The sequence below is a fragment of the Haliotis rufescens genome, unplaced genomic scaffold (genome assembly GCF_023055435.1).
Source record: "Haliotis rufescens isolate VD_foot unplaced genomic scaffold, xgHalRufe1.0.p SCAF_17, whole genome shotgun sequence".
Classification (NCBI taxonomy): Eukaryota; Metazoa; Mollusca; class Gastropoda; order Lepetellida; family Haliotidae; genus Haliotis; species Haliotis rufescens.
Genome location: NW_025963857.1, coordinates 12,578,202 through 12,722,380, shown reverse-complemented (window position 1 = coordinate 12,722,380; position 144,179 = coordinate 12,578,202). Strand labels below are relative to the sequence as shown.

General features: G+C 40.1%; 5 protein-coding genes and 1 non-coding gene across 17 annotated transcripts in view; 4 read left to right on the top strand and 2 right to left on the bottom strand.

Annotated features, from left to right (window-relative positions):
• LOC124112498 (malonate--CoA ligase ACSF3, mitochondrial-like) overlaps positions 1-8,410 on the top strand; it is a 14,620-nt gene extending 6,210 nt beyond the window's left edge. Inside the window, exons 5-8 of the mRNA XM_046472643.2 lie at positions 1,959-2,104; positions 3,639-3,758; positions 4,082-4,192; positions 6,756-8,410. Of these exons, the coding sequence (XP_046328599.2) occupies positions 1,959-2,104; positions 3,639-3,758; positions 4,082-4,192; positions 6,756-7,129 (751 nt within the window). The 3' untranslated portion in view covers positions 7,130-8,410. The remainder of the gene's footprint in view (positions 1-1,958; positions 2,105-3,638; positions 3,759-4,081; positions 4,193-6,755) is intronic.
• A 6,764-nt stretch (positions 8,411-15,174) lies between these two features.
• On the bottom strand, positions 15,175-29,662 carry LOC124112500 (terminal nucleotidyltransferase 4B-like). The gene is made up of 11 exons (XM_046472644.2): positions 29,169-29,662; positions 27,523-27,646; positions 25,342-25,388; positions 24,866-24,986; positions 24,468-24,569; positions 24,026-24,166; positions 22,761-22,974; positions 22,092-22,218; positions 21,248-21,400; positions 20,624-20,804; positions 15,175-20,279 (listed from the first exon to the last, which is right to left on the bottom strand). Exons 1-11 carry the CDS (start codon positions 29,510-29,512, stop codon positions 19,860-19,862), a joined length of 1,974 nt encoding a protein of 657 aa, XP_046328600.1. The 5' UTR covers positions 29,513-29,662; the 3' UTR covers positions 15,175-19,859.
• A 4,273-nt stretch (positions 29,663-33,935) lies between these two features.
• Positions 33,936-34,008, top strand: Trnak-cuu. The gene has a single exon. It is a non-coding gene; the product is annotated as a tRNA-Lys (tRNA).
• A 14,461-nt stretch (positions 34,009-48,469) lies between these two features.
• LOC124112501 (arrestin domain-containing protein 17-like) lies at positions 48,470-77,195 on the bottom strand. Its single transcript, XM_048397560.1, has 8 exons — positions 77,059-77,195; positions 69,401-69,530; positions 66,294-66,416; positions 63,225-63,439; positions 62,487-62,669; positions 54,959-55,168; positions 54,382-54,547; positions 48,470-51,361 (listed from the first exon to the last, which is right to left on the bottom strand). The coding sequence occupies exons 2-8, from the start codon at positions 69,513-69,515 to the stop codon at positions 51,129-51,131; spliced, it is 1,245 nt and encodes a 414-aa protein (XP_048253517.1). The 5' UTR covers positions 69,516-69,530; positions 77,059-77,195; the 3' UTR covers positions 48,470-51,128.
• Positions 77,196-89,396: 12,201 nt separating this feature from the next.
• Positions 89,397-110,097, top strand: LOC124112502. Of its 7 annotated transcripts, XR_006857618.2 has the most exons (5): positions 89,401-89,644; positions 105,254-105,480; positions 108,131-108,202; positions 108,592-108,966; positions 110,037-110,097. XR_006857618.2 is itself a non-coding variant. In XM_046472649.2 (3 exons), the coding sequence occupies exons 1-3, from the start codon at positions 89,600-89,602 to the stop codon at positions 108,823-108,825; spliced, it is 363 nt and encodes a 120-aa protein (XP_046328605.1). In that variant the 5' UTR covers positions 89,397-89,599; the 3' UTR covers positions 108,826-109,182. The 7 variants fall into 7 exon arrangements, 3 of the variants coding, with proteins under 3 accessions (XP_046328605.1, XP_046328607.1, XP_046328602.2); XR_007221724.1 differs by lacking the exon at positions 110,037-110,097 and having other exon boundaries at positions 89,397-89,644; positions 108,131-108,214; positions 108,592-109,171; XR_007221722.1 differs by lacking the exon at positions 110,037-110,097 and having other exon boundaries at positions 108,592-109,169.
• Positions 110,098-110,982: 885 nt separating this feature from the next.
• On the top strand, positions 110,983-139,111 carry LOC124112503. 6 transcript variants are annotated; one of them, XM_046472654.2, is made up of 3 exons: positions 110,983-111,109; positions 122,279-122,346; positions 129,643-131,210. In XM_046472654.2, the coding sequence occupies exons 2-3, from the start codon at positions 122,341-122,343 to the stop codon at positions 130,912-130,914; spliced, it is 1,278 nt and encodes a 425-aa protein (XP_046328610.2). In that variant the 5' UTR covers positions 110,983-111,109; positions 122,279-122,340; the 3' UTR covers positions 130,915-131,210. The 6 variants fall into 6 exon arrangements, with proteins under 6 accessions (XP_046328610.2, XP_046328612.2, XP_046328609.2 ...); XM_046472656.2 differs by lacking the exon at positions 129,643-131,210 and adding an exon at positions 135,746-139,111 and having other exon boundaries at positions 110,985-111,109; XM_046472653.2 differs by lacking the exon at positions 110,983-111,109 and adding an exon at positions 121,929-122,131.
• The last annotated feature ends 5,068 nt before the right edge of the window (positions 139,112-144,179 follow it).

The following is a 144,179-nucleotide window of genomic DNA, read 5'->3' as shown; positions in this document are numbered from 1 at the left end:
TAGTCATATCTCAAACTTTACTTTTTATTTGTTGTTATGGTTATCACATTCAAAGGAAACTTCAGTTCCAAGGTTTAATCCAACTCTAAAATTCATCTAAAATGATACACTAGAAACTATCGATATTTATCGCAATAGTTGCTTGCAATATCAATAGTCATCACGATAGTTTTTTTCAATATCAATAGTTATCGCAATAGTGATTTCCAGACCAATAGTCACCCCTAGTGGACACATCACAACAGTCCCACTCAAAAGTTGCCAGATGATGGCGAGACTTCAGTTTCATATATCTTGCACACCTCAAATATTCTGCCAACTTCTGGCCTTTTATTCTGTTAAAGTTGGTAAAAGAAAGGGTCTCTGTTGTGTGTTTGGGTGGCTTGTGGTGGGCTGATTCTTGTAGTGTTGGTGAGCATGCCCTTGTATGTTTGGTGAGCGTGTTTCTGTTGTATGTTTGGTGAGCGTGTTTCTGTTGTATGTTTGGTGAGTGGGTCTCTGTTGTATGTTTGGTGAGTGGGTCTCTGTTGTATGTTTGGTGAGCGGGTCTCTGTTGTATGTTTGGTGAGTGGGTCTCTGTTGTATGTTTGGTGAGTGGCTCTCTGTTGCACGTTTGGTGAGCGGGTCTCTGTTGTATGTTTGGTGAGCGGGTCTCTTTTGCATGTTTGGTGAGTGGGTCTCTGTTGTATGTTTGGTGAGCGTGTTTCTGTTGTATGTTTGGTGAGTGGGTCTCTGTTGTATGTTTGGTGAGCGTGTTTCTGTTGTATGTTTGGTGAGCGTGTTTCTGTTGTATGTTTGGTGAGTGGGTCTCTGTTGTATGTTTGGTGAGCGGGTCTCTGTTGTATGTTTGGTGAGTGGGTCTCTGTTGTATGTTTGGTGAGCGTGTTTCTGTTGTATGTTTGGTGAGCGCGTTTCTGTTGTATGTTTGGTGAGCGGGTCTCTGTTGTATGTTTCGTGAGCGTGTTTCTGTTATATGTTTGGTGAGTGGGTCTCTGTTGTATGTTTGGTGAGCGGGTCTCTGTTTTATGTTATATGAGTGGGTCTCTGTTGTATGTTTGGTGAGTGGGTCTCTGTTGTATGTTTGGTGAGCGTGTTTCTGTTGTATGTTTGGTGAGTGGGTCTCTGTTTTATGTTATGTGAGTGGGTCTCTGTTGTATGTTTGGTGAGCGTGTTTCTGTTGTATGTTTGGTGAGCGTGTTTCTGTTGTATGTTTGGTGAGCGCGTTTCTGTTGTATGTTTGGTGAGCGTGTTTCTGTTGTATGTTTGGTGAGCGTGTTTCTGTTGTATGTTTGGTGAGTGGGTCTCTGTTGTATGTTTGGTGAGTGGGTCTCTGTTGTATGTTTGGTGAGTGGGTCTCTGTTGTATGTTTGGTGAGTGGGTCTCTGTTGTATGTTTGGTGAGTGGGTCTCTGTTGTATGTTTGGTGAGTGGGTCTCTGTTGTATGTTTGGTAGGCTGATGGTGAGTGGGTCTGTTGTATGTTTGGTAGGGTGATGGTGAGCGGGTCTTTTTTGTATGTTTGGTAGGCTGATGGTGAGCGGGTCTCTTTTGTATGTTTGGTAGGCTGATGGTGAGTGGGTCTGTTGTATGTTTGGTAGGATGATGGTGAGCGGGGCTGTTGTATGTTTGGTAGGATGATGGTGAGTGGGTCTGTTGTATGTTTGGTAGGCTGATGGTGAGCGGGTCTGTTGTATGTTTGGTAGGATGATGGTGAGCGGGTCTGTTGTATGTTTGGTAGGATGATGGTTAGTGGGTCTCTGTTGTATGTTTGGTAGGATGATGATGAGCATGTCTCTGTTGTATGTTTGGTAGGCTGATGGTGAGCAGGTCTCTGTTGTATGTTTGGTAGGCTGATGGTGAGTGGGTCTCTGTTGTATGTTTGGTAGGCTGATGGTGAGCAGGTCTCTGTTGTATGTTTGGTAGGCTGATGGTGAGTGGGTCTCTTTTGTATGTTTGGTAGGCTGATGGTGAGCGGGTCTGCCGCACTGCCAGAACCAATCATGAAGCAGTGGGAGGAGGTCACAGGTCATCGGCTGCTGGAGAGATACGGGATGACAGAAATCGGCATGGCACTGACGAACCCCCTGCATGGCCCCCGCATAGCAGGTGAGATACTCGGCCTTACTTCACAGCTTCATGTGAGCATGTGAGACAAGTTGAGCATGAAACATGAAGGTTAATTTTCGCCAATCAAAGCATTGTTATAAAGTGTAAAAACTGATAACGGAAATATACCTACCAATCAGTGTACAACTAGGTTACCTGTAGATTTAGTAGCCCTGTAGTGAATTTGCCCAGCCTGCAAACTCTTAATGTTACATTGCTCTACACTAAAAACAGGGTATGCTTATTTCCATTCTATCAAGCCCAAAACTCATTGTTGTTATAGAAAATAACGAGATAAGTGGTGTGGCTTGAATGTGACACTTTGTGCAGGCTGACATTTTATTAATTTAGTAATCCTCATCATAACTATGTGAGTGGGTGAATGAGTGAATATGGTTTTACGCCTCATTTAGCAATATTACAGCAATATCACAGCGGGGAACACTTGAAATGGGCTTCACACATTGTACCCACATCGCGGGTTCTTTGGCATGACGAGCAAACACTTTAAACCCCTAGGCTACCCGACCGCCCTTCATAACTAAATATGCCACTGTATATACTCAGATTTGTTGTTAATATCTCTGTACTTATCACGCATGTATGACATACATTGAAAGTGTGTAGCACAGATATTTAGTAAAACATCTTCAAGTCGAAATCCCCCTAGGAAATGAAGGTTAGTTTTTAATTGCACACAGCTGTTGGGATGTTACAATGTCAAGTTCATTTCTATTGTGTTTCTGCCCAATAGTTATTGCAACATAAACTTTGAATATTAAATGTTGTTTATTGTGGAAACTGCAAGTATACCTTTGTAATCTTGTGTTATTATTATGTTTTTAAAGTGCCAACTAACCCAATCTCATTAAACTCTTAGTGCTTGCTACCGGATCATTTTGGAACGACCTTTTATCCGACCAATCCGAGTGTCACTTAGCAGATCGGGAAAGTGACAATCGGAATGTGTTTTCTAATTATGCAACCTCGTAAAGCTTGGGTATTCCAAAAGACGTGCTGTGTGACTGATTCCGTCAAAATTATCGTCTATCTCTCGCTTCCGCTGGATAAACATTTGAAACAGTAGAGGCTTTACGTGGGAAGTATTGCCGTACAATCCCTGCCATCTATTAGACATTCCAGAATTTCCTTTTATTCCGTTTTCATAGTTTGAATCAGTATATGCCAAAGCATGAGTCTGGAATGAAAGTCGCCAGTTTGAAACTAGTGCCATAAAGCTCGAGAAAGCTGCTTTCTGAGAGGCTAATGTTGACGTCATTTTGTTGGTCAGTCAAAGTCCATGGAAGGTTATTCCCTGTAATGGGATGTCCTCAGATCTTTGGTGGCACTAGTGAGAACTTAGTTCTGATTTTAATGAGATTGCAACTGACCATGGTTAAGAAAAAAACTCTCTCATGTAAAATATATCAGTTGTGAAATATGTGTTTTAATCAGAGGTTATTATTGTGATTTGAAACCTTAAGTCAAGTATTTACCAAATTCATTGTAGAACACTGATCATGTATCTCCACAGGCAGTGTTGGTCAGCCATTCCCTGAAGTGGAGGTGTGCATAGTTCAGAACAATGTCTACGCTGAGAACGGCTACGACATCTTAGCACGGGGAAACTCCAGAACCACCACAGTCTACAGGGGTAAGATTCCATCCTTTGTCTACATGAATTTGTAGGACTGTAACAGATTCGTAGCTGATTTGTGTAATCCTTTTGGTAATACGAATAAATAAATGAAAAGAATGACAAGCCTCACAGATTTTTCATGCAATACATGCGTACTACATGAGCATCTTTAACTTCGTGCTTTGATGTTCATGGTGCATTTGAACTGGCACGTATATTCGCATTGCAAATGCATTTTGTTAGATTTGTACGTTGTTATACAGAATCTTTTTGTTCTAGTATATAGTCTTACATTACTTTCACTGTTGATATGGGCATGCCACATTGACTGTTTTCAGACGGAGAGCAGGGGGAGTTGCTGGTCCGAGGACCGGGTGTGTTCCACAAGTACTGGGGCAAACCAGGGGCCACAAGTCAGGCTTTCACCAGAGATGGATGGTTCAAAACAGGTAGATTGTTAGAGACGATGTATGTTCAGAGATGGATGGTTCAAAACAGGTAGATTGTTACAGACGATGTATGTTCAGAGATGGATGGTTCAAAACAGGTAGATTGTTACAGATGATGTATGTTCAGAGATGGATGGTTCAAAACAGGTAGATTGTTACAGATGATGTATGTTCAGAGATGGATGGTTCGAAACAGGTAGATTGTTAGAGACGATGTATGTTCAGAGATGGGTGGTTCAAAACAGGTAGATTGTTACAGACGATGTACGTTCAGAGATGGATGTTTCAAAACAGGTAGATTGTTACAGACAGGTAGATTGTTACAGACAACGTATGTTCAGAGATGGATGGTTCAAAACAGGTAGATTGTTACAGACGATGTATGTTCATAGATGGATGGTTCAAAACAGGTAGATTGTTACAGACAACGTACGTTCAGAGATGGATGGTTCAAAACAGGTAGATTGTTACAGACAACGTATGTTCATAGACGGATGGTTCAAAACAGGTAGATTGTTACAGACAACGTATGTTCAGAGATGGATGGTTCAAAACAGGTAGATTGTTACAGACGATGTATGTTCAGAGATGGATGGTTCAAAACAGGTAGATTGTTACAGACGATGTATGTTCATAGACGGATGGTTCAAAACAGGTAGATTGTTACAGACAGGTAGATTGTTACAGACAACGTATGTTCAGAGATGGATGGTTCAAAACAGGTAGATTGTTACAGACGATGTACGTTCAGAGATGGATGGTTCAAAACAGGTAGATTGTTACAGATGATGTATGTTCAGAGATGGATGGTTCAAAACAGGTAGATTGTTACAGATGATGTTTGTTCAAAGATGGATGGTTCAAAACAGGTAGATTGTTACAGACAACGTATGTTCAGAGATGGATGGTTCAAAACAGGTAGATTGTTACAGACAACGTATGTTCAGAGATGGATGGTTCAAAACAGGTAGATTGTTACAGACAACGTATGTTCAGAGATGGATGGTTCAAAACAGGTAGATTGTTACAGACAACGTATGTTCAGAGATGGATGGTTCAAAACAGGTAGATTGTTACAGACAACGTATGTTCAGAGATGGATGGTTCAAAACAGGTAGATTGTTACAGACAACGTATGTTCAGAGATGGATGGTTCAAAACAGGTAGATTGTTACAGACAACGTATGTTCAGAGATGGATGGTTCAAAACAGGTAGATTGTTACAGACAACGTATGTTCAGAGATGGATGGTTCAAAACAGGTAGATTGTTACAGACAACGTATGTTCAGAGATGGATGGTTCAAAACAGGTAGATTGTTACAGACAACGTATGTTCAGAGATGGATGGTTCAAAACAGGTAGATTGTTACAGACAACGTATGTTCAGAGATGGATGGTTCAAAACAGGTAGATTGTTACAGACAACGTATGTTCAGAGATGGATGGTTCAAAACAGGTAGATTGTTACAGACAACGTATGTTCATAGACGGATGGTTCAAAACAGGTAGATTGTTACAGACAACGTATGTTCAGAGATGGATGGTTCAAAACAGGTAGATTGTTACAGACAACGTATGTTCAGAGATGGGTGGTTCAAAACAGGTAGATTGTTACAGACAACGTATGTTCAGAGATGGATGGTTCAAAACAGGTAGATTGTTACAGACAACGTATGTTCAGAGATGGGTGGTTCAAAACAGGTAGATTGTTACAGACAACGTATGTTCATAGACGGATGGTTCAAAACAGGTAGATTGTTACAGACAACGTATGTTCAGAGATGGATGGTTCAAAACAGGTAGATTGTTACAGACAACGTATGTTCAGAGATGGGTGGTTCAAAACAGGTAGATTGTTACAGACAACGTATGTTCAGAGATGGATGGTTCAAAACAGGTAGATTGTTACAGACAACGTATGTTCAGAGATGGGTGGTTCAAAACAGGTAGATTGTTACAGACAACGTATGTTCAGAGATGGGTAGTTCAAAACAGGTAGATTGTTACAGACAATGTACGTTCAGAGATGGATGGTTCAAAACAGGTAGATTGTTACAGACAACGTATGTTCAGAGATGGGTAGTTCAAAACAGGTAGATTGTTACAGACAACGTATGTTCAGAGATGGGTAGTTCAAAACAGGTAGATTGTTACAGACAACGTATGTTCAGAGATGGGTAGTTCAAAACAGGTAGATTGTTACAGACAATGTACGTTCAGAGATGGATGGTTTTCCTTCTGTCAGAGGGGTGGTGCTATACCCAAGAGGTTAAAGTGTTCACTTGCCATGCCGAAGACCCGGGTTCAATTCCTCACATGGGTACAATGTGTGAAGCCAATTTTTGGTGTCCCCCACCGTGGTATTGATGGAATATTGCTAAAAGCAGCGTAAAACCATACTCAGAAAAGAAATCTACTATAAGACAATATATGCTACTCAAAAGAAGTTAAAGAACACCTGATTTTTTCATATGACTATTGTTTATGTGTCACGGTGTGACAGACATACGTGACATTCACCTTTTTAAAGTTTAAAAGTTTCACTTGTTGTTTGCCATTCAGGTGACACGGCCATGTATAAGGATGGCATGTACCGCATCATGGGCCGGACATCGGTTGACATCATCAAGAGTGGGGGCTACAAGATAAGTGCCCTTGATGTAGAACGCCACCTACTGGCTCATCCAGACATCCAGGACTGTGCTGTGATTGGTCTGCCAGACATCACATGGGGCCAGAAGGTGGCAGCCATCTTGGTTTGTAAAGAAGGTCGAGAACTCACTGTTGGAATATTGAAAGAATGGGCTAGAAACTACATGCCATCATATCAGATTCCCACCGTGGTCAGATGTTTGGACAAGATGCCGAGAAATGCTATGGGAAAAGTCAACAAGAAAGAAATCGTTGAAGTAGCGTTTCCGGAAACTGTGAAGTGAGGATGTATGGTTTGTATATGACTGTATGTGATGTGATAATAACAGCATGAAGTGATTAAAGTCAGCATTAGGCCATTATATTTTTATTTGTTGGATCTCGGATCCATCGACCCTAATTTTCGTCAAAATTGGGGAATAATTAAACCAAATTTCCATTATGTTTATTTCTGTCGACACGTCATATATGCCAAGATTACTCTGTGTTTTAAAAAGAGTCATCTATGAAACTTAAAATGCTCAATTGGACATTGATATTTCACCAAATCGTTCAGTCAACTGTATATCCAGAGTCATATACCCAGAGTTATGCCACTTGTCCTTGACAAACAACCTTTGCCAAAATTAACTCCCTTTGTCTTCCAAATGACAAAAAAATAAAGCTTCCAGCAGAGAAGGGTGAAATAATTTTGTCTTCCCCCCAAATACAGGTAATATTTGTAAAAACATTCCTTGATCCATTATTTAAAAAAAATAGGAGATGATGTCAGAGTATTTTAAAAAAAAGATTATTCCCTCCTCTGACTTCTTACTTTGACAACAAAATCTGTGGTCAAACACACACAAAATAATGGCTTTAATTGTTGTGTATCAAGGCTCAGCATTTAACTTACAGCTACCTCTGTGATGGATATTAGGGTAAATAAGGTAATAACTCTGTGTAACTTAGTTACATTTGTTATGACACTACTATCTGTTACTTATCCCAGAGTGTACTCAGTTTTGTATGGTGCTATTAAGGGCTGGGATGAGTCCAGATTTACAACCTGGGTACCCACCCCGCTATTACCCTACCCAGGTACCTGCTGTAGGTCTCAAGTTATACCGGTACCAAATGTCCGATTGGGAACAGTTTGACCATTGCCCTGAAAAAAACGTATTTAGTGACTTGTAGTGTAGCCATGGACTTACAGTGATTTTTTTTGGTCATTAAACAATATATCACGTGACTAACCACGGGCCTGGGTAGTACTGTGGGTACCCGGGTTTAAAATACCCACCTGCCCGACAGTCTGAGAGAATCAATTTTGCTGACTGACGATCAGTTTTGAAAAGTTACAGTTACAAAGTTGACAATCCACCAGTTGATTGTTATTTTCTGAGAACTAATTCAACAGCACTATTCCTTTGTTTACCCTTCTGTTACTTATGTTCCTTAACCTAAAGGGGCGGTGGGGTAGCCTTGTGGTTAAAGCGTTCGCTCGTCACGCCAAAGACCCGGGTTCGATTCCCGACATGGGTACAATGTGTGAAGCCCATTTCTGGTGTCCCCCGCCATGATATTGCTGGAATATTGCTAAAAGCGGCGTAAAACCACACTCACTCACTCACTCACTCACTCACTCACTCACTCACTCACTCACTCACACTCACTCACTCACTCACTCACTCACTCACTCACTCACTCACTCACTCACTCACCTAAAAAGATTTGGACTGGCAACATTTTATCTGGTCTGATAACTTTGCAGTGTTGTGAGTGCAGTTGCCTGGCTGAAATTTTTTAGGGAATTTATACGCTGAGTGTAGTCTGAACGTTAACCTGTGACCTGCGCAAAGTGTGCTTGAGCAGTACAGGGATACCCCTGGTAGGTAGAACATGAAGGGACCGGGGAAACATCTCCACTGACATGTGTTCTAGTTAACAGACTGACTTATGTGCCATCATTGAATCATCTACCTCACGTTCTGTATGCACTGTTCCTTCCATACACATTCATTGACATGAGACAACTAATAACTAAAATAGACCGGTGAACATTCCGGGGTAGAATAGGTCTTCAGCAACCCATGCTTGCCGTAAAAGGTGACTATGCTTGTCGTAAAAGGCGACTAACGGGATCGGGTGGTCAGGCTCGCTGACTTGGTTGATGCATGTCATCGATCCCAATTGCGTGGATCGATGCTCATGATATTAATCACTGGATTGTCTGGTCCAGACTCGATTATTTACAGATCTCTGTCATATAGCTGGAACAATGCTGAGTGCGGCGTTAAACAACAAACCAACCAACCAACCAATAACTATAATAATACTCATGAGTAAGGATAAGATTTATGGATGAATAACTTCTACAATTAAGAGCGATGTTTCGGTGTAAGTTTTAACACCGTTATCAAGCAAGTGATATACAGAGTATGGTTGACAAGTATATATACAGGTAGGAGGCAATGTTTATACAGTAGAGTGGATATCAGATGTAGTTATACTGGAGTGGAGAAGCATGTTATGTACACAAAAAGTAGTAACGACAATTATCGGTGAAGTCAGTAATATAAAGAAAGGGTGAAGCCAGTAATATAAACAACATGATTATGGCTGATTGTGGTCTTTGATGAGTTGGTCACGGTTGATTGACTTGGCCGATAATTATAATGCGAGGTTGTTGCGATCTGAAATTACCCGTCCTTTTTCCTTTTTGTTTCATTTAATATTGGGATGGCGATGTCAACAACCCATTGATTACGACACAGTTGCTAGAAATTCAGCATCCAAAACCCGACTCACCTGTAAAAGAAAGACCTCAAAAATATTTTTGATGGAAAGGATACCTTCATGTCCATTAGAACTGGCGGTGGCAAATCCTCTCTTACCCATGTCCTTTTTTTGATTGGTTGGTAAAATGTTAATGACGGTCAAGGGCGGGTCACTTGAGACGCGAGAACCACGGGAATGGATCCAGAGGGTAGTGTAGGTTTAGTGAATTGCGAGCCCTCGAGATATGGTGGGTGGGTGTCCCTTATAATCGTGAATTTTAATCCTAGATTTGCCATGATAATGTTTCTAGGTTTGTTAGCACTATACCATACATGTTGGTTCGACCAACAGTGATACACATGGAAGACCTGCATCACATTGGGCTCTCCTCCCACATCCAACTGGATAAGTATTCAAAGCTGATCACTGTCTCGTAAATGCCCATGGCTGACATGGCCGGGTTCATCATTCATGAGATTTTGCAACTTTGAAGCAAGGTACAATTAGAATGTAACAAACTGTATTCTCGAAATAAAACTCAAGACGAGTGCGTGCCTGGGTGCATGCGTGAGTGCCTGGGTGCGTGCTTGCCTGCCTGCCTGCATGCATGCCTGTGTGCCTGCGTGCCTGCGTGCCTGCGTGTGTGTTCTTGATAAGGGTCTGTGGTTATCTTTTGTCTTGTTTGTCTTTTTGTTAAATAAAATATATATGCTGTTTCTCTCTCTTTTACGATGATTGCTTTATGATCTGGCTTTTAATCGAACTCACTCACTCACTGGCTTTTAATCGAACTCACTCACTCATGCATCTATTGATTGATTGTTGCTTTTCTGTAGTCATCAATATTCCATCTCCATCGTGGAGGGAGGGGGGACAAAAGCCGAGTCATTCCCTTACAAATGATTGGTGGATAGTGTGATCAATACCCCACACTTTCATCACACACAATCAAAGAGGTCACAGGCCATGTCCATCCAATCCAAAATTTAGTCTGCTCGACAAGCATCGGATACTCGGATATTCGGAATTCCTACGGGAGTGGATTGATGGAGTTCAAAACCAACCAGGGAAAAAGGTAATAGGACCATTTTCTAAAATCCAATGGAATCTGCCTACACTGTTGTGGGGTCAAAAGTGAAGAGACAAGAACTGAATAGTGAGTCCTTGGGAGATCTTGATGATAAAGTTCCTGCATAAACATCAGTTCCTACTGATGACACTGATCAGATCGGACGGACCACGCACCTGCACAGAAACAATCAATTATATGACAATATGATTTCCAGTTTTTCATTGTGCATGACACAAGGTTCAGATCGGTCGACCACGCACCGGCACAGAAACATTCAATTATATGACAATATGATTCCAAGTATTTCATTGTGCATCACACTAGCTTCAGATCAGACAACCACGCACCTGCACAGAAACATTCAATTATATGACAATATGATTCCCAGTATTTCATTGTGCATGACACTAGCTTCAGATCGGACGGACCACGCACCTGTCACAGAAACATCTTCATTGTGCATCACACTAGCTTCACATCGGACGACCACGCACATGCATAGAAACATTCAATTACATGACAATATGATTCCTAGAACTTGAAGGCGCCGCACTCTGCAATATTCCAGCTACATGACGGCAGTCTATAAAAAACGAGTCAGACAATCCAGTGATTAACATCATGAGAATCAATCCACGCATTTGGGATACAATGGCATGCATCAACCAAATCAGGAAACTGACCACCCGATCTAGTTAATCGCCTCTTACAACAAGCATAGTCGCCTTTTACGGCCAGCATGGGTTGCTGAAGACCTATTCTACCCCGGATCTTCAGGGGTCCCTACTCATTTACTCATCCTACCTAGTTTCATGAACCTAGCAATTCACCCAGTTCCATGGACCTTCCTATCAGTCAAGTTCCGTTGACCTAGCACATGTGAATGATTCAACACCTTTTCTCCATTTTTGTTTTACCTATCTTTCCACTCCATGGTCTAGTGGTAGAGTGTTCGCCCGGAGATCGGAAGGTCCTGGGTTTGATGCCAGGCCGCGTCATACCAAAAGACGTTTAAAAATGGTACTTGTTGTTACCCTGTCTGGCGCTCGGCATTAAGGGGCTAAAACAAGGACTGGTCGGCTCGGAGTCAGTACACTGTGTCTGAGTGGGGTATTCATGTTAAACTGCGGCATGGTATCTCAGTGGTATATACGGCCGGACTAGTACAAGCAGCCACACACACGAGCAAGCAGGTCGCTAAATGAGTGAAATCAGAAACGCAACGTTAAAACCTCGCCTCGCCTCGCCTCGCCTCACCTCACCTCACCTCACCACACCTCACACCACACCACACCACACCACACTAAAGTGGCAAGCGTATATTACTTCCATATTACTTCCATATTAATCTGACATACAGGTATAGGACGAACTGTTGTTCAAATTCATGTGACCCTGAAGATTCCGGGGTAGAATAGGTCTTCAGCAACCCATGCTTGCCGTAAAAGGTGACTATGCTTGTCGTAAAAGGCGACTAACGGGATCGGGTAGTTAGGCTCGCGGACTTGGTTGATGCATGTCATCGATCCCAATTGCGTGGATCGATGCTCATGATGTCAATCACTGGATTGTCTGGTCCAGACTCGATTATTAACAGACCGCCGTCATATAGCTGGAATATTGCTGAGTGCGGCGTTAAACAACAAACAAACCAACCAATCAAATTCATGTCAAACCCAGGTTGCTGCTCCACGGGGCCCCTCTTCACCCACGATAACACCGAAAGTGCTATTTAAGGAAATGCTAATATTTTCACACGTGTAGAAGATTTGTATCTTTGTGATGAAGCCACAGAGGGATTCCATTGCACTGACTGTTGCGGGAACACGCATGCAGCTGGTCCCTGTGCCAAAACTAATATTACTCGGTAGCCAAAGGCTTTCTTTCTTTCTGGCAACAGAATAAATGTTGACTAAGACATTTTGGTGACAAGGGGTCTTTTTATTATACTGCGTATGGGGCGTTTGGGTGGTCTTGTGGTAAAAGTGTTCGCTCATCAAGCCTAATGTCCGGTTTTAATTCCACACATGGATTCAAAGTGGAAAGAAGTGTTTGGGGTTCTTGGTTCTCTAGTATATATATTTTGCTTGAGTTTCCCTGTCTTCTCAAGGGGTTGTCAAACTTTGATTTCAGGTAAGTAATGCTTGATAATAAATAACAGAACGATTGGTAGAACGAGTACAACCGATGACAACACAGACTGACTTTGATCTCCTCCAAAACAAGCGCTTCCACTCGCCACCTTTCATGTCATCAGTTTTATCTATGATTTGTTTATAATAAAAAAGCCCAAATTAATAAAGAAACGGGAAACAAAAACACTTTTCAAGTAAGGAAGAGTATTTATGGATGTCAACGTCTTTATTATGAGGAACACCACCAGGTTTCGGAGTAGATGCTTACGCCTTCATCAGGTGAATGAATGCTGAGGCAGAGAGCATATATATGTACATGTACGAACAACAAAAGTAATAAGATAACAAAAGGTTGTAACTTCACAAGGGAAGTCAACAGGTACGTGACGCTGATAGGTGATTACCAATAGACAATGGAAGCCAACACTTTAAGATAATTAACGCTGATAGTTATGGTCAACTGGAAACCAGGACTTAAAATTATCCCTGATTGGTAATTGGCAATGGGCAAACGGTAGGCCGGGGGTAATTTTCAAGTAGTCTAACCGCCCAATGAATAATGTCTAGGTATACCTTGTCACAATGCCAGTCCTAAAAGTAAACAATATACGAACCGCTAGAGTCCCTCGTCATTGTGAAGTTCACCATTAACAGATAAAACGCTGGACCTGTTCTTGAAAGATAACTCGGCGATTCAGTCAAACACGACTTACTTCGACCTGTTGGGTGTACGAACTCAAGGATGTAGGGTATTTGTTCGGGGTAAAGGCCACTAAACCTGTGCCACGCGGCGTTTTATTGTGACGTTATCGGATTTTAACAAGCGCACTGACCAACAAAGTGTCTAACTGGCAAAGCAGCACTTATCGGTTTAGTCCATTATCTGTTCGCCAACAAGTAATATTTCACATAAGGACAGAAAGATAGAGTGTATTAACTTTTCGATCTTTACATTTGTGCATTTTAACGATTGGTAGGCTGACGTCACATTGCTTCATATTGTAGAACAATTAAATAGAGATTGTTATTCAAGCATGTGTGTCATACTGATTTTACGAAACGAGTGTCAGAATTCTTGTATTTCCCAAGTGATAACAGGGGTAAAACATGAATTTCGTAAAATCAGTTTAACACACATTCTTCCCCCATTGTTTCTTCATACTTTTGAGCCCCCTGTTGAAAATTACGACCGCCGTCTTTGAAAACCACAATTGTCAAATGACGTAAACAATCTTGATCAAGGGCGTCGTTTCTTGTGTGACGTCATTCCGATATGTCACACTAAGATTCGAGATGACGTCAACAATGCCATGAATAATGAAGTGATATTTGCTCTACTGCACATACGATTTTGATCAGCTCGGATATTTCTAACCCAATGGGTAACAAATAAAATCACGTCATCTTAACTTTACGCTTTCAGTGACGTTATACAATCAGCAATCACGTGGTTTTTTTCTGTTGAGTTTGAATGTGTTTTGATCCCACCCTGTGTCTGATGTCCCTATCATCATTATAAAGGATGTTACACACCTCATTATAAAGCACTCATTGGTCGAAACATAATAATTTGGTTTGAAAGCCAGAAAATGTGTATCATCTGCACCCATAATTATGACCCGGCATTTCATTGACAAAATAACGTGCCTCTCGCCTCAATCCTTTCAGCAGTTTTGATGAATATGTTAATATCTATTTATTGCCGACTAAAGGGGGCAATTTCCGGCTTCCACCTATTGAATTACTGTCAACTGAATCCTTACTTCAGAGAAGCGAAGGTGGAGGACACAGATGGAAACCTAGGCGTTATCCAGGTGCAGAAGCCGATTGTCCACTGAGATGATGAAGCTGCACTGAGAGGAGCCAAGAAAACGATGAAAGCTGTTAATCTGAATTTCAAATTGCCACGTGTATTCACAGTTATGCACAAATTATTTAGAGTACTTTCCATGGTAATCACTATCATTATACGAAGAAAAGGATATTCTGTTGCCAATTCACTTAGTTGGAATGGGGCTGATCTCAGTTCATTCATAGTACAGGCATGTACTAAATAAACTATTGTTCTATTCTCGTTTAAATAAAAGGCCTTTGGGGGATTTCGGACCGACACCTGTTACAGTTTAATCACTACAAGGCATGACATAAACATGTTTTCCACCATATTTGTGACCAAGTGTATGGTGCTGACAAACCAATGATAATAATCAGGGCGAATCTGGCGTAACCATCCAAAATCTGCAGTAGAGGTCATCAAAGGGACACAACTCAGTGAATTGCACACTGGGCCCCTGTCCCCAGACCACAGGGAGCTGCTACAAGACTGTGCAGCAAAACTAAACATCAACACAAACACAGGTAATTTATCAGCATGAAATGTTTATTGAATTAAAATTTACATAAATGATCTACATGGCTGTACTGTTGGTTTAAACCAGATTAACTTAAGTGATCTATTTATTGCACTTTTTATGCTTCTGAGGTACAAAACATCAAATGGCTAGAGCTACCACATTCACTCTTTAGGAACCGGTCCAATCAATCCAATGATTCAAATAGCCATTTTTAATGACAATTACACAAGTTCTGTAACAAATTATAAAGATATAAATATAGCGGATGTCAATCAATCTGACTAAGAGCATCGCAGCAGCACCGACCGAAATGGCAAAATGGTTCAGAGGCCCTCACTATGGACTTAATCTTGGACCCAAAATGTATTTACTGTAACAATTATGTACCAACCACTATATCTGTGTAGAGCCCTCATAAGGAGACTGCATGTGCATACATGGTCACAATACACCATGCCAATTAAATTCTGATTATAATCAATCCACCTACTCTAAAGTCGTACAACTGTCACAGTCTGTACTCCACTGTGAAAAACATGTAATTTATTTACTGGATATCTGTACTTGAAATGATCGACTACAGAACAAGTTATTTCTTTAAGTTGGATTTATATAGCCATTTCTACAGATTCAATACAAAGAATACTTGTCAGTACCATGACAGGGCAGCCTTGTCAAATTAGGCAATCTTATAGTACAGTATGATCCTAATTCCATGTACTTTTAGCCCAGTGTTCAAAATTAAGAGGGGTCATGGGGTCCTTGGGGTGTTCTACTGAATTCTATTTGAATCTGGGAGCCTCTGAACATATAACGTTAGGGTTATGACAAGGACCCCTTGATTTCCATGCTTAATTTCCAACACCGTAAATTACACATGACCACAAGTACTGGAAAGCTAAATATACTATTTCCATATTTCTAATGACAAAATACATTTCATGATTGAGAATTGGTGAATGAAAATGCTACACTTTTACTCTACACTTGAAATAGAAATCTTGTGACTCTTATAATTACCTTGTGTTATTTAAAATGTATTCTGAAAGTCTGGTTCTATCTAATTCATGTGAATTCAAACATACTGAACAAGTGAAGAGATAAAAAGCAATCCTTTGATGCCATTTTTCAGTAAAAATCACTAAATTTGATCAACGGGTTAATAAAAGAACGATCCTATTTTCCCCACTGCTTTTCATTAAAGCATTGAAGAGTCTTACAACAGATACATAGCCTATATAGTTGAATTTATTCTTGACTGAATGTTAATTCATTTCATTTAAAGATTTTACCATGCATCAAATTGTTCTTAAGGCCTGGACATTCTTGTTCCTTAGTCAAGCTTGGCTTTAAGTTTACTTTGTTTTAACTAATTTAATCACATACTGGCAGTAAATCTCTAAAACAACCAAAATTGAACTGGCCTAATTAACCATTAACATAAAATTTGCTTTATTAAAAGAGAACCTCGCTTAATAAATTCCTGCTTGTAAGTTCATGCATTCACCCAAAATACATCAGGAAAATTCAATGAACATTAATTTTAAAACAGTAAATAAAAACCCAATTTTTTCCTTTCTAACCCATTCTAAATTTAATTTTTTTTAAACGTCAAAAAACACATCTGGCAGAATAAGCTGATATCAATTACACAATTACAATTTTGAAACAAGATTACAGCAGTGAGCATAACCTGGCTTACTGTTGTTTAGTTTAGGATAACATGTTAAAATAAATCAACATTCTCATCAAAATTAAAATCATAAAAAAACTTTTTTTGGTGACAGAAGCTAACAGATAGAAAGACAAAACAATAGACAGAGTGAAGACAGAAATAGACAGAGAAAATACTGCTTCTCAACATTCAAAAACACAAGATCATTTTTTTAATATGTACATAAAATGCTTTTTTGTGACTTGTGTCATTTTCAATTTTTTTTTTGGGTTGTCAACAATATGTACATCTAGATGCATGATACTTTGTACATTTGTATATAACATATACAATACTGCATAGCAGTTAACTCATCCAGGGCACAGCGTGGGGGTGGGGGATTATCTGCATGGTGAAGGGGGAGGGGGTGGGGAGTCTGCATGGGTGGAGGGGGTGGGCGAGGGGGAGTCTGCTTGGGGCCGGGGAAGGGCGTTCAGGGTTTAGATAGACGAGATGGACAGAGCATAATTATGTTTCAACAAGGCAAAATAATCATGACAAATCACATGTAAGTTTTAAAGACACCTGAAGATATTCTTGTGAATAACCATTTGAATATATTCATGTAGTGATTTGTAAATCCCTTTGATTTAAAACCATTCATACACATGCATAATCTTCTCAAATAGAGCAAATAGAATATACTTGTTCAATTAATTGAAGAGTACACATAAATAATAAAGACAAGACTAACATTGGATTGGATTTCTTTACAGTTACCATGGAAATCAACACATCTGGATACAGATTCCTGAAATAAAATCGTTTATCAACAGTGAAAGATTCCGAACAAGCAAGCTGTACCCTGCAAGATAAATAGAGTCACTACAAGCAAATCAATTTTCTCAATTCCATTCATCATCCGATTCAAGAAATTGAAACATTTTACCTGTCTCCTCAATTTATTTCACACAAGGCATGAACTTGAAAGCTTCAGTACTTTGAATTAAACTTAAAACCAATTTTACGGCATGATGAAAGCTCATTAGTGTCAAAAGTGAACAAGAAATACACCAATGGACCCAGATTATTTACATGTGAAAATGATCAAACCAAATATGATTATAAGTCAAAGTAACAAAAGATTGTAGCTGAGTTTGTAAGTGTTGAGATGCCTTAAGTCAATACCAAGGTCCAACCCAACAGGCTCAATCAACACAGCTTGTCAGTGAACCCTACAAAGGAGGGTCTACACTTGATAAAACATCTAAACAATGTTGTACATACTTCTGAAAGAGAAAGGGCTTGTAGTATTAATGAATTTTCTTTGGTTATTTAATCAATCATGTGGAAATATATTACAAATACAATAATTTGATGAACTCTTACTGGCTAAGCTCAAGTCCACAAAGAACTAGAGCGTGATATGTAATGTTATACACCATGTGTGCATCAATCAGATTAACAGGTAAAAAGAGGAACTGACATCATTTTCAAGATTATGATTTTTGGTTTTCTATCATATATAATAATAACCAGAACTGCAAACATGGTGAAATACGGACAACCAAAAAAAAATAAAAAAATTCAGTGCACAACTGTACTTCATTATAGCCCCAGAAAGAAACTAAAACACTGATGGATTATTTTCTTAACATAGACATTACAAACAAAACAATGAACAAAAATGATTTTTTAAAATTGAAATAACAGATCTGCTTTTTTTTTTAATCATTTTTAGTCAACTCAACCGTTCCAAGACGATTGAAACTGATCTTGATGAAATAAAACATAAGGTAAACTATGTATTCCTGATTATGTTTTCTTTTCTTAGCAGGCTTATCCGATTCATACAGTTTTGATTAGGTTCATCTGTGACCTATATATTTTGTGTGTAATAAATTATTCTCCTTCAAATATGCAACCAAAGTGAATAGTAATACTATGTTGCTACACTGAACACTGTAACAGCAGAGAAAGTACTGTTATCAAGTAGTCATTGACATTTCCTCAATAGTCTTGTCTAAACATTTGTAACTGATCTGATCTCTGCACTTATCAAAACATAATTATTCATTTATCATATATTGTTGAATTCAACTAGAAAATTTAATAGATATGGGAAAAATAGATGTGTCAAAATTGAGATCACAGAGGGAATGTCATTATCAAAGCTAATTTTAACTGTATAAAAAAATCTTAATTAATCAGTGATTTAAAAATGGTGTAATAAACTTTTGTACTGATAACAATCAGAAAGATACGTTTTCTCAAATATTGGCTAGATTTCATCTTTTGGATTCACAAACCAGAGACCCAAGTGTGAGCCTACCTGTAACACCAAACGAAAATGCTCTTGCCAAATTCAGATCCGAATGGACATACTGTATTAACACACACTTCTGACGATACATGTCAATCTTCAATAAAAGAACACCATAAGATCCATGATTTTTCAGAAGTGTTTCTGTCAGGATGCTGTACTGTTTCCATGGTTACAGTGCAGTAATATCAAACAGAGACTTGACATTTTGTTAAGTCTGCAACCAGACTAGAAAGCGGAAACAAACAGTCAAACAGCATCTAAATCATTATGTTGGTCAACGTTGGCACTGACGAGATAGGACAGAAGTAAAGATAAAGTGCACCAATTCAAAAAGCCAAGGTTTGCAATTACAATCACAAGAGGGCAATGAATTGCCAGCCAATGAGATTCCAGCATTGCAGGTCTAATCGGACAAACCTTGGGCTGCCATTGCTGTTGGTACAGTAGATCACAGTTCCCATGTCAGAGTATTTACATCAACGCACTGTAAGCACGTCTCCACACGAACAGGCACTCACACAGGGTAGGTTGGCAGGCAGGCAGCCATCCCACGGATCTCACTCACACATCATAAAAAATATACAAAATATACAATGTCGCAAATGCACAGAGACAGTGAATAGGATCCAACCAATCAGAAGGCTCCACACATGCAGCATAGCACACATTCACTGGTGAAGTTCCCACTCAGTCAGTAGCACATTTATCAACTATCATCTGTGATTATTCCCAGAATTGGAGGGATTGTCTCTGCGATTGCTGTTGTTTTTCCGGCGTTTCCCCCCACTGGGCCTGAAGACCTTGCTGGTAACATGCTGGTTCCGATATGTCTTGCCTTGGCCTGACGAGGCCCCACTGTGATGCCGTTCACGACCATGTTGCATGTCTGTTCCCCCCGAGGGGGCATGATAGTTACTGTTACTCGACACTGAGGGTGACCTATGAGGGTAGGTGAGTGAGCGTGTGGAGGACACGCTACTGTTACTAGCGTCTCTTGATAAGGGGGTGTTGTGTTTGTGATAGTCCCGGCTTCTGAACTCGCGATTAGGCATAGGCACAGAACTTGCACGTCCCGGCTTAACAGCTCCGCCACGCACAACAGGGACTTGAGAATCAGGGTTTGTATCCGAATCCTGGTAGAAAGAAAAACAATGTCATGAAAAAAGTTCCATACACTACCAATGCATTATGAGCTATCACAGGACAAATGATATTCTGACAGTTGGATTTGAGATTAAGTCTTACATAAGCAATACAGCAATGATGTCAATGTAGCTGTAAAAAATGCTGAGTGCCAGGCAGGGTAACAAATACCATCTTTAGTATGCCACAACTGGGGATCCATCCTCCAACCTTCCGCTCTCCGGGCAGACCATGGAGACGACGGAGGCTGTACCAATCCATTAAGTCGTCGCTTACAACCAGCATAAGACCTATTCTCGCTCTGAATCCCTACTGAGCTTTCCTTGTTACTTACTGTGTCACTGGTCGTGCTGGAGGCTGAGCTTACAGCGTTGGAGCTAGCAGAGGACTTGTAGCCAGAGCTGTTCCCGGAGTAGTCAGAGTTCTCACTGTCACCCGTTGACTGTTGCTCAAGACTAGATTTGTGTAGAAACGCTGTGTTGTTGTTGCTATTGTTATTGCTGTTGTTACGTTGTCTGGAACAGAAACACAATTTAACATACATGTAACGACGAACATGGACACTGCATGAATGTTCAGACAAATAGGATGGCTAACTGATAACAGCACATCATAATGACATGGGGACATGGAGGATACAAATGCTCAACTTCTTAAAAAATGCAATGAGTACAATCAATTACAGTGATGCAGGGATCTTGAGACCTTAGGCCAAGTCCATGATTTCAACTTTCTACAAAGCACTATTCATTACCAATTTTTATACAATAGGCAATATGAAAAATAATGTCAATATTCACATCCCTGTAAATTGAACCAATGAAAGACAAAGCCGAGTATATTACTTTTTTTTCATATATCAGGTAAGAAGGTGGATCAAGAAATGGGTTCAGTCACTACAGGACGTAAGACTGATGTCAAGAAAGCAACTGAATATTGCCAACATTTGAATACTCACTGTATGCTGAACTGGGGTATCTGAGGAGCTACAACGCTAGCATATGTCGGGTTGAGATTACACGGGGCAACCTCCTGACAGTGGAAGTTCTCCTGAACCCAGGCTCTGTACTCAACGACCTCGTCCGTCACACGCACGATACGACCGAGTATGCTGTGAACAGTCATCAAAATACTTAACACCATGCTCACACAGTTGGTATATTTTATAGCTTACTAAACCGTTAAAATCTAAATCATGCTAATGATTTTATGAATTCACTGATGTTAATGAATTTAAACTCAATATGTAATGTCAAGGCAGTTCGTTTGTTTCAGCATCTGCCACCTATTTAGCTACAACAATTATCATAATACACATCAGAACAGGTTGAAGCCTATTTAGAGCAGGAGACCTTATTTGACATTACAGTACGGTGAGAAGTGTTATAATAGTTATTTTTATCAGTATCAAATAATGAGCAGATATGGACCGTATTCGACGTAATATGCGCCCCGCTCTAATAAGCGCCCACGTCGAAATTTGCTAATATATTGGCTAGTGAACAATCGCAATTAGCACCCCTTCCAATTCATCAATGTACACAAGACTTATTTATTCCTGTATAATACACACTCATGTGTTATATGTACCTTTAATTATGGGCAATTATATTCTAAATATTTCGTATATAAACATTTCAGGCTGTCAGCATAAACCACGAAATTTATCTTTCAACACTGTTTTTTTCACCAAAGTAATATTCTTATAAGAGCCCCTGTTCTTAATTGTGAGTGCCCTGGGCGCTTATTACTTCGAATACGGTATGTGCACACAGTTAAAGTGAGGGACAAAGTGGACATACCTCTGGTTTCCAGTACGGACAAGATATGCATTTTGGGGGACACAGACATGACTGAGCACCAGATATGCATACTCAAAGGCTTGTTTCACCTGCATTGCTCCGTATGAACTGCGGCCAATGTCATTTCCTGGAGGAGAAACAGTTAAATGTGAATTATCTGCCTTGTCTCTGAAATAACTTGTTTCTATTACACTATACAAAAATGCTGTATACCAAACATGTTTTACAACAATGATACTAGACATTCTGTAAACAAAACGTCATATTTGCATACAAGGCTTATGGTGGTAAGTTGGCAAACAAGTGAAGTCCTTTGTTTTTTTCTGAAGTTTGGAACACCACAGGAATCTGTTACCCAAGTTGGAGAAACTGTTTGACCTAGCCAAGGAAAAATCATTTTTAATCACTTATTTAGAATTTGTGATTTATCTTTATTCTGATAATGTATTAGTAGTCTGGGATGATTCCTAGGTACCTGGGTCAGGACAGCATACCTAGCAAATGAATACTGCAACATCATAGCAGGTTTTGTAAGAAAGAAAAAACAAAAGTCATTTCTGGTTTTTAGTTTCATTTAAGTTAGTATGCATTTGGGCCAATGCCAGTCCTGGTTTAGTTCTTAAAAATGTGTCATCTTTGAAACATAAGAAAGAATTATCTCCCTTTTACCTTTGGTCAAAGGATCTTCAATGCACAGTAGGGATGGACGGTAGCCATTTTCCATTTCTCGGATTATTTCTTCTTTGGGGACATATTCACCACCATTCTTCACTCGTATCCCAGTTTTCAGGTAATTGAAATTTCGTCCATACATTTCGAAAAATTCAATCAAAAGAACTCCAAGATTGGCCTCAGGCAGCTGAGCATCTATTCTGGGGTGCAGCTACAAGACAAAGTAAGATATTCAGTATACAAAAACTCATTAAAATCAGATTTTAGTTCCTGTTATCGCTTAACAAAGATCTGAGAACATCCCATTACGGGTCATGTCAAAACGACCTTTCAGTTTCATCCAATCAAACAAAGCGTCGCTTACCAGATCGGTAAAGTGACAGTCGGAATGTGTTTTCTAATCATGCAACCTCGAAAACGTTAACATGGGGTATTCCGAATGACAGTTACAACCCGTACGACTGATTCTGTCAAAACTATCGACCATCTCTCGCTTCCGCGGGATAAACATTTGAATGGAGGAGGCGTTGTACAGTACGTGGGAAGCACTGGCAGACAATCTCAACCATATATAAGACATACATTTGCTCAGTTTTCAAAATCTAAATCGACAACTGTGTCAACCTATTTTTCAAGTGTAGCCTGGAATGGAAGTTGCGCGGTTGAAATGAGTCCCAGAAGGCTTGAAAAGCTGCTTTCTAAATTAGCTGATGCTTACTTCTTGTTAGTCATTTCAGTGGTCGGTCAAAGTTCGCAAAGTGGCGTGACTGGGACATTCATCAGCAAAAACAGTTGGAAGAAGGACATTTATTTAAGAGCTGACTTTCACTGTGTGAGTTCACTGGAGTAAGAACCATCAGACCAGTGAGTGAGTATGGTTTTACGCCGCTTTTAGCAATAGCGGCGGGGGACACCAGAAATGAGCTTCACACATTGTACCCATGTCGGGAATCGAAACCGGGTCTTCAGCGTGACGAGCGAACGCTTTAACCACTAGGCTACCCGATCGCACTCTATTTATAAAGAGCATGGGGAACTTGGGTCATATTCTGCCCCATATCCAAGAAGACACAAGCGCTGGGCAACTGCAACTGAATCTGCCCGAAATTCCCCCTTGGGGAAAAACATCACACACTTGCTGGGTATTCAGTCCATGGACCCATGTTGGGTTGAATGACAAAGAAACCCCATAAGTCTCTGTGCACCTATTCTTCCCCAGAATCCCCAGGACAGGAAGCTAGTCAAGGACAGCAAGTACATACCTGTAAGAAGCTGACAGTGAGCAGAGTGAGGCTGTAGGAGCTGATCCCGCCAGTGAACACCTCATTGAGGTCTCGCTGTAGCAGGAACTGTTTGAGCACTAGCACCAGGTACTTGAGGTTGGGATACTTGGCCATGTATTCCTGCAATGATATCAACATATCTACATTATCTGTGTATTGATTTAGGTCAAAGCTGCTGCTGTTGAGATTAAGATTCAAAATCAATTCTTACCCAACACAATCAGCAACAACCAGTCATTCATAAGTTGCATGAAAGTTAAATTTGTCTGCTTGTCACAACATCAATAACAACCTACACAGGATTAGTTCACAAATTATTTCAGTAAACTACGTCATGATTTTGAGAGAGAATACTTTGTGAAAGCATTAAAAAAGCAGTAGCTGCAGCTTAAAAATAACATGTGTACCAAGTGACACTTACCTTGATAAGTTTAGCACTTTCAACGCCATTATTTTGAACCATATTGAAGCTGATGTCAACCTTCACCTCTGTGGCATTGTCAGTCAGTTTCACTATAGGGACCTACAACAGCATATACATCAATCAAGCCTAACTCTAAGGTGTACTGGTAACATTGAAAGCATTCCTAACTAAAAACTGTTAAAAACTGTCTTTTTCATTATTTCCTTTATCAGTCTTTCTTGTGATTAGAATTCTATTCAAGTATGCACTCATATGCATTCATATCTAAAGAAATCTTAAGTGCTGTTCTGTGCAATGTGCTTAGGTAAAGAATTATTTCCCTTTTTACATTTTCTTTAGTAATGATAAATTTCAAAGTGGCTTACAATTACAAATGAAAAGATTAAATCACTTACGGAGGCTTTATCTAGCACCTTGATGTTGGTTATATCTGCAATTCCCTTCTCGACAAGTTTTGAGTGCAACGTCCACAACGGCATTGACTCCCACTCGCCCGTCACTACCATGTCAATGTCGCTGAAATTGACAATACAGTTCTAATATTGCTTAAGTTAACGAACAAGGTTTCACTCGTAAAATGTGGTATCCATATCAACTTACAAAAATTATTTCAACCAATAAACATATAAATCCTGATGCTGTTAGTGTTACTATTCAATTTTTTACCTTGGTACTTCCTTCCAATTACATACCACAAACACTAACATCCATTTGAGCTTCCTAAATCGAACAGCATAACCCCTTAATATGAGACAGGGTGTTTGGAAATATATATGTTCTTTCTTAATGAGACTTGTTATACTTGAAAAAAAGGCCTGATAGTTTACACAACACAAAGAGTAGGACAGCAGTAAACTTTCTCAGTACTAACCTTGTTGGGAGATATAGACCAGTCTTAAAACTCCCAAAGATCTCCACCTAAAAAATAAAACCACAAAAATAGGAAATTGAAAGAATGATGTGCAGAACTTTTTAAAAAAAATTAGATGTAATTCGCTTTAGCTGCAAAGTCTAACAGCTGTACTGTACAAGTGTTGATATACACCAACCATCACAAGCTTTGCCAGGGTTCTCATTCCAGAACATTTTGATATCCGCTAGACCCTAAACCCTTAATGAAAATATTATAACAATGGTTCCACAGTGGTTATAGAATTTGTTTAATGCCGCATCTAACAATTTTCCAGCAAAATGACAGTTGCAGTCTGAAAATAATTGTCTGGGCCTGACAATCTTGTGATCTACACAATTTGGATATGATGACATGCAACAGTGAGCCATTGTTCTGTTAGTCATCTCTTACAAGCATGAGATGCTGAAGATCAAGTCTATATTACAACCAGATGTGCTTTTTCAGCCTGTATAAAGAAGGCAATAGATGTTCACAGTGATGTCACACAAAAATTGGTACGAAACTAAATAGAAACAATCAGATGTAGTCAATTATATCATTACCCCAATGACATTGGTAATTGCATTACCTGATCAGGTCACGACAAAAACATCGCTTCCTGAGAAAATGTTTTTGAAAGACCTACCCTAAAGTATACCTGGTCACTGACAAGTATCTCCCATTCTTTTGTGAATGGCATTTATTTTTAGATTATCCTATAGATTATCATCTGTTTATCAAAATAGAGCAGGTATCCAGGTACCTGTAATTAAATCAGCTTTCAACATGAAACCTAATATCATAATATGCGGGTGAACATAAATACAACTTATTAGTTAGTATATTACAATCTTTGAATAGGGCATCAGGCTATGGTATAGAAATAGTAGTATTTACAAAAGATGTCTGCACAAACAGACATGAAACTATTTGCTGAAGAGATGCCTAAGATACATGTTTAATACGACTTGCATTAACAGCGTTAGAAATGGACACTACCCCTGTCGTCCTTGCCATACTGGCCAATAGTTCCATGCTTCCATCATATGGACATATTTTCATATATAGAGATTCTATTTGTAATGATGATAATTTACCATGTTAATCATATAACTATTTGGCTAAAGTTGGTTATTCCTTATTTTCAGATTGAGTGTGACTAATTCCACAGTCCACAAGCACGACAAGTTTGGATATCTAAATGCACAATTATTTTGTTGATAAAACACCCCGGTACATGCTAAAAGTTAGTTTGCAACATTTCTACCCAATTCACACAAGGTAAGTTGATCATGGTGATTGAAATGACCTGTTATATATGCCAAAATGGAACATATACATTTCAGAGCTCCAGATCAATACAGCCTGTAAACAATTCTGCATGAGACACTTCTGGTCGACAGCATGAGAAATTATCAACAATGATGGGTAAGTCAGTTTTTTAAAGCATGATCACTGGGGTGTACAGGGCCTCCTATTGACCCTGATTTCAAAGGAGGACACTTTTCTGTGTTTCAAATACTACTTTTGATATTTCAATCTGATAAAAAATCAACAAGAGAATGTATTATGTTAAAAATATTTCAGGCCAATGTCTTAAAGATACAAGTTGTATGACAAATGACAACATTTCCAAGTAATAAGTGACATTCAAATTCAATCACAACGTGAGAAATTCCAAAAGAAATGTGTTGAGTAGCACACGAGAACTCTTCAATATGTGGTGTTCAAATCCATATTAGAAATTCAATATGTACTACTCTAAAAAAGATATATTGTATATAGCGCCATGAAACCTAACTCGCTCACACTTTCATAGACAACTCACAAGATCTTTATCATCAGACATGCCTATTAGGTAAACATCGTCAATTAACCAAATTACAATATATACTACTCAAGAACGTTAACAAGGACCATCAGATTCTTTCATATTGCTATAGTCTATATACTATGGCATAGCATAACTATAGTAAGAGAAAAGAATTGATTGGCCCTTTACCTTTTTGAGTTGTATTTATTGTAATGTGGTTAGTGACCAATGTTGACCATGAAGCATGTCTGATATGTACTAACTGCATCATGTACTGGTACATATACCAAGACAATTTGGTCAAACAGGAACCTGTCGCCAGTAGATAAACTAGCAGATAGAGTTACCTTGGCATCTTTCCAGAGTCCGTGTATGACTCCCCTGATTCGGTCGACCACTTCCTGTCTCATCCGCTCTTCCTCAGGGCGTGGGGACATGTAGTGGAAGAAGTCCTTTATCTCATTGTGTAGACTGGAACAGCACAATGTGTTAACAATACTAAAGCATGTAAGTATAGCACTTCCAGAAACATGTCCAGTGGCACTAGTCCTGTAGTCCTTGCCAAACTGCCCAATAGTTAAGGTGTCATAAGGACTAGATGAAATTTTTCATTTTTCAGCATTTGCTATATTTTCATCATACAGACTAGTGGACTAAAAATTGTTAGTTTCTACTGCTGATGTCCAACACATGACAAAACAATCCATTTTACATCACTTAATGTTTGCATCCAGTATCTCACTGTTCTCTATGCTCAACTTTCATTATCCTGGGATTGGTCAAATCTTCTCTTATGTGTGTGCGACTGATCAAAATGTACTTGTCAATGATAACAACAAAATACAATAGTTGCTTCAAATATTAGCATGATTAGTTTTGTCCTGAATTTAATTAATATGCTTTTAACATGTTATGGGTGGAAAAAGGCACTCTTAAGATCAAAGGAACAATATACTGATTATTTTTTTGTATCTCTTATTCTCCTACATCTTTGCATATTCACCTGGAAAGTCTGAAAAATCTGGAAAATAAATTGGTCCAACTTTCTGGCCTGTGAATAGACTGCATCATGATTTTGTGTATTCTCGGCATTTACTGAATACCCTTGTAATCACTTTTGTAAAAATTATGACAAAATAGATCTTGTCTTGATTCAAATGATATAACGTGAAATCATGAAAGTGTTAGGCCTACACCTGGCAATCAATTGTACTAAGGGCATCGGTCACCAAAGGTTGAAATGAGGTCAGTTTTTCTTTCAAAGGATTCTGAAATCTAACTTTTATATAATCATTTAGGATTAACAACTGAAATACGAGGGAGTAGGATTTGCCAGGTGCCGACTACCAAACAAATTTGTACATCCACCGCCCGGTCTTCAAATGTCATGTTTACAACTTCGGCCCGCAACTTCATAGCTAACTGAGCGAAAAGCAATGCGCACTCGGCATGTCTATTCATACTAATGAACCCCAAAATTAATAACAATTGCTGAAATAACGTATAAACACCGCAACTGACAACGCTAATTCGACACAGGAATTCTAACATCGCCTCTCCATCCGACCCTCGCTGTCAAAACAGGGTCATCGTGGTTGTTTACACGGAATCTTTCCTTCAATGGCTCGCCAAGCGATTGACAATGTCAAGGCTTCTGGCTTATGCGTGGGCAGTCGCACTAGGGTTACAAATTTGACCAACGTTGTAGCCTTATTTGACAAATCCTTCACTTACTTCATGATTTCATACACTGCTAGTAAAACGAAAGTACATATCGTTCAAGGAAAGCCTACATATGGACCGTTTGTCATCTCGAAAAATAGCCACGAATTTGGCTGAATAAGCGTGTGTCGCCAAGTTGTTGTGCAACCACCGGCGAGCGTGGAACAACTTTCGAACACACATGCAGCTCTAAAAATATATATATGATGACTACACATGGCAAATATATATCACCAAAACATAATGAATCGTAAACGTTATCGATATTTACCCAATAATAACTCCGGAGCCGTAATTTTTGTCCTTGGGTTTCCAGGGGGTGAGGCCGCCATCTTCACCCAATAGGTGCTTGTAAGTAGAGTGATTTAAACCGTACGTACTCGCCCGGTTCTCTCTTTTCCTTTTCTGTGGGTGATGATGGTTATTTACATCACTGTTCTTTTTGTTATTTATGTTGGGGTTGTCGAAATTACCCCCATCCAAAGGAATGAAATCTTTCTGGTCCGGTCCCAAATACATGTTGTCCACGCCTATCTGAGCTTCCCAGACTCTCGTCCATAGATCATGTGCATGTCCCAGATGTTCCGGTGGATACCAAGCAATTCTTGGATCCATGCAATTAGAAAATGTGAAACCGCCCTGGAAACAGTACTCCCCGTTTCAGTCCCGAGACTCTGGATCGACCCTGGGGTAGATAGTAGGTTAGTCCGTCACCCAGCCGTGTTCAAATTTCCAGATGTGAAAGAAGCACTGCGCATGCGGTTTCGGGCGGTTTTGACAGGGGCCCGGACTGTGGATATTTAACCAACGCACATGCTCGCGTGCCACGATCTGATCAAGCAAATCCCTAGCATGTTGAGCAATCACTTCTCAGCCAATGTAAACTCGGTCTGTCGCTTTGACACATTGGGAATACCATGTCATTCAGACAATATGCAAGCAACTTCAATGTTTTCATAGCAGCTAAGTTCTATTTTGACCAAAGCGTCTAAAAATTACAAGTCGGTGAAATGTCGCGTGGATTGTAATTAATACGTGTTTCAAAATGAAATTAGACTTTAATTAGAACCTTTGTCATTGACCTAAATGTCTTATTCGGTTCGTTGGTATCAAGATGAGGCACATCTTAATATGCGCATGACCAAATCGCAATACGAATTTCAAACCATCACGTTTTTCTCTTAATTTTTTTCAAGCATGACATAAATAAAACGGTCTTTTTATATCTTTTTTGAAACTGGTACTGCATAAAAAGTACATTACGGATGTATTACACAATATGACTTCTATTAGTAATTTTTGTATTGATTTGCGTGTGATAAGGATGGTCTAACCCAGAAACTACGTAAGAGATCGCTCATTTATTTGGGGGGAGGTGTTCGTCAAAGGGAATCAGAGTAGGGTCACCCCAAAAATATGACAGTATCTATAGAGGAAGGTCATAAAAAATAATACACATATGCATCGGTAAATGTTCAAGGACATGGGGAGGGTCATCACGAAATATGACATATACAGGTATATCATGATCAGCCCGGGAGGGTCATTTCTGTCAGTTGATGGTGGCTTTACTTTTTTTAAATACTTATTCGATGGTCATGTGTTTGACATACAGTTATCAGAGTTGTGTTTTGTTTTCAGCCTTGTGACGTTTTGATAACGTTGGTCCAATCCAATTTTCAAATGCCTTTCTCCCGGCAGGCAGTGTAATCATTTAATGCTGATTATTTCAGTTTTTTTTATAGAAAAAAATATAATGTTATTATTTTGTTGAAACCCCATGTCTTCTTAATTTAAAAAAATAAACAAAAATACCATGTCACATGACAGAAATATGTAGCCATTTAAAAGAGGTATATATGCAAATTTGTTTTTTCTTTTTTTAAACCATGAGAATTATGACTCAAACGTTAATATTGGGAATCTTGTGACACACCAAATATATGTCCTGTTAAATTTGTTTTTATATCTTAATACTGCGTGATTTCATGCGGAATATTTTATTTATTTTTTTAGTGTTAATAGTTGTTTTATTATATAAATTAAATGCAGATATTCCATAGGAGTAAGAATTTCATTAATTTGACTTTATTATGACCTCATTATGTAACATACACTTTGTCCCTCTTGTCCCGATGCCTGTTGTGAATAGACAGTGTAATTAGAACTGATCCCCGGAAGTACAGGTATGTATTACAAACACATCTCAACACCTTTATGAGGATGCTATAGTTAATACCCCGCATCCAGGGGACGTGACGTAACATGTTTGTCTAACGCCCTGTGAAATGCGAAGCGTCATTGTTTTGTGGGATGGCATCTCCTGCATGCAAAGTTCAGAAAGTTTGAATGTAGCATATTAAAGTTCATTTTTATTTTATTGTGAGGAAAGATTATCAGGATATATTTTTAACAACAAGGGATTATAAAAATATATAGATATGGATGCTACTCACCATCATAACTGATATGGTGTGAGAGTTCACTAAGCGTACTAACATTCTTACAGGTGAACATAGTTAATAAAGAAAAATACTCCTATTTCTACACGCCCTTGACATGGACAATCTAACGCACTTCAATGCTCATGCAGTCTTGAAACACCGTTGGTGTGACCGCTACCTAAACGCTTATTTTTCAGTGTTATTACTGATTATTATTATATTGTCGTGCTGTCAGTTGATGTGTAAGTATGTTTAATCTATAGATGCTATATACATGATATCATATACTATACACATGATGTATGTACATCATAGTCCGTGTGGAGCGGCATGCTTCTTTATGTCTATATATAATTTGTTTAACTGAAGTCTCCTTTCCTAGACTAACATCCAGTCTCTGAAATGAGTATATTTTACAGAAAAAAACAGTTATAGTTATAAAATATAATAAAAAGGAGCCAAGAGACTTTTTTCATTTTCGAATTTCATGATATTGCAGTAATATAGACTTGTCAAATATTATAGACATGTATGGGCTGTATTGAATATATTTGTTTCAGGGTCTGCATGACAGACTATATTCCTTCCCAAAAGCCACGTGTCGCTGATGATCATTGCGTATACACAGTCTGACGTCACAGATGAATACTTAGACCATGGATGACAATGAACATTCCTTTTGAAGAAGTATTCCCCTGTCTCCAGCTAATCCCAAATATACGCACTTAGACAGAATAGAATCGGAAGTTGCCTCGGGCCTTCTCGACATAAACGGCAACACAAAAGCTAACATAATGGCATACACTAAATACTACTTTAAATATAAGATGACGGGAGACCGCTCGATATCCCAACTCACCCCCTAAAGCCTAATGGTACAGAGTGCAAGTGTTGGGCGAAGTGCAAGATCACAGCAAGGTTCACAACAGGGAAAGCTAAAACTGTTGTTTGGCGTGGTATCACTACTCATTGTACACGAAATCGGACTCAGCAGCCGCTTTGAGTGGGACAACCAATTAAAATATACATAATGGTATCCCTATACTGATGGTCATAAGATCAGCAACATCTAGTCTGTCACACAGTCCCTTGAGCAAATATACCCAATACCACCCTTGAAAGTCTATAATTGTTGGCAAGTCTAGATTACTGGAGTTTCGTCTGAAAATATTGGTTAGTTGTTTAACGCCGCACTCAGCAATATTCCAAACGGCTCGTCTAAAAATGAAGAGAATCTCTGGGCTCTTTTTGTCATATTGTATTAAGATAATTTAACAACGGTTTCATCGGTAACATAATTTCATTTCAGAGACTAGATGTTAATGTTCGCAACGCCAAAAGCACAACTTTGCAAACCACTTAAACATTTTCATTCGGTGTTGCAGTTTACTAATACAAATAACATTGTGTTCCTAATAATGAAGCTTTGACATCCATAAATTCTCTCTCACATGTGTAGCCATTGAAAGACTCAAGACGCATATTCAGACTCACTTGGTATGAATTCGGTCATTCTAACAAAACTTTACTCAACTGAAAACTCAGGTTTTATAATTTAGATCAGTCTAAAGATACATGTCTCAGACAAGGCACTGATTACAAAGCCTGATATGATTACGAAAATAACACACCAGAGCTATAAAACTATGATAGGCTACTATTCAGGGGTGGCTTGTGTTTGTATGACACCATGTTGATAATCACACATTTTCAATACTTAATGTATAGTGGTTTACATTTGAATTATTTATTTTTTTATCTCGTAGATATGTGTTTATGATTAAGAGAACTCTATTTCTGAGACTAAATGTTACAAGCAGTTAGGTTAAACTTGAAACAAGAAACTTATTTTATCATGTAATGTATATCTATGTGTGTCCATGGGCGGATACAGCTTTTTTGAAAAGGCGAGGGGGGGGGGGGGGTTGCACAATTAAGATCTATTTATTGTCTTTGGTGGTAATTTATACAGAAATACACACACACCCTGTACTTTGACAAAAAATGTCCGACATCCCTCTTACAATCGCATTTGCTTATCTGATATCTCAATCTTTATAATAAATACTGTAAAGAGAGTAAATAATTAACCTATATCCATAGATGCAAACAATCACTGTGTTATATCTCCATATATGGCCTACTGTACAGTACACGCAGCGAGACTTGAAAGTAATATATTCCCCCCTCCCCCCTAAATATCTTAAATAGACAAGACAAGACCGGTATATAACACTTCTCCAAATGAACATTTAGCTGACAAAACTCTTTTTCGTTTGTAGAAATATCTGTTTCTCAATTAGGTAGTACAATATAAACTCGTACTCGGCCCATGAGAATCATGGAATGTAGGCCGTTGAACGAGTCGCGTTACTGATATGGATAACCAGATTAACGAAGTGCGCATGCGTGGTTTGAAATACATATTTAGCTTTTAGTGTTATTGCTTACGGCGGTCCCTTGTTAACAAATACAATATTATTTAAATGTATTTTTATGTTTTAAAATGACAAAAAAATAACAAAGTGCGTAGAACTTGGGGTTATATAACCACAGTTAGTATAAATTGCCATACTTTACAATTTCTAACAGGTGCCCGGCTAGCTCAGTCGGTAGAGCACGAGACTCTTAATCTCGGGGTCGTGGGTTCGAGCCCCACGTTGGGCGCATACTTTTTTTTCTCTCTTTCAAAACGTATATACTATTGTGTACCATATATATAGCAAATGTTAAATTCTTATCTCGCGTATAAGGTTGCATTAAAAAAAAATAAAGTCATATCAATATGTCCAATAACATTCAAAATAATATTTCAAACACTTCTGTAATTTACTTTTTTCTATCGGGCCATTATCAGACTTTGTCCTTTACCACATCTAAGTTGTCCTTTATGATAAATATAATCAGTCTTTTACAATACACCTAGCTAGTTCTTTATAATACATCTAACCAGTCCTTTGCAATACATCTAACCAGTCCTTTACCGTTTGGTTTTCCAAATGTATTTGATTATCTTGGAACCATATTGCAATATGTTAAAAATGATAATTACAGTCTATTTACAAGTACGGGTACAGGTACTGGACAGAAGATTTTCTAAAAAAGTATAATATATAATGAATACACAATGCCATTTAGAAAGTGGTCAAATGTAACAAATGTTATATTTGGAATAACACTTTCAGATTCTCATACATTTTTGGGTTGAGTCCCGTCCGGGATTCGAACCCACACTAGCCAGAGTGTGGCACCTAATCGCCAGCACACGGGACTCAACCCCCAAAAGGACGAGAATCAGTACTTTACTAAGAAAGTGTTATCCCGAATATAACATTTGTTATAATATATATTCATGCAAACTAATGTATTCTTGAAAGGAAGCATATTATTGTAGAGTTAGTTATTAATCAGTTAGAATCAGGTTTCTCCAAAGTCATGGTAGAATTTAGGTGAATAATTATTCCTAAGTATATCCAACACAAACATTATAATATTGAAAATGATTTTATTATTTCATGGATGACAGAAATAGGTGACAATTTTCAGCCTATTATAACAGTAATTGTGGATAACAAGCATTCAAATGAGAAACAACTTGGCCAGCATAATATGTTTACATGCAATATGTGTCGAGATGAAAGCAACAAAGTACCGGTATAACACTGAAGCACAAACTAAATACTTCCATCAAACCCATCCTCCATAAATAACAACTGTTAGCTTAGTGTATCAAGTGAGAGAGTGAATATTATTCCAGCTATATCATGGCAGCCTGTGAACAATCAAGTTTGAAACAAATTTGGACCAGGCAAACTGATGTATACAGAGACTGTACAAAGATGGTAAAACAGCCATAACCATGCATCAGTTACTGTATTCGACGTAATAAGCGCCCAGGGCGCTCTCAAAATTAAAAATAGTGGGCTCTTATTAGAATATTATTTTGGTGAAAATGACAGAGTTAAAATATAAATTTCGTGGTTTATGCTGACAGCCTGAAATGTTTATATACGAGAGATACATTTTTCCAGAATTTAATTGCCCATAATTAAGGGTGCATATAACACACGAGTGTGTAAAATACGCGAATAAATAAGTGTTGTGTACATTGATCAATCGGAAGGGGTGCTAATTGGTATTGTTCACAATTGGTATTGTTAGCAAATATCGCCGTGGGCGCTTATTAGAGCGGGGCGCTTATTAAGTGGAATACGGTATATAGGATTCATTGAGACTCTGGGCTCTGTTCCACAAAGTGATGTTCGTACTACTATTATCGAAAGTCTATATCAACGTCTGGGAGATAGATCGTCTTAGCAGAAAGATAGTTTTGTGGAACAGGGCTCAGTTCAATTAAATGACTGTCAGTTACAGGACAAAAAATCAGACTACTTCCCTGGAGAAGTAGCATTACAACTCAAATGAATAATTTACTTTTGCATGTAAGAACTGATTACTGGGTACCTGGAAATCAGTCCAGACTGAGGCTAGGCCAGAGGACTACCATAAACCTTACTGTGCATGTCCTCTGAGTTTGTAGCGAGACCTGCCTGAAATGTTTACTAAGTCTACAATTTTTTTCCAATTTGTAGCAAACTGAAGCATTGACAACAGGTTCAGATTTATAGCACTCAAATGAGGACTACCATTATTGGATTTTTACAAGTCTTGTCCTCAGCAGAATACAGTGGTCTTGGGCTAGCAGACTCGTGTGAATTTTGCAGGCTGTATGATGAAGCATAGCAGCTAAACAATGTTAGCATATGGAAGCTTAATTATGTAAATCCCCCTCTTTATCTGAATATATAAAGATACAGATTTAATCCCACTTCAATAAATATGTTTGAGCATTAATCTCATTCAACACTGACAAGTTTATATATGTATATACAAAATGGAATTAATTCCTTTGTTTTCATTTTGGAAAGGATGACTACATCATTTCATTAAAAGGAACACATAAAAATCAATAAGATCTAAAAATCTAAAAGGATTTAGAAACATTGATAACAACTGTAAGCACCTCAGGGTAAGGGCATGCTAGGTCAATACAAGTCAAAAGAAAAAGAAATTCAACAAAACAATGGGTGTAAAACAAATGTGTAATATTTCATGTGTCAGAGTACCTGTGAATTAAAGCTACAATAACATAAAAATGAACTATCTGAATATTTATATCATTCGAATTAAAAAATCAATTACAAATTATACTGTGAAATGACATCAAGCAAACCCTTATTGTTGTAGCAGTGATTAAACACAGATATTAAATAACATTTACAAAATGCAAACCGCAGGTAGATAAGATTTCAAAACTTAAATACTTAATTGTAAACTGTGAAACAACGGAAACATGTAAAGATTTTCCATGCTTGTGACTTTTGACTACCAACATAATTTGAAGGAAAGATAAGAAAATCTAAATGCACTGTTACTACGCCAGCTGATTGCTATGAACACATACAATTATGGTAGTTTTCATTTAATCCCATTGATAACTTTCCCAACAAGAAATACCACTCTACAGAGAACAGCAACCCAATACCCTGCATATTAAAAATGACACAGCTAAAGGGAGGTAACTCCACCTAGGCATCGTCCATGTGTCCTTGCTCTAGATACCAACCTTGCAAGGAAATATTTAATATGCTTATGCACCCCAATTATGTTACCAGTATAAAAAATAACAGAAGATAAAGATATTGAGACAGGTACTAGCTGAACACTCAGGTCCTAAATTGGAACAACTGTCACTGTACAAGCCATAAAACATTTGAGATCCGTCTATATTGAACACGGCCATTTAACAAGACAAGTATTCATTTCATCCCTATCAAAGATACATGTTTTTCAAATGAATCATACAGCTTAAATATTAAATGTTAAAAGTTAACATATATATTTCATTTAGCCCACAGCACTGCACAGCAGTTAAGCTGTTTTGGGACATACAGATACAAATACTTGTACCAATTTAAGAGCTGAATTATCCCCTTACCTTTCAATATCTACCCTGAAATAGTGATATTTCCATACTATTATGATAAAGTCTTTGAAAGGCATTTAGAGTGATACACATAAGGAAGAGACCTTATGGATGTCAACTTCTTTATTATGAGGAACACAATGTTTCAGAGTATATGCTTACTCCTTCATTCATCTGATGATGGAGTAAGCATACACTCCAAAATGTTGTGTTCCTCATAATAAAGAGGTTGACATCCATAAATTGTCTTCCTTATTATGATAAATACCCATTAAGTTAAACATCTTTGTTTTAGATGTGATATTAAGATCTCAATCTCTTCTGACAACAACTTCCTGTGTAATTTGAATGGAAGACAATTTCTACAGTTCTGTCATTGCTATAAACTCAAAATGAAGCATTGATAGCCAACAGTTCAGATGCTACTGATGTCGATGAGATCAAAGGACAAATGAAAATCATGAGCTTAAATTATTTTCAAAAGTTTCATGTGTAAAAACGTTTGAAAAATTTACTTTAGGGTGTACAAATAAAAAGAATAATGCATCCATGCTCACTTAAATAAACCGGTTATCAAAACGGTGAAGATCAGTGCAAAATAAAAGTGATTACTGAAGAAAGATACAGTCTCGTAATCAGAGACAAAATGACTAGTCTAGTAAAGGAATGTCAAACACAAAACTGACAAAAATCAGCTAACTATGAAGAAAATTCAAAATTCATTGTATTACCCAAATGTCAAGTTCTGACTAAAACTGACCATAATCATGTTAGTAATGATTGTGAAGAGGAAAAAAAGAATTTGGAGTGCGCACAAAGCTGGAAATTACATTAAAGAAACCAATTTTCTTTGGGAATGGTCGTTTGTTTAGTTCTCAATATTGACCAATTGGCATCGACCTGAGGACCACTGACAAACTTTAGTTCAAGACAAGCATAGTGCCAATTTCAGACCATAGTACTTAATTAGGTTTCTACAAGGATCACCCTCTCAAAAGACATAGCGTTAAAGAGGTTACCAAGGTTACTGTGTTGATCAATAAGGAAAACACAGTACATAAACAGCATGCCTTGAATAGCAGGAACATATATACATGTATATACATGTATATATATAAAATGCATATGCTTGAACAAATGATAGCTATTCCACAACCCACTGGTGCAAACTAGTCTTGATGTAAATGTGATACAATAGTAGTTCCAGACAGTTGCAACTGATCCTAACTTGTTATGGCTTATCTACACTTCATCAGTAGACCAAGGTGTGATGCAGTACTAACAGACAGAGCATAGTCCAGCTCAGCCATGTTTGAACACATCATTGCATCAATGACGATAATCAGAGATACTGTTGCTCCTATGTATGTAATGATTGCACAGGCAACAGAACCATTCCCTGTTCATGTTAAAGGGGTACTATCCACATCTGTCTTTCCACTCTCAGTGTAGATGTTGCAACTGAGATAATTTTTCTGTATAATAGCGGTAATATTTTGCTGTTACTTGTCATAAAATTTCAGCTAGCAGAAAAAGCAGAGTTTAGACCATTTGAATCAGAAGTGCTTGGGCAGCCAATTGGCCTCATATGAGTCCCCCTTTAAATGACCTGGCCTATAATACAACCCCAAGTCCTGCACCATGACTGTGGAATATATTTATTTTATATGAAAAAATATATCTAGAAACGCATACAAAAGCAAGTCAAGCCAGCTATAGCTAGCTCTATTCCGCATATGAAATCAGCATAGGGAACTATTTTTTTATTTTTAGAGTCAAAAAGGATATTGTGTAATATAAGATTTCACAGACTATTTAGTTAGTCTATACAACCCCTGGTTTGATCTTTTAAATCCCTTCAAACCTGGTTTTTTATAAGAACTCAGAAAATACTCCATAACATACATTAGTCATTATTCTAACATCAAAAAATGAAATCTACTTATGAAACATTCTGCTTTCCCCTTGACAACTTATTTAGCGACTTGACTCCTTGTCAAGTTTTGATATAACACAAAATAGTACATCATCAAGCACACAGGGCAACAGGATTTCAATAGGCCTGGCTAATTATATCCCAAATATTTTTGTGATGATATCATCCCCCTCCATACTTGTTATATGAACTAACAGATCCTGTGCTAAGCTATTGCAGCTGATTACATAAGTAACTGTGTTATGTCCATGGATATCTGAACTAAAATTAGAATTCCACCTTCAAAAAACCCCTAAACTTAGTCAATAGAATAAGGAGTGGAAACAGGAGCGGCCACCATTGAACAGACAAAGCAAAGGCCAACAATTTCAGTTACTAAGAATGTGTTTGGTCATTTCTTGAAACTTTTCATAAACCTTTTCTCCTTATTATTTGCTCAGTCGAACATTTTACCAAGAAGTACAGTAAAACCTGTACATATAATATGAAATACATCAATAACAATACATTTTATCAGATTAACCTTTAAAAAAACAACAGCATTAGAAAGACAATGTTTTCCTATACATTTATGAATGACACTGTCCTTAATATTTTCAAGAGGAATATTTTATTCATCATACAATGTTGGATCAAAATATGCTTATTTTGAAAACCTCATATATTTTTGTTTTTGGTTTATTTCAAAATTTAAGAAGAAGATTAACATCACCCATTCATATTTTTGCTTACTGACCAAGACAATTCTTGAAGAAATAAACTTGACCTTGCCTAATAAGTTAATTGGGGATGAGATTTCAAGTATTTGTTTAGTTCTCTAGTAACTTGTCAACAGGAATATAATACCATTCAATAAAAGTCACTGATAGATCCTGACACCTGGGAAGTGATGTCCAATAATTCCAAATATGAGATTTGTGTCACACTTGAGTAAACATACACAAACATGCATGTGTGTAGATTTGTATGAAATCGCACTGCTACTTGCAACACAAAACAAGAATTATACATTGTATTACAGTATATATGCAACTTATGACATCACTACAACAGTGTCAGTAACCAATACAGCTATTTTGGCATCATCAGACAAATGAAACGAAAACAAGTTACATAATAACTGATTACTTGTAGCAAAGTAATTAAGATACAAAATAACAAAATGATAATGTACAAATAATTGAACGACAAAGTACAAAACAGATGACAAAGTACAAAATAATCAAACGACAAGGTACAAAGTAATGACACACCAGTGCATAATGGTCACATACAATCAATCAAGAGTGAGTGAATATGGTTTTACGCCGCTTTTAGCAATATTCCAGCAATATCACGACGGGGTACACCAGAAATGGGCTTCACACATTGTACCCATGTCGGGAATCGAGCCCGGATCTTCGGCATGACGAGCGAAAGCTTTAACCACAAGGCTACCCGACCGCCCCCAATCAATCAAGAGATGACACGACTCATAGTTCCATAATAGAGAGTTGTGTTTTTCGCCACTTTCAATTTAAAAGTATTTCAGTAAAATCACAGCATGTTATGAGCGAGAAGCTTCACAAAATTACCTCTAAACACACATCGTCTCCAACAAACCCTTGGCATATGTATTTCAAACTCACACTTAACAAGTCTCGTGCTTCCATGTTTACTGGAAAGGTTCAAACGTCATCACGTCATTTTTTTCTGAAAGGGTTACAATACGTTTTCAATACATCCAGGCATCTACACTTTTACTGAATGCATAAATGTCTAGTATGCTTTTAAAATGGGGATGGTAAGTGTGCACCCAAGTACACCAGTTACATCAAGGCATTTCTACTTCATGTGACATGGGTGTTCTAGTTATGAAGACTGATGATTCACTGCACAGAATTGCATCCTTTAGGCATGCCGAAAGTCTCTGAACATGATTTCAAATCCCAGATTACAGTAATCGTCCTGATTATGCCTGCACCATGACAATGTTCATGGGTATCACCAAAGTGGAAACATCTAACACCCGTTCCCCTTTGGGCTGTCCGCACACATCTGTCTGACACGCTGTGATATAACTAAAATATTATTCAGAGTGGCGTAAAGCTCAACTCACACATCAGGATCAAATAAGTGGACGTTTCTTAGTAATATACAAAACAAAAAAGTTATGGATCATGAATATTTCTGGTGATATTTTTTTTAGTGAAGATGAGCACACAAATTCATAAAAAGTATGGCCCAAAACATTCATGGTCCCTAACATTTTGTTCAGTATCGATGGGCTAGAGAAATCTGCAAGTCACAATACAAGGGGACATCTGATTGGCTGTGATTGTGTATTCCCACAACACATGCTAAAGGAGTCTGTGGTTCCATGTTACATGGGTTAGAGAGTACATGGCGCCACACAGAATGGAATAAACGGAAGGAGACAGTAGAATACACATCTGTTACATGGGTTAGAGAGTACATGGCGCCACACAGAATGGAATAAACGGAAGGAGACAGCAGAATACACATCTGTTACATGGGTTAGAGAGTACATGGCGCCACACAGAATGGAATAAACGGAAGGAGACAGCAGAATACACATCTGTTACATGTAATTGCATCCTCACAACATTGCATATACAGAGTTCATAGTTTAAATTCAATGAAACAAACTCATTTTGCAAATCTTAAATTGCATTCCGTAAACCCTATCTTCCTCCATTTGTTCTTAAAACTAGGATCAAAACTTTCATGACTATACAAACGTGACACAAACATGACACCAATATATACATCTTAACAGAACTTAAACAACACCCGATTCTTTCATATTACTAAAGTTAAGCTGTCATCTGTCAAGAATCGGGTGTTCTGTAACTTCTTTCAGTAGTATACAACCTTGATATAAATCAATGGCTATTATCTTAAATGAGCATAATTATTCATGATCTGGGCAATATTATCTTTGGCCAGTACATAAAAAATGCTTCAGTATGTTGCAGGATCTCGGCAGGAAACATGTCATTCAGGGAAACTGTTTGAATTATCTGTACCTGTTAAGTGGGTAATTCATACACCCCTAAATATTTCTGTTAACCCACTGTCGTTCATTTTACAGTTTGGCCACTGGAAAAAGCAACAACTCTTAACAGTGACACAAGAGATTACATGAAGATATTTCAATGCAACTTTTTAAAAGTCTACAATTACTGTGACAATCTGGGAAATACCGACTTTCTATAAATAGAGACAATCAGCAACAAGATGGTGCCCTTCATGGACAGAGGCCTCCTTCCATTGGCCGATCTTACTGCTACACTTATCACCTGTCTATGTTATTGTTATGGGATAGTTGCATAACATCTGAATGATGATCAGGGCCCACGCGCACAAAGCAATCTTAGAGCTAAGATGATCGTAACTCCCATACTTTAACATAGGCTTACGATAGTCTTAGCGCTAAGATGATCGTAACTCCCATACTTTAACATAGGCTTACGATAGTCTTAGCGCTAAGATCGCTTTGTGCAAGTGGGAGCTCGTATGTGAATGTAGAAAGTGTAGCATTCAATTTGAAAGCCTATATTCAACCTTCGTATTTACAATCTATTGTTGGTGTCATTCTACAGCAGAAAATGCACTGCTTTGGTTTGTATCCTGATAACATCAACCACATCAGGAACATGCTAGGCCATCTACACTGTACAATAATAGCCATAACATTCATTAACATGGACATTAATTTTCACATTAGATTATTAAGGACAATCAAATCTTCTTTTTGTATGAGCCTATAACATAAGCCTTACAGAAACACTACGGGTGACAGTTGCGATGGTATCTTCCTCTGCATGTGAGCTGCAACTGTCCACCTCACACTTCAGCCCAAGGATTTAATCAATTATATAAGTGCAGTCTCACTAACTAAATCTGCTCCTATCTTAATCTACAGAGTGGGTTCACTCTAGGAAATTTCTGACATGGGCCCTTTATGTGAAAATTTCAAATATTCCAAAGGTACACCACACTTGCCCATATAGCACAATGTCAAAAACCCCATTGTATTTGAAAATGTGGGCCCTTTTTTCAAATTTAGGGGCTAAAAGCACAAGGCTCCACCCTAGAAATATCCCTATGCATCCTTCATAATCCAGTGTATTATATCTCCATTCTTTCTTGATAAATACCATCTACCAGTAGAAATTACACCAGGAATACAGGATACAATAATATGTTCACGTCAGAACTGACATCACCAGCTCCCTCGCTCCCATCACTAACTGATTGGAGTAATTTGATTGGATGGCTGTTTAGCATTGTGTTATTCAATGCTGGTGAATGGGTCTGGTATTTATTATAATAGGATGGTGATACAATACTGTCTAGTCGAGGGACACCGAAGTCTCTAATATTTAAGGACCTCTGGACTTTAATGCTTAATTTAAACAATGTAAGTGCACACATGAAGATCATTTAACACTAACAGTATGATATATATACCAATATTTCCTACTAGGTATCGATAATGATAAGAAAACAACTATGTACACTTGCATGACAAATGATCAATAGAACTGAACAAATGTTCTTGTGAGGAAAATATATATATCTAGGAGCACATATATTCTTTTATAACCATGGTAACAAAAAATATCTAGTACTTCCCATTCAGTGGAAACTGGACTTCTCCAACTCATTGCTGACAGGGTGACGTATGTTTATTACAAATCAGAGGTTTTATTTAGAGTGTATATCACATGCATACGAATATATTTATCAACACATCTGATTACTCATAGAGCTAGTTATCGACCAACAAGTCTACTAACAGTCTATAATAACTAATATTATACAAAAAACGCTTTACACATATTGCTAAGTGACGTAATAGTTTCCATGTAACCATGGCAACTTGTGTTGTAGCTAGGTATTATGACAGCCAATGTACAAGCTCTAAACAAACTATGTTCTGTACATGTGCCGGTAGCATGTACCAACACATCAACGTCAATTATAATGCAAGCTGGCAGCTTACCTTATGCACAAGAAACAGATCTGGGTCTCCAACTGGTCTAACAGTGATCACATTAATGGGGTATATCCAACCCTTTCAGATCACAGATGTATAGAATATCTCAGACAGGTCTTATCTGCATGGCTTCATACTTACGCAACTAATGCCACCACATGAGATGATGCACACTTATAGTGATGGAAGCCTGATGATTGGATGACAGGGAGCCACCTTTTAGTATTCTGGAGTGGGCAGTATGGGATTTTTGGTTGAAGGAGGAACACAGCAACAGTATTTTCAGAACATCCAGCATTTCCAGCTAACAAATACTTTTGGGGGGCTTAACACGAGGACAAATATAATTACTGAGTTTCTTTCTCGAATTAGTTTATTTAATCTAAAGAATACAGGTTGTCTTATCAGTACCTGTTACTATATATTTCACTTGTAGTGTCGCATTACAAGTTGGATCGCCATACAAGAGTCACGATGCAAATTACGTTTCGATAAGTATTTTGCACTGTTTTTGTGTGATATTATCCATGTTCCATGCTACCTGGCTCACAAAAAATTGTTGCTATCAACCATTTTGTGTTAAACTTGATGATAGGTTAATCGAGGCTCATTCTAACAGCACTTACCAAACAGATTACTTTTTGTGACCAGTGGTAAGGCAGTTATATATGGTATGTTATTGCCAAGCTCCAAAATACTTTTTTGAAAAAAGAAATTGATACAAAATCAAATAATGAGTCAATACATAGGTAGATGTATCAAGCGATCGAACTTGGCACAGGTCATTTAGTCCTTGCCAGACGTCCCAGTAGTTAAGCTATCCTTAGGACTAGAGTGAGTAAGTTATGTTTAACGCCGCTTTTAACGGTATTCCAGTTACATCACGGCTTGTCAGCTTAATGTGGAAGGAAAGCCCTAAGTGATGCAGTCCTCAGACGTTTACCCCGGTGAAACCCATGAGCACGGGTATGGTGCTGACAAATCTAGAAACAATCGGGGCGAACCAGGATTCGAACCCACAATCGTAGGTTTCTGGCGTGCCCAAGGGATGCAATTCTGCACAGCGAATCGCGGCGCTTTAGATGAATGGCCTCGTGCCCAATAAACTGATGAACTGACTTATGAATCGTGACACCCTATACATCACCCATTCCTACAACGCCCTCTTGGCAAGCGTGCATGGTCAATGGCCCCCATGTAGGCTCTCACAGGTCTGGGTAATGGTGAACAAAGTCTACTTTTGTCTGTGGAGTTAGTGAGTGGATAGGTTTCCCCATTTGTTCAGAGATACATAACTGTGGCTATGTAACCAATTATTGTTCATATTTAGCTGACACAAAGATAAAATTGTTTTAACAATTATAAGATATATTTTCTCTACATGGTTAAAATAATGTTGGAATATCTGAAGACAACTGACAGCAAAAGAAAAGAGTTACAACATATAATCACTGGACAATATAACAATCTATTTCATGGGAATCAATCGTGATATCCCACAACTCTGTGATACCTAACAATGAACATGACATGACAGGACATTTCTTTGGTTCAGAGACATCTGAAACACACCTGTTTTGAGCTAGCGAAATATTTGAACACAATAGAAATATATGCAACTGACCACACAATCTTTGATATAATAACTAGGCCTTTCTACATCTACTACGATCAATATATAAAAACAACTGGAAGCTGTCAGGCTTGGGAACACAGTATGAACTGAATACATTGAACGATCAATCCTCCAAATATACACAGCATTTCATAACGTGTGCATACAGTAATACATGTATTTTTCTTACATCCAACAAATTGATTTTGCTGTAGACATCTCATTGAACAGGAAACGTGTTGCAGAAGAAAAGGTAAATATACTTTCAAGTCAGACAATATTGGCTGTAATGTGAAAGCAAATCAAAGAGGCCAAAACAAAACTATTTTCTAAAATCAGAGTCCATTAAATTGTAAGGGAGCATCCATTTTATTTTCAAGGGGATGGTGGGAAGATTTTTTAAATTCAATAGTTTGTCAGAAAATTATTTGATGGTGCTCAGTAAATCAACAGTTTGTTGGATACAGCTGGGAAAAAAGATTGTAGTAAAAGAACCCCACCCCAATACAAATAAAATGGATGCTCCCTAAACAATTAATTTTCATACCCTCCAACATGTCCTCTCACAGAACATACCGGTATACCATATTCGCTGTATTAAACACTCCATTCCAATATGCATCCCTTGACAACTTCTAGACCATTCTGCAAGTAATCCAATTCCATTTTCAGGACAGTATGTGTTTTCCTGTGTACAATACACATTTATTTACAAAAATACAGATTGGGATGCATATAAAACACAAAACTGAGATCTAACTTTTATTTTCCCAAAGATGACACATTACTGCCATCAGCAGGAGGCAAGAGAGTTAACCGACTATAAAAGTCCAGTTTCCACCCTTGCCGAACTAGGCTGGTATTATGGAGTTCCATTTTGGCTGGACTAACGAGTCTATGCATAGTCCAATCAAAATCGCGCACCGAAATCGAAATCCGGTTCCTTAACTGTCGTGCAGAATTCGGTTGATTGCAGGATTTGCAAAGCAACTCGTTGTCAGCAGATATTTTCTAAATCTTTTCATGTTTTTAATCAAGGTGCTCACGTGATTTGATGCATTTCGCGATGTAAGACCCATGTCAGATCGTCCTGACTGGGCACCACCATTTTGTGTGAAACAAACGCAAGTGATACGAGAGGTGGAATCTGATTGGTCCATAGGAGAGGCTTAGAAGGGACATAACTGGTAATAGCCACTGGTGGCGCTGCGATCGAGCCCAGTAATTCCAGCCTAGTTCGGCAAGGGTGGAAACTGGACTTTTAAAGTCAGTTAACTCTCTTGCCTCGGAAGATGCATTACTGATGACATGCACATGGAAAAAGGGCCCTTCCCTTATTCTCCAAATTTAATATGTTGCATATTGTTTCAATAAGCATCCCCTTTGCCAGTTTTCTAAGCACATGGATACTTATTTGGGCGAATATGGTATTTGTATAACAATGTAGCAAACTTTCCAGTAACCTCTCTGTGATCAGCTAAGGCTGAACCCCCAATCAAAAATTCAACATCAAAATGAGTATGTGCCACAATAGTAGCACTAAGTAAAACAGATGGTAGAACTGTGAACACTATTGTAACAAATGGTAAAAGGGGCTATAAAGGTCTGAATACCTTATTTCAAAAACTTTTAATGTCTCCTCTCTGTGTATCAATTTCTCTATGCCTCTGAACAAAACTGCACAGCCATTGTTAACAAAACACACTTCGTCATTGAGCAAATTCATCACACTGTTACTAAAATGAACACAATTTCCTTCTGAACATATTGAAATTACTTTCTGAGCATCATTTCATAATGACCCATTCTCAATATTTAACCATATTCGGGTGGTCAGGCTCGCTGACTTGGTTGATGCATGTCATCATATCCTGATTGCGTGGATCGATGCTCATGATATTAATGACTGGAATGTCTGGTCCAGACTCTATTTACAGACCGCCGTCATATAGCTGGAATATTGCTGAGTGCAGCGTTAAGCAACAAACCAACCAACCTACTTCCTAGCTCTTAAAATCTGAAAATACTAAAAGTGTTGATAAAATATACAGCATTCTTGTGATTGATTATTGTGACAAAGTAAGCTCACCAGGAATAAATAAGAAAGACTTTGACTAAAGCAGTAGTTATAGCATGATCGTGATATATATTGATTTATACACTGCCATTAAAAGCATTAACAAGCACTGCTAAAGACACAATCCTCCACCAAGTGAGCCCATGCAGGCCAAATGTGACAACACTATCAGTGACTGGGAAGACATAGGCTGTTCAGCAACTGACATATTCCGGCCAGGGACACAAGTACATGTACTTCACTCAATGTACACTGTGGAGAACTGACCCCTGTGAGAGCATGCTTGAACCAACAGTTCCCAACAAATACTACAGAATAGGGCTGGGACGAGTGCATTCGTCACCACTCGCCTCTTTCCGTAACCTGCAAGAAGACTCGTCCCCCTATCGATGAATGCTATTTGCGAAAATACGACAAACCAATCAGAATGCAGGTATGATTTCAAGTTCTTTGTCAAAGAATCCCTCAGAAATAAGTTTTGATTTTACATATGTCTTAGATCTAAAAATATACCCAAGGCACAGTTAAATGTGTTCAATCATGCTGTATAATTTCGCATGTCCAGATGTGCTTTAAATTGCATCTGAAATACATATAATATTTGGGGAAATATATGTGAACCATAACGGGACGAGTTGACAATTATGTATGGTCATGTATTCCCTGAAGTTGACTGTAGTTCTATCTTTATTCAAACATATGAAAGTCAGACAGAAAGTGTGCATAATCAGAAAGAAATGCGAACATTAGTGACTTGTAGTGTAACCATGGAGCTCTAGATAAGTTTGGTCATTAAACAATATATCACGTGACTAACCACGGGTCCGGGGAGTCCTGTGGGTACCCGGGTCCTACTCAGTACCTGAAGTACACGTCCCAGCCCTACTACAGAACATGAAACAATGAGTGTAACAGCTTGATCTTGATAAACAGTTAACAAAAACAGCTCTATTACAGAAGATTTTCTTAAAGCTCATCCAATGTCAGTTTTCCACAATGCTGCGTGTCTTCCTAATTTCAGTCGATTTATGTCCATCATTGAACAAGTGCTAGCTTTTTTCTTAAATAGTTTCTTATTTGTCTCAAATAGTCTTAATTTGGTAGTTTGATAAATCTACATAAATTTCTCTTTGCTTGAAGTGTTCCATGTTTGTTTCTTCTGTCTTTTTTCTTTCTTTGTATCTTGTCTCGCTTTAAACACTGTTGGGAGCCTTGTCTGAAACACTGCCCATATGACACCATGATCACAGAAAGACCCTGTACACATGTGACACCGTGATCACAGAAAGACCCTGTACATATGTGACACCATGATCACAGAAGACCCTGTACCTGTGAGACTCCAACCGAACAACATCTTCAAGTGTGAATACTTAACACCTGTCAACACAAGGTGCCATGAACTCATGCAAGCTGAGACATACTTCCACAAATCTCAAACTGGTTGATCATTCCAATATATGATTCAGTTCTTACAAACGACAAGTTCATACAATTTTCACAAAAAAACAGACAAGGGTTTTCCTCGAAACTTGTCCCTCGACAAACGTAAACTTCCTAAAAGCGAGACATTCAAGCATTTGTCTTTTGATCACTCTGACCCTGCTGGGTCGCCATCACAGCCGATTCCATTCAGTCTTGCCTGCTGACACACACACACAGGTCCATCCTTGGCATCTTCTTCATCAGACAACATAACTACACTACAGCTACACAGTAAGTCACAACTGTCACCACCCTGTGAGAAAAAGCACTGTGTAGTATCACAACTCATGCCCAAATATGGACGCTTACTCCCATGAATCTGATGAACAGGCAGCATTGACACAGCATCCTGTCAGTGCTCCACTCCTTCACTGACTAACCAAGTGCAAGTCATTCACAGGTCATACTTCTGGCTTCAGTGTCCAGTGTCATTGATCTCAACGTGATTTCTGTGCAATATTGATCACTAGGCTTCAGGAACAGGTCCATCATTGTCACTTCGCCACTTGACCTACAGGTATTGGAATCAATCTGAAGTTCTTCAGATTCAGATCAAATCGAAAGGGTTTTTCATGAAGATGAACTTTTAAAACTTGATGATCACAGGTTAAAACTTTCACATGAAACAACTTGACTAAATGCAATTGGTGGGTCAACTCCTTGAATATACAAGGAAAATATCAACTTTTACAGTATCATTTTAAAAAGCAAACTTGGTATAGATTAAAATAAAAATAAAGATAAGAATAAACAACGATACTGTTATCTATAACTGTCATACAACGAAATACTGTTGTCACATACAACTGTTATACAACTGCATATTGTTGTCACATACAACTGTTATACAACTGCCTACTGTCACATACAACTGTTATACAACTGCCTATTGTCACATACAACTGTTATACAACTGCCTACTGTCACATACAACTGTTATACAACTGTAATCTGCTGTCACATACAAGCTGTATTGCTTGTTGTTCATCTAATCAAGGCTATTTCTATCTGGTGCAATTAATTGCAATTATAAACATGCATTTGTTAGTATACAAAATAGTATGATTCAGTACAAATTAAGAGTCAAATCAAGAGATTTGATTGGAATTCAAAGTATTTGAGGTTCAAATATGCTGCTGAAAGTTATGTCCAACCGGAATCTCTCACACACCAATTTCCCAAATAGTTCCTATCCCAGTTCATCCATCTGACTATTTCCATCAACCATCCCATCCTCATTCATCCATCACACTATTTCCATCTCACACCCCATCCTAGTTCATCCACCAGACTATTTCCATCTCCCACCCCATCCTAGTTCAACCACTACACTGATCCCACCCATCCCAAAGCAGTTCACATTAAAGTCAAATGTTTAACTGAATCTTCATTAGTATGGTTGACCCCATCTTCAGAATCTCTACCCCCAGTCCTATTTCGCTGTCCCTTTTATGTATCTGGGTGTACACCATACCCCCAAATAACAGATCTATCCCCATCCCTCAGTTCCACCCTTCAGTCTTATTCCCCACCCCACCCTTCTATATTAAGGTATAAGTCGAACCCTTTACTGGTATTCACAAATCACTACCTTTAGTCCCATTTCCTGTCCTCTATATATGAATGTATACCCAACCATCAAAAGTCAGATCCCCACCCCTCAGTCTCACTTCCCCACCCCTGTTATATCTGGTTGTATGCTGGGGGTGGGGCAGTGGGTTGTGTGGTGATTGGAGCACCTGGCTCCCCAGGGGGAGGTGAGAATGCGGAGGGCATGCTCGGGACTTGTGCGGTCGGGTTCCAGGTGTAGTATGGGTACGACGGCGCCCATGCAGACAGCCCGCTTGTGTGAGCATCGTCATTCTCGTCTCGAATCTCAGTCCGACCAAACACACTTTCTTCATACGATGGAGGGGCTGAAAGAGAATTCTGCCATGGTCAATGTACTGACATAAATAATCAACAAACTGTGACTTTCGCCTTTATGTCAAACATGTTAATACTGGGTTAAGCAATAACTCACACAAAGATCATATGCACAGTAACAAATTCAAAGTTTAAATAATTGTTAAATTTAAATAATTTTTTAATTTAAGGGTTTTTGCGGGTGTTATAACAATGTTAATTTTAAAAAAGCAGATTAATTCCTTGCTTGTTTTTGTTATTTAATATGTAATAACATATGTAATTGTTACTAACATTTATTTGAACTTGAATTTGCACTCAAACTTCCATGCTGAAAAACATTTTCAAATCTTGTTTTGCCATGCTTTGAAGCACACACTTCACCCCAATTATAAACCTATTCATTGGGATCGCCATTAAGTAAGAGACTTCTTTCTATAGGCATTAAAACCTATTGTGAGGTTTTACTTTCCAGTCGGGTTAAATTAGAAATAGGGGGCTCTTATCAGAATATTATTTTGGTGAAAAACAACAGAGTTGAAAGATCGTAAAATTTGTGGTTTATGCCGACAGCCTGAAATGTTTATATACGACAGATATATTTTTCTAGAATTTAATTTCCCATAAATAAGGATGCATATAACACACGTATTATACACAAATAAATAAGTCTTGTGTACATTGATCAATCCGAAGGGGTGCTAATTGGGATTGTTCACTAGCCAATATATTCGCAAATATCGCCGTGGGCGCTTATTAAGTCGAATACGGTATTACAAATTTTCTGCATCCCGATGGATGCACTCTGTAATTCTTGTGTGATCATTTGCAAGTTTTATGCATATATCACCCAGTATTTTGTTAATCCCTGATCTAAGTAATATCCTTCTTTTGCTTTGCTGTTAATGTAATGACAAGGAATACCGTGTTAATAAGTCGATGTACATTGAGCATTGAAAAAGTAACATGTGACATAGTGGTAACAGCAGTGACAAAAATATATATATATATATATTGATTAATTTGATTGATTTTCCACTGAAGAAAACCAAGAAAAACATGCATAGATGGTTTGAACAAAGAGTATGATCAACACACATGTGGATCTCAAATCTGATCATAGTTGTTGTCGCAATTGAGCAAATATAAATGTTTAAGTTATGTATATGCTCACATGTTTTTAAGGAATTTCATTTCTTGTTTAATAAAAAGCATATTGTCAAGTGTATGCGGATGTTATGGTATCATTAAATAAACTGAAGTTGTTTTTATAATGATTTTTTTTAATTACTCCCTTATAGGTTTCATTGGGTCATAATAGGAATAATTGTATCATCTTCTTATAATTACGAGTTTTGTTAATGTTTAAATGGTTGTTTCAATGGTATTGCAATAAATGTGCTTTCAAATTAAACCTTTTTTTGCGTATTTGAGGTACAGGTACTTACATTACTAATATTACAAGACGGGCAGTGGCTGGACAAGTGGTACTTACATTACCAATAGGGCAGTTGCAGCTCCATAGTGGGCAGGGCTAGCGGTACTAACGTTAACGGTAGGGCGGTGGCTGCTCCATTGTGGGCTGGACAAGTGGTACTTACATTACCAGTAGGGCGGTGACTGATCCATAGTGGGCAGGGCTGGCGGTACTAACGTTAACGGTAGGGCAGTTGCAGCTCCATTGTGGGCTGAACTAGAGGTACCAACATTACCAGTATCTGGTGACTGCTTCATAGTGGGCAGGGCTAGCGGTACTAACGTTAACAGTAGGGCGGTGGCTGCTCCATTGTGGGCAGGACTAGAAGTCCTTACATTACCAGTAGGGCAGTGGCTGATCCATAGTGGGCAGGGCTGGCGGTACTTACGTTAACAGTAGGGCAGTGGCAGCTCCATAGTGGGTAGGGCTAGAGGTACCAACATTACCAGTAGGGCAGTTGCAGCTCCATAGTGGGTAGGGCTAGTGGTACTAACGTTAACAGTAGGGCGGTGGCTGCTCCATAGTGGGTAGGGCTGGCGGTACTTACGTTCACAGTAGGGCGGTTGCTGCTCCATTGTGGGTGGGACTAGAGGTACTTACATTACTAGTCGGGCAGTGGCAGCTCCATAGTGGGTAGGGCTAGTGGTACTAACGTTAACAGTAGGGCGGTGACTGCTCCACTGTGGGTAGGGCTAGTGGTACTAACGTTAACAGTAGGGTGGTGGCTGCTCCATAGTGGGTAGGGCTAGTGGTACTAACGTTAACAGTAGGGTGGTGGCTGCTCCATAGTGGGTAGGGCTAGTGGTACTTACGTTCACAGTAGGGCAGTGGCAGCTCCATAGTGGGTAGGGCTAGTGGTACTAACGTTAACAGTAGGGCGGTGGCTGCTCCATAGTGGGTAGGGCTAGTAGTACTAACGTTAACAGTAGGGCGGTGGCTGCTCCATTGTGGGTAGGGCTAGTGGTACTAACGTTAACAGTAGGGCAGTGGCTGATCCATAGTGGGCAGGGCTGGCGGTACTTACGTTAACAGTAGGGCAGTGGCAGCTCCATAGTGGGTAGGGCTAGTGGTACTAACGTTAACAGTAGGGCGGTGGCTGCTCTATAGTGGGTAGGGCTAGTGGTACTAACGTTAACAGTAGGGCAGTGGCAGCTCCATAGTGGGTAGGGCTAGTGGTACTAACGTTCACAGTAGGGCAGTTGCAGCTCCATAGTGGGTAGGGCTAGTGGTACTAACGTTAACAGTAGGGCGGTGGCTGCTCCATAGTGGGTAGGGCTAGCGGTACTAACGTTAACAGTAGGGTGGTGGCTGCTCCATTGTGGGTGGGACTAGTGGTACTAACGTTAACAGTAGGGCGGTGGCTGCTCTATAGTGGGTAGGGCTAGTGGTACTAACGTTAACAGTAGGGCGGTGGCTGCTCCATAGTGGGTAGGGCTAGTGGTACTAACGTTAACAGTAGGGCAGTGGCTGCTCTATAGTGGGTAGGGCTAGTGGTACTAACATTAACAGTAGGGCGGTGGCTGCTCCATAGTGGGTAAGGCTGGCGGTACTTACGTTCACAGTAGGGCGGTGGCTGCTCCATTGTGGGTGGGGCAGAAGGCACTGAGGGGCCGAGGGCAGGAGTGTAACCAGGTACTCCTTGTGGTTGATGTAGAGGTATGGTACCAATGATGATTCCTCGCTCTATCGTCAGCGTGTTCCATCCCAGATGAACCTTCAGCTGATAGCAGTAAACACAAACAACCATTGTCTAAACATCACAGCATTATCGGTTGAGTTTCATTTTCTTCACTTAGAATTATTAATTGATATTTATCATACATGATGAAATATACGTCACTCAAAAAATGTTAAGAACCATCCAATTCTTTCATACTACTGTAGTTAATCTGTCATGGCAGATTTGAGATTGCTTCATATTTTAGGACACAGACTGAGAATATCCCATCAAAAAAGGATCATGGAAATCTTTTAGAATGTGCTAACTGCATTTGTCTCAAGCAAAATGACATCATCCATTTGATAGAAAGTCAACAGGTGTGTAAGAATCTCAAAGAAAATATTACAGCTATTGGGGTATTCACAATCACAGTATGTTAAATAACAAAAATCACAGATTTTGAAATCTTACAGCAACAATGTACTGAATATCAATGATCCCACATCCTTCCAGGCCTGAAGGGGGTAGTGCGGGAATGATGCCCCCCCTGTTGATGTGCTCCTCCATGTTCTGTTTGATGCGGCAGGGGTGGGAGAGGAGATCAAATTGGTCCAGCTTTGTGTGCTGCTTCGGGTTACCCGAGGAAAAGATACTGTCAGAGAATCCGGTGTACGTCACAATCTGAAACCACATATACTGTCAGAGAATCCCGTGTACGTCACAATCTGAAACCACATATACTGTCAGAGAATCCCGTGTACGTCCCAATCTGAAACCACATATACTGTCAGAGAATCCCGTGTACGTCACAATCTGAAACCACATATACTGTCAGAGAATCCTGTGTACTTCACCATCTGAAACCACATATACTGTCATAGAATCCCGTGTATGCCACAATCTGAAACCACATATCCTGTCAGAGAATCCCGTGTACGCCACAATCTGAAACCACATATACTGTCAGAGAATCCCGTGTACGACACAATCTGAAACCACGTATACTGTCAGAGAATCCTGTGTACGTCACACTCTGAAACCACATAAACTGTCAGAGAATCCTGTGTGTGACAATCGGAAACCACACATACTGTCAGAGAATCATGTGTGTGACAATCGGAAGCCACATATACTGTCAGAGAATCCTGTGTATGACTATTTCAAATTTAACACAATCGTTATCACTCATGCTCTGAATTAGTTAGTAAAACAGGGGACAACGACTCTCGGTCGATGGGTATGGAACAATATTAGTAAAATCTAAATATTTTTTACATTTGTATACTTATCCTGCATTACTCCTTAATGCATTCACTGCTTACTTACGACAACTAGAAGGACAGCGCTGCGAAGGTCCTGGATGAAGAAATAAAGTTGTTGTTCTCAAGTCCCAATCAGTGGCCTTCCGTCGCTGTCCTGTGACCTTGATGACACCTAAGGTCATCTTCACATCACTGCCTGTCGCCCAAGCTCTTAGAAAAACATACTTTTGAGGTTTCTGAAGCCAAAGTGGGGAGGCAAGTCTAACGACGGGTGGGCCTTTAGCGTAGTAATGCAGGATAAGTATACAAATGTATAAAATATTTAGATTTTACTAAATTTTTTACTTATCCTGCATTACTCCTTAATGCATCTGTATCGGACGGTTTGGAGGTGGGTAAACCTTCAGAATACAGAAACCTCAATAATTCACACCCTGCAATACGACACCAGTTGGTCGCTAAACCGTGAAGCGGAAAAGTTCCGACAAAAACGCCATTACGGTAGGGTTGTTCAAAAATCAAAAAGATTGAACATAGGAATTAAAGAGAAATTCCCTATACACGCTTAGTAATAAAGAAAATAATAGCTATTCAGCTAATTCTTTACTTACTGTGTCATAGAGCCGTCGCTGACAAACAAGATTGTCTAATATTCTTCCACTGGTGGCGACTGAGTGACTGCACATGGAAGTTGACTGGCTCTGTATAGGGCTAATTCATTATTTGCGTCAGGGGTTGGCAATCTGCAGGATAACAACCAGAGGGCCAAACTTCGAACGTCTTCGACATCCTCGAGAGCCCCAACGCGAAGGTTATGACTAACGAAAATATGTGTCGAATCTCCAGAAATATCCTTCCTTGATTATTCCAAAACCACAATTGCCATGTTGAGCCCTGGTAAGGCTGACACCTTGAGATCTTGAGGGTAATTCGCTCTCGGCGAGTTCCGTTTGATGATCTCGTAGGCCTGAAGGATTACTGCGCGTAACCAAAGAGATATGGTGTTTGCGATTATGCGACTAACTTCTGTCGTGGACGAACCACGCCTAGTCTTGGAGCGTCGAATGAAAACTCGAACTGCTCGCACCGAGCCCAGGAGAACTTCACCATGTACAGTTCCCACAATAGTCGATATCGGTGGGATGGTGAAGGAACGGTCGGGTTGGCCTGGTAGTAGATTTTAGCAATAAAATCCCAGCATAACCCTTGATGTCCCGTTCCGTGCGTCCCATGCTCAAAAACGGATCCGGGTTGAGTCGATCACATGTAGTTCGCTCACCCGTACCGCCATTGCTAATGCCAAGAGAAACCATTGTTTCCTTGGTGATGTTCAAGCTCCTCACAGCGATAGCACGTTCGCGGAGCTCTCTATACTATACCGCGAGTGTAACGAAGGTGTCACGTGCTGGGAAGGAGCTGGAAAATGAGGATGCAATGAGGGGCTCGAAGGGGGCCCTTGCAAACCTCGAAGTACCACGTTCAAGTCCCAATCAGGTGGCTGGAACTTGGCCTTCTGATCCTCAAACCTGAATGAGCATAATATGGCCTGTAGTTCCGTGACCTTAATCACACTGTGATTTTCCGGAAACGGCCAACACTAAGATAATTGCAGCCAATTACGTAGTAATGGTGCTACCTTCCAAGTGTTTTTGGGTACGCAATGTAGGAGGTATTCCTCTAGGAATTGTGACGCAATCGTAGGGTCTTGATTCTTTTCTTCCCTGTAAAAAGTCTCAAGTGATCCCCACTTGTCATCGTCGTCTCTGGGAGAGTAACGATGAACTAAAGCTATAGCTTTGCTGCCCGTGTCGAAATAACCCTTCGCACTTAAACGCCTTTTAAAGACGAACCATGCGTGCAGACGTTGGGTGAGGCAATTTTCTGTTGAGGGTGGATGAGTAGGTTGGACCACTGTGAGAGGGGAAGTGAATCGTTTTAGATTTTTCCGAGCTTGACGAACTACCCTCTCGCCGGTTACCAGGGTGCGACCAAAGGAGAGATCGAGATACCTTGTCGCCTTGATCCCCTGTAGCACCTTGGGAAGTAAAAGTGGTGGCAGAAGAGTGTTAGTTCTTTGCCCTTCCCAAGTGATACTGAACTCGTCCACCGCCCAAGTCTGCGGATCCGGCAACGGGGAGATATACGTCATGAGTTGGTGGCCTAGGCAAATAATAAACAAGTCAATGTTTGGTTGCCTGAATTCCTGAAGCAGTAACTGGAATGCTTCTGTGAGAAATTTCCACTCGGTAGGAGCCACCCTGTCTGGACGTGATAAAGTATCGGCCAGTATGTTTCTACATCCGGGGATGTGCTGAACTATGAACCTTAGTCACAGCCGATCCACTAAATGGAAGAAATCTGAATGTCCTTAGAAGTGGAGAGTGGGAGTGTGTTGTTCCCCGATTGCACAGGCACCACACCGCAGTGCTGTTGTCTGTGGATATAGCGAGTCGGGCTAACTGTAGTTGATTCTGCCAATGTGATATAGCCAGAATTAAAGCTTCCAACTCCAAGTTGTTTATGTGCCACTTCCATTGTGCGCCGGGCCATAGCCCTGAGCTTATCTGGTCTTGTAAGTGAAGACTCCACCCCTGAAAGGGGACGTCCACAAACAGGTGTGTATTCGGGGAACACCCGAATAAACAGACTCTGCAGACATTCAGCGCCACAAATTGAGGCAAGGCTCTAGCTTAGTCGGTAGAGTAATGGCCTTGAGTGGATCCTGACTCCTGATGTAAGGGTTCAGGAAAAAAAATGAATTGGTCGCAGTTGTAAGCGGCCCATGCTAGTTAACTCCTGTGCCTAGGTGATTAACCCTAGCAACACTTGCCACTGGCGAAGTGTGTGTGGTTGGTGTAGAGTAGCTGACAAAAGAAGTAGAAACTTGTGCCATCTGTCCCTCGGTACAGATAGGATATCCTGGTCTGTCTTAAACAGGTCTCCTATGAACTGAAGTCAATAGGAAGGAGAATACTCCCGACTTCGCCTCGTTGATTGTCTATCCCAGTTATTGACATGTGTTGATGATACAGTAGATCACCCTCCATCTACGACTCGAACCAAGTGTTCGTCACGTGTAGATAGTTATTGGCTTCATTACTCCTGTAAATAGCCATAAGTGTCACTTACATGTCAAATGGGAAATACTACCATTGGTAGTGAACCCCAATGAACTGGACCTGAAAAGTCTACGGTTGGGATGGATAGTCGAGACTGATGAAGAATCAAACGTTCATTGAACACAGAGCTTGTGGATCATTCTCATCTTGTCTGGGTCCTTCATGAGTACCAGGTACGTGTGAGGATAAAACCCCGGAGTAAAGACTGGGTTGTGAACCCACTTTACAGCTCTTCTTACCAACAGTATGTCTATGTTGGATTTTCCCAATCAAACTGTGGTCAACGGTGGGGTTATCTCTACCCTTATACGGACACCATGATATAGTGCGATAAGTACGAAATCGTCCTTGAGACTTGTCTCTGCCACTCCCTTTCTCAGTAAGGGAATGCTGGTCTTCCCTGAGAAACGCGCGTCTAGGCTTATAATTCCCTGACTTGCCAGCCCGCTTGGACTTTCCAAGCTTTTGGGGAACTTGACGTGCGTGTCTGCGATCTGTTCGTTGAACAGGGGAGTAGATGACCAAGGTTGAAGTAATAGACTGCCCTTGAAACCAGCATCTCAGTTGGAAACGCTATAAAGTCTTGGGTGTAACGGTTATCTCCGTCAGAACGGTCTCAAGATGAATTTTCCTGAGGTCAAACTGACGCTGTAGGAAAAACACCATAGTTTGGAAGTGATCTAATCAGATATGGTTATCCTCTAATAGATTCTGATCCACTGCAAACATTGACGATATTGGTCGCTTAAATCACGGAGCAAATGTGAGTTTTGGAGAAGTCTTCCTCTAATGACCTCGTGGTGTCCCTCTTATTTACCCTGTTATCAGGGGAAGGCGTTACTGACACGAGATGGTGTGCTTCCCAATCGGGTACATGTGCTAAGCTGATCATGTGCTAAGCTGATCATGTGCTAAGCTGATCATGTGCCGGTTACGTAACCGAGTACACTGTAAGCCTTGGGCTAACGTCATTGTAGAGACCTTGATTGGTACGCAGACGCTGCGCTCAGCGCAGGTCTGGAATGTTGGAACAGCGCTAAGCTGATAGTGCGACGTTTGCGTAATAGGAGGGCTTTGGGTAGCAGTCAGACGCAGCGCTCGGCGCAGGTCTATGCTGCATATGTTGGAACAGCGCTAAGCTGATCGTGCGTCACTTGCGTGATAGGAGCGCTTGGGTATCAGTCAGACGCTGCGCTCGGCGCTGGTCTAAGCTGGATATGTTGGAACAGCGCTAAGCTGATCGTGCGCCGCTTGCGTAATAGAAGTGCTTGGGTTGTAGTCAAGTGCTGCGCTCGGCGCAGATAAATCAGACACAAAGCTCAAAAGTATTGACTGGATCAAGGCTTGCGTCTAATCTACCCCCATCATAGCATCTCGATACGCTGGTGCTGGTGCTGTCGCCGACGTCACAGATTATCATACATGTATCTGGAAGTGTCCGGCGGCTGAAAAAATAGGAGCAGTTACGATACTCACAAAATCCTCCGGTATTGTTGATTTCGGTGGATGGTGTACTTCTGCAATCACAGTCGTCATAATACCTGCCGATAATAACGGTTGGGTGGTAATGACAGAACCAGATGTCATTCGCTATTCTGCGATAGTGACATTCCTCTCGTCTCACGACGGAATAACTGCAAAATATGATTGTGAGTAATTTGCTTTTATATAGTAAACTCGTTGGATTAGAGATTTACACAAAAATTACATTTTGAATTTTGGCGAGCACATCTACGTGCATGCCTATGACCGTGGATAAAGAGCTTTGGGCGATTATTCCACGACAATATGTACACCACGAAAATAACCCATGGAAGAAATGGTACTGAAAGAATGCCGTAGAATTGAACAGTAATCTATCGGCAAAAATACGAATTGCAAGGGTATACAATATTTTTATATACGCAATTCAATTTAAACCAAGGCTATTTACATTTAGAGATTGGAGAGCACATCCGCGCGCAAACCAACCAACGTGGATGATAATCTTTGTAAGGTTTTTTTCCACGACAATTAGTACAATGCTCAAAGGTATGTTACGCAATTAAACCCTTGTTGATGAGACAATACTGGAAGAGTGCCGAAGAATTTGAACACTAATCTATCGGCAAATTTATGAGTTGCAAGGGTATACAATATTTTTGTATGCGCAACTCAATGTAAACCAAGGGTATTTATATTTTCATTTAGGGTTTGGAGAGCACATCTGCGCGCAAACCAAACAACGTGGATGATAATCTTTGTAAGATTTTTCCCACGACAATTAGTACCACGCTCAATCATAAGTTACACAATTACGCCATTGTTGATGAGGCGGTACTGGAAGAATGCCATAGAATTGAACAATAATCTATCGGCAAAAACTACGAGTTGCAAGAGTATACAAAGTTCATATACGCAACTCAATGTTAAACCAAAAATACCAACAAAAAACTATTTAATCGCATAAACATAGGTACGCAATAAAAGAATTGTTGATGAAGCGGGACTGGAAGAAAGCCGTAGATTTGATATTAATCTATCGGCAACCATATTTTTAACGAGTTGAAAAAGTATACAATAATTTTAGTATACGCAACTCACTGTTACGCCAAAGCTAGTAGTATTTAAAAACATAAGAATATGTTATACATACGTAGCTGAGTATTGTAAACAATATGACTACCTTGGCAGGCAAACGATTGTAACACAATTCAAAATGGCGGTGAACAACAATATTTTGGCGGGGAAAAAAGACGAGAGTCTTTTCACGCCTAATTAATTCACATAAAACTACACAACATGGTGAAAGTAATATGAAAAGAATACATCACCCATCGCAGATCAATTTTTAAGATTGTAGACAAACTGAAGGTCTAAAATTAATCCAAAAGCAGAGCTCCGCTTGGACACGTCCTAGCTGTGCTGCGACAACCAGTGATGTGAAGATGACCTTAGGTGTCATCAAGGTCACAGGACAGCGACGGAAGGCCACTGATTGGGACTTGAGAACAACAACTTTATTTCTTCATCCAGGACCTTCGCAGCGCTGTCCTTCTAGTTGTCGTAAGTAAGCAGTGAATGCATTAAGGAGTAATGCAGGATAAGTAAAAAATAGTGTTTTTTAACAATTCCTAACACATCAGCTTGACTAAACACAAAGATATTCCTTTTCTCAACAATGCAGTTATGATGCTTTGAAACATTATCCATTTTAAAAACTGCAAACATTTCATTCTATATCATTGCTTGGTCGAGATTCAATTGTCACAAAGCAGGGTATGAAACTCCCAAAGATTTCAGCCAGACCACAGGACTGGCTAGCTGAAATACTTGCCCGCTCTTACCAAAACCTGCCTGCCCACTATACATGCCATAATCATGTTTCTCAGGATAAGCTAACGGGGTTTCTTTTTGGTTACATTTTATCATTCATCTTTACATGTGAATTAATGCTTATCATCGGGAAATATTTTGAATATTTTCACATATGAAATAAAACCCGACCGTCGGGCAGGGGGATTTGAAAATCTGGCAGCCCGAGTTGAAATCAACCCGTCTCAGACGGTCGGGCAGGCAGGTATTTCGAACACTGCACAAAGCACCATAAAACAACACACACTCACAAGACCTACTGACCTGTCTAAGTTCCAGTTCTATCCGCTCCACATTGGAATCAGACTTATTGTACACATCGATGGTAAACACAATGGGCTCGCCAGGCACGTAGCCCGTCTTGTTGAGCAAAAGCCTCCCTGTGACGGTCCCCGACGAGCAGCAGCAGGACTCGATGGTCTGTTCCTGCTCCCCTTCAATCGGCATCTGAAACACCCGAGTACAACTACAGATGGACATTTTGTTTGTTGGGCTGACTACGGTATAAGGATATATATATACTGAAATGTTGCTATAGTGGTATGTGTATATTAAAACAATTATCCATAAACTGAAAAGCTTCAAAATACAGATTTACCACTTAGGACCAACCATTTGATATTCGGGGGGGGGGGGGGGGGGCTGAGATTTTAGCGGAAGAAATGAATCATCCCAGATAACAAGTGAAAAAATATTTATGCTTCACATGTTTGAAAAAGAAGATATTGTCTGCCACAAAAATTACATTGTTGCAAGGTATTTTTCTTCAAAATATATTCTGGTTCATAGTATTAATTGAAAATTAATCTGGTTTTGCAGCTGTAACTGAAAAAATACCTATCTCCGGACAAAATCCCAACTTCCTACCCCCCAAGCTTATAAAATGGTTGGTCCCTTAAGAATATCAATAGTTTCTCAAAATGCACTACATTTTACATTTTACAAGCAGGTCAGTACATTCAGATCAACATTAGTAACATTCTGAAAGTAACAACCACTTACAGCTGCATTACTGATGAAGTTGAGATCGAGATGATGAATGACTGTGAAGGCCCTCTTGGTGTGTTCATCAAACTTCCAGGGTCGGTCTATGGTTGCTCTACAGAAGTAGCGCACATAACCGCGGCGTCCCTCGAAGGAAGACGGCAGCGTGGGTTGTAGGGCTAGGAAGAAGGGGTACTTGTGGAAGCCTGCCGGGTGTTCCACTGACGCCTGACCTGGTTGAACAGAACAAGTCATTCTGTATGATAAAAAAAATTAATAATAATATATTCCACTGTCATGGCGCAGGACTAGACTTTCCCTTCTTTTGGGCAGTAAGACAAGGTCAGATCTCATGGGACGAATCCTGTGTTGCTGTATTGACAATGACTGCCCAAGGTCATTAACCTTTTGTTTACCCATTCCATCGTTTGGATATTTATTACCCCTAAGGCATCAGGTATAGTTCCGTCATGTGCACATGGTTCAAAGATGGCTGCACCCATGGTAAAACAGACAATGATCGATAACTATTTGAAAATTTACTTGGATAATTTTAGTATGCATTTAAGCACAGGTGTGTACTGTACTTCATTCCAAATTAGAAATAATATTTATTCGTCAGTTCAGAACTTCATTTACATGATATTATTAAAATCCATAATGTTTTCACCTTGATTCTTAATTCATGCTTTTTGTATAATATTCGTTCCAAAAGTTCAACTGATTTCTCCGACGTAACCCAGGTTGAGACATAATTTCTCTAAAATTTGGCACAATCATTATCATTGCGTCAGATTTAGCTGTTGAAATTTTGTTCATAATGGCCAGAGAATAATATGGAAGTGAATTCCTGGGTGAGGACTCAAATACATCCACAATAGCGTGACATCACCTTAACGGTTTAATATTAAGAGCAACAATCCATGCTGTTGGGGTACGATGACAAGGTATTAACTGAGCCTGACCACCAAATCCATCAAGTCACCTCGTACCGTACAAGTATAGTTTGTTTTGGCACCATGTTGAACAGGGCCATCATACTATTAAAGAAAAGCAATGAAAAATCTTGTTTATACTTAACCTGACTCATACTTATCTCATCTCATTTCTGAAAAGGTAGTTGAAACCTGTGCTGTGTTCCTGGAGAGCAGCAAAAAACATCTCACCCAAATGCACCCCTTTCCTGCACAGGCGCACCAGAACCATGTGACCAAGACCGCTGACTCATCACTCACTCCATTTCCTTACTTAACGGTAAGGAGAGAGCGGGGACGCCTGGAAGGGTAGTCCAGCGTATGAGTCAGGACAAGTATAAATTATATTTTTACCCTAAAAATATATCTTTTACCTTATCCTGACTCATACTTATTGCTTGAATCTCACAGTTGGCGTTGGGTCTTACCTGCATTGTGATTCAGTCATGACCTGTTCTGAAGTTGTACTAGAATGGCTAGGGATGGAAGTTCACAGTCGTTCAACCGCATCCCCTCAATGATTGGCAATGGTTCCCCTGGATCCTCAGCAATGATCAGACTAATTACGTGGTCTGTCCTGTGGTCTACAAAAGGCAGATGTTGCGCCTCCTCTGTAACTTGTGGATCACATGTCTTTGGCTTTCTGGATCTCCAAAAAACGACCTTTGAACTGTGTCCTCAGCATAGATTGTTTATACAAAGAGTTCATAGTCTGAACTAACTTGATTAACATCTGATCCTTCGAGTCCTGGACTACGTCTTTGTTGACACTGCAAGTATGGCGGTCAGATATAGACGAAAATTCCCATGACTGGCGTAGTAGGGGCTAAGCTAAGCATAAAGGTCTGACCAATGTGAATTGGCTATCAAGCCCTTGCAACAAAGTAGTGCGAGTCCGGCAGAGATGATGTGATCAGGAATAAACTCCTGGTTTTTCTTCTGAGCGAAAATTGGCGATAAAACATCCTCTCTCGCTTGGTCAGAGGATTCTTCCTTTCATTTAGCATTGCTTCATTGATTGAGCGTGACATAGCAAGGACAAAGAAGGAACAAGCCATTAACTTCATTAAGGAGGGATATTCCTCCGAATGGGACTACACTTCTCCTAATATTGCCCCGATCACATCCTCATCTTGAAGGAGGTAACAAGGGTGTGGGAGCACGATGAGGAATCTGAGAGATCTCATCAGAAAATGACCTATAAGGGGTAGGCTGGGCAGGGGGTTTATTCATCCCTTTATGAGGGGCATGATGATGACTAAAGTTCCCCTGTTGTTTTCTTCTTCATAGAAGTTGTATTCGATGAAGAAGATGTAGATTGTGATGAATCCCATCACACGCATTCCATCATCTTCCTCTGCACCGCAAAGAGGTATTGTGCAACTTCTTCCTCTCTCTAAGGAGCGCAGAAACTACACTTCACCTCCACAGTGCAGTTGAGGAATGTAGGGGGGTGTGAGTCCGGATCATGATGAAAACAGAGGGGCATTTAAGCCAAAGCAGAAAATAGTAGTTAGGAAAAGATGAATGGAAGAATAAAGAATGCAATCCAAGCGAAACATTTCATTGAAAAAGGATAATTTTGATAAGATGGCTTGGATTACAAAGCACAGAAAAAACTTCCCAACAAGCTCGGTGGTGCAAAATAAAAGAGTGACGAGTCAACCGGCTTGGTCACATGGTTGTGGTGCCCCTGCGTGGGACAAGATTGCATTTGGGTGAGATGTTTTTTTATTCTCTGGGAACACAGGACTATACCTTTTTGGAAATGACCTGAGACAAGTAATTAGTTTCTGTCAGGATAAGGTAAAATTAGAAGAATTTTTTTTCAAAATTATTCTAATTTTACGTCCTGATTGCAGTGATTTGCTTCAGTCAAATCCGTAAACCCCTAAAATAAAAAAGTGTTGCCTTACCTACAATGGTGATATCAGTAGTCATTGTAACAATCAGTGATGTTACTCTCTGGTGGTATCATGAGCAATGATCTAATTATACATTAATTTATGTATGGTGATCTACAAATAATATGGTGTTTGAATGCAAAAACAATTTTACTTTACTATAAGACACAACAGCCAAACAGAAGATTCTGTTCAGGTTCATGTCCTACCTGTCCCATACAGTTTGATCTGATGCTGGATATAGCCCTCATTCCCCCGGTAGTCTGTCTTTGTCCGACCATGTTTCACCTCCCAGTGGGCCTTGGCTCGTCCCTCGAAGTAGATGACGATACCTGAAACATATGTAGTACATATTCAGCTGGTTTCATACACCCTGTACAAGTGTCTCCTGGCTGACATAGTGGCATTTACAAATATTTCAAAATGAAAATCATCCATCAGTCTGTTCTAGAATATATTTGAGTGTTGAGGCCTGTTCCACAGAGCGGTCTTATCTACACAACCATTGTAAATCCACACTCTAACACATCCTTGATTACCACCAGCGTATTAAATCTCAATTCTATTAAGATAAACATCCTGGACTCATTCGCGACCAAAGTAGACACAATTTATGGATAACAACTTCTTTAATACTGTAAACGCGACGTTTCGGTATAGATCCTTATACCGTTGTCAAGCAAGACTGAATGAGGAGGTGAGGTGGGTGAAATTGGGTTTAACATTGCGTCCAAGATTTTTGCACTTATATAGCGACGTGCATGTACATGTGTGTGTTTGTGTGGCTGCTTGTACTAGTCTGGACTGATGCCGATTTATAGTGCTAGCTCACTGAGATACCATGCCGCAGTTTTACATGAATACCCCACTCAGACACAGTATACTGACTCCGAGACGACCAGTCCTTGTTTTAGCCCCTTAATGCCGAGCACCAGACAGGGTAACAACAAGTACCATCTTTTAACGTCTTTTGGTATGACGGGGCCGGGGATCGAACCCCGGACCTTTGGCTCTCCGGGCGGACGCTCTACCGCTAGACCACGGAGGCGGTCGACTGAATGAGGAACATCGTACAGAATATAAATAGTCGGTGGAGGATCAACAGTAGAGGATTAACATAGTGGAATTTACAAATATTTCAAAATGAAAATCATCCATCAGTCTGTTCCAGTATATATTTGAGTGTTGAGGCCTGTCCAACAGAACTGTCTCAATATAACCATTGTAAATCCACACTCAAACACATCCTTGATTACCTGTGTATTAAATTTCAATTCTATTAAGCTATACATCCTGGACTCATATCCCTACCATAGCTCGATCTTTCTTATCACTGACAGAATTTCTCTCGCTCATGAGCTTGAAATCAACAACCAATCAAAATGTCTCTCAGAAACACGTAGAACTACGTTCAAAATCGCTGCCATACCTGTGCAATCCCTTCAATATTAAATCAGGTGACTGTCCTAAAAGGATTTTTAGCTTTAAAAAGATAAAAGATGTTTTCCTAAATAATAAGACAGGTGGGGTTGGGGGTAGGGGGGTGGGAAGATTTCTTATGAAACAAGAAGTTCCATTAGCATGATTAGAACTTGTGCCGGCACGCAAAGTTGAGTCTTGTGAGTACTGGTTATATCGCTACAAGTTCCAAACATGAAAGAACTGTGTAACTTGAATTGACATCTATTTATAGCATCGTGTCATTCGAACCAGACCCAAAACAGAGGTATGGCACCGAATTGTCCTGGGCATTTATTTTAACAGAACTGAGATACAGTAAACTGGATAATCGAGGATTACTTTAGGGAGATTTACAAAACCTTTAGCACTAACATTGCTTGTGGAACTGGTCCCTTACTAAGTCCCTTTGGCAGACCAATTGTGGAAAAGACACAATTTTGATCAAAATTTTAAGTTAAATTGTATATTTATAATTATATACTTATCCTATCTCATACTATGCATTTCTTCCTTCTTCTTTTGATCCTTTAGTGGAAACATGCTAAAACAAAGTTTCCAGCTTCTAAAAACAATTCACCTGAACACAGGCCAACATCACCATTGTCACCACCCAAACAAATGGGTCACACACTGTAATACCTCTGCCACATCATTCTCTTTCTTAGACCTGACAGGCTATAGAACCCGTGAAGATCAAGGTTAGACTAGGTCTGCAGCAACCCATGCTTGCCATAAAGTCGACAATGCTTGTTGTAAGAGGCAACTAACGGGATCGAGTGGTCAGGCTTGCTGACTTGGTTGATGTATGGCATCGTGTCCCAATTGCATGGATCGATGCTTATGATGTCAATCACTGGCTTGTCTGGTCCAGACTTGATTATTTACTCGATCATTTCATAGCTGGAATATTGCTGAGTGCGGCGTTAAACAACAAACAACAACAAACAACAACAGACAGGCTAGAGGAGCTGTGATGCGGGGATGTTTGGGTGGGCATATAGCATGTTAGATTGGATAAGTATATAAAAGTACAGCTTGGCATTTCGTTTAACGCTTCATCAAAGCTATCAATCATGCCCGAGAGATTGAGTGAGTGAGTGAGTTTGGTTTTACGCCGCTTTTAGCAATAATTCAGCAATATCACGGCAGGGGACACCAGAAATAGGCTTTACACCTTGTACCCATGTCAGGAATTGAACCCGGGTCCTTAGCAGGACAAGCAAATGCTTTAACCACTAGACTAACCGACCACCCCACCCAAGGGATTGAAGCATGCAAAGATGAGATTAACAACATCCACAAGAGGATCATCAAACCAATACCGAGATATCACGTGCCTTAAGCACAGGTGAGCAGGTAAGGGTTCGGGACAGTCATTTCAGGACAGTTAATTTTACTTACACTTGAGCTGTTTTACATGTATTATGTTGAGCTTATTAGTGACTTTCTGACTTAATCAACCGACTTCAAGGTCTAGTGGTAAAGCATCTGCCTAACGGAAGGTTAGGGGTTTCATCTCTGGCCGCATCACATCAAAAGATGGTACTTGTTGTTACCCTGCCTGGGGCTCGGCATTAAGAAGCTAAAACAAGGACTGGTCGGCTTGGACTCAGTATACTGCGTCTAGGTGGGGTATTCATGTTAAACTGAGGCATGGCATCACAGTGGGCTAGCACTATAAGACTGGCATCAGTCCGTGTAACAACACGCACGCATGTGACATTTCACCTCACCACCTCAGACGTTTACGTAATCACAGACTGCCCCTTATTGGTGATAAACTCCCCCATGGCTTTCAGGAAGAGTTTTGCGTCTTCATGGTTATGTGACATCAATGGATCACACAGATACTTACTTCTCATCTTCATTGGCTGTGTCAGTTTAATGATGACTTCTCCCTTGACATGCTCCCCAGAAACAAACACACCACGGTCATTTTCAAAGCGGACCTCGAATTTTTCGAGCTTCATTTTTAAAATCTGGATCTGCAACAAAAGAAGATATGACAACACAGACGAAATCAATAACTTTATGAGAAAGTGAATGAAAGTTTTAATACTTCCTTCTCCCACCCATATAACCCTGCCAAAATATATAGAAACAAAAATTATTATTTGGGTAACCAGAGCTCCAGATAAGCTGCATGAAATAGGCATCAGATATGCAGAAATATGCAGTAAAATAAATCCAAGCGTATCAAATACGCAACAAACATTACAGATACGCTACAAAAATAAAACTTGTGCGTATCATCAAAATATTGTGAAGTAACCCTGCATATTCGATTAGCAAATCAGCAACTTATTTTGAAATTACAAACGGGCATTTCGTCAATCTTGCCAAACTCCATGATGACAGTTACATCATGATCATTTGCCATCACACTTTCTTGTGGAAGTATCATGGTATTTTTGAGTCCTATAAAGCTCTCGAACCCACACGACACCAGTTTGCAGGGACTAGATGAATAGTGTTTTTAATTATTTAACTTAAATACCCACATGTGTAAAAACTAGTGGGTAACAGAAATTAGAATACCCAGATAGAATTACTGATACCCAATGATTTTAAAATGCATGGGTAAAATACCCACAACACCAAAAGCTTATCTGGAGCTCTGGGTAATGCAAGGCAACTCTCTCCCCAACCTTTTATTGCCCAATGAAAGATTTTGACAGTTTTCAGCATTTCAGTGCATACATTTCAATTTATTGATGTTTCATTTGCAAATGACTTGAGAGTTGCAACTTTTATTGATGAACAAGTTATCCAAAGTATATTTTTATTGCATAATTATTTTTTCTAATTTCTTGTGAGGAATACATACACATTTAGCATGTCACAAATAGATAGCCCAGGCAAACTAGTGGATGTTTCTTTATTCATGTCACACAGCATAAATATACCACAGCTGACATTTTCAGGTTATGGGTCAACATAACAATCTATAGGATGGGATTACTGTCAACTTCTGCAGTTCACAGAGCTACTGATAAGCAGCGTAATTTGCGAAAAATGCCCTCCAAAATATTCAAAACCCAATTACTTTCAATTAACTTGCATACAGAAACGCATGCATTAAACTCAAATGTATAAAACAGCACGCGTAAATACCCAATGCAGCTTTTTCAGCATGTGTACAAAGGAGATAATTTCCGAAACACAATTACAAGCTAATTTACTTTCCGAGTCAAGCCTATATTTTTAGAACAGTTGTATACATCAAAAACATTATTTCACATTTTTTTAAATCTTAAAATGTTCACTAATTTTGGGAAGAACCCAATAGAGTGATGAACAGATGAGTGAAAAAATATTGGTTACCCAATGAAAAATAAAATGTAATAACCCAATTAAAATAGAAATCCTAGAGTAAAAACTCAATTGCTCAAAAAGTTATATGGAGCTCTGAGTTCATACATAAATTATATTGATATATTGTATATGTTATAGGGAACTCATGTTAATATTGCATTTGAATGTTCTCCATCAATAGTTTTTGGAATCGATCCATTGTTTGATACACTATCAAGATATATAGTTCATGATAAACTATATTTGAGATACATAGTTCATGATACACGATGTATCGAGATACATGGGTCATGACACATGTATTGAGATCCTTTGTTCATGACCTGCACTGTGCAACCAGACAATGAAAGTGACCTGCACTGTGCAACCAGACAATAGAAGTGACCTGCACTAAAGAACCAGACAATGGAAGTGACCTGCACTAAAGAACCAGACAATAGAAGTGACCTGCACTAAAGAACCAGACAATAGAAGTGACCTGCACTAAAGAACCAGACAATGGAAGTGACCTGAACTAAAGAACCAGACAATGGAAGTGACCTGCACTAAAAAAACAGACAATGGAAGTGACCTGCACTAAAGAACCAGACAATGGAAGTGACCTGCACTACAGAACCAGACAATAGAAGTGACCTGCACTAAAGAACCAGACAATGGAAGTGACCTGCACTAAAGAACCAGACAATGGAAGTGACCTGAACTAAAGAACCAGACAATGGAAGTGACCTGCACTAAAAAACCAGACAATGGAAGTGACATGCACTAAAGAACCAGACAATGGAAGTGACCTGCACTAAAGAACCAGACGATGGAAGTGACCTGCACTACAGAACCAGACAATTGAAGTGACCTGCACTAAAGAACCAGACGATGGAAGTGACCTGCACTAAAGAACCAGACAATGGAAGTGACCTGCACTAAAGAACCAGACAATGAAAGTGACCTGCACAAAGGAACCAGACAATAGAAGTGACCTGCACTAAAGAACCAGACAATAGAAGTGACCTGCACTAAAGAACCTGACAATAGAAGTGACCTGCACTAAAGAACCAGACAATGGAAGTGACCTGCACTAAAGAACCAGACGATGGAAGTGACCTGCACTAAAGAACCAGACAATGGAAGTAACCTGCACTAAAGAACCAGACAATGGAAGTGACCTGCACTAAAGAACCAGACAATGGAAGTGACCTGCACTAAAGAACCAGACAATGGAAGTGACCTGCACTAAAGAACCAGTTAATAGAAGTGACCTGCACTAAAGAACCAGACAATGGAAGTGACCTGCACTAAAGAACCAGACAATAGAAGTGACCTGCACTAAAGAACCAGACAATGGAAGTGACCTGCACTAAAGAACCAGACAACCTGATAATGAATCTCACCTGCACTAAACTTGATAATCAATCTCACCTGCACTGTGCAACCTGACAATGAATCTTACCTGCACTAAACAACCTGATAATGGGTCTAACCTGCACTAAACAACCTGATAATGGATCATACCTGCACTAAACAACCTGATAATGGATCTTACCTGCACTGTGCAACCTGACAATGGAAGTTACATGCACTGTGCAACCTGACAATGAATCATACCTGCACTGTGCAACCTGACAATGAATCTTACCTGCTCTAAACAACCTGATAATGGGTCTAACCTGCACTAAACAAACTGACAATGAATCTTACCTGCACTAAACAACCTGATAATGGGTCTAACCAGCACTAAACAACCTGATAATGGATCTAACCTGCACTAAACAACCTGATAATGAATCTCACCTGCACTAAACCTGATAATCAATCTCACCTGCACTGAACAACCTGATAATCAATCTCATCTGCACTAAACAACATGATAATGAATCTTATCTGCACTAAACCTGATAATGGATCTTACCTGCACTGAACAACCTGATAATGGATCCTACCTGCACTAAACAACCTGATAATGAATGTTACCTGCACTAAACAACCTGATAATGAATCTTATCTGCACTGTGCAACCTGACAATGAATCTTACCTGCACTAAATAACCTGATAATGGGTCTAACCTGCACTAAACAACCTGATAATGGATCTTACCTGCACTGGGCAACCTTATAATGGATCTTACCTGCACTAAACAACCTGATAATGAATCTCACCTGCACTAAACCTGATAATCAATCTCACCTGCACTATACAACCTGATAATGGATCCTACCTGCACTAAACAACCTGATAATGAATGTTACCTGCACTAAACAACCAGATAATGAATGTTACCTGCACTAAACAACCTGATAATGGATCTTACCTGCACTAAACAACCTGATAATGGATCCCACCTGCACTAAACAACCTGATAATGGATCCCACCTGCACTAAACAACCTGATAATGGATGTTTCCATGTACCAGCAGTTTCAATCCTGCACTTATGCAACTCTGAAATAGTGAGATCGGCCCTGTTAATAAGTCAAGTCCCCTCCCCTACCCCCCTTCCTCAGGATCAACCAGCGTTGCAACTCCTGCCATAACTTGTCGAACAAAAAGACTGATTTAGTGAGTAATTATTGCTAATCCAGGCACTACTTACATGCACCACTAGGTACGCTGTTAAAATGATCAATTAATTATGTGTGTCACAATGCAACAACATGATTGATGCCCCCAGCTCAGGAGCAGGAGCAAGCCTCTCACTGCTCTATGGAGAATTGTCAGAATTCTAATTATCAAACTCTTTTATACTGTATTATACACTCGGTGGGCATATTGGCTGTAACCATGATAACAAACACTGTGCATGTAGTTTGATGCATCTGCATTTATAGTTGATATGTTCAATGATGTCTATTACACGTCATATAGCTGGAAAATTGCTGAGTGCGGCATTAAACAACAAACAAACAAAACATTATATGTTATTAATGTAACATACCTTCTTTGACGTAATAAGCGCCCGGCTTTAATAAGCGCCCATGGCGATATTTGCTAATATACTAGTATGGCTAGTGAATAATCCCAATTCCTTCAGAATGATCAATGTACACAAGACTTATCTATTTGTGTATAATACTCACTCATGTGTTATATGCACCCTTAATTATGGGCAATTAAATTCTGGAAAAATATATCTGTAGTGTACAATACACACAGACTTTTCTTTTGTATCATTTCAGGCTGTCAACATAAACCACGAAATTTACGATCTCTCAACTTTTTTTCACCAAATTTTATTCTAATAACTAGTAAATAAGAAGCCCCTATTTCTAATTTTGAGAGCGCCCTGAGCGCTTATTACATCAAATACGGTAATATATTTAAATTTTGCGAATGTAATATATTTCTGATATCTGTGATCAGACATGTGATTGCTTATGGGATACATAACCAACTGCAGAACCAAGTACCAGGGGTCCCCAAGGAAGGGAAGAAGTGGGATCCCAGTATTACTGCAATATTATTTGAATCTGGTTGCCCTTTAAATCCTTACTTTTAGCATTCGGCTTGGCATCAGGACCTCTTGCCTTTCCAATCTCATTAAAATCAGATCTTGCTTCTCGCTATCGCTAATTAAGATCTGAGGACATCCCATTACAGGTCACGTCAGAATGACGCTTCATCCGACCAATCAAAGCGTCGCTTACCAGATCATGAAAGGGACAGTGCAACCTCGAAAACGTTAACACAGGGTATTTTGAACGACAGTTACAGCCCGTACGACTGATTCCGTCAAAATTATCGTCTAGCTCTCGTTTGCGTGGGATGAACATGATAAAAATTTGAACGGAGGAGTCGTTGCACAGTACATGGGAAGCATTGTCAAACAATCACAATGATATATTAGACATTCCGGAATGTTCGTTAGTTCAGTTTTCAAAATTTGAATCGAGAACTGTGTCAACATATTTTTCAAGCGTAGTCTGAAATGGAAGTCGCCAGGTTGAAACGAGTGCCGTAAAGCTCGAGAAAGCTGCTTTCTAATTGGCTGATGTCGACTTCTTGTTTGTCATTTCAGTGGGAGGCCAAGGTTCGCGAAAGGTCGTTCCGACGTGACCCGTAATGGGATGTCTTCAGATCTTTGTTTAGCGGCAGCGAGAACTTAGATCTGATTTAAGTGAGATTGCTTGCCTTTCATGCTTAATTTCGAACATTGGTCATGCTTACCGTGGTACTCATGCTTGTTTATCTACAATAGAGCATGAAACTTCAGATACTGATGCTCTTCCTAATGCAAACTGGCCAAATACTTCATAAAAATACATAATGCAAAATCCATTACATGTGTTAAAAACAGCAAGGTACGTGAGGAGGCAACTGTGTCAAACCAGTGTTACTAAACAAACGTCCTGGAGACCTTTTTGTTTGTTGTCTCAGTATTTTAAACTATGGCAACCTCAAATCATGAAGTGCCAAGTATAAAGAGTTATGACAAGAATCCACTGACTTTTATACTTAATTTCAAATGCAGACCATGCTATTGTATTACAGAATAAGAGCTGGGTTTTATCTAGACCTGCTGAGCTGCAGCAAACGTCAGTTAACATACCTTAATTTTGGAATAACAAATTTCCAATTGATGTGTTATGGCTTTACAGAGGTGTCTTTTATAATAAAAATATTTATATACTTCACTGTGTTTTCTGAAGTTGAGAAAGTGATATTTCATTGCAGTGAACATGACACTTGATATTTCACTGTGCAGCACAGTTAACATAACACTTGATATTTCACGGCAGTGAACATAACACTTTGACGGAACTACTGTCTTACAAGAGTTACCTCCCTAGACAATATCTCCCTTTGTTGTAAGTGTCTTGTCTGTACACAAACTGTTGCTTTCCTATTTACGTTAGTTCCACATTGACAAGGTCAAATAACGACAGATGGTCATTTATGCAGTTAAATACCGCTTCTTGACATTTGTTATTCTCTTGAAAATGTTTCACCACAAACTAATTTTAACATTTAACTCGTCAATTGAGAGTGTTCGTTTTTCAAAGCAACATTATTGTTACTTGTTTTAAGGCGCAACTACAAGGGGTGGAGAAACGTAAAGAAATATGTAAAGCGCCCCCAAATACTTGCATTAGTCCGTTCTATTCTGATGTCTTCACAAACAAACATATCTTGTCACTTGATATGCAAATAAGCCTGTGGCAGTGGTGTTATGCTAAGTCACCACTGCGCCGGAGCGTGGGTAGGGAGAGGTTACGTTTCAAGGTTTTACATTTGTAATGCAATAATTTAATTTTCGGGTAGATATCTACACAAAATGGATATAATAAACAGGATATTCCATGTGTCAAGTGAAATATTTTGTTTCTCTCATCTCGTGACGGGGAAAGGAGATATTTTTACTCGTGGCTACATGTATTTCACTGATAAAAGGACAAAAAAGGAGGAGGAGGCTTTTATGTTTAGTTTTTCATTATTCCATTAAATGCAATGACAAAATACCATTTTTCAGAGTTTCAGACAACATGAATCTAAAAGAAAATCCCAATTTTGAACAAAATAATTTGCTTGTCAATGGTAAATAGTTAGGTATGCTAGTTAAATCCCTGGAGTGAATAAACCACATTAAGACAACATAAATTATAAAAGCAAGTCCCTCTCAACAAAAAGTCCACTTTGACACAATAAAAAGACAATTTAAGGAAAGTGCTTTCTGGCCTCTCCTATAAAGGGTCCAATGGGCGAAGCAAATACCAAATGACCATCATTTTCATATTTTTAACGTGCTGCAAACAATTACCGAAGCGTCATCTTCAAGGGATATCTTTCAAATTTAATAATATATATTGCTTTTGTTGTCTGGGTATCCATCCAAATGCTTAATCTGATTACATCAGCACGAGGCGATTACATAACATAGGGTTACATGGCGCCTTTTGTCCAGATTCTAGTTCTACAAGTCTTCGCCTACTACGGGAATATTTATGTTTTATTTTGTATTCAAAAGAAGCTCATCAATAAAATTCATCCTTTTCATTTTTAATATTAATACGTACCTCGCCACCTCCTGCTTACATTATCGTCTTGTAATGAATTGTAACACCCTGTGACAGACGACAACTTGTTGACAAATCGTGACCGAACTCTGAAGGGTCTGTCAAACACCCAGTGCCGATGAGTCAATTCACGAATCCTAATCGTCAGCCGAACAAACGGCTTAACACATGTAGTGCTACCTATTGTTTTACTTACCAGGTTTTCTATGTGTAAATATCACCGGTAAATCGTCATTATATCAACCTTGGAAAGAGATATTTCATTCGTCAAAAGAATGAAATTACACTGTCCAAAACGCAAAACACAGGATGACAGTGACACTTCCGGTCCAGATACGAGTTTTTCGGTTTCGATTATCTCCCTTTGTCCACACCCTGTAGAGTTCATAGCGCGATTATATAAACAACTGTGTAGGTGTGTTTATGAGCGACGTTCCTGTATACTGCTAATGTGCAACATGGAAAACAGGGAAACTAGGACATACAATCCAAATACAAATAAACATAATCTAAAAGAAAAAACCCAAAAGAATATGATGAAAAAGGAAAACATGAAACAAACCCCGAGAGTAAATTAATGTGAAATATGTAATTATGACAGAAACGGAGAGAATGCAGAGCCCCAAACGAAACCGAAATGGAAAGCACTGCTGAACGAGAATTCCCTGATATGAATGGGATGATGTCAAATAACAAATCTAATAAGGCAGTTGACAGTGATAGAACGGCTGTCGGGATAAAATATCCTGAAGACTTAACAGAATGGTAACAGATAGATCCCCGTGTTACAGGTTTTCGGACGAAACATTCGTAGTTTTTTTCACTTATGACATGGACAACTCTAAAACATCTCATTCACTTATAAAAGACAACTTTCTCTTTAAAACAAACCATCGTCTGCTTATTTACAATGTCTGTGTGATGCTACACCCCCCGTTATAGCGCGACTAATCGTGATAAAAAATCACCATAACGTCTGAACTAGAAATGGGCACCCGTGCAGCGTAATCCCAAATACTCACAGAAGTGTGCTTAGCCTGCAGGAACCAGGAGGATCAGCCACCTGGCTCGTTTCCGGGGCAACATCTTCCCTGTGGACCAATCGTTTCATGTTTAGTATTCAATATCCATTGGACACATTCCCTTCATTTTGGTACGACATATCCCACAAATCTATATTCATTACGGGGCGCTTTAAGGAGCTTAAAATTGCGGCGGGGTAAATTTTTGTCAGTTGTACGCAGCGTGGTTCATTGAAATTTACAATAACGTCATCGGTCAATAAAAATTATATATTTTACATATACGTTAAGATATATTTATAAATATGATAAATTCCACATGGTAACCTACCTAAACTACCCTAGCCTACCCTAGCCTTTTAAACGGTACATTTACAGGTAAACTGATAAACCTAGGCCATATTCGTTTGTTGTCATGCATGTATGACGGCCTATAGCCTGAGGTAATTACCTAACACCTGTCCCGTGGTGATGACCGTGTCTGAAAGGCCGTTTGTCGATCTACTGTTGATACCACATGAATGTAAAGCAACATCTTCCTTTGTTACTGTTACATTGTGGACCATTCGATTTTTCACCAGGTAAGATAGCATTTCACTACTCTCAGTCAGCCTACACTAATTACTAATTTATACTCAGTCTGCCTATAAAAAAAGGGTAGGCAGATTGAGATGTAGGCAGACTGAGAAGTTACCATGACCTTACACCTGAGTTGGGGGTGGTCTCAACATATTGCTGTTATTGCACTTTATTGAGATATGCGTTAACAGGGTAGCAATTAAGATATGTACTACATTATGTTTTCTGGGATACATTTTGCTCGTGATACGACATGTTCTTCAAACACATATTATTACAAAGTAGGTATCGGTGTATGTAATATGTCATCCTCCCTTATCCAGGGTATTATCTATGATACGCTGGACGCATTCGCCACCATAGCTTCGCTTATGCCAAAATAGGCGTCCAATCAAAATACACCCATGAGCGAGAGACATACATTCTATGCTTAGGTAGTATAAGATAAATTGAAATGGTGACGTCACCCCTGCGGCCTTGGTGGCGAATTGGTCCAATAGAAAGGCGATATATACGGCAAGTAATATATGCACTGGCTTATAGGCTAAAATCTCGGGAAATACGGTTTGAGGTGAGATGATGTGAGGTGAAATGGGGTTTAACGTCGCGTCGATGATTATTACACATATATAGCGACGCGCATGCACGTGTGTGTGGCTGCTGGTACTAGTCCGGACTAATGCCGATTTCATAGTGCTAACCCACTGAGATACCATGTCGCAGTTTAACATGAAGACCAGTCCTTGCTTTAGCCCCTAAATGCCGAGCGTCAGCCAGGGTAACAATAAGTACCATTTTCAACCCCGGACCTTCCGCTCTCTGGGCTGACGTTCTACCACTAGTCCACGGAGGCTGCAAAACATTCGGTGAGCCCGTGTACCCAGAGCCGACAGGCAACGAATTTATGTTACCGCCATGTTTATCATTTACCTCACCTTGAAAACAAACGGAGATTTATGCTGAAGCGTTTGTTTGTGGCCATCAAGCCAGATGTGCTCCAGACGACAATGTGTTTATGTGTAGGCTCTTTGCATCACGTACACCCCATGTCAATGCTTATATTCATCACGCGACGCTGTAAGGAGCTTAAATTACGACGAGGTATAATTCTGTCATATCGCCATTGATAAATAAAATTCAAATATTACGTTAAGATGAATTTATACTTATGATGACAAAATCCACATGGTTGTAATGAACGCTGACATTAAAATGAGATGGGATATTTGAGCTCTGGCCTATCTGGTTATATTCGGTTAAAGGTTTGAAATCTATGAAAGGTGAAACAAGACGAATATGTACAATGTTACCACCCACCACGCCGCACCCGCACCACCAACACCTCCGCAGTTCCCGGATCCGTCCATAACTTCACTATCAAACGTCTCTGAAATGAAAATGTTTCAGAATTATTTTTGGTAAAATGTCTTGAAATAGATTCTATATAATATAAGGGAACCGATAAATACTCTTCACTTTCAGTTGGTGAAAAATCTAAACCTTTTTTCCAGGGTCCGTTTGTGAGATTACCCCATAACCACAATGCATTCATGCATCTGACAAAAGTGGAATTCTGCAGATTTGTAAATGTTAATTTTGCCAGTCTCATTAAAGGAAGCCTTCTTTGGCCAGCTTGGCAGGCCAAGTAAGTTGTATTCATGTTCAAGAAACACCACTTTGTCTGCAAGTCCATTTTTAATTATGCATATCAACCTAGTGGTTGAAAGATTCCACCAAGCATGCATGGACGATGTGTCTGTTTCAGAACACCACCGGGGGGATTCCGGGTTAGAACTGGTCCCCAGCAAACTGTATCAGGCCCCGTTACTCAGACAGACAGACAGACAGACAGACAGACAGACGGATGGACAGTTTATTTATGCCCACCATGGGGTTACATACAATATATAAGTACACAGTGCTTAAGCCACTCCTACGGGAGATAAACATGTCGCCATCATCAGAGCTCCAGATAAGCTTTTGGTGTTGTGGGTATTTTACCCATGCATTTTAAAATCACTGCGTATCAGCTATTCTATCTGGGTATTCAAATTTCTGTTACCCACTAGTTTTTACACATGTGGGTATTTAAGTTAAATATTTAAAAACACTATTCATCTAGTCCCTGCAAACTGGTGTTGTGTGGGTTCGAGAGCTTTATAGGACTAAAAAATAACACGATACTTCCACAAGAAAGTGTGATGGCAAATGATCATGATGTAACTGTCATCGTGGAGTTTGGCAAGGTTGACGGTATGCCCGTTTATAATTTCAAAATAAGTTGCTGATTTGCCAATCGAATACGCAGGGTTACTTCACAATATTTTGAATATACGCACAAGTTTTATTTTTGTAGCGTATCTGTAATGTTCGTTGCGTATTTGATACGCTTGGATATTATTTTACTGCGTATTTCTGCATTTCTGATGCGTATTTTACGCAGATACGCAGCTTATCTGGATCTCTGCATCATGTAGCTGGAATTGCCTAGTTCGGCGTTAAAAACAACCATACACACGTCTAAACGTAGGTTGAAAATGTGGAAAATTTCGTCAATAAGGAAATCTTTGGTGGAACAGATCACAACTAAGTATGAAAGGTACGTGTATTTACCTTTCCCTTCCAGGCATTACACCATCAGATGGTTCCTCGGAGATTCCGGTGTAAGGAATGTCCAGCGTTAATGTCATCCATCTCCAACTGATTAACACTGGGCTAACCATAAACACTTTTGATGGTATTGGAATATCCAATGTTTCTGTAGATCATTAAACCTATCTCGTGGAAGTCGAACCAGATTATATGACTATAAACAGCATTAAAACTCTGACCTGACATTTTTGTGATCTAAACTCTATTTTGATAACCTACACAGAAACCGTTATCATTTTTCAACTCTGACCTTAAACATTGCGACACATGACCCGCTGTTGAAAGATCGCAGATTGACGTTAATTTTAAATTTTAACGGTTGCGATATAATTTCAAGTATCTGACACAAGTGGAATTTTGCACACAGATTTGTAAATGTTTATTTTGACATTTTAAGTCGACAAATTTGATAAAATAATGTTACTACAAAATATTATTTAGAAGAGCATATTATTTGTTTGTTGTTTAACGCCGCACTCAACATTATTACAGCTATATGACGGCTTGTTTGAAAACCATGTATATTAACAAACCAAATGTAATGGTGCCAAACAAGGAATGCATGTAGTTATTATGTGTATGTAGAAACTGTTGTATATCAATTTGTAGTAATTGTCACTGGCAGCAACTGATTGAACCACTAGTAAAAATATCAAGTGCTGTAGTGGCCGGATTTGAACAGCAGTCAACAACGGACAGGAATGGTTCTTGAATGGTTTTGTGTTAGTTCACGATGTCAAGAGTTACCTGCCCTTGTTTGGTGCTGGAATTGATCGTTCCGAAGTTCTAAAAGGTCAGTGTTCATTGTACTATTCCAACCATATCATCAGTCTGTGTCTTAAGTTTGTTTATTGTGTTTATTTGTTGTTTAACGCCGCACTCAGCAATATCCCAGCTACATGACGGCGGTCTGTAAATAATCGAGTCTAAACAAGACAATCCAGTGATTGACATCATGAGCATCGTTCCACGCAATTAGGATACAATGACATGCATCATCCAAGTCAGCGAGCCTGACCATCCGATCCCGTTACTCGCCTAAAGCACAATCGCCTTTTACGGCAAACATGGGTTGCTGAAGACCAATTCCTACCCAGTTCTTCACTTATGTTTATGAATCACTGCCAAATAGTGATGGTACCAGGTTTCGTGAAAAAGCGAGCGTATCCTGCCCCACCGTCATAAACACATGCTGAGGCAAGTCAATTGTTTACCTGAGAGAAAAAGCACAGGGACAAGTCAGAATTAGGAATTGCATGGAAGTTTGTAAATTTTCTCCATATGTCTACCCTAAGACATTTTGAAAGCTTTGGTGAGGCTTTGATTGATATGACCATGATCATACAGCCTTTGAGCGATAGGTCGTTTCTTGAATTCAAGGGCTGGAGCTGCCGGAATATTGCTGGATATAGAGTGAAAGTTGACTACTGGAAAGTTGAAGTCATCCCTCTTGTCATACAGTCTTGTGGAGAGATTTTAGTCACTCCAAATCTTTATGCATATATATATCTAAATATGAAACATGAAGCGCTTACACTAACGGTTTTATTTCTAGCTCATTTGGGTAAATCAGTGCAACAGAATTGACAATTTCAGTTCATGGATATACCTGAAACTGAAGTTAAACTACTTGGTCAAATTTTCTTGTTTTGATTTTGTCCAACCGGGAAGACATTCCGATTCATATTCATAAAGAAACAGTTCAGCATGTAGCTGCCCACCTTTTGCCAAAATGAATTTATACCCAAATTTTACATAGTTGTTATCAAAGAGTGAGGACGGAAAGACTCCGTTAAGTTTGTTTTGTTTGTTGTTTAAACAGCCGCACCGTGCAGTATAACAGCTGACCAAGTCATCACTCCTGTCCAGCCGATACCGTTAATCGCCTCTTTAATACAGCTGAAGACCAATTCTAACCCGGATCTTCAGGGGTTGCTGGTTGTAAGAGGCGATCAAATGGTCGGGCTCGGTGACTTGGTTGCCTCATGCCATCGTATCCCAACTGTGTCGATCGATGCTCATGATGTCAACCACTGAATTGTCTGATCCAGACTCGAATATCTACAGACAGCCGTCATACGTCTTGAATATTTTAGTGCTGTATTAAACAGCAAATCAACAAATCTTACAACCAGAATAGGTTGCTGGGGACCTTTCCTCTGTTAAGAGTATATTCATGTACAGTGTAACCCCGTTAATCCAGAAACGCCGCATTCCGGAGTTCTGTTGGCACGTCTAAAGTAACTTTGTTGATGCAACCAACATGTGGAGGATAAGGTCTGGATTAACGAGGTATTGCTGTTTTGTAACAAATGCTATATTTGGGATAAAACTTTCTTGGCAAAGGACAGATTCTCGTACATTTTGGGGTTGAGTCCCGTCCAGGATTCGAACCCACACTGCCAGTGTGAGGCACCTAATCGCCAGCACACAAAGTCAAATGGCTTCAATAAACTGGGACCTGGTCTCATATGGAGTCAGCGGAACGACAGAGAACCAGTTCAGATGTTCCATTTTACATACGCTTCTGTCACTATATCAACCGGTTTATGCGTTCTGTTAATTCGTATCGACATCTTCTTATCAACGAGGCGTAAATGACAAGGCTGAACTAAAATCTTCTTCCAAGGTGCTAAAAACACAAAACCAAAAATAAAAATTCATTTCTATATCTTGGTCGAAAAGCATGGTTGATTGATCTAACAGACACTGGAGTATAATATGTTTTTTTAAACGATTCCGTCGACAAATGAAAGCCATAATACGTGGACATTTTATTGTAGTGTAACGTGCCTCTCCATTTCTCAATAAACGTTAAACAACAAACAAACAACCCAAAGTATCGCGTGTGTTAACATGGTGAAAGAGTCGTCCCGGAACGTGGGAAGGGAGAGAACTCCAACGACACTACTATCGACAAGTGTTGTGATTTTGACAGATTGTTTGTGTGTTGTTTACCGCCGCACTCTGCAATATTCCAGCTAAATGACGGTGGTCTGCAAATAATCTAGTCTGGAACGGACAATCCAGTGATTCATATTCTGAGCATGAAACTTCGCAACTGGGAAACGATGACACGTATGAATCATCTCGTTCGTCGCCTCTTACGACAATTTTGGTTTCTTAAAATCAATTTTTACACGGGTCTTCACGGGTTGCCCAATTCCGTCGCCTCTTGCGACCTACAATGGGATGCTGGGCACACATTCTACCCCGGGTCTCAAAACACACTAACAGATGGGTTATAATTTATCTACAATTTACGGACCTGATTTCTGCGACATTGAGTGAGTGAGTGAGTGAGCGTGAAGAAAACCCAAAGACGTTTACGATGTGATGAAGCCACGACTTGGGGACGGTACTGATGGACAATGGATCATAACTAGGTCGAATCTGAGATTCGAACCTACGGCAAGCGGATTCTGGCGCGACAAGGGACGTAATTATGTAAGCCTAATGCACCTTAGACGACTAGACAATCAGACTCAACACAGACAAATTCCACCAAACATCTGATACAGTCCTAAGACCCATCTTACAAACAACACGCACACACAAACGAACGAACGCACGCACGCACGCACGCACGCACGCACGCACGCACGCACGCACGCACGCACACATATATGCTGGTAAGCCAAGATAAGTTAAGTTGTGACCTGACGATTGTCCCCGTACGGCTATGTATGAGGTCCGCCCACTGCCGCGTAACATTGTGAAGAAAGGGGTAGCGGATGGTCCGCGACAAGTAGTACGATGGATATGTGCGTGTCCTGTCTCGGCTAACAACGAGTTCTAGTGGCGTGTTTGGTAGCACATAATACTACGCGCTGATGTGAGGTACCCGATGACTGTGAAAACGGTGGCAGCAAATTTGCATATATAAACAACAGTTGAGAAGTATCGTGACAATAAAGGGAATTCATTTGCTGTAAAATGGAATACGTTTTTAACCCCAGAGAGCAGTAATGAATAGTGTCATGTCATTCATTAAATGCTTTTGAAGGTTGATACCTTAACATAGTGATAGTTGACTCAATGACATGCTCCTTAATTAATCCCATGTGATTGTTTATGGGGTTTCAGCATACTGGAAACGTAATATTGCTTGCTGAATTAATATAGAGATAACTGGATAATCATAGCACTAGTCTTCACATTCTGACGCTATTTCTATATCTGATCAACTCGTCAGACAAGTTTGACAATGATGCTGTTTATTTCTCTTTCAACCCCTATTCCCCATTGCCTGTAGCCATCTTCTACACATCGGACATGCTACGACATTCTAACCATTCCTTGGCACCGATTGCAGACATTCGTTCTTCACATGAAGCTCGAATCGATGTTTTTGGGAACTGCCAGTTTTATTTGGAAACCACAAAATTCTCAGTAGCCTAAATCAACTTAATTGGGTTTAAATCTGCATGGTAAGGTGGTAGACGCAGAAAAGCATGTCCATGTTGTTTTAGGACGGTATCTCCTCGGTACCCGGACCAGATTTGTTAGATTTTGCAAGAAACAGCAGTTCGGCTTTGAGCTTCTTGTCGTCAAACGCAATATCATGCCTTTGCTTTCATGCCAATAGTTCATCCTTTCGGTTAGCGGTTGTTGGATATATTATCCACTTGCCTGCTATGATATGGCGCGTTGTACAGTGACAGTGACGGATTTGAGTGTAATGTTGGGGATCAGTTTTTCCTTCAACCATTTCGAGAAATTATCAAAATTTAACTCGTCATGATAATCACATGTTTTGAGTTTTGCATCAAATATAAGCAGTGTGTTTGGTCTTATCCAATGATCAGCCGAGGTCCGGCCCCGGGCGGGGATTGAACCCCACCTATAGCCATATCACCCTGCAACTGCCAACATGTTGGGAGGGTGTGTTGCACAGGCAACCACGTTCCATCTATAAAGATGATTGGCCGGTTCTCATCTCGGTATGTTCTTATTGCACGTAAGTACTACACAAGAGAACATTGATGCAAAGCATCAAAGTTCCCCGCCATATGTGATGCCTCAAAAACGCATAATTATGATATTACTGAAAGGCATGAAGGAGCATAATTATATTAACAACAAATAACACAACGCTGTTGTGGAAATCTTTTTAAATTTATTTTGAGTATTGGGCAATAGAGTTGATACAATTGCATAGGGTAGGTCTATTTAAAAATAGTTTCTTGTTTAACGCCGCACTCAGCAGTATTCCAGCCATATGACGGCGGTCTGTAAATAATCCAGTCTGGACCAGATCATCCAGTGATTGACACCAAGAGCATCGAACTATGCAACTGGAATATGATGTTATGCATCGACCAAATCGGCGAGCCTGACTACCCAATCCTGTTCGTCGCCTCTTACGGCAAGCTGGGTCTTTATTTAAAAAGTAGATCGAAGGAAATGGAAGCGATTTCTGGCAAAAATGTAAACATGTGGAAATGGTATCAAAACTGCCAACAACATTGGCAGATGCACATACTCAAACAATAGATCAGATTCTTTTTACACTTGGCATTTGGTTATTATAATGTAAACGAAAATACTAAGGGCTCCATATGGCAAAAAAGTCATACTAGATAAGGTCTTTTTGTCACAACCACAGATGCACATACTCAAAATATTATCACGTAGTTGGAGAACATTTCAATACCGGGACTAATCAATAACGGAGATTCCTCGTCTCTTGTATTACGTTTTTTGGTCAGTTTCTTTTTTGTATTTCTTTCTTTCAAAGAATAGTACTTGTGATCATGATGAGTTGAGTTACTTGGGTTTTTCTATGTACTGTTTTTTTATCCAGTGTCAGTAACTGTTGTGGAATGTGGTTTACTTGTAACAATGACTGGTTTGAGTTCATTTGATGATGATTGATTGGTTTGTCGTTTAACGGTGCACTCAGCAATATTCCAGCTATATGACGGCGGTCTGTAAATAATCGAGTCTGGACCAGACAATCGAGTGCTTATTATCATGAGCATCGATTCACGCAATTGGGATCGATGCCATGCATCAACCAAAGCCTGACTATCCGATCCCGTTTGTCGCCTCTTACGACAAGCATAGTCACCTGATATACTGTTAAGATGTAACATAACAATTCATCCATACTACTAAACTGAAGTAAACCCGCTCCATTCGGATCAGTCTGACCCAAACCATTCCGCTGATGAGAGTCAAATAATGCATACGAATCAAAATCCGTAAAAATGGAGACATCATTAAAAGTTACCAAAAGTGACGGGGATATCAATATTGATTGATGAAATGATCCTATGAAAACACGGTACAGACGCAAATAGATTTGAGTCATGGGGCACAAAATATATGAGTGACCAGAGCTACGGCTTGTACATTGAATTCCATTAAACGGTTGAAAAATACTACAGCCTTGATGCAAATTCGCCGACACACTACTCCGATTTTGCTTTGACTTTGCTACCAAACGTGTCACATGTGGCTGTGTGCGGTGCACTGATTAAAAAAAACACGGGGGACTGGGTTAATTCAAAATTCGGAATATAACTATTCCAAATATTTACAGTGAACATAAGCATCCAAACAATCAAAAGTGTGGTATGTCGAATGTGGATTTCAGCCATATTACATTTAAATTGAGATGTCGTCGTTGTTCATGAATAGGCATATTCAGAACATACTTTGTATTATATGCTGTTATTTACGATCTCCGGAGTACAGTTCTTCTTTTGTATACACCGTGAAAATCAGAAAATAAGTCCTTGAGGAAAAAAGGACATCGGATTACACATGGATGGTTTAATAATGTCAGCTAATGACCAGAAACGGTCGGATGTATCAATTAACTACATAAAGACGATTTTGAAGTATCTCTTATTGCTGGAAAAGAATAGCATCAACATTCCACGCACATGATTTGTATGTTTTGTTTCCGTAAATGCGTGGCTTGAAATTTCAAATAAACCAACATGTCGACAAACATGCTACAAAATTAACGTTTCCCGTATACTTCCCCGCCTTCAGGGCGGGGAAGAATGAGCTTTGCAACCACATCTTTCCGTTCCATTAACACCTTACGATTTGACTGCGTTTTACTCCATCTATATCCCACGTTTCAGAGATAACCATAAGCTTTCTCTGCAACCGTCATAATTCAAATCAGTTTTGATCATGTCACAGATACTGCATATAGTTGGCAGTTGTTTTCGTACTACATACGAATTGTGTACAAATTGGAGAACAGCGCACTTGTCGAAATCGTCAAGTTGGGATTTGATCACTGGATTTCGCGACTTACTACTCCCTCTTTTGTCACGAGCAATACCTTCCGCTCTGGCGCGCTTTAGCGTAGACACAGACAGACCAGTGTGACCTGTGCTAGCTTTTGACAATGCTTTCGATTTATTTGTATATTCTTTCTCCATGTAATTTATGACACTACTGAATGTCTGAGCTCGACAGCGGAGCCACCAGTTGCTATTACGAGACAGTTATGTCCCTTCTATTGACCAATCAGATTCCACCTCTCATATCACTTGCATTTGTTTCAAACAAAATGGGGGCGCCCAGTGAAGACGATCTGATCCATAAATCAAGATCTATATCGTAATAAAAGTAGTCTTAATTCGCGAAGAGCATCAAATCACGTGAGCACCTTGATTAAAAATATGAATGTTGACGCTAAGTTGACGGTGCACAAGCTTTGCAATTCCTGCAATCGACAGAAATCTGCACGGTAGTTTACGAACCGGATTAATACTAGTATTTCGTTACGCAATTTTGATTGGACTATACATAGACTCGTTTGTCCAGCCATGATATAACTCCATACTTCCAGCCTAGTTTGGTAAGGGTGGAAAGTGGACTTTTATAGTCAGTTAACTCCCTTGCCTCGGGAAGATGGATTTGGCCATGCTTACCTAGCTTTGACATGTTTATTTATTTGTAATTAACTTCTATCAAACGACTTTTAGAGAATTCTGGTATCGACTTGTCACACCGACCTCGCCATAGTCTCATGAGCAAAACGTGTGTCCACGGGAGTGTAGTCAAATTCATCGTCATGACCTGCACGTGCACAACATGCTTAAACCCTCTCTACCTGTAACAAACCAAATATGTTTGCCCAAATTCTGTGCAAAGCCTTCTTGTCTCAATTAAACGCTTTTTGTGAGATGTTTTAACTGGATTACCAGTTATAATAAACGACCATCCCCTCACCGCAGCTATAGCGATAAGCAATATCATCCATCTTTGACATTTTCGATGTGCACAGGACTATAATATGAGCCCAGCCCAAGATAGCCTGGTTTCAGTCAAGAGGTCATACAATGGTCGTCGCTATCACTGGGAGCACACGGACGTTGAGCCAGCTATTATCTTTACTCGTGCACACAGCAGGGTCAAGGACAAGGCTCCACAACCCTGATGTTATCAACTTTATAATATTCGGTGCGCTCGAGTGGAGAGTTTACCATATACTCAAAGAGGAATATCTCCCGGATGATTGGATCAAGGTCAGAAAGAGTGAAGGTGTCATGGAAAAAGGTATTTCAGCGTTCGGACTTGGGTATATCTTTTATATAATTGTATCAATTATAAATATTAACATTTTCTTCACGTATTACAAACAAGACATGACCTCGTGGGTGTCGGGAGCGACGACTGAGATGGTGATCTGTATGTGCATGTACGTGTGTGTACGTGTGTGTGTTTGTGTGGCTGCTTGTACTAGTCCGGACTGATGCCGATTTATAGTGCTAGCTCACTGAGATAACATGCCGCAGTTTTACATGAATACCCCACTCAGACACAGTATACTGACTCCGAGCGCAAGACAGGGTAACAACAACTACCATCTTTTAACGTCTTTTGGTATGACGCGGCCGGGGATCGAACCCCGTACCTTCCGCTCTCCGGGCGGACGCTCTGCCACTAGACCACGGAGGCGGTCTCATAAGTATGTAATCCGTTGACACTGGGTAATGTAAACATATAGTGTGATTATGGGATTGATATATACTGATGGAAAGAAATAAGGGAACACAGCGTTGCTTGTGTTCTGTTCAATACAAGACGCGCCCTATCATTGCAACGAAATGATTTCTTAGGGACAATCCTTTTGATATTCTGAGGGAATAAAAAATAACTTGTACCCGAAAATATGGGGAAAATTAATATAAACAATAACAACACGTGTTCGCTGCACATGTTTGATGTCGTGAAAAGCGTGTTTGTGTGAAAAGAAATATTTGGTTTGAAGAAGTGGCCGAAAAATATCCCGTCTTTTAGAGTAAGTGAGTGAGTTAGGTTTAACGCCGGCTTTGAACAGTATTCCAGTTATATCACGGCGTGTCAGGGAGGAAAGTAATGCATACGTTTACCAATTTGGTGAAACTCACGAGCACGGGTATGGTGCGGACAAACCTAAAAAACATAATCGAGACGAACAGGGATTCGAACCCACAATCATATGTTTCTGGCGAATTGCGGCGCCTTAGACGACTGGACGACTTGACCCTAAGTTCAAAAGAATTAACAAAGCTTCTGGTGTCTTACATCATATGTGAAATGACGTGAGATGTTTTACATCCGTGGCCTTGTTTCTTTCCATCAGCAGATTCATGATGGGTCTGTTCCGTTGTTACTTAACAATCTTATTTCTCATGTCATCGCAGTGCATGTCCCGTTACGTCGTTGTCGTCAGTGTCGTCACGGTCGCCGTCGTCGTAGTCATCTACAGCGTGGCAGTGACGAATAATCAGATGCGTATCACAATGTCAAATCTCTCTATGCCAGATCAGCCCATGCTTGCTCACGACCAAAAAGAACAGCCTCTTCCAGGCATCAAACAGTCATCTCCTGAATATATAATTTACAAGTGCTTGAAAGGTCATGAATGCGGCGGGTATGCAGATCGTCAGAAGGGTATCGTTGCTGGTTACGTGATGTCGGTAATGACGGGCCGTGGATTCGGCATAGAGATGAACAAACCTTGCGAGTTGTCGAACTTTCTTCGCCCAAACGAGGTGGACTGGATAGTCAGTCCAGAGATTCACAAACTCAAATCGCAGACGTTAAAAAAGCTCAACAGTTTGGCACATCCTTTACGACAGAAAATGGCAACTGCGGACGTCAGCAAAATTTTCACAGAAAAGATAACATACCTCACTCTCAACACAGATTTTGTTCGATATCTGAAAAAGAATTATATACACAGGAAGAGTCTAGGGTGGATTGTGAACGCTTCTCTTGGTGAGGTCTATGCCAGATCGTGGAGGACGTTGTTTCGTTTAAAGGATCCTTTGCAAAAGGATCTGGATAAATTCCTATCTCTCGTTCCAAGGAATTACTCTCTTATTTGTGCACAGATTCGTATGGGGAAGAATCCAAGCATTCCAAATGATAGTGAGACAAGAAACGATGATAAAAGTGTGAAAACAATATGGACATTTCTGGAACAGTTTAACGATACGTCAAAATATAAAATATTTGTGTCAACAGATTCAGAAAATATAAGAAAGGAGAGCCTTAGACGTTTCCCAAATAATTCTGTAACACTTCCGGGTGTCATTGCGCATGTGGACAAGGCCCCTAGATGTGACGGCTTCCGGAAGGTGATACTGGACCAGGAAGCGCTGAGTCATTGTGACACGCTGCTGCTCACCAACAGCGGGCTGGGGAGGATAGCAGCGTTCTTTAGACAGCGAGAAGACAATATGTATTGTTTCATGAAACGACAACTCACAAAGTGTAATTATACCTCCCCAGAATTTATGCCCATGAACTGGTAGAAGACGTATTTGTTGATGTTGCTATTTGACGTTCCCAGTTAATTGATGTGAAGGTCATTGATTCACAAGGCCATGCTAGGGGTGACATTTTCTTGAGTAATTATGACGCTGTGAAACAAAAAATAATCAATAAATCTGAAAAATAATTATTCTCTGGACATGCTGATTGTCCTTAAAATAATGTGTTGTGATATTTAAAAAATCCTTCGCCCCCTCTCTCTCTGCAGTGACTGAAAAATTAAACATGTCTTAAATTCCCCAGCCACCGCCACCACTTTAATATTAAATGATGGATTCCTGTGCAGGCCATCTCGACACTGACGATAAGGAATTCGTGGAGCTTTGAATTTTTTGTCGTCTTACGAAAACGCCACGTGGAGATATCTTATCTGGTCATGAAAATCTGATTTGTGTAAATGTTGAAGATATTTTAGGATTTAGTTTTCACTTCACACCCACTTATGGCCTGTGATACGGTGATCCAGGCAAACAGGCCAATCGTACGGCGAATCTCCAAGAGTAACTTGCCAATACGGGGGTTAACCATGGAATTCTGCTGATAACTTCTGTCCCAGAAGAAACGTGTGTTTGTATTGCGATAAGTATGTGCATGAAGGGGCATTCTCACGGTACAACTAGTTGTACACAATTTATTGCATGCAACAAGTTGTATACAACTGGTTGTACCGTGTGAATACCCCTTAACCATGCGTATGCACGTAAGACTCCAAGGGCTCCAATTCGTTGAATGGCGACTTCTTCGTTGGATTGTTCTCTTTGAAATAGCGTAACAACTTCAAAAATGTTCGGATGGCTCTTCCTGGCAAGTTTGTTGAGTTTGTGATTCCACCCCTCGACGTTATTGTTAGTGCGATGCCCTTGGTTACCAAAATGGTTCCAGATCTCAGGCATCATCATGTGCATTATTTTCTTACCTGCAAAGCCGCTTGAAGAATGCCGTTTTCAGTGATCACCGACGGTCTGCAGGCAGCAACAACGCAGTTCCAATACTTCTTCTCACGGACCGTTTTCTGACAACGAAACTTGAATCCCTCATAAAACAAGTGCTGACCACCTCGCACGGTATCAACCATGGTCACTCGAACTTGTGCATTAGCCATTTTGGACATAGATAAATTACTTACTTACTTACTTTTGAGATTTAACGTGCGCTTTCCGACTGATGCGTATTTCGCACACGGGCCCGGCTAGGCCATTTTATGTGTTTCCGAAAGGGGCGAAAGTGGTCTGTGCAACCCAAGAGGGGGCTTTAGGGGTTGCTTATATAGAATTTGGGAATTTTGAGATTTGGAATAGATGCCGATGGGGTAGGGGAGGAGAACTAAGGGAGCTGGGCATGGTGGATGTTTGTGTGTTTATGTAATTTTGATTTGGTGGATTATAGTGTTTTTAGATGCGTTTTATTAGTTCCGTTTTGATTAAGAATACGCCTAAGGCCTTGAAGTTTTCTAGTTTATTTTGTTGGTTTAGTATTGCTTCTAGAGTGAGAGCCTTGTTTAGATTGAGGGTGGTTTGTAATGCGGTTCAATGTGTTAGGTAGTGTGTGCAGTAGATGAGTGCGTGTTCTGGGGTTTCTAGTTGTTTGCAGTGTGGGCAGTTACCTGTAGTATGTTTTTTTTTTTTTTTTAGGTGGTTATTTAGGTTGGTGTGTCCTGTTTGGAGTTTAGTGATTACTCTGTCGATTTTTTTTGATGGATGGAGAATGTTTGTTTTGGTTAGTGGTTTGCTGAGTACTTTTTTGATTTGGCTATTTGAGTTTAGATATAGGTTATGCCATTGTTTGGTGATTTTTTGCTTATTTACGCTTTTAATTTCTGATTTTGAAATGGGTAAGTTTAAGCTTATTTCTGGGATTTTGAGGGATAGTTTAGCTGCCCTATCGGCGTTTTCATTACCGTATATTCCTACGTGGGCGGGTATCCACAAGAAGGTTATTTGTTTGCCTGCGTTAGTTAGGTCGTTGGAGCTTTTAAGTATTAGATTTATTAATTTAGGTCGGTTTTTGGTATTTTTGTTTTGGAGGGCTTGCAGTCCACTTAGGGAGTCGGTAAGTATTAGGATTTTATTGTGGTTTTTGGATTCTTGACTATGGAGGGCTGAGGCCATGCCCATTAGTTCTGCCGTGAATATTGATTGGTTGTTTGGGAGTCGGAAGGATTGTGTGGTTTTAGTTGGTTGTGTGGTACCTGTGAAGATCCGTCCGTGTAAATGTGACACCAATTTGGCCAAATGGATAAATAAGTTGCAATCTTTATATATACCATTAAATACATACTGTATGTATTCTCCTCTAAACCCATCGGTATCATAACCCATATCAACTAAGAAACTAATTGTTTGTTCAATTAAGAAACTGATCATCTCTTCTCCTGTGTTTAAACATCCAACTGTATTATTTTTTTACGAAACGACTCTCTAGTAAATCTCCTCTCCTCTCCTCTCCTCTCCTCTCCTCTGTTTGTAACAGCACGGGCGCTAATCTAAACTACGGTAATCCGGTGTTTTTATAGCAATTACTCATTTTCGCCTTCGTAGGACAAATACCCAAACTTGGGTTTTCGCTTTACTGATACTAGAGAAAATTGGATTTTCGCGAACCCGGCACGACACCCTTAAGACTTTGATAAAGGAGTAGCTGATTACATAATGCAGACCATTGAAATGCGTTGATAAAGGAGTAGCTGATTACATAATGCAGACCATTGAAATGCGTTGATAAAGGAGTAGCTGATTACATAATGCAGACCATTGAAATGCGCTGATAAAGGAGTAGCTGATTACATAATGCAGACCACTGAAATGCGCTGATAAAGGAGTAGCTGATTACATAATGCAGACCATTGAAATGCGCTGATAAAGGAGTAGCTGATTACATAATGCAGACCATTGAAATGCGCTGATAAAGGAGTAGCTGATTACATAATGCAGACCATTGAAATGCGTTGATAAAGGAGTAGCTGATTACATAATGCAGACCATTGAAATGCGCTGATAAAGGAGTAGCTGATTACATAATGCAGACCATTGAAATGCGTTGATAAAGGAGTAGCTGATGACATAATGCAGACCATTGAAATGCGCTGATAAAGGAGTAGCTGATTACATAATGCAGACCATTGAAATGCGCTGATAAAGGAGTAGCTGATTACATAATGCAGACCATTGAAATGCGTTGATAAAGGAGTAGCTGATTACATAATGCAGACCACTGAAATGCGCTGATAAAGGAGTAGCTGATTACATAATGCAGACCATTGAAATGCGTTGATAAAGGAGTAGCTGATTACATAATGCAGACCATTGAAATGCGTTGATAAAGGAGTAGCTGATTACATAATGCAGACCATTGAAATGCGTTGATAAAGGAGTAGCTGATTACATAATGCAGACCATTGAAATGCGTTGATAAAGGAGTAGCTGATTACATAATGCAGACCATTGGAATGCGTCGATAAAGGAGTAGCTGATTACATAATGCAGACCATTGAAATGCGTTGATAAAGGAGTAGCTGATTACATAATACAGACCACTGAAATGCGTTGATAAAGGAGTAGCTGATTACATAATGCAGACCATTGAAATGCGCTGATAAAGGAGTAGCTGATTACATAATGCAGACCATTGAAATGCGTTGATAAAGGAGTAGCTGATTACATAATGCAGACCACTGAAATGCGCTGATCAAGGAGTAGCTGATTACATAATGCAGACCACTGAAATGCGCTGATAAAGGAGTAGCTGATTACATAATGCAGACCATTGAAATGCGCTGATAAAGGAGTAGCTGATTACATAATGCAGACCATTGAAATGCGTTGATAAAGGAGTAGCTGATTACATAATGCAGACCATTGAAATGCGCTGATAAAGGAGTAGCTGATTACATAATGCAGACCATTGAAATGCGTTGATAAAGGAGTAGCTGATTACATAATGCAGACCATTGAAATGCGTTGATAAAGGAGTAGCTGATTACATAATGCAGACCACTGAAATGCGCTGATAAAGGAGTAGCTAATTACATAATGCAGACCATTGAAATGCGTTGATAAAGGAGTAGCTGATTACATAATGCAGACCATTGAAGTGCGTTGATAAAGGAGTAGCTGATTACATAATGCAGACCATTGAAATGCGTTGATAAAGGAGTAGCTGATTACATAATGCAGACCACTGAAATGCGTTGATAAAGGAGTAGCTGATTACATAATGCAGACCACTGAAATGCGCTGATAAAGGAGTAGCTGATTACATAATGCAGACCATTGAAATGCGCTGATAAAGGAGTAGCTGATTACATAATGCAGACCATTGAAATGCGTTGATAAAGGAGTAGCTGATTACATAATGCAGACCATTGAAATGCGTTGATAAAGGAGTAGCTGATTACATAATGCAGACCATTGAAATGCGTTGATAAAGGAGTAGCTGATTACATAATGCAGACCATTGAAATGCGTTGATAAAGGAGTAGCTGATTACATAATGCAGACCACTGAAATGCGTTGATAAAGGAGTAGCTGATTACATAATGCAGACCACTGAAATGCGTTGATAAAGGAGTAGCTGATTACATAATGCAGACCACTGAAATGCGTTGATAAAGGAGTAGCTGATTACATAATGCAGACCATTGAAATGCGTTGATAAAGGAGTAGCTGATTACATAATGCAGACCACTGAAATGCGTTGATAAAGGAGTAGCTGATTACATAATGCAGACCATTGAAATGCGTTGATAAAGGAGTAGCTGATTACATAATGCAGACCACTGAAATGCGTTGATAAAGGAGTAGCTGATTACATAATGCAGACCATTGAAATGCGTTGATAAAGGAGTAGCTGATTACATAATGCAGACCACTGAAATGCGCTGATAAAGGAGTAGCTGATTACATAATGCAGACCATTGAAATGCGTTGATAAAGGAGTAGCTGATTACATAATGCAGACCATTGAAATGCGTTGATAAAGGAGTAGCTGATTACATAATGCAGACCACTGAAATGCGTTGATAAAGGAGTAGCTGATTACATAATGCAGACCATTGAAATGCGTTGATAAAGGAGTAGCTGATTACATAATGCAGACCATTGAAATGCGCTGATAAAGGAGTAGCTGATTACATAATGCAGACCACTGAAATGCGTTGATAAAGGAGTAGCTGATTACATAATGCAGACCATTGAAATGCGTTAAAGTGTTTGCCACTGACAACTGATGCGTCACTCATATTTACTTCGTTGCACACTTTTTTTGAAAATCGTTCATAACCTGTACACTCGTATTATACACTTCACCACATACATGGATACACTCATATTATACTTCATAACCTGTACACTCGTATTATACACTTCACCACATACATGGATACACTCATATTATACTTCATAACCTGTACACTCGTATTATACACTTCACCACATACATGGATACACTCATATTATACTTCATAACCTGTACACTCGTTTTATTCACTTCACCACATACATGGATACACTCATATTATACTTCATAACCTGTACACTCGTTTTATACACTTCACCACATACATGGATACACTCATATTATACTTCATAACCTGTACACTCGTTTTATACTTTATATCATGTACACTCGTACATACTTCATCTCATATATAATCGTATTATACATAATGATCTATACACTAGTGTTATACTTTATTAGACTTTCAATCGAACCTCGTACACTCATATTATACTTCATAACCTGTACACTCGTTTTATACTTTATAACATGTACACTCGTACATACTTCATTACATATATAATCGTATTATACATAATGATCTATACACTAGTGTTATACTTTATTAGACTTACAATTGAACCTCGTACACTCGTGTTATACTTCATAACATTTATACTCGTGTTATACTTCATAACATTTACACTCGTGTTATACTTCATAACATTATTTTTCGGATAAAATGACAGTCCACATTGACAAGACAAAATAATGACGAATGGTCATTTATGGAGTTAATATCACTTCTAGCCGTTTATTCTTCTCTCGAAAATGTTTCGTTATAAACTGTAAATCTCTCATAAACAAACTGTCAATCGAAACTCTTCGTTTCGCAAAGCGCCATTTTTGTTACTTGACCAGCGTGTATTCTTTCGCTTCTCTCAGCGGTCTCCTAGTATTCAAGATTATTTTTTGTTAAAGTTGATTTTTTATATACTCAACAACAAAAGTTCCCGTGACACCAATATTTTAGTGTATTTTTCGAACAAGTAAAAAGTTTGGTTTTCACTATTGGAGTAAATGTATGGAATCAAGTCCACGCAACTGCTACAGAAAAGCATGCATTCCATGCAAAAGTTGACTTTTATGCAAGCCCCATGCATTTCACTACCCAAGAATGGGTATAAAAACATGTGCGTCAAAGGGATTCCATAATTATGCACTGTTTAGCATCGTGCTGACAACAACCACTCAGAAAAACAACAAAATTACGCAATTATTCAACATTACGAAATGCCACGCCTGTCCGAAAATGAGTGTCTGCGGGCCATTGGTATGCTTGAAGCAGGATCGAGTCAACGTGATGTTGCAAGACAATTTAACGTCCGCAGAAACACCATTTGGTGTTTATGGCAAAGTTGGCAACAGACGAATGCAGTCAGAGACCATTCTCGGAGTGGCAGGCCACGCATAACCAATAATCGACAAGACAACTGGATTCGAACAACACTCCTACGAAATCGATTCCAGCCAGCAACAGTGACTGCAGGAAGCATCCCTGGCCTTCGACGAATACCTTCACAAACCGTACGTCGTCGTCTCAGATGTGCAGGGATTGTCGCCAGAAGACCCACCAGAGGTCCCATTTTGACAGGGAACCACCGTCAAGTACGACTACAGTGGTGCAGACAGCGTCAATGCAGTGGGGACAAGTTCTATTCACTGACGAGTCTCGTTTTCACCTCAGCCACAGAGATAGACGGATTCGAGTGTACCGACGTCGAGGTGAACGTTACGTCAATCATTGTGTCATGGAAGTAGATCGGTTCGGGGGCGGCAGCGTTATGGTATGGGGTGGGATTACAGCAAGACAGAGGACCCGCTTGATAGTGGTAGAGGGAAATCTCAATGGACAGCGCTACCGCGACGAGATCATCGGCCCTGTTGTTCTAGCGTTTTTGCGGCGTCATGGCCCAGGCCTCATATTGCTCGACTTGTTCAGGAATCTCTTCAACAAAACAACACGAATGTCATCGCCTGGCCGGCTCGCTCCCCTGATCTCTCACCAATCGAGCACATGTCGAATGAGATGGATCGGCGCCTTCGACGTCAACCAAGTGTTCCACGGACACTCCAGGAACTTCGAAACATGCTCCAGCAGATATGGACAGATATCCCACAGGACTTTGTGCGACGCCTGGTCCATTCCATGAGACGAAGATGTGTTGCTTGCATCGCAACCAGAGGTGGACACACACGCTTTTGATTTGAAAATTGATATTTTGGCATGTTCATGTTTTTTTTATGAAATCACGCATTCTCTGAAGTCAGTATGGCAAATTAAACCACTTGAACACTTACAGGAGTCTTTTATCTGTTGCAAACCGAAATTGTTTCAGATTTGGTAAAAAACATAACTTTGTATAAAATCTTATTCAATGTCACAGGAACTTTTGTTGTTCAGTATATAATCATATCGAAATGTATGATAAAAGAATTATCGTGATCCTAAATACTTTTGATACTTTTGTTTATATTTTATTAGATTTTGCAAACACGAAACTACTTTTAAGGTCGCAAATACAGTGTTACTGAGAACTGTCCCTGTGTGTCAGGTAGGGTGAATTTACGTTTCAAGGTTTTAAATGTGTAATGAGACCCGTGAAGATTCGGGGTAGAATAGGTCTTCAGCAACCCATGCTTGCCGTAAATGGCGACTATGCTTGTCGTAAAAGGCGACTAACGGGATCGGGTGGTCAGGCTCGCTGACTTGGTTGATGCATGTCATCGTATCCCAATTACGTTGATCGATGCTCATAACGTCAATCACTGGATTGTCTGGTCCAGACTCGTTTATTTACAAACAGCCGTCATATAGGTGGAATATTGCCGAGTGCGTCGTTAAACAACAAACAAACATTTGTAATGAACTGGTTTAATTTTCCCGTAGACAACTGCATTACAAAAAAAGTGACGGGGAAAAAGGTGATACTTTCACTCGTGGCTGCGCCACTCGTGAATATATCTCTTTTCCCCCAGTCATTTGATGAGAGAAACATGATATTTCACTCGAAACATGAAATATCCTCTATATATTTCATAAATAACCTTCACACTCGTGTAATACTTCATCACTTATGCATTCGTGTGTTATACTCCATAATATGTGCCCACGTGCTGTCCTTCATATCAAATAGACACTCGTATTATATACTGAACCGCAAAAGAAACGTCATCTCAAATAAAATTGCAGGAAAAGTTGTCATTTAAAAATTTGGTTAATTTTTGTCAAAGTTTCCAACATTTAACATCACCTTGTCCGGAAAAATGAAATTCGATGATAAAAACACCAAATCAGATGACAATAAAACCATCGCCCGAACGCATAACGGCAACAGCCATGGTTACCCGATGTACGTGAGTTCCGTGCAAACTGAAATGCACATGCATTCCCCCATTTCTTGCCCGATAAAAATCCACCCAGATTGGATAACATTCATTCGTTATTGAATTGCTACCACATGCCAAGATTGACAAGAAATCAGCGAAACCGACCCCTTGGACGATTGCAAGCTGGACAAGCTGCCCGGTAAGTAGCCAATGCATTTCAAGTCCACGTGAGGACCATATACAGGCCCCAGCAACGGTACCAGACTACCAACACGAGAGATGATCGACCGCGTAGTGGAAGACCAAGGGTCACCACCCGACGTCAGGGTCGTCAGATTGTGCGACTGCATCTTCAAGATACTGTTGTTCAAGTTGCGGAAACTGCCCGACAGACCATGGGGAAACACCAGCGACACGTTATTGCGGACACCGCGCGTAGACTCCACTGTCACAGGCCACACCGAGGACCCATTCCGACACCACGTCATCGCCGGGACCGTCTTCAGTGAGAAACACAGCACCAGCATTGGCGCCACCAGCAGTGGAGACGAGTCCTCTTCTCAGACGAGAGCCGTTACGGTATCTCAACAGCAGAAGGCAGAGAGAGAGAGAGTCTTGCGACGCAGTGGGGAAGATTATTCGGATGCTTGTGTTGTTGAGAGAGCCCCTGGGGGTGGTCCAAGCATCATGGTGTTGGTTGGAATTGGTTTTGCACCGAGGATCGGCCCTGTGGTCTTCAAGAACATCGGTCCAGGGAGACGCAATGGTGTCATAGCAGCTCGGTACATTGATCAAGTCTTGAGACCACACGCCATACCTCATTTGGCACGAGTTTCAGCATGATAACGGCCGTGCCCAAACTGCGAGAGCAACAAGAGATTTCCTCCAGCAGAATGGCATCAGAACCATGCAGTGGCCTGCCCTCAGTCACGATTTAAATCCCATTGAGCACCTGTGGGACGAGATTCAAAGACGGTTGAATGACGTCCGACCAAGGACGACAACTGTAGCTGAACTGCGTCAGGCGTTCCTCAGAGTGTGGGCTCAAGTGCCTATGGCCTTCATTAACCGCCACATCCATTCCATGTATCCACGTTGCACGGCAGTCATCAATGCACATGGCGGACACACGAGATACTGATTCGTGATGCCATTTTCTCAGAGACTAGTGTTGTGTTTCACTTTAAGAACATTTGGCACTTTCATTTCAACCTTGAAGATAAGTTTTGCCAAGTTTCATCTTTTTAATATGTCTCAAAGTATGTTTACGGTGATTGGACAACTAAGGTTTCTCATATAATCTATCCATGGTGACGTTTCTTTTGCGGTTCAGTATACTTCATAACCTATACACTCGTGCGTTATACTCCATAACATGTGCCCACGTGCTGTCCTTCATATCAAATAAACACTCGTATTATACTTCACAAAATTCGTTTCTAAATCAAAACGGCAACAATTTGTACACGTGACTCATAGTAATTCGACTACCGTCTTTTCCAACACTGGAGAGCCACAAAGTTGTGTAATCCCACCCGTGCTCTTCATTCTGTACACAAATGATTGCAAAACCCACAGATTGCCTTACTGTAATATTCGCATTTTTTTGTTTGTTGTTTAACGCCTCACTCAGCAATATTCCAACTATATGACGGCGGTATGTAAATGATCGAGTCTGGACCAGAAAATCCAGTGATTGACATCATGATCATCGATCCACGTACTTGGGATACGATGACATGCATCAACCAAGTCAGCGAGCCTGACCACCCGATCCCGTAGGCGCCTCAAACGACAAGCATCATCGCCTTTTACTGCAAGCATGGGTTGCTGAGGTCCTAGCTGGTGAACAACCTGAAAAACATGACATAATTAAATTTGCTACTGGGTGTCAATACAATTACCTTAAATTAAAAGTGAATAAAACGAAAGAACTTGATATTGCACCGGTGAGATAGATAGCCAGAACGTGGAAATTGTTACTTAATACATATGAGTAAACTACCGTTATAATGAACGCAAAGGAACCACTAATTTTAATTCGTTATGGCCGTAGTTCGTTATAACCGTAGTTCGTTATAAGCATATGTACAACAAATATACAGCAAATGGACGGGACCAAGAAATAGTTCGTTATATCCGCCAGTTCGTTATGTGTTCATAATCATGATAATATACTTTCTTAAAAAAAGATTTAATATTTTAATAAAAGCGACAACACCCTTTCCATATTCATAAGAAAACACAGAGACGATTTTACGAGTCCGACTATATCATGAGCATGTGTTTATGAATCACTATCAAATAGTGATGATTTCAGGTATTGGCAAAGGTGAGCGTATCCTGCCCATGGTTTGAGGTCAACAACAGTCACACGTCTTGCACGTGATGACGTCAAAAGCGATGAAATGCCAGAAGTCACATTTTAGGGTGGCTCCGTTGGCAATGATATTACGTCTCATTTTCATCAGTAAAATCACCGGGTTGATGTGGAACATAATTTCGGCCTGGAGTGTCCACAGATTAACATTACCAATATGAAAACTTGGGTGATCCTTAACTTCTTTTGAGTAGTATATATTGTAAGCCGCTGCCACACTGCTATACATCCCGGGGGACACACAGACAGTTATTTTATTTTATTTATAAGTGTCACCTTATGTTCAACAATTAATTCATTTTAAATACCAGAGACAAAGCAAAGACAACATAACATAATATATTTACATTGAGCCTATAACAATGCTAGACGTCGATCTAACATGTAACAAGCCTGAAACTTCCATCCCCAAACTATCAAACACACCAGTTTACCACTAGACCTATCTATGTGCCTGGTTTAGTTAAGATATCTGTCATGGATTTTGGGTTCTGCTCCGGAAACGAAACGTGACGGACGGGCGGACAACACCTATTCCTATATCCCCCTTCCACTTCGTGGCGGGGGATAATATCGGGTTTGGGTAGTATTACAGTTATGTCACTGTTAGACATTACAAAAAAGAACTTTTGTGCATCGGATAAAACATGATATTATATAATATTAAAATATATTGCTAAACAAACTTCAACCATAGGTCCGAATATATAGGACAGTTAAGTAAAACATATTGTGCACATATGTTGAGACAATGAATCAGTAAGTCTATTAAGTAACTGAATAACACCAAACATATGAATAAGACATTAAAACGTTTACATCACATTCAGCTGCCGTATTTTGTTATTCAAATTTGACAAAAGTTCTTATAATTTCTAATCACATGTACATAAATACTCGGTATACTTTTTTTTGTCCCTCAGTATAGTCGGAATCGTACAATGGGCTCTACTTTGGCAGAAGTTTCATTTGATTTATGGAAAGTGTTTTGCTTTCATTTCTACTTTACCACAAGTGATTGTTTTCATTTGTTTGTTGTTTAACGCCACACTCAGCAATATTCCAGCTATATGACGGCGGTCTGTAAATAATCGAGTCTGGACCAGACAATCCAGTGATTGACATCACGAGCATCGATCCACGCAAATGGGATGCGATGACATGCTTCAACCAAGTCAGCGAGCTTGACCACCCGATCCCGTAAGTCACCTCTTACGAAAAGCATAGTCGCCTTTCACGGTAAGCATGGGTTGCTGAAGACCTATTCTACCCCGGTTCCTCACGGGTCACCACTAAAGTAAAACCTATGAACACGAGTATGGTGCTAACAAACCAAGAAATATAATGAGGGCGAATTTGGGATTCGAACCCACGAACACGGGGTATTCTGGTATCCATAGTAAATGCATCACTGCACAGAGTGAGTGAGTGAGTGAGTGAGTGAGTATGGTTTTACGCAGCTTTTAGCAATAATCCAGCAATATCACGGCGGGGGACACCAGAAATGGGCTTCACACATTGTACCCATGTCGGGAATCGAACCCGGGTCTTCGGCGTGACAAGCGAACGCTTTAACCACTAGGCCACCCGACCGCCCCCACTGCGCAGAGAATTGCACTGCCTTATACTGGGCCACGCCTATCCCCTTATCAACACGTTACCCAGTTTGTGTTTGTTGATTACATAATCCGGACACTTAGCAATCTGGGCAATGCGGACATATGAAGTGGTAATCATGAACATGTTCAATCATGTGTTAAAATGCAATAATTCCCTTTCTGAAAATTCGATTATAATGTTGGAGTACGCCAGGGATGCGTTTTGAGCCCTTTGCTGTTTTCAATAATTAATAATGATTAAGCTTTTTTTGACAGGCACTTCTTTGAGGTTGACGGATGACAAAGTAGACACATTTTATGGATAACAACTTCTTTATTATATTTTTGCGGTCGGGTAGCCTAGTGGTTAAAGCGTTCGCTCGTCACGCCGAAGACCTGGGTTCGATTCCCGACATGGGTACAATTTGTGAAGCCCATTTCTGGTGTCCCCCGCCGTGATATTGCTGGAATATTGCTAAAAGCGGCGTAAAACCATACTCACTCACTCACTCTTTATTATATTACAATAACAATATAACGATAAAAGGATACACATTGTGTAAGGAAATGTCCCAATAACAGTATAATATAGAAGTTGTTATCCATAAATCGTGTCAACTTTGCAATGATTTAGCTGATACAATAGAATCATCTTGTCATCCTGATGGTCAGAACGATCAGCGATGGCTGAAACGTACGAATTACGTATAGTACACCCTCAACAGTTGGAATGCATTAAGTACAATAGTTTCATGCTTACAGGCTGAATTTGAACCAAATACACAACCAGGCAGGCATCGCGCTGTCACCATGTAACTCCGACTGAAGACTAGCTTCAACAGCCATCCATGCGGACATGCTGCGCCTTTAGTGGATGGTGATCCTGCCGAGTGTTAAGAGGCGGGAAGCGGAGTTCAAGAGGGGAAGAAAGAGATTCAAAGATGATCCAAGACTAGGAAGACGTTCAACTGCCACCACTACGGAAACTGGTAATAATATACATGATATGATTATGGATGATCAACGCCTCACCACACGTCACATAGCCAATACAGTCGGCATCTCTCAGAGGTTTGAGAACATTCGGAGGAATGAACTGAGTATGACAAAGGTTTCTGCACATTGGTTCCAAGACTTCTGACTCCTGATCAGAAAGCTCCAGGTTCATTATCTCTCGAGGATTTACGTTCTTTTGAAGCAGAGCCAGCTGATTTTGTTGAGCGATTTTAACTATAATATATGAGTACCACTATCAGACAGAGTCTACAGGTTACACACAACCAAATGTTTTCCCATAGACTTCTATAGTAACGTTATATTTTTTTTTTAAATAACTAAGCATTCAACAGCTATTACATGTACGTGTGTGCACAGTTTGGCCTTAGAGCAGAAATAAAAAAATAAAAATGACTAGCTTAGCCAGCTCCTTTTCCGAGTACAGGAAGCTAAACACACCACCCCCAGTTTCGCACCAAATGTCACCTACTTGAAAATAGCTGTGGTCATATTCAGCATAAGTCATCATGTTGAAAAAGACAGTACTAAATATAGAAAAACGTGGTCAGTTTTAAAAACTGGATGGATGTACATTTGAAAGACATGAAAATCTTACAGAATATCCTCCATTCACAGCATGCAGATATCTCTCGATCTGCACTGAAGGCTCCCTACGAAAACCGCACTGTCCAAACTGGTTCTGATTTGGTGTAGTAGAACCTAAACGACAGGCATAGCATCTAACATGTAACATTTAACGTCTCTTCCGACGAAGATGACAGTCTCTTCCATCACATGATAAGGGGATGGCTTCGATTTTCTGGGATTCAAAAGGAATCCTTTGCACTGTTGGACTTCCTCTCGGAAGGTGGGACAATTAATGGTTGTTGTATGGTAACCTGCTTGGGCAACTACGTGAAACTTTAGGAAAACTCCTTAAATGTGTGTTGATTCACCAGGACAATGCACCTGTGCAAAATTCTGTGCCGCCATGATTTTCTTCCCAAACTTAAAGAAAGAATTGATTGACAAGCACACTGTAAAAAGTCTGTGTTTAGGGTGTTAATGTTTTATGGCAGAATCGGCTCGCAGTATGGCCGTCGTGCTTGAAGGTGAGCAGTTTTCAGACGGTTTCGAACAGTTTGCGCACTCAGTCTACCCCTAAACAGTTCATTTCTGGTTGATGTAGCCGTCAAAAATCGGTTACGGAGGTGACGTAAGACAATCTGACGATTCTCTGCATGTGACGTCACACGTGGTCGACCAGCGGTGGTACCCGTTTGCTGTAGACGCGTCTGTAAATCATAAACAGTACGTCGACTACAACCCATCGTCCTTGCGACTTCAGCTACGGACGTTCCCGTCTGCAATATGCCGATGGCACGTTCACGTTGCACATTTAAAAGGCGTGGCATGACAAATGGCCGTAAAGACTTTTGTTTTCTTGTGTTTTTCTTTTTTTGTTAATGACTGCTAACGAGTATGGCTGAAAACACGTGCTGTATTATGGCCACGTGACCAGTTGCACGTGAAAAACCACTTTTGCCACTAAAGTGCTGTGCACATGATTTTGATCGATTCACCTGCACAAAAACGGGTGTTATCTGAAGACAATACGTGGCCATTACTGTTTAAATACACAATAAGGGCCCACAATGATAACTGGTCAAAATGTTAAAATTTTAGGATTGTGAAGTTTTTAATTTGGTTCAGTATATATGAGTTTTAAGTTAATTTTGATAGCCGGGGTCGAGTCGGGGCAAACACATTTGACAGAGATTTGCTTGTCAAAATACGGTAAAGGTGCTTGACTTTAACGGACCGGTTTCCTTTAAATGCGGTGTACTATGACATTATAAAGTGATATATAGGTAGATATAATACTAGTCTATAAACACATTTGAAGATACATATGTGTGTTCAAAGTTGATTTTGACAGCCCGGGCCAAGTCGGACCGAGCACAGACCAATCACGTCTTAAGGACGTTGAGAATGTATAGGAAAAAGGGCTTCACTTTGAGCACCGCGTTTTCTTTGACTACCGCAATATGAGACACTGAAGTGGTATATAGGTAGATATAATACTAGTCTGTAGATGTAAAGTATGTTAAGTAACTTAAGAAGTACTTTGACAGTTATTAATACGTGTCGTGTCAGCCCTATGACATTCGTGAATATTGGTTTAACATGAATTAGTAAAGGTTAATTAGGGATGCCCAACACGTTCATTAATGAAAGAAGAGTATTCAAAACACTGTCATTTCCTGCCCAGGACATCACACCCCTACACGCTAAGGTCGGTGTGAAACCTTTCTCATCAAAGAAAACACACAGTCAAGACACTGATTTTTCTACGAGGACTCTCAGTATGTAGTCATACTATCAGTTTATTACATTGTTGAAGATGTATTCTGATTCAAACTCAATTAAATGAACAAAACTATACGTTTGTGGACATTTGATATCTGCCTAGATATGCACGTTTCGTTTTATTATTCTGCAATCCATTTTTAGTATTACCCGCTGGCCCGGCCCGGCCCGGCCCGACTTTTCTTGGTCCGACTTTTAGGCAATCCCTGTGATGACGCTTGATGTCTTATTGTTGAAATCTCTAAATGACAACATAAATATGTTCTTTCGCAGGGACTTGAGGCAGATATTTCATCCTTCCCGTGTATGGGTAGAAAAACCGCTTCAATATTAACAGTCAACCGGGTAGGTCACGAAGTAAGGCATCATCTATTGTCCTGTATGTGACCCTTCAAATCATATGTAAGTGAGCGAGTTGAGTTCAACGCCACTTTGAACATTATTCCGGTTATATAACGGCGTGTCAGCTAAATGTGGGAGGAGGAAACCCACAGTGCTGACCGCTGACAAAACTTGAAACATAACCGGAGCGGACTGGGATTTGAACCAACGAACTCAAAACTGTGCACAACGAATTGAGACGCCTGGGCCACTCGCGTCTACTCATATTTTAGGTCATATTTATAAATGAGAAGTATTGCTCTATTTATACTTCTTATATTTTCAAAAAGAAATTATAACTTTGCAATTCGTTCTCACTGGAGTTGTTAAATTGTTTATTTGATATTTTTCAGGATTTTTCATCTGACGAAGTAAACAAGGCTGTACAGAAAGTGTCCAAGAAACATTCGCCCTGTCTGATGGTGTTCGTGAATAAGGATGCAACTGCCTATGCAATTGTCAACCTCTCTTCTTGTCCAACATTTAGAAAGTCAGTGCTCCATCTGCTGGCAGAGTACTATATGGATATCAAATCCAAGACAGTATTCTCAGATTACTGGCCTCTAACAGCAATTGGTTTTGGGTGAAGTGAAGTAACATGTTCACTGAACAGAATGTGCAGTTTCCTGACATTTGGACTAATTTGTGACCCGTGGAACAGAAGCTGTAAAGCCCATTGCATTCAGTGTCAAAAGACATCCGACTTTGATCTACTGACAGCTTTATTGGTAATTATTGTGTGTGTTTTAATAGTTCTGCTTTTCAGGGGGTAAAGTATAACTATGCAATACACAATTCCTATTGTCACAATAATGATGCTTTTCCGACAGTTAATTTTCTTTGTGAATAAGGGAGCTTGTTTCCAGGTATGTCATCATCGTGTTTATAATAGTCTTTATTACATAAGATGATATAGTTATGCTAATAAGAATAAACCGTTTTACTTACTTTACTTCTACTTTGTGTTGTCAGCAGTTAGTCTGATTATATTATTCCTATTTTCACTATTGCAAACCTTTGCTTTACACGTGATCGGTTTTCCAGTATTTCTTTACACTACTTTATAGCCTTTACAGGCATTGTTTACAGCAACGGGTATAGATACCCGAATTGTGATAACATCTCTCTCTGTGTGGTAGAGTGAGGTGAGGTGAGGTGAAATCGGGTTTAACGTCGCGTCCAAGGTTATTGCACTTACATAGCGACGTGCATGTACGTGTGTGTTTGTGTGGCTGCTTGTACTAGTCCGGACTGATGCCGATTTATAGTGCTAGCTCACTGAGATACCATGCCGCAGTTTTACATGAATACCCCACTCAGACACAGTATACTGACTCCGAGCCAACCAGTCCTTGTTTTAGCCCCTTAATGCCGAGCGCCAGACAGGGTAACAACAAGTACCATCTTTTAACGTCTTTTGGTATGACGCGGCCGGGGATCGAACCCCGGACCTTCCGCTCTCCGGGCGGACGCTCTACCATTAGACCACGGAGGCGGTCCCTGTAGTAGAGTGCAGTACATGGAGATCAGATGTACACACGTTTACATCTACTTTGACAGTACTTGTTTACTTGTGTTTTATCGCCGGATGTTTGATTCCTAAACACAAGTAGCAATGTATACACATTTTTGCGTTTAAAAGGGTGATACATTGGTTAAACAACGTTAGGTGATTACACTGTAAACATCAGTACTGTTTAGAAACTAAACTATTGTATATAACATAAACATTGTTTAGATAATAAACACAATGCGGTGTTTAAAGAGGTGAGCAAATAAGCGTTTATCCTTTTTTTAGAGTGCACCTGATGATGATGACATTTTTGCGGTGGTGAACTTCACTCCACCAGGTGGTAGCCTTCTATTCATGCGTGATCCAGCAGTCCAGCAACGTTGGCATAAGCGTGTGGAACTCGGGGAGGTATCATGCTGAAAAAATAATAAACAACCAACACCGTCACGTACCTACACCGATACGTCGCTCTTAATTGTAATAAAGAAGTTGTTCATCCATGAATTCTTTTCCTTACCGCCAATGTAGTTCATTAGGGTTTTCTTTAAAAAATATATATATATTTTTTAAATATTTTTTATTTAAAGTCAGTAGACATAAATGGACATATATGTGAGGTATATAAGTGTAGCAATTCATAGTATCTTAACACATGATCAGATATGGGTATATATATATTGGATTGACTAATAAATTATATAAAGTAGGCTGATAATTCCTTCCATTTTCTGTCGATTTATTAATATTACTATTTTCAATTGCGATAGTAATTTTTTTCTATTTTACATCTTTCAATATTTTTATGAAGAAAGGGAAACATCAGTTCATTAGTGTTAGGACCAGACCTTTCATCCACCACACATGAGCACGAGCCAAGTTTGTCTGTTTGTTTGCTGTTTAACACAATCACAATCAGCAATATCCCAGCTGTATGACGGCGGTCTTGCTCACGCTACAATGAACCGTTTACAATAGAGCAATCAGCACCCAAACCTACCCAAACCTCCATACTAGCATATAGAGAATAGTCCCTCAATATAGAGTTGGGACAAATACGTCCTATTAAACAGTCTAACAGAGAGGATTTAAATTATTCATCAATCAGATCTCTCTGTCTGACATACAGGTATACAGGTGAGCTATTTTTGTTTACACAATAGCATTATTCAATGTGACTCAAGCTAGCCATGTCATGAATACGGATCTGGTTATAAAGGGGTGTGATTGTAACTCAATCCTAAAGGGTACGTCTTTGTCGTTCACCGGCTGAGATCGTGTATTCATTGCGGGCGAGGATACCGGTGTAGGCTGTGACTGACTAATACAAATGGATCGTCGTTGAGAAGTGATATTTTGAGGTACAATTACTATTTTCAACACCTACATTTGGTATTAATGTGTATACTTTTCCCGTGTGTTTTGGCCGAAAATGTGTTGTCTATCGACATTTAATCTTAGATTTGTCAGTATTGTACAGTGTTAACAATTATATCCTTTCTTCTTTTGTTGTTCTCAGAATAATATCATGCCCCCTGAATGTTCTTCATGAAAATTACTTATGCACTAAGTTAAATCTTTAAATAATTTTGTGAGTACAGGTCAGAAGATGACACACAGTCAAACATATCCAGGTAAACAGTTGATCTTTAATGGTTATGAGATATTGGGGCTGTGTCGTTTTGTCGTTCTCGACATACCCGTCAACCGTGGCAATAAAATATAGGACACATCGCCAAACCTCCCCCAGTATTACCTGATCTCATTCTTCAGTATTCGTCGCGTCCTTTACAAAGACATAGGCGACAAGCGGGATCGAGTGTTCAGGCTAGTTTATCCAGTCTAGGCATATTCATAACACTACACGGAAGTAAATGATTTTTTCATCCAAGAGGGGAGCAAGTCATTGCATATGATCAATACACTCGGATGGTGTACCCGTGAAGGTCTTCAGCAACACATGCTTGTCGTAAGAGGCGACTAACGGGACTCGGTTGATGCATGTCATCGTTTCCTAATTGAGTAGACCGATGTGATACACAAGATTTTCTGGTCCAGACTCGATTATTTACAGACCGCCGTCATATACCTTGAATATTGATTAGTTCGACGTTAAAACAACAAACAAACAAAAGACACAAAGGCGGAGTTCAGCGGTGCAGATACACCGATCCTAGGGCTATATTTTATTGCTTTTGCCATGAACATATATTGACATTTAATTACTGGCAATATCTCTCCTGTATGAGTACAGGGACCCACGTTCAACGTTATGTGCATACTCGTATTATTAACCCCTTTTATGTCAGAATCACATATATACTGCACATAGAACCATTTAATAACGTCTAACGCATTTATTGATTTCGATAGCAGCTTTAATGTTAAGTTAGGGACAGACCATTTGATAATTTAGGGGGTGGGGGATTTTATCGAAAGAAATAATTTGTCCCAGAAAATGCTTGAAAAATATAATTATGCTTCAGACTGTTGAAAGAATAAAATAGATTGTCTGCCACAAAAACTAAATTGTTGGAAGGTGTGTTCGTACAAAAATGTTCTCAAGTCTCAATACAAAATTCCAGGCTCTATGTAATGCATACGATGTTTCCATTATTATGCGCAGTAATAAATGCCCATATGTTACTTTGGATTTTGGTTCTAGTTTGGATGTGGGTGCTGGTGTTGGGGTGTGGGTTTGGGTGTTGGTGTGGGTGTTCGGTTGGTGTGGATGTGGGTGTGACGTTATCCCCACCCCACCCCCCACACACATTCCACCACATCTCATGCTAAAACATGAAATGTACACTCTTAGAATATTTCTGTCGTGGTTTCTGCCCAAAGGAATTACCACACATATTTTGCACGAAGTAGTAACATCAACTCTGCAGTTTGTGGACTATAATTATACATTTAATTATACCGACAATGACTGAGAAAGAAATACTTTTCTATAAATAGTATATTCCTCAGCGTCCATCAATAACAGGTGGTTATGATGCTATATAGCCTTTGAGTGACCAATCAAAAACACTTGCCAAATACATGTTAGAAATAGCGATGTAAGATTCAACATGTTATCAATACCAGTAATCATATCTTCACGTTCACAGATCAGTCAACACAAAGAAATCTTCAGTAAAATACACGTCTGTGAGTGAGTTGGGTTCAACTCCGCTTTTAACAGTGTTCCAGTTATATCACGGCGTGTCAGCTTAATGTGGGAGGAAATCCCGAAGTGATGCAGGTCTCAGACGTTTACCACTTCGATGAAACCCACGAGCACGGGTATGGTGCTGACAAACCTAGAAACATAATCGGGGCGAACCGGGATTCGAACCCACAATCATAGGTTTCTGGCGTGCCCAAGGGACGCAACTCTGCACAGCGAATCGTGGCGCCTTAGACGACTGGGCCACCCGTGTCCCCGATACACGTCTGTGATTGAGAGGCATTCAGAAGTTGGATATAAACATTACAAAGAGTTTTATTATGGATAACAGCTTCTTTATTATACGTACACAACGTTTCAGACCTAGGGGGAGGGGGCTGTGTGTGTCTGTGCGTGCATGCGTGTGTGTCGGTGTCGGTGTGTGTGTGGGGGGGGGGGGGGGGGGGGGGGGGGATACCCTGTTCACAATTGATTGATTCATGGCTCGTCGAAAGTGTGTGCTTCTTGGAGCTTATCCACAATACTACCCCTCCGGGGTTGCTAACCATATCCGGGCACACAGCAAGCACTCGTTAGTGTTCACTCGCTAGAAAACCATCAATCAGTGAAGGTTAGACAGGTTTCGGTGTTAAAGCATGCGCTCTATTCAAAATGTTCAACTCTGTTGATAACATTATGTTTAAGGCAAGGCACTCCTCCTCGACTCTTTGTTTTATGTTTTGGAGATAAGCGAGTTTATCCGACATAAACAGGTGTTCAGCTGGTTTTTTAAATAAAATATAATGAAGGAACTGTATTTTTACACTTGTCTGAGATGCTTGTCGTATGTAATTGATGTCAATAAAACGGGGGATTGACTATTTTGTACTATAACCAGGGCAACGTTTCGACTATTTTAACGCGGGAACCTTGCTGTTAGGATCCTGCACGCTACGATTGGTTGCATTGTCTATTACCCCCGTGCAGATCCGTGTTAGACTGGTCTTCAGCAACTCATGCTTGTCGTAAGAGGCGACTAAGGGGATCGGGTGGTCAGGATTGTTGATGCATGTCATCGAATCCCAGTTGCGTAGATCGATGCTCATGATGTCAATCACTGGATTGTCAGATTCAATTATTTACAGGCCGACGTCATAAACTGTATTATTGCTGAGTGCAGCGTAAACAAGCATAGTTAATGCATCAAGCAAAAAGCGAGCCTGAACACCCGATCCCGTTAGTCGCCTCTTACGACAAGCATGGGTTGCTGAAGACCTATTCTACGCCGGATCTTCAAGGGTCTAATCCACTACTGCTACTTAGACATAGTAACTATGAAAATCACTAAATCAATTAAATTAACATTTTCAGCATGTTTGGGGTCATGTGGTTGTTAATGTATTTCTTACCCCATTCTTTATTTAACCAATATATTGATAAAATTACCACAGACTACTTTTTACAAACTGTTGCAGGAATGAGAGATGGTTAACTAGACGTAATCAAATTTAAGAACATTTCTTTCAATTTTCAATACATGTATTCAATGAATCTGGATCGGTAAACAAGCCAAAAGCCTTGTGCTAACACCTCGATCTTCAGTACAAGTTAAATTCATAAAGACATTATGTACGATAATACTAATTTTTGTACTTGAAGCCAAATTTAATGAAATATTTTCAAAAGGGTATGCTTTGACAGTGGACCCGTGAAGATTCCGGGGTAGAATAGGTCTTCAGCAACCCATGCTTGCCGTAAAAGGTGACTATGCTTGTCGTAAAAGGCGACTAACGGGATCGGGTGGTCAGGCTCTCTGACTTGGTTGATGCATGTCATTGTATCCCAATTGCGTGGATCGATGATCATGATGTCAATCACTGGATTGTCTGGTCCAGACTCGATTGTTTACAGACCGCCGCCATATAGCTGGAATATTGCCGAGTGCGGCGTTAAACAACAAATAAACAAACAAACTTTGACAGTGCATGTTACCTTTTCCTATTTTTCTGTAAGACTCATAGACATAATTATATTTTTCTCAGAATATGTGTGCATGTCTTCTAAACGTAAACGTTAAAATGGCGAAACAAATCACACCGCAAAAATAGCACTTTGTAAATATCATGTTTGTATGTATGCTTCTTTGGTAGATGTTCAAGCTTGCCTATCCTGTAAGCTGTCACCTGTTAATTTCACTGTCCCAGTTGTGGAAGCTCACATCTACAAGGACAAGGGATACGTGCATTTTATCACACACTATGACCTCATAATGATAGTGAATTGGCGCCAGTTGACCGCCCGCATAGGGACCCCGGAACCAGCTTACAATGTTACCTCGAGTGTACCAAAGGTGCACAAGCTTCAGGCCAGCGTATGTACTATAGAGAGTTCCGCGAACGGGCTATCGCTGTGAGGAGTTTGTTACGTTGTTAATTTCCTCACAACGATTATTCCCTCCGCGGAGCTCTCTTATACTATCGCGATGTTATTAACTGGTTCCATATTGTTGGTATAGTAGCATAGCGCGATTACGAGTTTAGGTAGACAGGAACCCAGTCTAGCAATGGTTACCAAGAGTGTAGCGAAGGTGTCACGCGTGTAGGGGTGTGATGTCCTGGGCAGGAAATGACAGTGTTTTGACTACTCGTCTTTCATTAATTAACGTTATGGGCATCCCTAATTAACATTTACTAATTCATGTTAAACCAACACAGGATGTTTTCTGGAAGTGGACAATCGCGAATGTAATAGGGCTGACACGACATGTGTTAATAACTGTCCTAGAACTTCTTAAGTTACTAAACATTCTTTATATCTAACGACTAATATTATATCCACCTATATACCACTTTATTGTCTCATACTGCGGTAGTGAAGAAAACACAGTGCTCAAAGTGAAGCCCTTTTCACTCCACATTCCCAACATCGTCTCTATCAGAAGTGTTTGGCAACTATTGAACTGCATGGCAAGTATTTATAAAACGACCGGGGGAGGAAATATTCTGGGGGGAGATTTTATTTCGTAGGGTGGGGGAGAATTTATTGCGAAAGGGGCGGAACTGTACCGGTATAAATGACACCGGCCGCATGGAACTCTGGGTTGGAGAGTGTAGTTGTCGCAGCGCGCATTGATCCGGGAACCAGACCGGAAGTGACAGTTTGGACCGTCGCTTATATCATTTCAAAAGGAGAGTTATTTCCCTTTGGAACAAAAACATTGCCCAATAGTCAGTGTTGATAAGTCAATAATGATCGGTTAATCATCACACGAACAGTGATGATGGCGTTGAAATATGAGCACATACAGTCGTGCTGTGACTCGTTTGATTGAATTTGTTGTTATTTATTGTCAAAAAAGAAAGACGATATTTGCAATTGCAATAAGCTCCCAATTTATGCATCACACAATATGTTATTGCAAATTTCCATTTCATCTACCCAGAGCCTTTTTCCAATATTAAATGTTCAGCTCTTACAAGGAACGTCACAGAAAGTAGTATAGGTAATGGTGATTCTGCCGCAACCCCACTGGAGCCAGATTTATATACCTATACTGCTACTACAGGGGGAATTTTTTATGTGTAAACGCTGATGCGATTCAACGATCGTCATGAGATTAAGTTAAATTGACTCTAGCTCACCACTACCTTGAGTCAATCAATGATACCATAGAGGGAATTTTTAGCACAAAAACGATGATGAGACTAAACTAAATTGTAATGAAAATATTTTCTATTATTTTTACTCATACGCATACCATAATTTTTTAACAAAGTGATATTCAACATTTTTACTAAGTTCTTCGTTCATTTTACTAGGAGACCAGACTATATACTCTTCTTGGTAATTGGAAAGAAACAATTGATGACCGTATTTGGTTGGTCTGACATCATTGATATAATATATACCTTGTGGTAATTCTCTCCATTTGATAATTTTGTCCCTGAGCATAAATGCTTCGATAGCTTTTTCGAGTTCTTCCTTTGTTGGTTTGTAATTCTCCATTATTATATATTTATGTAAGCATTCGTTTAAATGAATGTATGATTTGTTATGCGGTGCGATCCAATGATAGGAAACAATCTATTTTTAATCTCCAACCAGTTCTTTGGTTTTGGCACGGAATAATTGACGCGCTTGTGTCCCCTGTTCTATGTACTTTTTTTCTTGTCTTCGCTAATGCCACTGATCTTACGATATTAAGATCGAATCTCCTGCTTTATTGTGTTGTATTTGGTGAGTTCTGACAACACTGAACGAAAATCCTCCTCGGATATCTTACAATCAGCCAGTGCTGTTGAAATATGATCCTCAATGCTGTTCATCTTTGCTTCGGCGAGTATCGGGGGCACGCGTGGCCCAGTCGTCTAAGGCGCCGCGATTCGCTGTGCAGAGTTGCGTCCCTTGGGCACGCCAGAAACCTATGATTGTGGGTTCGAATCCCGGTTCGCCCCGATTATGTTTCTAGGTTTGTCAGCACCATACCCGTGCTCGTGGGTTTCACCGAAGTGCTAAACGTCTGAGACCTGAATCACTTCGGGCTTTCCTCCCACATTAAGCTGACACGCCGTGATGCAACTGGAATACTGTTAAAAGCGACGTTAAACCCAACTCACTCATTCGGCGAGTATCCGAATATTATCATGTTTGAATGCTTTCTTTGGCAACTTACGAGAAATAAATTTTATCGCTATTCCTGCCAGTCCAGAGACTCCAGCGGCTATTTCCATGTCAAGTACGATAGGCGTGGCGATTATAGTTGATAGTAAACCAACACCGGCTACACCGAGTCCCATGCCAGCCTTTACAAGTATACGTTATCAATGTACCTCGAGTACAAGCAAGTAATATCCATGTACTGGTACAGCATAGCATTATTATGAATATGAAATCACAATAGCACATTTTCTTTTTAAAACAGACAAATTGTGCGTTGATAATGCTTTAATCTCTACATTAACAATCCCGGAAGAAAACTAACCCCTTTATTGCACCACTGTGCCCAAGCTTGTTCTATTATGCCAACAGTTCAAACTCGAGACCTAGCAACATATCCGATTACACTTGGCCCAGGCTGACCCTAGCGGGATTCCGTCAGTTCTCAATGCAATACTCACGCGGTAGTCTCCTTGGCCTGGTCCTGCGCCATGACTGTGGAATATATATTTTTTAGGTATTCTGTTTTACTAAATTCCTAGGCAAGTCTAGATCATACTAACCAAGTCTAGTTTAGTTGATTCCATAACAGCAGAAGGAGAAAGGTTCTTCCGAATAAAAAAAATATATTTTAAAGAAATGTTTTCATTGACTATGTGTTACTCTATCTGTCCCCAGATCCTAGAGAATATATTTGAAACGGACTCCAAGTAAAGAATGATTTGACAAGACTAGATTGCCTAAGTTCTGGTCCTGAAATCAAGCATCGTTCTGGGATCCATTTGTATTCTATTGAGTAGATTTATAATTTTAACTACGTGAAATTGTATTTCTGGGATGTTGGTTGATTTTAGATGTGGGTATTTATAGATAACAAAAAAATATGAAATATATATTATTTATGATGTAGCTAAGGTATGTGCACGTGTAAAAACTGTAGTTTGTAGTCAACCAAAGAAGATATTCAACACTTTAGATTGTATATTGTTTTGAAATGTCTCGCCTCATGAACACGTTCCTTATTTCAATATTGTATTCAATTCCACCCATGACTGTACACAACATTTATATATTTACATGTATACGACGGCTACATGGGCAAGTATAACGGTAAACACAAACGTGTGTTTGTTTAACATTTTTGTGTGTTGAAACACTGTTATATTAAAGGGAAATATAACCATTTAGTCTGTTCGGGTAACCAATTCTAGCTATTATTTCCTGAATAAAATATTATTTACTTCAGGCATACACATATTATTTTGTGTCATGTGACACCAGATGTTGTTATCAACCAATACTCATAACGTAAACAACCATAGAAATGTGAAACATCAATGCTAGAGAATAACCAAGTTCGATTTTCCAACGAACAAATTCCTTTTGGCGTGAACGTTGACAATAGCGGTACAAATATATTAATGGATCACTGAAAATCAGTGACGACGCAATTGTTTGCAAAAACCTGTTGCCTCCGATGAATAGATGAAGTTATGCCGCAACAGTAAGCACTTAGAAGTCTTGTTTGCCAGCTGGGACCATGTCAGTATATCAGGTATGAAATGCATTTACACGTTGAACGCATTGACAGAGAGTATTAGTTATCTTGAACGGTTGGTGAAACCGCGCAAATCGAAACAGTTCATTTATGGGGTATTCTGGGGGCGAATATATTTCGTGACACCGGAACTACTGATGTAACTGATTTCAGAGATCTTATTAATCCTCGCAAACATTCGGTTTTAACACTAACTACGTAAAAACTGTCAACATATCCACGCCGTTATACTCTGATTAAAGATCTAAAATATATTCCTTAATACAGGCTCCCATTTGAAAATGGTATCAGTGTAATACCAGGGGCTAGAATATCATGGTGCAACCAGGTTTCTGTTAAACATACAACATCATAACTATCTAATTCAGCACTGATTAAATCTACTTTAAAATCTACTAAGACAGCGTACGTTTACATGTATAATCTTTATAAGCAAAGTAACCCAAAATATAGATAATGTGTATCATCTTCCCGAAATGATTAGCATGTAGAATAGATTCAAAAACACCTGTATTGAACAACATCAACCGGCATCGTCAAAGCAAAGTGTACATGTAATTGTTACAATGGGGCTGGCGGTGAATATTAATGAAGAACATCTTGTTAAAAAGACACACCGAAACTGATTTGCATAACTGATGACCACAACATATTGCAAAATATCAAAATAGTAAAAATGATACAGTTTAACCTCACACTGAAGAGAAAACAAGAACGACACAGAAAAGTAAAATAGTACGTCATATAGAACTGAGATAAAGTAATCTGAGAAGGGATTCATACGTTATATACAACTTAAAAATATATTATTATGAAAAACGAATGGAAAGGTGGGACACCCCCCACCCCCCACCACACACCCCACACAAGTAACTAAATGTATAATTCAGAAAAAATAAAGGAGATAAAAAAAAAATCAATAAAAAAACATAAACAAATTAACATTAAAACTATTGGCAACTGCATGGCAAGTATTTATAAAACGACCGGGGGAGGAAATATTCTGGGGGGAGATTTTATTTCGTAGGGTGGGGGAGAGTTTATTTCGAGAGGGGCGGAACTGTACCGGTATAAATTCGCCGGGGGGAGATTTTATTCTGGGGGCGAATATATTTCGTGACACCGGCGTCTATTAGAGGTACGGCGTCTAATAGAGGAAATACGGTTCATGTGGCAGTTACATATCATTATCTAACACCTGTCTAGAAAAAAAGAAATATCGAATACGACGCTATAAACTATCAATTTCTTATGTAAACAATGTTTAAACAAACAGTAAATTATCAAAGGTTCATACATGTTGTGGCCTATATCTACGTATATCAATCACACTGAACATCAATAAATATCCATAGTGAAAGTAATTGTGTGAAAAAAATGACCTACTTTTACAAAATGGCGTTTTCACTGACAACAGTACGCGGGATTTTACGAGGGGACTTTCGCCGATTCAGGGATCGTGTATACATAAATGTGACATGTAAGTAATCAAAAACATTCTGACAATCTCTGTACTGTTATTTGTTGTTATATGTTTCATTGAAACCAAGAGAAATAGTCAGAACTTCCGATAAATAACGTAGTCGTCGTGCGTGATTTTGCGTCAGTAATGGCGTCACGCAGAACGGAAACTTTGACAATTTCTGTTTAATTTATCAAATCATTGCAATGTATCTTTCTTTAATTACCTAATTCTTCCTACGATTTTCTTCCCATGTATATTTTGAAAACGTTGAGCCAACATATGCAACGAATAGACGAATGGATAGCTCAAAATAGGAGAAAATGCTACACAGTGTAAAGTCTGAATTTTACTTTGTTTACATTTCAAACAAGTGCAGTTTTCCGACCTCAGCGTTCGTTTTCACACCTAATTTATTTTGTTTAATTCCATCTAGACACTTTGTATTGGTGACAAGGACCATTTGTCATTTGATTCTAAAATATATGAGGAATTGAAGGATGTATGTATTGCAGCTGAGTTTGAAACATACGTGATGTTACAGGCGTCTCACAACCGGCATACGTGAAACGTGATTTTGTAAGCACTATCCAATATGGCGGAAAATTCACTTCAGCGTTCGTGTTTGCTTATATTCCAAAACATTCTAAACGATTCTAGGAATATCGGCGACGTTTTGGAAAGATCATTGGTGATTTGATAAAAGACAGATACCCGTGATCACTAATATGCTGTAGAGCGTCAGCCCGGATAGCGGAAGGTCAGTGGTTCGATACCCGACCGCGTCATACCAAAATACGTTAAAAGATGGTACTCGTTGTTACCCTGCCTGGCACTCGGCACAAGGGGCTAGGGGTCAGTATTCTGTGTCTGAGTTCGGTATTCATGTTAAACTGCTGGACGTACCTCAGTGGGCCAGCACTATAAATTCGTCATCAGTGGACTGTTACAAGCAGCCACACCACCCACACACAGACACGTACACAAACACGTCGCTATATACATGTAAGTGCAATAATCTCCCACGCGACATAAACCCCATTTCCCCTCTTCGAAAACTGTTACAGGTGATGTCAAAGGAGAGTTCTAAAAAAGTTAATTTACACCACCCCTGGGCATAAAACAGTCCATTGACTCCAATCATATGGGATAACTATCGTATACATTATCCATTAAGGATTGAATTAGACAGTCCCAGTGGCAGGAGATTTTCAGTTATTCATTATGCATGTGCAATTAATCAACTCTCCTACTACCTCGCATGCATATTCCATTGGAAGGAAATTACCAACACCAAAAGCATTGTGTTCATCTGGGGTTGCCAAGACAACACCCGTGGAAGCTGATGACACAGACTATAAAGCACTCTTGATATGCTCACTGTTTATGGCGACATCGACCGTCCATTGAATGCTACCTGTGAGTGAGATGACAAGGCGACAACACAATAACGACCAATCAGTGTATGCTAACTGTAAGGTTGCTAGTTTTGAATATGTTTTGCTTGATTCATTCTCAAGGCAGCAGCGTCCGTCATGCACCGGATTACCCAAAAGGTGAGGTGTGTCTTTATACACTGACAGTAAGGCTACCCTCTGTGGGGTGAATTTCAGTTTGTTTACCTTCATTGTGCACACGGACCTTCGGCGCCTTGTTTGTAGGCGGGTATCGACAGATATGGTCTAAACCTGCATTTGTTTCAGGTGAAGGTGTCCTTTGTTGTTGACGTGCTGTGACAAGGAGGAAAGAAAACCAAGGCTTAAAAATGTCGGTAAGTAGAGAAATAATGATATAATCAACAGAAGATAGAGCACAAAATATTGAACAAATATGTTCATAATATATATAATATTTAAATACTTCGAGTTCTATTGTGTTGTGATGGGGATCAATATTGAGATATCCGTGTGTGCGTGGAACGTGGCTCCACTGTTCAATCTGTTTACTTAACCGCCAGGCAAAGGAAAGTATACACTTATATTTGATGGCGATTAAAAATAAAACAAGCAAGATTTGGTTATTCGTTGATGATTTATTTGAAACGGATATCATAGCTGTGTTTTGGACCCTAAGTCTGCAGAGTTTCAGCGACTGTTTTCAGACATACATGAAGGTGGTAAATGTTTGATAGCATTTATAATTTTCAATGTGCAGATACCTATTAGATTGCTGGAGTCTTTTTCTTGAAACGGTTTATATGTTGGACAAAATATGTTCAGATAATTTATAAAATCTGTGAAACCATTTGAATTTCTTTGTTCAAATGTCGGGAGAGGTATCACTATTGAGAGACACATGTGTACAGAGAATTAATGGCTCTCAACTCGTCGTTCTGTTCAGTACTGATGATTTTAACACTTACTTCAACCTATGTTCATGAGTGTAGGTGATATACTTCTTGCACAATATTTGTTCAATATTGAGTGAAACCGGATGTTGCGAAATAAGTACTCGGGAGTTAAAGAATACCCACAAGTGGAACAGGTGCGTTGCTAGACACACCAGTCATGACATACTAACTATAGTCACGCGAGAAAAATCGGGTGTTCTTTAACTTCTTTTAAGTAGTATATAACGTGTCGGAGATCTACGACTTCGACCAGTGTCCTTTTAACACCTGCACAGTTTATTAATAACAGAACATATATCTAGAAATAAAATCCAAAACACGGATTAACTATAAATCTAGCGTTAAATCTAAATCATTTTGGCAAACGTTATTTTCACATTTACATTATACGACATGCATATTAAATTTCAAGGCTATTTCAACGGAGTCGCTTTTACAGTTTCCTTATAGTTCGTTTGTGTAGGACGTCCTTGTTTCGATAATAAAACAACATACACAGCTTTACTTGTTCAGACTACAGGATGTTATATGACTTATCCTTATCATTTATGGCGGCTGTACACACATAAAACGGGCCATAAAGTTTACGACATATGTGTACAGTGAAAGGACGCTGCGGTCAAAGCATGAAACTATAATATGGGTAGGATTGAAACAAACAGAATTCATTACTCGGGTATTTGTTGGTTGGGTTGGGTTGGGTTGGTTTGTTGTTTAACGCCGCACTCAGCCATATTCCAGCTTTTTGACGGCGGTCTGTAAATAATCGAGTCTGGACCAGACAATCCAGTGATTGACATCATGAGCATCGATCCACGCAGTTGGGACAGATGACATGCATCAACCAAGTCAGCGAGCCCGACCACCCGATCTCGTTAGTCGCCTTTTACGACAAGCGTAGTCGCCTTTTACAGCAAGTATGGATTGCTGAAAACCTATTTTACCCCGGTTCTTCATGGGCCCGGGTATTAGTACAGAAATTAACAGGATCAAGTGGAATATTTAATTAGTTATATGCATTGCGGGAAATCATGGGTTATAAGAGCCCGCATGTTTGTCTGTTATTGTTTTGTTTTTGTTTAACGCCGCACTCAGCGATAGTCCAGCTATGAGACGTCGGTCTGTAAATAATCGTGATATTCATGAGCACTGCCCTTAGGATACAATGACAGTCATCAATCAAGTCAGCGAGCCTGACCACCCGATCCCTTTAGTCACCTCTTACGACAATGCCCGTGAAGATCCGGGTTAGAACAGGTCTTCAGCAACCCATGCTTGCCCTAAAAGGCGACCGGGTGGTCAGGCTTGCTGACTTGGCTAATGCATGTCATCGTATCCCAACTGCGTAGATCGATGCTCGTGATATCAGTCACTGGATTGCCTGGTCCAGACTCGATTATTTACAGAGCGCCGTCATAAAGCTGTAATATTGCTGAGTGCGGCGTTAAACAACAAACAAACAAACAAAACCTCTTTCGAAAAGCATAGTCACCTTTTACGATAAACATGGGTTGCTGAAAACTTCAATGCGTCGGACAAATAGGCTAAAATAACGCAAGGAGAAGTATGTTGAGTGTTATTTGTCAAGAAAAGTGAAATGTTCTAAGTCATTGGATATTCTTTCCGATATTTGATTAAAAAATTAAAAAAAACAACCCAAAAACATAGAGGCACACTCAAAATAATTCATGAAGTGTCAACATCGATTCCAACACTATGTGCAAATACACACTAAAAGTGGCGGTGTGTCAGTTGTTTACAATGTGCATGTATGTGCAAATAACTAGGATTCAAGGTGAGGTGAGGTGAGGTGAAATGGGGTTTAACGTCGCGTCCAAGATAATTGCACTTATATAGCGACGTGCATGCACGTGTATATGTGTGTGGCTGCTTGTACTAGTTCGGACTGATGCCGATTTATAGTGCTAGCACACTGAGATACCATGCCGCTGTTTAACATGAATACCCCACTCAGACACAGTATACTGACTCCGAGCCGACCAGTCCTTGTTTTAGCCCCTTAATGCCGAGCGCCAGACAGGGTAACAAACAAGTACCATCTTTTAACGTCTTTTTGTATGACGCGGCTGGGGATCGAACCCCCTACCTTCCGCTCTCCGGGCGGACGCTCTACCATTAGACCACGGAGGCGGTCATCAAGCATTCAAAGGAATGTTTTCTCAGCCTACCATATCATATGTCCGGATCGGTGTATAACACAGAGGTAGATCGAAGCTCATGATGTCAGTTAAAGGATTGTCTGGTCCAGCCACGATCATTTACAGACCGCCGTCATACAACTGGAATATTGCTGAGTGCGCGTTAAACAATTAGCAAACATAATAATGATACAAAGGGCTGTGGTATCAGCTATCGTTGAGTCACATGTTGTAGACAGCACAAACAAATGCATCCACAATTAGACCCGTTAAATGGATGCGTTGTTAATTTTAAATTTTAAATACCTTAAATTTCATTGTAGAGGTTTGTTATAGAAAACAAAATATTCTTTGCGACTGTAAACATGAACAGCTTCTGAACCTTGTTTTATGCAAGGCGACCCTCACAAATAATAACAATATATTTACTATTATGCTAGAGGCGAGAGTAAGGTAGCCTAGCGGTAGATGCGTTTACCCGTCGGGCCGAAGGTATGAGTTCGGCTCCGCATATCGGTACAGTGTATCGCCGCGATTCGCTGTGCAGAGTTGCGTCCCTTGGGCACGCCAGAAACCTATGATTGTTGGTTCGAATCCCGGTTCGCCCCGATTATGTTTCTAGGTTTGTCAGCACCATACCCGTGCTCGTGGGTTTCACCGAAGTGGTAAACGTCTGAGACCTGCATCATTTCGGGCTTTCCTCCCACATTACGCTGACACGCCGTGATATAGCTGGAATACTGTTAAAAGCGGCGTTAAACCCAACTCACTCACTCACTCACTCCAGTGTGAGTTACAGGCTGCCATAATAAACGATGATATTGAGGTCTGCATCAGAACAACATTTTACCCGTGAAGATCCGGGGTAGAATAGGTCTTCAGCAACCCATACTTGCCGAAAAAGGCGACTGTGCTTGTCGGTAGAGTCGACTAACGGGATCGGGTGGTCAGGCTCGCTGACTTGGTTGATGCATGTCATTGTATCTCAACTGCGTGGATCCATGTTCATGATATCGATCACTGGATTGTCTGGTCCAGATTCGATTATTTATGGACCGCCGTCATATAGCTGGAATAGTGTTGAGTGCGGCGTTAAACAACAAACCAACCCAACCCAACCCAACCAACAAATACCCGAGTAATGAATTCTGTATGTTTCAATGCTACCCATATTATAGTATCATGCTTTGACCGCAGCGTCCTTTCACTGTACACATATGGATAAGGATAAGCCATATAACATCCTGTAGTCTGAACAAGTAAAGCTGTGTATGTTGTGTAAGTATCGAAACAAGGACGTCCTACACAAACGAACTATAAGGAAACTGTCAAAGCGACTCAGTTGAAATAGCCTTGAAATTTAATATGCATGTCGTATAATGTACCTGGTCCTCATTGTAGGACTTGACTCGACCATTAGGTCGACTGATGACTGGTCGTTTGATCTCCAAAGGACGAGACATGAAAAATACCCGCCTCCTTGGGCCGGCTGGAAATGTCATATTGAACACAATCTGTGAACTATTGGTAAAAATATTATCAGACAAGTTAAAACGGTTGACAAAAAGCAATCTTCGTTCTTTCACTTGAAGGTTTCTAGGATGCTTAGAATAGGGTTTAACGTACTTGTGGAAATAAAAATAAATTATGACCCTCGACTATATAAAGAAATACACGAAATTCTATGAGCGAGTGCAGACCCAATCGTCACCCCTCCCAGTCGACAACAGCACGATTTATTTTGACTCTCAAGATTTGCGCGTGCAACTTCCGTTAGCACGTGCGTTGTGTCATCGGTTCAGTGAATTCGGATGGCAGGAACACGTGAAACTGACGTGAGTTTATTGAATTTTTCAATTTCCGTATTGACAGGTTAGATTTACTTAATCGGCATTGTAACGTTACTGATTTCTAGATACATTGATGATCTGTCTGTGTTGTACATGCATACCCTGACTGATATGTACGTCGTGGACAACGATAGGGCAATGAACATGAGGCAATGGGGTCGAGAAGTCCGTTATCGATGGATAGCTTTTAGCTTCGTCATTAACCTTTTTTGGTACTATAAAAATCAGATATATGTCGGAGGTGAAACCAGGAAAGGTGCAACATACCCCCCCCCCCCCCCCCCCCCTCCCCTCCCCTCCTCCCCATGCCTCCAAATGCTTTAATCACTAAGCTACCCCACCACTCTTTTTTCGATACGAATATCGTGAAAGCCAACTAACGTATATTGATACAGATGATCTTTTCTCATTTTTCTTTTCTCAGAATGTGTTGAACCAAATTAAATAAATAAAAACGACAAAACGCTTTCCATGTTCATAAGAAATCTCAAACTAAGTAATAAAATAATAAATAAAAGTGGATTGTACGATTCCAACTATATGATAAACACGTGTTTATAAATCACTGTCAAATAGTTTTCATACCGTGTGTTCGCGAAAAGGTGAGGGTATACTGCCCAATCGGTGCCACGCGTCACAAACACATGCAAAGGCAAGTCAATTGTTCACCTGAATAAAATACGGGATCATTATGGTACAGTTTAAAATAAGAAATTGCATCGGACATCATTTGTATTGTTATAGTGCAAACCATTTCAATACTTTTACTTAAAATAGTGCAAACCATTTCAATACTTTTATTTTACATTTCATTTATCTAAATACCTAACTGGTTCAAAATGTTTCCAAGTGCACCGAAATTCTATGCCCTTTGTCTGTTTAATAGAAGAGAAGAAGAAGAAGAAAATTATTTTATTTACGTGTCACACACTGTACAACAATGACAATAAAAATACATAAATAGTGTGTACAGTGTCCGGCCATTGTGGCCTACGAGACACACAGGACGTCACATACATAGGAGTAAAAATGAGACATATCACAGTACATACTATATCATAAGTTATCACCAGTTGTCAGAACATTCTGATACTAAGAAATAAAATACATTGGACTAAGTTGGTAGAGACGAAAGACACAGTTGTCTTCGCTGATACATGTGATGAAGAAGCGCGGCTAGGGGTCTAACCACCCTATTGTTCCGCATTAAGAACACGGTCTGATCGGCAGCGGACATCTGTATAAAGTTTCGAGTTGATTGAGAAGCTAAATTCCATAAATCATAGCGTAAATCTGTATAGAGAGAACATTCAGCAAAAAAGTGTATTTCATCCTCAACGGCATTGCAATTACAGAATTTACACATACTTTCAATAAGCGGTGTTTTGGGGCGGGTGAATCTTCCCAATTCTATTTCTAATGGCAGTGAGCCGCAGCGAAACTTACTTAATATACTGCGCTGACATCTGTTCATCAATAAACTGACATAGGGTTCTACTGATAAAGAATCTTTAAACAATCTGTATGTACGTAACTTATTACCATTTAACTGGCCCGTATCGTTCCAGAGCCCATGTAACCAATCAGAATGGTCTAAGGATGACAGACATACTTTAGACAAGTTAAACTCTTCAGTAGAAATATTATTTAGATCATAAATTGGTAAATGTAAACTGACAAAGTAGTTGAAAACTGTATTATTCCAGGATCTACGGAATTTTACTGACCATCTGCAAATAATACTCAGCATTCGGGATTGATCTGCAACATGCAAACTGCGCCAGAACCGAAGAATTTCAATTTTTTGTTTTGTAAATGAGGATGTCCAGCCCATTTCACCACGGACAGCCAAATTTGGAGTCTTTATACGGACTGCTAAGAAAGATCTACACGCTCGGTTTTGGACAGCATTTATACAGCTAAATTCCTTAGTTCCCCAAATTGCCGATCCATTAGATAAGAGAGGCTGGACCATATAATATATTAACTATAATTTAATATTTTCAGCAAACATTCGGCGTATCCCCTCTTATCATAAGCCCCTCCGGGCAGGACCCTTAATCTCCAGCGCTATCTATAAATTTCAGTTAACACCTCCTTACATCGCCGGATCTCACGTATATAAATACACGTGGGACAATGACCTTGCCACACGTTACGTAATACCTCTCTCTACAAAACCCGACTGACATGGTCAGTCAGGGAGACAGCCTGGAGACTGCCAAAAGGTAAGTAACAGAACGGTTCTCCCACCCGGGAGAGATTGGCCAGTCGGTCCCGGTGTGCGTTCTGTCACGTTATTATCAAAATGTACCTTTTCGACTCATTTCGACCTGCATCAATAAACATGGCTGCTGTCGTCTAAACTTCACCCCTGAGTTTTGTCATCCGTCATCACCCTGAGCTACCATCCGAGGGCCGAAACTTTGGCTCTTGGACAGTATCACTGATGCGTCAAATGTGGAAGATTTATTAATGTATTTTACATGTGTACCATAAAGCCATTTGAAAGCTTAACTCGAGTAATTATGCAGAAAATATTTGATCGGCAATTTTTGTCTAGGGACTTTCTTTCTAATGTATCACATCTCCATTCAACTATGATATATAGCCAGGACGCATTCGCCACCATTGTTTCGTTTCTGAAGTGACGTCATCAGTTCCATCTATCTCCTCACTTACAGATATTCTCTCGTCTTGTCTCGCAGCAAATGTTCCGTCGCGTCGTCGTCGTCGTTAGTGTCGTTACGGGCGCCGTCATGTTAGCCCTCTACAGCGTGGTAGTCCAGACCAATACCGCCATTGTCACCATGTCCCTGGTCTCCAGGTACCTACCAGTGCATCCTGCCGATGTCACAGCAACAACAGCCATTAATGGCCTCCCTCAAGCCATACAACGGTCGTCTCCAGGTCAACTGCTGAGCTATGCACAGTTGAGCACACCACACCATCTGGTGACTACAATGCATCCTTCAAGTGTCCGCATGGCGGGACCAGAAGCGTCAGGTATCAATGCAACATCCGGTAAGAAGGTCAAGGTCAAACCAACTCCGTATATAATTTACAGGTGCTTGAAAGGACATCTCTGCGGTGGATATGCAGATCGCCAGAAGGGTATCGTTGCTGGTTACGTGATGTCGGTAATGACGGGCCGTGGATTCGGCATAGAGATGAACAAACCTTGCGAGATGTCTAACTTTCTTCGCCCTAACGAGGTGGACTGGATAGTCAGTCCAGAGACTCACAAACTCAAATCGCAGACGTTAAAAAAGCTCGATAGATCGGCAAATCCATTACGACAGAAACTGGCGACTGCTGACGTCAGCAAAATTTTCACAGAAAATATAACATACCTCACACTCAATAAAGACTTTGCTCGATATTTGAAGAAGAATAATATACACAGGAATAATCTAGGATGGATTGTGAACGCTACTCTGGATGAGGTCTATGCCAGATCGTGGAGGACGTTGTTTCGTTTAAAGGATCCTTTGCAAAAGGATCTGGATAAATTCCTATCTCTCGTTCCAAGGAATTATTCTCTTATTTGCGCACAGATTCGTATGGGGAAGAATCCAAGCATTCCAAATGATAGTGAGACAAGAAACGATGATGAAAGTGTGAAAACAATATGGACATTTCTGGAACAGTATAACGATACGTCAAAATATAAAATATTTGTGTCAACAGATTCAGAAAATATAAGAAAGGAGAGCCTTAGACGTTTCCCAAATAATTCCGTAACACTTCCGGGTGTCATTGCGCATGTGGACAAGGCACCTCAATGTGACGGCTTCCGGAAGGTGATACTGGACCAGGAAGCGCTGAGTCATTGTGACACGCTGCTGCTCACCAACAGCGGACTTGGGAGGATAGCAGCGTTCTTTAGACAGCGAGAAGACAATATGTATTGTTTCATGAAACGACAACTCACAAAGTGTAATTATACCTCTCCAGAATTTATGCCCATGTACTGGTAGAAGAATCCCCTTGTCTGGTTCATGCTTCCGTCCTTAAAGTATGTTAAAGTATGTTGGATGTTACCGAAGACCTGATTCTGACCTGTTTACTACTTTAAATAACACCTAATTGTTTCATATGACTATGGTTGATCAGTCATGGCATGGTATGGTATTTTATCGAAAAAAGAAATGACTCCGGAAAATATTGTTAAAAATGATTATGCTTCCAACAGTTGGAAAGAAAATAATTTTCATAAAAAAAGGTTTGCCCCATAGTTTTAATTAAAAAAATATCTTGTTTTTGCAGCTATAGTTAAAAAAACCATCTGGTCTCAATACAAAATCCATTCAGGGTCTAAATGGATATGGAAAAGAGCTGGTGGTGACTTATTAAAGCTTCTCTAAACCCGTGGGTGCCTTTTGTTGCAATAACTTCCAAGTAAGATCAGGTTAATGTATTCCTTTCGGTTTCGTGGAATCTGGAGACTATTTGATGGTGTATTCAGCTCTAGACATTGATGGTATCCTGCTTTGTCTGACAGGGGTCTCTATAAGAAGAGTATTCGTGTGTGTTTATTAATGATCTTGGTGAAAAGTAGAAGAATAAATGTTGTGTGAATGCGTGGCTTCAAAGTTGCTTGGCCTGACAATTGGTCCGATATAGCCTCCACTGCTCATGGGAACGGAAAGAAGTTATAGGGTAGGATTGGGGACGGAACATTTGATATTTACTTTATTATTTTCAAGCACCTGCTGGGACACCCCATGCATCTAGTCGACGGATATGGGTTTGGCAGATCGAAGATCCTAATCGCGTTTTCGGGCCCTATATTACAATAATATTACTTCGTAGCGCCTTATACCCCGGGTACATGTATTAAGGGTTAAGATTAATAAGCCTTTTCATACACGCCATGAGATAAAGTGACACGTCTCAACAACCCTTGGGTCTGCAGCGTGCGTGTACTAAAATTCACACACCCTCAGCCCATCCCAGTAGAGATAGGCGCACCGCGTTACCGAAGGTGTGCCTGCAATGTAAATACAATATATTTCATGACCATTGAGGTCAACTATATGTTGACGGCGATATACTTCGTTATTTAGGCGTATTTCCCGAGTGAGAATTAACATACAAAGAGACGTCACAACTTTAGGCTACAGCTATGTGATATTTGAGTCTGAATCGGTGCTATCTGTTTCTCATCTTGAGACTCAAATTATCTCACTAGCTACAGAATAATATTCTGGGAGTTAATAAAAAAATATCCGCCAAATTCCCTCACTTTTGACCCCATTATACCCCACGAACGCGTTTGTCGTGGCCACCACAGAAGCCATTATATGTTTACTCCCAATTGCATCCCGTCCTGCCATCCATTCAAATCTAGTAGTTTATCAATGTATACAACGCAAAAGAAGTAGTGGGCGGTCGGGTAGACTAGTGGTTAAAGCGTTAGTTCGTCACGCCCAAACCCGGGTTCGATTCCCAACATGGGTACAATTTGTGAATCCCATTTCTGGTGTCCCCCCGCCGTAATATTGCTGGAATATTGCTTAAAGCGGCGTTAAACCAAACACAAACTCACTCATTAAGAAAAGAAATTGTTTGCTACCTAACGTCGCACCCAGCAATACTTCTGCCATACGACGGCCGAATGTAAACATTCGACATTGTGATAGCAAGTCTAGACCAGGCAATCCAATGTTACCATAGAATGGTATTAAACGATTGAAAAACAACATTAACTGAATTACTTGCCGAGCACGAGTACAGAGAGAAACACTTCTTGGTCATCAACAACGCATACTTATAAGAGGCGACTAATGGGATCGGGTAGATAGGCTCGCTGACTTGGTTGGCGCATGTCATAGTATCCCAATTGCGTGGATCGATGCTCATGATGTCAATCACTGAATTGTCCGGTCCAGAATCGAGTATTTACATACGACCTTATATAGCTGAAATATTGCTGAATGCAGCGTTAAACAAACACACACAAAGTTACTAGACTCAAAGGTCCAATAGGAATTGTCTTGTGTGTGTGCGTGGGCGCGTGCGCCTGCGTGTGTGTGTGTATGTGGGCGCGTGCGTCTGCCCCTGCGTGTGTGTGTCTTTATTTGGGCTGTTGTATATTATATCAGTCAAGCTGTGTTCGTCTTTTTCGAATGGCACACACTGTCCAATATCCGGTTTCCTAATGGAGCAACGCCTGTGTCAATTACGCAGAGACGGAGTCTGCTTTCAAAATGAACATAGCTCCTACTGTTTATCATTCTTAAAAAAATGAAGCTACTCACAACGACACCAGTCTCCAGTACTGAATCGAAATCAACGAAGTGCCACTTCCAGATTGAGCTGTGAAACGTTGTTACAACATGTCCTTGTCAGAATGAACGTTCTATCAGTTGTTTATTATCGGGGGTTATTCAATAGTTGTTTTTTAATAATAAATACTGCGCTGATTATTTGTTTTATGTTTTCATGATTCCTTCCATATGGTATGTAGTCATACCAGCATAATTATCAATATAATGTTTTTATTATTTATTATTTATTTTACAACAATAATTGATCAAATGCGCCACACTTGGGATTTATGATTTGTGGAATTTGCTTTGAATAAAGTATTTACAAACAACCGGCTCAAACGTGTTCATTTGTCAAGATGAAACTCCACAAACACGGACACGTTATGCTGTGTAGACCTTGTCCTCATGTAGTTTTGGGTTAACACTGGTATGATTGACAACATGTAAAGCGCTCGGTTCCAAATTAAAGTAAGAGGCAGCGTACCTGCAGTAAGACTACCTCAAATTTCAAAAGACAGTAGGGTTATCTCCTGATTGTCAGATCCGTGAAGATCCGGTTACAATAGGTTTGCAGCAACCCATGTTTGCCGTAAAAGGCACAGCTTGTCCTAAGAGGCGACTAACGGGTGGTCAGGCCTACTGACTTGGTTGATGCATGTCCCAATTGTATGGATTGATGCTCATGATATCAATCACTGGATTGTCTGGTCCAGACTCGATTATTTGCAGAGCGCCGTCATATAGCTGGAATATTGCTGAGTTTGGCGTTTGTCTAAAACCATTATGACACACATGTTCGTATAATAATCCCTATGTATGTGTTACAGTCAATTTGTAAAATCAGTCAATTTGGAAATTGCCTGGCTAACTTTTACAAATTCACAGATTAACTGAAAAGTATCAGAACTTCAAAAGGGCTCAACAAAATCACAATAGTCTAATTATTAGGGTTGGAATCCAGATAAAGGTCCAGATAATTGTTTAGCTCATGTTAAAAACACTCTAACTGTATTCTATTGGATGTTGTGACAAGCCAGAGACTAAAAATACCACCGTCAACATCCGGGTTAAATCCGGGTCAACTTCTATTGCCTACAGTGCGCTTTGCCTACAGTAGTATCAAAAACATCTTCATGGTTCAGGGGACACAATAGCAAAACCTTCATCCCTATACCGTAATGAACCTATCCATGCAATGCCATTGTCTACAAACAAGGACTGATTTTTGTACTTGTAGTGTATATATAGTGTGTATATGTGTGATAATGACAAACATTTGACATTTGTAAAATTCTTACAATGAAAATATAAAATACATTTTAACCCTTAAAATATTTAACCAAGTAAAGGCCTTACAATACTTAATTATCACTGCCACTGGTAAATATCAGACACTGTTCTAAAATAAGGTAAAGGTTTAGAAATGAATGAATATGTTTCAAAACATGGCGAATCTTTAATAAAGGTGTAGTAGATGTTCCTTCAGTCTGACGATAGCCATCATTAGACTACGTAACGATTCGTTTACATTTTCAATATATGTTCTGTTATGGGTGTTGAGTTCTCTTGTTTGCCTAGTTAAGTCAGTTAATCTTATTGTCTTTCATTTGAAAATGTGTTGGTTGTTTCTATTTTCTTCATTCTACAAAGGATTGGTAACTTATGACAACACATAGAGTTCCCTACCATGTTTCAAAGCAACTTACAGGTTTAATAAAAGTAAAAATAACATGCAAAATACTTTGGGCTACTCTGCAATTAATGTGAGGGGTGAATTTGTCATAGTGTAGACAAAGTGCGCTTAAAACAGCTTTTCTGTAAGCGATCGCCACTTTAGGCGAAATGCACTGAAATGCTCTATAGCCGAACAGAGAGCAACACATGCTTGCCATAAGAGGCGACTAACGGGACCGTGTTGTCAGGCTCTCTGACTTTGCTGATGCCTGTCATCGTATCCAAATTGCGTAGGGGCGGTGGGGTAGCCTACTGGTTAAAGCGTTCGCTCGTCATGGCCGAGACCCGGGTTCGATTCCCAACATGGGTACAATGAGTGAAGCCCATTTCTGGTGTCCCCCGCCGTGATATTGCTGGAATAATGCTAAAAGCGGCGTCAAACCATACTCACTCACTCACCCAATTGCGTAGATCCATGTTCATGTCTGTCACTGGATTGTCTGGTCCAGATTCGATTATTTACAGACCGCCGTCACATGGCTGGAATAGTGCTGACTGCGGCGTTAAACAACAAACAAAACAAAACTAAAAATACACTATATGAAGAGCCACAGGTCAATCAAATTGTGGATGTTACATGGGTTGTTTGTGTGTCAATATGTGTATTAATTTCAGAAACTGCCGGAGACCATAAATCTGAAATCTGGATTGCCCAGAATTAAAATCAAGACTTCGACCAATATGTACACTCTAACTCTATTTACTGAATCCTAGTCGAATATGGACTGTATGTTCAATGCTGTGCAATTTGATACATATGAATGTTCATTTTGTAACCAACTATCTTTGTCTTGTCTCGCAGCAAATGTTCCGTCGCATCGTCGTCGTGAGTGTTGTCACGGGCGCCGTCATGTTAGCCCTCTACGGCGTGGTAGTCAAGACCAATACCGCCATTGTCACCATGTCCCTGGTCTCCAGGTACCTACCAGTTCATCCTGCCGACGTCACAGCAACAACAGCCATTAATGGCCTCCCTCAAGCCATACAACGGTCGTCTCCAGGTCAACTGCTGAGCTATGCACAGTTGAGCACACCACACCATCTGGTGACTACAATGCATCCTTCAAGTGTCCGCATGGCGGGACCAGAAGCGTCAGGTATCAATGCAACATCCGGTAAGATGGTCAAGGTCAAACCATCTCCGTATATAATTTACAGGTGCTTGAAAGGACATCTCTGCGGTGGATATGCAGATCGCCAGAAGGGTATCGTTGCTGGTTACGTGATGTCGATAATGACGGGCCGGGGATTCGGCATAGAGATGAACAAACCTTGTGAGTTGTCTACCTTTTTAAGCCCAAACGAGGTGGACTGGATAGTCAGTCCAGAGACTCACAAACTCAAATCGCAGACGTTAAAAAAGCTCGATAGATCGGCAAATCCATTACGACAGAAACTGGCGACTGCTGACGTCAGCAAAATTTTCACAGAAAATATAACATACCTCACTCTCAATATCGAATTTGTTCGATATTTGAAGAAGAATAATATACACAGGAATAATCTAGGATGGATTGTGAACGCTTCTCTTGGTGAGGTCTATGCCAGATCGTGGAGGACGTTGTTTCGTTTAAAGGATCCTTTGCAAAAGGATCTGGATAAATTCCTATCTCTCGTTCCAAGGAATTATTCTCTTATTTGCGCACAGATTCGTATGGGGAAGAATCCAAGCATTCCAAATGATAGTGAGACAAGAAACGATGATAAAAGTGTGAAAACAATATGGACATTTCTGGAACAGTATAACGATACGTCAAAATATAAAATATTTGTGTCAACAGATTCAGAAAATATAAGAAAGGAGAGCCTTAGACGTTTCCCAAACAATTCCGTAACACTTCCGGGTGTCATTGCGCATGTGGACAAGGCACCTCAATGTGACGGCTTCCGGAAGGTGATACTGGACCAGGAAGCGCTGAGTCATTGTGACACGCTACTGATCACCAACAGCGGACTTGGGAGGATAGCGGCGTTCTTTAGACAGCGAGAAGACAATATGTATTGTTTCATGAAACGACAACTCACAAAGTGTAATTATACCTCTCCAGAATTTATGCCCATGAACTGGTAGAAGAATCCCCGTGTCTGGTTCATGCTTCCGTCCTTAAAGTATGTTAAAGTATGTTGGATGTTACCGAAGACCTGATTCTGACCTGTTTACTACTTTAAATAACACCTAATTGTTTCATATGACTATGGTTGATCAGCAATGGCATGGCATGGTATTTTATCGAAAAAATAAATGACTCCGAAAAATATTGTTAAAAATGATTATGCTTCCAACAGCTGGAAAGAAAATAATTTTCATAAAAAAAGGTTTGCCCCATATTTTTAATTAAAAATATATCTTGTTTTTGCAGCTATAGTAAAAAAATATCTGGTCTCATTACAAAATCCATTCCGGGTCTAAATGGATCTGACGGAAAAGAGCTGGTGGTGACTTATAAAAAGCTTCGCTAAACCCGTGGGTGCCTTTTGTTGCAATAACTTCCAAGTGAGATCAGGTTAATGTATTCCTTTCGGTTTCGTGGAATCAGGAGACTATATGATGGTGTATTCACTTCTAGACATTGATGGTATCCTGCTTTGTCTGTATTCGTGTGTGTTTTTTAATGATCATGGTGAATAGAAGACGAATAAAGGTTGTGTGAATGCACAGCTTCAAAGTTGTTTGACCTGCCAGTTGTTCCGATATAGCCTCCGCTGTCCATGGGAACGGAAGGAAGTTATAGGGGAGAAGTGGGGACCGAACATTTGATATTTATTTGTTGGGGGTTGCACTGGGATTTTGTACGGAGACTGGATATTTGCGACAATGTAACTTTGTGGCCGAAAACTTCTCTGACGCATAATTTATTATTTTCAAGCATTTGCTGGGACATCCCCACACTTCGTTATTTAGGCGTATTTCCCGAGTGAGAATTAACATACAAAGAGACGTCACAACTTTAGGCTACAGCTATGTGATATTTGAGTCTGAATCGGTGCTATCTGTTTCTCATCTTGAGACTCAAATTATCTCACTAGCTACAGAATAATATTCTGGGAGTTAATAAAAAAATATCCGCCAAATTCCCTCACTTTTGACCCCATTATACCCCACGAACGCGTTTGTCGTGGCCACCACAGAAGCCATTATATGTTTTCTCCCAATTGCATCCCGTCCTGCCATCCATTCAAATCTAGTAGTTTATCAATGTATACTACGCAAAAGAAGTAGTGGGCGGTCGGGTAGACTAGTGGTTAAAGCGTTAGTTCGTGTCGCCGAAGACCCGGGTTCGATTCCCAACATGGGTACAATTTGTGAAGCCCATTTCTGGTGTCCCCCCGCCGTAATAATGCTGGAATATTGCTTAAAGCGGCGTAAAACCAAACACCCAAACTCACTCATTCATTAAGGAAAGAAAGTGTTTGTTTGTACCTAACGCCGCGCTCAGCAATACTTCTGCCATACGACGGCCGAATGTAAACATTCGACATTGTGATAGCAAGTCTAGACCAGGCAATCCAGTGACCTCATAGAACGGTATTAAACGATTGAAAAACAACATTAACTGAATTACTTGCCGAACACGAGTAAAGAGAGAAACACTTTGTGTGTGTGTGTGTGTGTGTGTGTGTGTGTGTGTGTGTGTGTGTGTGTGTTTGTGTGTGTTTGTTTGTTTGTTTGTTTGTTTGTGCTGTTGTATATTATATCAGTCAAGCTGTGTTCGTCTTTTTCGAGTGGCATATACTGTCCAATATCCGGTTTCATAATGAAGCAACGCCTGTGTTAATTACTATTTATCATTTTTATACAAATTGAAGCTTTCTAAAAGCTACTCACAACGACACCAGTCTCCAGTACTATATCGAAATCAACGAAGTGCCACTTCCAGATTGAGCTGTGAAACGTTGTTACAACATGTCCTTGTCAGAATGAACGTTCTGTCAGTTGTTTATTATCGAGGGTCATCCAATGGCTGTGTTTTAATAATAAATACTGCGCTGATTATTTGTTTTATGTTTTCATGATTCCTTCCATACGGTATGTAGTCATACCAGCATAATTATCAATATAATGTTTTTATTATTTATTATTTATTTTACAACAATAATTGATCAAATGCGCCACACTTGGGATTTATGATTTGTGGAATTTGCTTTGAATAAAAGTATTTACAAACAACCGGCTCAAACGTGTTCATTTGTCAAGATGAAACTCCACAAACACGGATACGTTATGCTGTGTAGACCTTGTCCTCATGTAGTTTTGGGTTAACACTGGTATGATTGACAACATGTAAAGCGCTCGGTTCCCAATTAAAGTAAGAGGCAGCGTACCTGCAGTAAGACTACCTCAAATTTCAAAAGACATTAGGGTTATCTCCTAATTGTCAGATCCGTGAAGATCCGGTTACAATAGGTTTGCAGCAACCCATGTATGTCGTAAAAGGCACTGCTTGTCGTAAGAGGCGACTAACGGGTGGTCAGGCCTACTGACTTGGTTGATGCATGTCCCAATTGTATGGATTGGTGCTCATGATATCAATCACTGGACGGTCTGGTCCAGACTCGATTATTTACAGAGCACCGTCATATAGCCGGAATATTGCTGAGTTTGGCGTTAAAAAACAAACAACATCAACATCATATAACTGTCAAAATATTTGAGAAGGCACGGGTGGCCTTGTCGTCTAAGGCGCCGCAAATCGTGGTACAGACGTGCGCCCCCTAAACGGTGGGTTAAAATCACGGTTCGCGTACTGTGATTGTCTCGGGACCATACCCGTGCTCGTAGGCTTGATCACAGTGGTGAACGCCTAATACTTGCATTGTCTCGGGACCATACCCGTGCTCGTAGGCTTGATCACAGTGGTGAACGCCTAATACTTGCATTGTCTCGGGACCATACCCGTGCTCGTAGGCTTGATCACAGTGGTGAACGCCCAATACTTGCATTGTCTCGGGACCATACCCGTGCTCGTAGGCTTGATCACAGTGGTGAACGCCTAATACTTGCATTGTCTCGGGACCATACCCGTGCTCGTAGGCTTGATCACAGTGGTGAACGCCTAATACTTGCATTGTCTCGGGACCATACCCGTGCTCGTAGGCTTGATCACAGTGGTGAACGCCCAATACTTGCATTGTCTCGGGACCATACCCGTGCTCGTAGGCTTGATCACAGTGGTGAACGCCTAATACTTGCATTGTCTCGGGACCATACCCGTGCTCGTAGGCTTGATCACAGTGGTGAACGCCTAATACTTGCATTGTCTCGGGACCATACCCGTGCTCGTAGGCTTGATCACAGTGGTGAACGCCTAATACTTGCATTGTCTCGGGACCATACCCGTGCTCGTAGGCTTGATCACAGTGGTGAACGCCTAATACTTGCATTGTCTCGGGACCATACCCGTGCTCGTAGGCTTGATCACAGTGGTGAACGCCTAATACTTGCATTGTCTCGGGACCATACCCGTGCTCGTAGGCTTGATCACAGTGGTGAACGCCTAATACTCGCATTGTCTCGGGACCATACCCGTGCTCGTAGGCTTGATCACAGTGGTGAACGCCTAATACTCGCATTGTCTCGGGACCATACCCGTGCTCGTAGGCTTGATCACAGTGGTGAACGCCTAATACTTGCATTGTCTCGGGACCATACCCGTGCTCGTAGGCTTGATCACAGTGGTGAACGCCTAATACTTGCATTGTCTCGGGACCATACCCGTGCTCGTAGGCTTGATCACAGTGGTGAACGCCTAATACTCGCATTGTCTCGGGACCATACCCGTGCTCGTAGGCTTGATCACAGTGGTGAACGCCTAATACTTGCATTGTCTCGGGACCATACCCGTGCTCGTAGGCTTGATCACAGTGGTGAACGCCTAATACTTGCATTGTCTCGGGACCATACCCGTGCTCGTAGGCTTGATCACAGAGGTGAACGCCTAATACTTGCATTGTCTCGGGACCATACCCGTGCTCGTAGGCTTGATCACAGTGGTGAACGCCCAATACTTGCATTGTCTCGGGACCATACCCGTGCTCGTAGGCTTGATCACAGAGGTGAACGCCTAATACTTGCATTGTCTCGGGACCATACCCGTGCTCGTAGGCTTGATCACAGTGGTGAACGCCTAATACTTGCATTGTCTCGGGGTTTCCTTCCAAATTTAGTTACCACGAGTGATATAACTGAAATACTGTTCAAAGTTCACTCACTCACTCATTCAATATTTGCTCATTAAATACATAATACAGCCCGTCTCGCACGTAACACTGTGATTATGTATGTAAAGTAGAGTTGCATCACTTGGGCACGGCGAAAATCTATAATTGTGGGTTCGAATCCCGGTTAGCCCCGATTGTGTCTCTAGGTTTGTCAGCACCATACCCCTGGTTTCACCAAGTGGTAAACATCTGAGACCTGCATCTATTCGGGCTTTCCTCGCCATAAAAAACTAGAATACTGTTAAACCCAACACAGTTACTCACCTTCACTCATTCACATATGACTTTCCAGACACATGATGCAGGAGACACGTGCCCCGTGCACAGTGAGATTTTCTTTCGGAAAAAGATAACTGAAGATGCAGAAATATTACTCCGCGTATAATTATGCAGAGTTTTTACACACAAATTTGTTAAGTAGATACCCTTATTTGGGACCTCCCAAAGTAAGATATTGAATGCCTTGAAACACGAACAAGATATTCTTAGTTTCTTTATGCTTAAAGCATGTACGCATATCAGTTAACGGCGAGGAAAAGTATCGACAGCGTGTGAAAAAGACAAAGAGTAAAGTTATACTCTGTGAAGGAGCATCCATCTGATTTCTAGGGGATGGGTAAATGAATATTTTGTTCAGAAATAGGCCCAAAATGAATAGTCTGTTCAGAAATGGGCCCAAAATGAATAGTTTGTTGGCAGTGGTGAAAAGAAATCAATAGTTTGTTTTGTGAAAAAACAGAACACCCAAACATAATTTTTGTGTTTATAGTGGTTGGTTTGTTGTTTAACGCCGCACTCAGCAATATTCCAGCTATATGATTGCAGTTTGTAAATAATCGAGTCTGGACCAGACAATCCAGTGATTGACATCATGAGCATCGATCCACGCAATTCGGATCGATGACATGCATCAACCAAGTCAGCGAGCTTGACCACCCGATCCCGTTAGTCGACTCTTACAAGCATAGTTGCCTTTTACAGCAAGCTTGGGTTGCTTAGGACCTATTCTACCCCGGATCTTCTTCTTGATGATCAGCAAATAGATAGTTTGGGAAAGTACAATTGTTCTAATAACAAATCCCCCTCCCATATACAAATCAAATGGACGCTCCCTTCATTATCCAACCAGTAGAGCAAATACTGAAGCTGTTCAATTTGGGAATAGAATTACAGCTTTCTGACACCCCTGCAGTAAGGAGGCTCGCCCAAGATTACCTATATTAGTTAAGGACATGGACGTCATTGTGCATTCGGCATTACACAGCCCTTTGAACCGCAACAAAATGTTCCTATGTTGGCCAATTTCAAAGATTGTCTGGACCCGTGAAGATCCCGGGGTAGAATAGGTCTTCAGCATCCCATGCTTGCCGTAAAAGGCGACTAACGGGATCGGGTGGTCAGGCTCGCTGACTTGGTTGATGCATGCCATCGATCCCAATTGCGCGGATCGATGCTCATGATATTAATCACTGGATTGTCTGGTCCAGACTCGATTATTTACAGACCGCCGTCATATAGCTGGAATATTGCTGTGTGCGGCGTTAAACATCAAACCAACCAACCAAGGATTGTCTGAAAAATGCAGATCGCGGAGACCTCAAACATCGCGATGTTTGTGTTCTTACTTGGCAGTGAGTTTGGTTTTACGCCGCTTTTAACAATATTCCAGCAATGTCACGGCGGGGGACACCAGAAATGGGCTTCACACATTGTACCCATGTCGGGAATCGAACCCGGGTCTTCAGCGTGAAGAGCGAACGCTTCAACCACTAGGCTATACCCGACCTTCCCTCATGCTGTTAGTCACTGGGTTGTCTGGTCCAGATTCGATTATTTACAGAACGCCGCTATATAGCTGGAATACTTCTGAGTGTGGCGTTAAACAACAAACAAACAAACTAGCTCTGTAGAATCCGGGTGATCGCCATGACGAGCAAAAGGTCTTACTGCTTTTTTTGCATTATTCTAGCTATATTACGGTGTTGCATGTCAGCAATTCGCTTCACACATTGTACCATGTACGGAATCGAACCACCGGGTCTTTGTCGTGACGAGCGAACGCTTTAACCACTTGGCTTCCCGACCGCACACCAACACACTACAGGGTATAGGCGACAGGATACATGGGGTTAAATGTAATTAAACCACAGGGAGAGACGGCAAACCGAGGGAAGCCAATATCTGCATTAATCTTTATAGACATATAGTATTTCATAATCCACACGACGGACACATGTATGAATCAAACTGTGTGTAAAGCATGTTTGATCAACATTTTGTCTCATTAGGTTGTAATGGTAAATTACAACTGACATAACCCGCTATTGATTTACACCCCCGTTTTGGCTTTTATTGTAGTTGTTCTGACACTGTTGCCAAGCACGGAGGTTGTCCTTGTGATCGGGTATTGGCCCCCCACACTTTCAGTCACTGAGTTCGCGGTTTGTCTCCACAGGGCCGTTTCAACCGTATTTGTTCATAATTCAGTTTCACATTTGCATACCCGTGAAGATCCGGGATAGAACAGGTCTTCAGCAACCCAAGCTTGCCGTACAAGGCGACTATGCTTGTCGTAAGAGTCGACTAACGGGATCGGGTGGTCAGGCTCGCTGACATGGTTGATGCATGTCGTATTCAAATTGCGTAGATAAATGCTCATGATGCCAATCACTGGAATGTTTGTTCCAGACTCGATTATTTACAGAGCGCCGTCATATAGCTGGAATATTGCTGAGTGCGGCGGAGTTTAATAACAACCAAACCAACAACATAAGCCTAATATTTCTTTCAGAAATTGAAAATATGTCGCAGTGTTGTTGTGTGTAAAAGGTGATAGAGCATTTGGGTTTTCGTGTTTGTTACCAGATAGGAGACAACTTGACGTGAGTTATAACATGAGTCATGTCTGACGAAGATAGTGTCACGCGGTTTTTTTCGTATCGTGATTCATTCGCACTGACATCTTTCTGATTGAAAGTCCCGTAGTGTTAATTATAAGTTGTAACGTCACTTCATAA

Coding starts and splice junctions, on each gene's coding strand:
- LOC124112500 (XM_046472644.2), bottom strand. CDS start 29,512: ATGGATCCAAGAATTGCTTGGTATCCACCGGAACATCTGGGACATGCA. Junction 22,975..24,025: donor TCACTGTCAGCTTCTTACAG/GTATGTACTTGC, acceptor TTTGTCTTGTAG/CTGCACCCCAGAATAGATGC. Junction 21,401..22,091: donor GTCCGTACTGGAAACCAGAG/GTATGTCCACTT, acceptor GACTGTTCACAG/CATACTCGGTCGTATCGTGC.
- LOC124112501 (XM_048397560.1), bottom strand. CDS start 69,515: ATGAAGCTCGAAAAATTCGAGGTCCGCTTTGAAAATGACCGTGGTGTG. Junction 63,440..66,293: donor GATCAAACTGTATGGGACAG/GTAGGACATGAA, acceptor CTGTTCAACCAG/GTCAGGCGTCAGTGGAACAC. Junction 55,169..62,486: donor TAGAACTGGAACTTAGACAG/GTCAGTAGGTCT, acceptor ATGTGGTTTCAG/ATTGTGACGTACACCGGATT.
- LOC124112503 (XM_046472652.2), top strand. CDS start 126,896: ATGGCAGGAACACGTGAAACTGAC. Junction 126,920..135,745: donor CAGGAACACGTGAAACTGAC/GTGAGTTTATTG, acceptor CTTGTCTCGCAG/CAAATGTTCCGTCGCATCGT.
- LOC124112502 (XM_046472646.2), top strand. CDS start 89,600: ATGATTGGATCAAGGTCAGAAAGAGTGAAGGTGTCATGGAAAAAG. Junction 89,645..90,774: donor TGAAGGTGTCATGGAAAAAG/GTATTTCAGCGT, acceptor ATGTCATCGCAG/TGCATGTCCCGTTACGTCGT.